Source organism: Rattus rattus, chromosome 6 (genome assembly GCF_011064425.1).
Source record: "Rattus rattus isolate New Zealand chromosome 6, Rrattus_CSIRO_v1, whole genome shotgun sequence".
Classification (NCBI taxonomy): domain Eukaryota; kingdom Metazoa; phylum Chordata; class Mammalia; order Rodentia; family Muridae; genus Rattus; species Rattus rattus.
The window spans coordinates 130069545-130195547 of NC_046159.1; the positions used below are offsets into that span (position 1 = coordinate 130069545).

Genomic DNA, 126003 nt, shown 5'->3' on the forward strand with positions numbered 1-126003 from the left:
GGAATGTACTGAAGACACTGGATAATACAGCACCGCATTACGTGAGGAGCATTTACCACAACGTTTAGAAGATATGCACTCCCCCTCTCACCAAATAGTAAAGCTCTTTGGAAGAAACACCACAAATTCTCTTTTTATTGAGATGGAAAGAATTTTATCAAAAGGAAACCAAAATACAATGGTGATTCTCAAGCAATGAAAGACCCATTCTGAACAACAGCATAAATCCTTTGAAACAAAATGTATGGCAAAAATTCTACTATAGGATTGTTTGCAAATTCTCCTCAATTTAATAAAGCAACATTTTGAAAAATTAAAATTACTGGATAAACAGGATGAGAGCTGCCTTCATAGGAATGAACTCTGAAGAGGTCTGTATCTGAGCTGAGGGTACGGTATAGCCTCTAGTGGCTGTTCAAGAAACGTGTATGACAAACTAATAGTGGACTGTATTAAAATACTGCAGAAATCTACATTATACTTATCTGTACATATTATACCTTTCAAGCCACCACAAGACAAACTGCTTTCTGTTTAGATTTAAGGCCTGTTCTACAGGAAAAAACCCAACCTCGCCAAAAATCCATGGCTAGATCATATTAGGTCTTAGGTATCTAAGTCTACTACTATTTTTTTTTTTCTAAGTGGACATAGAATCAAACTGCCTTCTAAATATACCTCTCTCCCCACTGATTATTAATATAGCCCTCAGTCTTCAGGAGAGAAGCATCTTTGTTTAGCGGACAGTAGGCATGTTGGTTTGAATAGGTATGGAGTTGTGTTTTGGAATGCTTGGCCCATGGGGGGTGGCACTATTAGAGGTATGGCCTTGTGTCACTTTGGCTGCAGGCCTTGACGTCTCCTATGCTCAAGCTACATCCTATGTGGAACACAGTCTCCTCCTTGCTGCCTGTACCTCAAAATGTAGAACGCTCAGCTCCTTCTATAGAACATGTCTGCCTGCTACCGTAATAATGGACTGATCCTCTGAAACTGTAAGCCACCTCCAATTAAATGGCTTTTTTTTTTTTTTCATAAGAGTTGCCTTGGTCATGGTGTCTCTTGACAGCAATGAAACCCAAACTAAGACAGTGAGTAAGACAGAAATCACAATTGGTCAAAGTGTAGGGAACAAGTATCTGTGAAGTGCTTATCCATAAATGTGACAAGGCTCAGGATAAATCCTGAATGGGGCAGAAAGATTCTAAGAGACAGTGGTTGGGGAAGACTAGGGAAGAACTATGTCTTCTTGACATCACAGTTCTTGTTGTACCATGAACTCACAAAACTTGTGGTCCCCTGAATAAGACCTATACAAGGTCAAGCCAATAAACATGGTAGCATGGATAGGAGAGGAGCACCCAGCTCCCATATCTAGCTGAGAAGCTACTGAGAATCAAGGGAAGGAAAGTTGGTTTTCTGATAGGCTGGTGGTGCTCCAGTAGATGACCCCACACCCATGATATCTGAACTCAGGTTATAAACAAACCAACAAAGATTAGATAAAGTGGAAAGGAACATACAGGGGTGATCTGGTTGGAGTTGGATAAGGGTGGAAATGATCGGAAGATATTAGAGGAATGCATGACATTCTTAAAGGATACATAAAATACTATATTTACCTTAAGAGTTGGTGATGTAGCTCAGTGGTGAAGGCCTTGTACAACATATGTGAGACCCTGTAGTAAAGTTTCAGCAACAGAGTAAAGTATTTAAGTAATAAAAATTACTTGATATCAAACTATGCTTCTTTGTAATCTGATTATGTGCCATTTCTAGCTAGAATATCTGTCTTATCAGGAGTGGCAGCAATCACCTAATGCTAACCTTTATTTTTGACCTTGCAACCATCTTTATTTAAGTCATAATCATCCTTCATGGACAAATCAAGAATTACTAAACAGTAATTCCCTACACTTTGACCAATTGTGAATTTCTGTCTTACTCACTGTCTTAGTTTGGGTTTCATTGCTGTAATTTAGTATGTTCGTAAAATTTTTTTCATGTCATTACTGTTTTAGGACCTGATTGTTTTATGGCAAGTCTGAGAAAAATAAAAGTGTTAACAATATATTCGTTAACTACATCTCTGGTTAAGTAATTTTATGTTTAGTCTAAAAAATACAATTCAACTGAATTGAAAACAATTTTGGTATAGTAAGTAAGTTTTGTGTCTTATATCCTTTCTGAACATTATAGAAAACTTCAATGAAATTTTAATCAATGCATTTCGAATTTAAAACATTGCAAAGAATTCAAATGGATACTTCAAGCTTGTATGTCCAGAACTCTGAATGCTAAGGAAGAAAGGAGAACTGGACTTTGAGGCTAATCTGGGCTACAGAGTGTAAAACCTTGTCTCAAAAACAGAACAAGCATTAATGAATGGAAAATAAGTGCTAGCTAACATGTAATTTTGTTTTAAAAAACCAAAAGATATGGCATGGGTTAATGAAAATAATACGCAATTATTTCATTTTAAGGAAAAATGTAAACTGAATCCTCAAGAGAATAAGAGGCTAGGCATCTAATTTCAATGTGGTATGGAAAATAACCAATTTTAGCAGTATTCCTTGTAATTTTTTTATTGTAAAAACATCAGCACACATATTTTAGTGAATATTTTCCAGGTTAAAATGCAGTTATATACACATTTACATAATTCTTTTCAGATTTTTTTAGGGTAGCAAATAATATCCTTATTACTTAAAATTGGACCTATTTCCAGGCACTCTATGATGCTTTAAAACATGTATACACTGTGCAATGATCATGAAGTCTTTCCTCAAACAGCTATCATTTCTTATGGTTAAAATATTCAGAACCTTTGTTTTAATCTTGTGAAACTCTGTACCTAACACTATCTTTTGTCAACCCCACTACCTTGCAGTCAACCCCAGAACAACTACTCCTTCATAACTGTACCTTAGTCTTCTATTCTCTTCCCTCTTCCCAACCACCAGTAGATTCTCAACTGGTCACTAACATTCATACTGCAACTTCAAATCTGTAATAACATTATATAGTTTTGCACATAAAGTGGGTAATCACATCTTCTATTTAAGGAGGCATAATAATGTTAAAGGTATAAGCACTAAAATAAAGCTTAAGTAAATTAGAGAAAACATTTTCAAAAGTCTAGCTACCAATATTCATGAACTTCTTGAAATAAAACACTTAATAATAAAAGTTAGCTATAACCTCAAGTACAAAAACTAGACTATTTCTGGGTACTAAGGGAAGATTCAAATCTGCATCAGGGTGAATGTAACAGCTAAATTTGACTTAGCATGCTCAAAGTCATCCTCTAAGATTCCATTGACTTGGAATCTCCCCAATATCATAGAATCAAGAATAGTAACTCAAAGGCAATTTTAAGGTCTAGAACAACAGCTCAGTGATAGTGTGCTTGCCTAGCACACATGAGTCTCTAGCTCAGTAGTTCTCGACCTTCCTAACGCTGTGATCCTTTAATATAGTACCTAATGTTGTGGTAACCCCCAACTATACAATTATTTAATTTTTACTTCATGACTGTGATAAATCGTAATATAAATATCTGATATGCAGGATATCTTATAGATGATCCCCCAAGGGGTCCATGATCCACAAGCTGAGAACTACTGCTTTGGCTCAATACTAAGTATTAGGGGAAGGAGAGAAATTTTACAACATAGCCTGACAGTAGCTTCATAATATTTCTGCTAATAACATTGATCTGTGTCACTATAAACACTTAAAGTTCAGTGAAGTTTAAACTTAGTGAGGTATCTTAACAGGACACTTAGCTTCATTGATATGGCTGGTAGCATTAAAGTGTCTTTGGATTAATTCTGTGTGGTACCCGAAAACACATCAGCCCACATTTCGTAATAACCACATACTGCTCATGTTTTCTGGGCATTATTTGCACCATCACATTAATTTCAAACATGAACAATATCTACTCCAACAAGAGAACCATAATTCTACTTTGGGAATATAAAATTTACATTGTTTGGCTTCATTTTCTATAGTAGCAATAATCGTGGCTAGGCGAATGATCTTCTCACTAAAGCAGTAAATAAAATTAACACAGGAAAGACATCAGTAAAAAATTATCACAGGAAAGACATCAGTAAAAACTTAACACAGGAAAGACATCAGTAAAACGCCCCCAAATGCATGCTTACAGCTTCACAATTTCTAAAGAAAAATCACTAAGAGCACTGAGTCTTTCTATGAGACTTAACTTGGCATCCAGCTGACTACCCAGAGATTCTGAAGTCTCCTGCCAAATAAATGACAAACATACCAACTGGGTATAGTGTACTACTTACTGCTGTGAAAAAACCCACCAAACAACACAACAATGATAGATTACAACACCCTTTGTCTATAAAAATGCCTAACATTTCTGGCTTAAGACCTTTTGAGCCTAATAAATAACTCTATTTCTTCTGACAGAGGTTTCTTTCATTGATGGGTTTATTAAATAACTACGTAGTTCATCAGTTTACAGAATGTGTTATTTCACACAATTTAATATGAAAGAAGTAGCAGGTGGTACTATTAAGAACCATCAGTAGTGGGAACTGTTTCATAGATGACCAACTTAATCTACCTTTGGACCGTGGCCATCCTTTTATAAGGTTTTTCCATATAACACAACGTTTTAGTGCCCATCTACTCAGGGTGTTTATGAAATCCTTGTGCAACTTTAAACTTGACCTATCCCACTGAACTGTATTTTATGGGACTGTGCTAAAACTATGTGTATTCATCCAGACCACATTCTTTAAAGAAACTTCAGGCCAGGATCATGAATGCAATTTATGAAATCACCCGGCAGCAGCTGGAGAATGTTCTCAATGAGGTGGAAAATCAGACTGAATTTCGGATTACCAAAAAATGGTGGTTATGTTGAAGTCAGTAAGTTTACACTACAGTGTTAAAGTCTTATGACTTCAGTCATTTATAATTTTTTCTTCCACAAATAAAACAAAAAATTAAGGTTCAAATTTAACATAAAAATTTAAATATCTTAATTGGCTGTTATTTTTCCATGTTATTAAAATAATAGGAACTCATTAGAAAATGTTTTATAGCTGTTTATCTCGCTGGTTTATTTCCCACTGGCTAGGACTACATTCTTTTTATTATTTTTTTATTGTTTATCCAGCTCAACCTCTAAGTTTGGAGTAATTTCTTACTCAACAAAAGGTCAATTCATCGTAATAATCAAATTAGGAGGAAGCTTATATGCATTGTAGAAGAGTTTACAAACAGAATGGAAAGCTTTGTTTCTCTACCTATTTTCTATTCACAGAATTTATAGACTACAGTCACTCAGTGATGGGGCTACATCTGGGCAAGGTGCCATTAGGTTTCTTTTATATCATCCTATGAACAGCATAGAGTGTACTTGATGTGGCCTCTGGATGCAAGCAACACATAAACACTGCATATATGAGGCTGCTACAAGCATATTATAACATGTTTCACAGTATACCTTCTAGTTAATAAATACAGTCTAAAACAATTATAAAAATATGAATCCAACTAAAAGAAAGCCTAATTAATGGTAGTAAAAGAAAAATGTGGAGGAATTCTAATCCAGCAACATGGCTGCTCTGTCAAGAGATCACATCCAAAGACTTCCTAGGTCTGTGTGATCTACCTGGAATATAGGCACACCCTTAGTACATACCTTTAGTCCCAAACAGTGAATGTAGAATTAGTTTGAATGTGACATCTAGTTGAGGGGTAGACAAAGTGGTGAATCAGAGAAAGATTTGACAAAAGAGTCAGAGATAGGATATGCCTAACTCTCATGAGAATAGACAGGAAAGGGAGGCTGCTTAAAAGCATCAGAGGAAGCGAGTCAGTCAGTTGGGAGTCAGTGCGGTGAATGCAGTGTAGTGGATTTGAATTTTTCCTGAGTTCAGGCATTTCAGTGTAGATCAAAAGAGGCAACTGAAGTCAGAGAATTAGAAGCCAGTAGAATAACTTGCCAAAATTGGTTTGAGGTCAAGCAGAGCAATTCAGGGAGAAGCCAAGAGAAGTCGGATTGAATCAGTCAGCTAGAAAAGGAATTTGAGCCAGAAGAGTTGAGCTAAAACAGCCAGCCAGAGTCTAGAAAGAGCTAGAAAGGGTGAGTTTATTCATCAGTAAGACTCCTAGATGACAATCACATCTGGTGAGTAAAAGTTACTTTTACAGGAAAAGGTCAATTGAAGTAAGAATTAGAAGAAAGCTTAAGAAACATCAAGCATGTCCATCAACCTTTGTGTTCTAACCTTGACTGCATGTTAGAATCACTAGGAGAGTCTAAAAGTCTCTGCTAGGCATTTTCCTGGTCAATATGTCAGGTTTCCTAGAGCTAGAACCCCAGATAGTATTTCGGCATAGTATTCAGATAGTATTTCAAGCATTAGAATACTTTTTCCACTAGAACCAAAATGATTAAGAAAACTACTTAAGTAAAGGAAAGCTTCTAAACTCAGTTTCAGACAGTTAGGTCCAAATGATGGGAGAATGTGCTTGAACAGCTCCCAGCTGCAGACAGGAATCAGAGAAAAAGAAACTGGAGACCAAGTGTACCTTTAAAAGTATGTCTCGAGACTCAGTTCTTTTAGTTAGGCCTTACCTTCCATATTTCCATTACCTCACAACCATCCAAAGCACTGCAATCATCTGGGGACCAAGCATTCAACATGTGAGCCTGTTGGGAACATTTCATAACACTACCAGTGCTTGTAGAGCACACACGAGTGATTCCAAGAATGGACAAGCAGATGAAATGCAGTATAAGGGAGAACTGAGCCTTCAGATAGTTGGAAAGCAACAAAGTATAGTACTAATAAAGCAGCGGGAGATTCAGCTCAGTAGCAGAACACCAGCATAGCAAGAACAAAGCCCTGAGTTCAACACCCAAGACTGAAGAACAACAATGAAGACAACAACAACACATAGCACCATAAGATCATTTTAATTTTCTCCAGAATACTTAATATCTTTGAAAAGGGGTGTGTACAAAATGCTGGAGGAAACTAAGAAATACTTAGAGTGGGAGAAACAGGATCCTCCAATTCCAATACCAAATGGTCAGGCAAGAAACATATATCCAAGTAGCATTATGCAGACTGAGCAAGTTATATTTAGGAATATAAAGGTATATACATATTCATTTATTCATGTAACAAAAATTAATGAAAAGCAGAGGTCATGAATCTGAAAGAGAGCTAGAAGGACATGTGAGAAGGCTGGGAGGGAGAGATAGGAAAAGAAAAATTATGCAATTATATTATAATCTTAAAAATAAGAAAAAATAAAGATTTTTTAAAAAATGTTTGGTTTGTTTAGAGTAGAAAGCAGGCAGAAATGATAATAATAGAAACTTATTGGCAATATTGCCAGCTTCACTAAAGCTCTGGAATAGATATGATGTCTGGAAGTGATGACGGACTGAGCAGACAGCTCTCAGTGAGTTAGCTGGTGGTAAAAATGGTCCAAGGGAGACAAAATTGGTATAAGAAAGTAGGATTTCTGGGCTTAAAATAAATTATTTCAGAGGTGACACTATTTTTAGTGATTATGTAATCTAGAACAAGACCAAGTCAGAGAATTGCTGGAGGGAAAAGTAGACACTGTTGGCAAAGTAACACTTGAGAGGAGAGATGGCCGCTAAAGGACGCAGTGTCGTGGGCTTTAGAGCGCTCCTGGGTGTAGGGAGGGTAGAAACTATGGTAATGGGTTCTGTGGAGTTCAAGGCAGAGTCAAGAGTGAGCAGAGAACAATGGCAGGCAAAACTGGGAGTATCATGCTCAAAAGACGAGTCTTAATTATAGGTGAGAGAAAAGCAACGAAGAGGCAGAATGGCTACTTGGGCTTGACAAGCAGATAAGCAAAGTTCCAAGTGTATAAAAAACCTGCATCTGTCTCAAAGGGCTTAGTTCTCTCAAAGGAAGAAACTGGAGTCTGACCAAACTGTATTTGTTAGGTTTGTTCTACTGATCACAAGATAAAGACATGCCCAGGGAGCACAGTCTGATATGAGCTGAGTCGACTTCATTGTGGCCATACTTCTGGTTATCTACACACAAGGTCTTCTGCTAAATAATAACGGTGTTACATTCCTTCCTTCCAAAGGGCTATTATACATATTCTCTCCTCAGTCTGGCACTCCCAATTGTTCATCTCTCTGTATACAGTTAGAGCATTCATGTTTCCATTTTCAGCTCAAACATCAGTTACATAGGGAAGATTTCCTCACCATGCTATATTTGGTCGCCTGCTTTCTCTAGTTCTCAATATTTCAGTTTTACATGCATTTAGGTGGTCATGTACTTAATATCAGCTCTTCACCCTGATATTCAGGCCTATGAGGACAGTTAAGTGTACCATATTCACCACTTATTCCCAATGCTTAACAACAGGACTGACAGTAGCCCACTGTGGTGTTGGAAGAATGGAGAAGGACCATGAAGAAAGCTATCAAGGGATATTGATATATTGACACCATTCAGAGAGCAGCCAGATAAACGACTGGGTTTCTCTGTGTAGCTTTGGCTGTCCTGAAACTTGCTTTGTAGACCAGGTTGGTCTCAAACTTCATTTCCCTCTGCCTCTAGGGTGCTGGGACTAAAGGCATGTGCCTCTACTTCCCAAAAAGAAATCATTTCTTGATTGCTCCTCTGTAATAGACATGGTTACCATTTATTCCCTGTTTCAAGCTCTTAGAGAGGCGCTAACTTCTTAATTCTATAAATTAGCAAACAAATGCTAAAAGTCATTAAAGAACTTGTCTATTGTCTCTCACCTGAATAGTATCAGACCAAGGATTTTTACAGGCGTAAGTGTCCTTACTTTATGTAGAGGTGGCCAAAAGCATTATACCTAAGTTCAAATAATTGCTTTAAAATCTTTTGATGTACACACATTCTAAATATGCAGCCAATATGACTGGCTCCATACTGGTATTCTTCTTCATACCATTTTGCAACAGAACCAAAGTCCCCAGTGCTAGAAACTGGGTCAGTGCACAATTTTGTATGAGGTCTATAAAATAAAATGGGAACAGGTATCCAAAATTCACAAGGGTATCACAAAAGATCATGGAGAGATAAAGCAGCTGATTCATTCACTCTGTACAGAGATTGTCCTTAGGGTGACAGTAGTCTTCCTGCTGGTGGATATCATGAAGGAATCCTGTATCTATGATGATAAAAGTCTCTTCTATATCAGACAAAAATTGAACATCATCATTTAATATTGTTCATATGCATGAAAAAAATATGAGCCCTAATGGCAGTAATCCCAAGGATTTGCAATCATGCAAGGGTCACCTGGGTTTCCACAGGGAAAGCATGTGACAGAATCCATGACATTTTAGATAGAATCCAAACTTGACAACATTAGCAAATTTAAAATAAGCAAATTTCAATATACGCATATAACATATGAGCTTTTAAGTTTTAGGTTTTAGTCTAAAACCAAAATCAAGAAGAGATATGCTATGTTAGTTTTATCAAGCTGTCACAGCAAGGTACCACAAACAAGGGGTTAAAGTGATAAATTCTTCCTCTCAACAGCTTGCAAGCAAACTTCAAAGTGGCAGGAGGCTCACACCCTAAGAGTCTTTAAGGCAGGTTCCTTCCATCCCTCTTCCTCACTCTGGTGCTCCCTATAATCCTAGATGAGTGCTCCGAGGTGAGTGGGTGCATCACTCTAGAATCTGTTGCCAGACATTTTCCTCTTTGTTCATATTGTCTTCTTTTTATAAAGATATCACTCATTGGTGTGGGTCTACTCTAATGCATATGGCTACATCTTGACTGCATCTGTGACAATAATTTCCAAATGATTCTTAATAGCAGCTCTAAGTATGTTCATCAAAACATCCTTGCGGGGAGGAGCAAATTCAACCTACCCATTCTTCTGGGTTCTCAAAGGTTATATTTCCAAAACTTCAGAAACCAGAAGGCAGCATACCTACGCTCAGGTCGCTAAGCCTTCATATTCTTCAGCACTTTATCTTTTGTTTTCTTGATACATATAAATGTTAAAAAAAAAATTCTTAAGCCAATTAAATTTAGTCACAACCAAAACATCATTGCCTTGGCATAAAAACCAACTCATGGACCAAGAAAATAGATGAACAAGCCTAGTATTTATAAACAAACAATTTTTCTTTTAACAAATATGCCAAGAAAATACATTGGGATGAGTATAGTCTTTACAATCAATCATTTTGGGAAGTTTGGATATCTACATACAAAACCACAAAATAGACCCTTCTCTCTCATCAGTTACAATCAATCAACTCTAGACAGGTTAACAATTTAAATTAACACTGGAAACTGTGAATGGGACTAGAAGAAAATACAAAGAGATGTTTCAGGGATAGAACGGGCAAGGATATTTTGGTAACAAAAATCAAAATATAGAAAAGAGGGATTATAAAAAATTAAATGTTTTTATGCAGTAGAGAAAACAAGTAGGCATCATTAAAAAAAATAGGAGAAAACATGTGACAGCAATGCATCTGAGGACGGCAGGATCTAAAACACACAGGAGTGCCAAAGGTAAGGGGGAAGTACACACCTAAACATACAGTTAAAAACAACTCTAATGATTAATGTGTATACAAAAAAAAATCAACATCGCTAAGTACTAGGGAAGTACAAATAGAACTACACTGAGGGCTTACCTCACTCCATTAAAAATCTGTATTATCAGAAAGACAAGAGACAAGTGCTGGCAAGGATGTGGAGGAAGCAAATCTGCCCACTGTTAGAGATGATGTTTATCAGTGCTGCAGTTACAAAAGGTTCCTCAAAGAAAAGTGAGTGTAGAGCTACCAGATAATGCAGCAAACACACTATTTACTCTGTCAAAGCTATCTGTGCTCCTGAACTTACTGTGGCTTTAACCGTAAGAGCCAAGATACAGAGTAAACTAAATGCTCGTCTACTAATGAATAAAGAAAATATGGTACACATGCACAAGATAACACAATTTGGCCAGAAAATTAATTGAATTATACAACTTGTGATAATATGAATAGAACTGGAGGTCATAATGCAGGTAATAAGTACGGCACATGGATATGTAGAATTTAATACGCTACTCTCACAGGAGCTGAGAGAATTATAATTACAAGAACCTGGGAGAGCTGCGAATAGGCCTTAATGGAGACTAAGTAATCGGAAGCAGGGCAAAGTCCTGGGCTGCACTGTGCTGCACTGTGCCTTGGAGTAGCTATGGACAGCAAGGGACACAGGTTTCCCAAGCACAGTGTGAAGAATCTTGAGGATTTCCACTGCTGGGTACAAAGAACTGAGGAGGTAAATGTTTTCTCTAAAGGAAACATTACACACTCAATAATGAATATGCATGATGGGGAATTGCTTTATCTCTATAGACACAACTCTTTATTTAAATTTAACTCTTCAGACAGACACAACTCGTATGCTTTATATGTCAGTATAAAGTAAAATTTTAACAAAGTGTATTTGAGCAAACCAAACAACTTTTTGCAAACAGGACCGTTTCCGGAGGCAGAGCAGACTTTGAAAACTCGCATCATTGCCGCAATCAGACATTTACAAAGGAAATACTGAGAGGCACAGGCATGATTTGGTCAATCAACTAGTTCCCTGGCTACACATCATCAAATTGTTTATAGCTCAACCAGTTAACAGGCTATAGGATGCGGTACAACCAGCCAAAGCACAGGTAGTATAAGTATAAGTAAACAGTACCTTGGTCTAGTCTGTTGGGCCTAATGCAGATGCCAAGTTCAGTTTGAAAGAGAGCAATGAAGAGTATATAAGAAGGGAGGAAAGGGACGGCAAAAATGCTGTAATTATTGTATAATCTCAAAAAATGCTATTTAATTTAAAATGTATGAAAAACAAATTAGCTGCTTTCACAAAACCAACATAGAAGCCAATTAACTATGATGTTTTGGAGATGTCCCTTGTTGTCTCAGGCATTTGAGTACTTGATCCCAATTGGTGGTACTGTTGCAGGAGGCAACAGGAGGTACGATTTTATTAGAAGAATTATATTATTGGAATTGGGCTTTGAGAGTTAAAAGAGTTGTGCCCACCTAGCTTCCAGGTCTAGCTCATTCTCTTTATCTTATTTGCCTGGTTCAAGATGTCAGCATCGGTCTGCTTCAGCCTCCATGCCTGCACCTGCTGCCTCCACTCCACCTTCTTGGACCCTAATCCCCAGAAACCATAAGCTCAAATCAAACCCCGCCTCTTCTATAAGATGCCTTGCTCGGAAGTTTTATCAAAAAAAATAAATAAATAAAAACAAAAAACCTACTATCATAGAAGTTATGGGTTTTTTCTCTGAGAATTTGATGAACTGTAACCAGGGAACTAGTCGATTGATTAGATTATGTCTGTGCCTCTCCTCAAGTATTTCTTTTGTGAATGCTGCCTGATCATGTCATCGATGGGAGTTCTCAATACTATGAAGATATTTCTCTTGCCAATACTGAAAATTTTCTGATGTTTGGAACCTCAGTGGTATGGACTACAGATTGATAACTAGTGCCCTCTAGTACTATAGTACTGTAGTTGCTGGTGTTTATCTCATTTTGGCATGTATCATATTCATAGGGAAAGGGGTGAGGGAGGGAAAGGGTTTAAAGCACAAATGCCTGGGATCCTCTCCAAGCTTACAGATTCAGAAGTGATGGGGTGAGGTCCAGGCTTCTTACTTCTGACATGCTTCTAGTCCCACTCCTGGAATGTGTGAACTACCAAGCTAAGAGCTCTCCGCATTTCTTTTACCTTTTATTCCCAAAGGTAATTTGCAAATTCTATAACTGAATGATCTTGTGGAATTCAAGTCCTTTTGATTGCAAAGTTATATATCATTGTACCATAGACTTTCGGATGTTAACAATTCATATAAACAGGTGAGTTCTAAGTATTCTTTCCAGCTCCCCATCAGAAATTCTTGTGACTCTATTTTTGGCTCTGGTAGCACTTCTTTCCAAAGATGACATAACTTTCTGACACATGGCTTTCTGACATCCTCACCAAGTCACCCTCTGTGTTACACTGGAAGAAGAAATTATTATTCTATTCAACCACTAAAAGAAAGGGCTCAGATCCAAGGCAAGCTGAATATTTATTAAGCACCTTTAATATTCAAGACACTGCTAACTGTCACCTCATCAGAACAGGTAATAGCTAGAAAGTGCCTCTCTGACTATGCAGAGTGTACCACTTTCCCTTCATAACACACTCCTTGGGTTACCAATTCTTGTTTGTTCAGAGTGAAACAGAGTGGACAGTTTAATTATTTTAATTGATTATTGTAAGTAGCTGTGAACAGTTCTGAATAAGAGCTTCTTTCCATATTATTTTTCTCATTTTCATTTCACATGTGAACACTAATGAAAGCCTCTCAAACTTAGGATTATAAAGTACCACAGGCATCGCAGAAGGCAAAGGACGACTTCTTCCTATGCCCTCCTCTGGAAGAAAAGAAATATATATTTAAGTCTTTTGTGAAAGCCCTCATGAGACTCAACTGTTGGCTGTGGTTAGAATACATTCAGCAGTATAATCAGATTGCATCACCACCGTCACCTGCTCAAAGGCCAGCGGAAGAAACAAGTGCTCATGAGTCTGAAGCTGGCGTATTGTACTACATCCTCGTGTGGGCTTGCCAGAGATTAGTCACCATTTTGCAGCTGGTTCTCAATTCAGTTGCTGTGCTACAAGTGCAGATGCAATGGTTTATCCTAATTATATTGCTCCAGTTTAATCTTTCCTTTGCAGCACTAGATCAAATTCAGGACTCACAACTCTATCTTTTGTATCTTCCAAATCTACTCAAAAGGTGGTTTTAACCACAATTTCACTTGTCACCTAACAGAAATCCTGTCACCTAACAGAAAGGCAGGAAAAACTATTCTTAATTTTTTTTTAATAAAAGAGAAGTTATATCATCCACAGAAACACTAGCTTTGTATGTGAAAGTTTTCCATTTTTCTCTCTGCCAGGAATTACATAGACTAGCAAATCTTAAGGAAATTAATTCTAATTGGTGGTTCCTAACTTTATTGTTACTGTATCAAGAGTCAACAAAAAGGACCGTCATAGGCTGGTGTTTATACCATTACTGCCATCTATATGAGTGCTGTATCGAGAATAATGCCTACACAAAGAGATGGAACAATCAAAATTTAAAAACAAACAAACAAAAGCAAAAAAAAAAAAACCTTTAAAAACAGAAACAGAACCCTGAGGCAATTTTAAATATGAACAATAATGACAAAACTTAGAGCTAATATATGTAATTTCAGGTATCTTTAAATTTACTAAATGTACTTAGGGTTTTTTTTAACCCATACTTACTTGAAGCTGTGATTTTGAAGATATACATCTTTAAATTCTGATTTTGCATTTCTACTCTCTTGATTCTCAGTAATTCACCTATTCCTGGTAAAGATGGAGAGGTGGCATGCCCTAATAAAGACAGCGTCAAGGAGGGTGTCACAGACACAAGATGATGCGTTCAAGGTACGGGGACATGACTGGGCAAACCACTCCAGGTCTCTATTGTTTCTTCTCTCGCCAAATGAGCAGTACCAGTCTTCCTTGTAATCTCTACTATTACATTATTACTTCACTTCATTATCTGACTTAAACTCTGTTTATCATATAAAAGTATGAAGCCAATGAATGCATATGAAATGATAGTCAACCACACCGCTACAATGTCAGCATATTGGTTATAAAAATAAGATTTTCTTTTAATAAGTTCACAACCATGACAAGCAGAATCTATAGTATTTATCATTCTTCTTTGAAAGAGCAAAGTTGAAAATAACTATTTAAAAATAAACACCCAGCTTTACTGATAGGGGAGCATACTTAGCATACTTTCACATGACAGAATGTACTAACAGGACATTATTTATGGGCAGCGGTAAGATTCAGCATGCACAGCAGTAGTAAGTTATAATGAAAATAGTGAGGCCAGTAATTCAAGCTCACCCAGGTCACAGTTATTAAACGATATGATTGCATACTAGCTTCTTTTAATGTCCTAAGTTGTAGGACATTAAAAAACATGTTCTTTTATAAACAAAGAATAGTGTTGATGACCAACAGTAAAAATGGATGCATAAGAGGAGGCCTTCCAGAGAATAGCCTTGTTGGGGCACCAGTGGAAAGGGAAGCCCTTGGTCCTGCCAAGGATGGACCCCAGTGTAGGGAAATGTCAGGGGGGTGGGGGGCGGTAAGGGGGGTGGATGGGGGGAAACACACATATGGGGGAGGGGGAAGGATGGGTGCTTATGAGCAGGAAACCAGTAAAGGAAATAACATTTGAAATTAAATAAAGAAATATATCTAATAAAAAATAAAATTTCAAAAATAAAAAGAGGAGGCTTTCTTACTGGGATTGGAACTATCTTTCACTTAGGGAATTTCAGTTAAAGAGAGATTAAAAAATATTATACCTTCAATATTTTATTTTCATTCAAAACGAATGAATTGTATTCACTTGGTGAAATGACTACTTTAATAATATACAACAAAGGTAGATTCAATCTAAAACTATGCGTTTATTATAGTCTCTTTTAATTTTTAATGGCAACTAATGCATCTTCTTATGTTTAAAGCAGCAATTGCCATTGATAAAATTCTAAGTTAGCTGCAAGAAAATAGATCTTGTTTGTATTTTACATTACTGACTGCTCAACACCCAGTACTGCATCTAGCATGTAGAAGCTATCCAGTCTCTGAATGCCTTAATACTACATAATTTCATGGAAGCTATAGTTACTATAGCTTCCAATAGTAGCCCAATAGCTACTAAAGCAGATTAGAAAGTCAACATTTTATATATACATATGTAACCTTTTTAAATTTTTTGAGAATCTCATATATGAGAACTGTAATTACAAAATACCATCCTATCGTTTTCTCCTCCAATTTGGTCCATGTCTTGCCCCTGCATACTCCTTCTCAAATTATTGACCTCATCTTCTTTAATTTTATACACACACACACACACACACACACACACACACACACACACACACACAGTTGTACATACATATGGTCACACACAATACACATAAGTGGCTGGATTTATTTAATAATATGGGAAATATAGGTATGTTTTGGTGGATGACATCTTGGAATTGGATAACCCATCAGAGGATTCATCTCTGGAACAAGCCATTGCCTGTAGCTCCTCAAGTCAGAAAAGGGTTTATGATATTCTCTCATCCACACTAGCATGTCAATTAGATTTTTCAGGTATCATTTAAACGACTATAATTTTGAGATTATGTATCCAAATGATTAAAGGCTATTAATTAGGGGTAGGGGGCACAACAAAGAAGAAGCTAGAAAAAGAACTAGATGATGTGGATACAGTACTCATATTAAAATTTCAAGAAAAGGTAAAGAAACATTAATATTTTATAGCTTATCTGTTTATTCATAAAAGCCAGTGATTTTCAGGTTATATTTTCAATCACTATTTTAATAAATTATGTCATAACCTCCAAAAATATAAAACAAAAAAGAAAGAGTTCAAGCTATGAATATCAATATGGAATTGGATCTCAGGCATGCGATATTGGCAGAAGTGAACTGTAGAATATTTTATGTGCACTGTGACTGAATTCTATTTATATGGATCTCTAACACATACAAAACTAAAATAGAGAGACAAATAAATATGCTAAAACTCTTTTAGAAAGAATCAGAAAATACAATTAGAAAATTTAGCTCTGAGGTGGGGCACTTCAAGATGAATAATAAATTATTTATTTTTAGACAGAATGGCTGATACACAGGTGTTCATTACATTGTCATGTGAATACATTCTCATTATTAAAAAAAGAAAAAGCATTTCAAGTGTATATTAATTTTTTGTTGCATAAGCATGAGCAAATTAAAACAAGTCTGTTTCCTTTCTGTGGTTTTATTTATTTATTTATTTTGAGACAGTTGAACCTTTTTTGAACTTTGAATTTGCTTATCAGCCAAATACGCCCGTATGACCTCAAACTAGTGATCCTCCTGCTTCCACATCTCAATTGCTGCAATGACAGCCATATATTACCAAATTCTGTTTCCTATAATCACCTAAAAAGGGTTTTTTTTGGATCCGTCGTCTTAAAGACCTTCCCTATGGTGATCACGAAGCAGTATTACACACTGTAATACGGACAGATCCAACAGGACGCTTAGGAAGGATGCTCTCCGAGCAGAGAGGCCTTACTCATCTCACAAGCTCTACTGTGTTTGCAGACATGGGTCCTGACTTTTCTTTCAAGTTTCCCTGGGCTCTCCTTGTCTTCTGCTTTCTCTGACTGCACACACGCCCTCCTCAGTTGGCACTAATTGGAATGGACATCAACATGTGACCTCTCTGGATCACTCACAGAACTACTTCACAAAGATGGCAAGAGGACAATGGGCACATCTTCCTGACACTTGTTGATGAGTATCCATAACTGAACAGTTTTCCAATATTCTTATCCAAAGTTTGTGTCTGAAGCCTCAACAAATTTTCTTTAGAAGCAACTCAAGGTATAATAATTCACATATACATAATGTAAATATATGATAATACACATTAAAAAGCAAAGGAATGAAAGCTCACTTCAAACAACTACAAGCAAAAGTTTTTAATGACAAAGTTCTTTAATTATGTAAAAATTTATAAAATATGTTAAGATACAAATAGAATAGAAATAGTATTTTTAATGACTAAGGTTCTACTTTTTTCACTTGCCATCTTTCCTCTTAACCCTCACTCCCAATGCACCCCCTATTCCGGTTCCTGGTTAAGAAATTCTAAAGGCAATCTATTCAACATAACTGGATACACTTATATATCTGTGCACCCCCCCCCCACACAGACACAGTGTATTTGGTAGTTATGATAATTTTCTTTTAAGCTACTTATTAAAACATCTTAATATTTATGCCCATCGTACCTGCTGAAGCCCTTGGTATCCTCTAAGCATAGATGTTTATTTAAACCAAGTCAACTCAGTATTTATTCTTTATATAATAATTTTAAGGTTGATGAAACACAGTAGTTAGATAAATATATTACTGTTTTTTTTTTTCTTCTTCTTCTTCTTTTCGGAGCTGGGGACTGAACCCAGGGCCTCACGCTTGCTAGGCAAGCGCTCTACCACTGAGCTAAATCCCCAACCCCTATATTACTGTTTTAATAACTGAATCTGCTTCTGTATTTGAAGTCCATCCTACAAAAGACAAATACAATGATAAATCTTAAAAGATTTCCTTTAAATGTTTCGAATTATAAAGCACTGCTGCTTTTGTTTGTGTATTAATCTCAGAATATCCAAAACAGTAAAAACACTAATACTAAAACATGAGTGATTATGAGTCACTGCACCTGGGTAGCTAATATAGAAACAACTTATAACACACACACACACACACACACACACACACACACACACACAACTAAAGCTGAGCAATCAATTTGGTCTTTCTCAGTCTCTAAGAAGCTTATTCAACATTATCTGGTAAAACAAGGATGAAAGGCAGGGTTCTAACGCACAAAAAAAAAAAAAAAAGATTCATTTTATTCCTAATTCCCACTTGAATCTCTGTATAATGTTAAGTTGCAGACAGTTAAGGAGAAGCTGTTGTTTTTGAATATGTAATTGCTATTTAGATGATAATGGCATGGGTGTAGCAGTAGAGCCATGATCCAAATTTGAATATGGTCTTAATGAAGGAGGCTCAGAGAAGAATGAGGAATGAAACACAACAGTGTCAGCAACAGACCTTAATGAAGCAAATTGCTTTCAGTACCTTTGTAATTCAGGAGAAGCTGCACAAAAGGAGTGACAAGCAAGGATCAAAAGCAGGACCTTTGCAAACTAAACGTGCTTAGAACATGACATCACTGTCTAGGCCACAAGGCCTGTGGAAAGCAGCCTTGGTGTTTGGGTTTCAAGGATCACATTGCAAAATAACTAAATTACAAGATCTGGCTAGGCAAACCAGTTTCCTTAGAAAGCATCTTTATTTTTCAAGCTAATGACATTTTTGAACACAAAAGGAATTTAAATGCCCAAAGGTACCTTGGCTGATTTTTAAAAGCATTAGATATTAACTCTAAGAAGAGCTTTAAGACAAAATTAAACTGGAATCTAGATCAGAGAAAACAAAAGATATTTGTTTAAGTTCCAAAATATCTACTTTTTGCTATATTTATAAAGTATAAGAAAGATAGTATTTAATAACTGATTAAACCATTTACATAATCATACTTTAAAATCAACTTCATTTTAAAAACACACAAGCAATCTAAGAGCATATGGCATTCCCACTGCCAAATGGAGCATACGTTTAACATGTTTAAAGGATTTAACAAAGGTAACAGTGATGTGCTGGAAACTGAAAGCAAGACTCTGATTTCCGAGCAAGCCGCTTAAGGCAGAGGACAAGTGCCTAAGTACAAATTTAACTCAATAGTTAGAAGGATATTTTTTCACCTCCCTTAAGTTATTACACTGTAGTGGTAAATTTTCTACTACAACTGCAGGCACCACAGTTAGCCATGATGGCTAACATAGTGTTTTCTGCACAGACTCGTAAATACATATCTATGGAAACATATTTTTGCCTATTTATCTCAATTTCTCAAATACAGACATACATGATAACTTTACCAGTCAAAGAATGCTAATGTAACAGGTTTATACTTATAACCAGTAAACTATTCATCAATATTGCTTGATCAATTTATTGATTTTAAGGGCTGACTTCAAAGATAAGGAGAAAACAATATAAACCTGACACTCTAAAAGACTGACTGTCATTCCCTGGGCCACTGTTAGGATCATCACTGCAGGAACATGTAGTATATTGGATTTATTTTTAAAACTATGTAAGACAAGATGATCTAGCCCAAAATATGAAAAACAGCAGACAGGGTGTAATCTAGTTATGAGCACTGACAGGCTATCCAGCCTGAAATCTCAGCTCTGTCACTCAGTAGCTGCAGTCTCTGGCAAGTTAGTTAGCTTCCTGCCAGTCCCGAGTCTTTAGTGCTGCTGTGGAAATGTGTTCAGGCGCCTTCTCATCATCATCCATGGCATGTGTCTCTGGACGTGATACTTAAGTCTGTATACTTCACTTGCCCCCAACTCTCAGGAAGAAAAATAATGACGACTCTGGGATACTTGCAAGGATAATCTCCTAAAAACTAATTAACAAAAGCCCGACATATATTGTTCATATTAATGACTATGTTTTCCATCCCTGTTAGAATCACTGAGCTACTCCAGTTCCCAAGTCCCTCTGCTATTTCCTCAACTTTCTCTCCTCCAACCAGCAAACCTACACCTGGATAATAGGATCAGCCTCACTGACTCCATCTAGGTTTTCCTCAAGCCTATCAATAATTAATGTTTTAGAAAGGTGGTTTTTAATCACTCAAAAGATAGTGTGCATCTTGAGCCTATACATTTCACACATATTCACTATATTTCTCTTTCTAATATAGACCAAAATCTACTAAAATTTAACCTAACATAATTATTATGATTAGAATGTGTTCTCCCAAAGATGTTGGAAAAGTAATTTACAGTGCAAGAGTGTTGGAAGATGAACCCTGCTATGAGAAGTTCAGCTCATGATGGCTTCATAAATGTATTAATGTCTTTACTATAGAAGTGAGCTATTATCATAGGCTTTTATAGACTGGAGTTGGGTTTTATTGAGTCCCCTTGACCTTCATGATGCTCAGTGTTGACTGTCAACTAGATGAGACTAGCAATCAGTCAGCTAGTAGAGCAGCCATACTTCCCAGGCATACCTGTGAAGAATTTCTCAGATTCGGTTAGCTCTGTATGCATCTGTGAGGGACCAATAATCAGGTTAGATAAGGTATGAAGAGCTACTCTAAGAGGGGGCAGCATCTACCTAGCTTTGGGTCCTGGACTGTGTAACAAGAAAGAAAGGGGGCGGAGTCGTCATCATTAATCACTCTGCTCCTTCCATCCCTTCCCTGCCCTGAGGAATACTTCACACCGTGAGCCAAAACAAACCCTCTCTATCTTGTTATTGTTATAAAGGATCTATCATCTTGCACAACACTCAACTCCAATGGATCAAAAATCTATAAGACAGGGGCATAGAAAATGACTTTTTGAGTACTCAGTTCAGTCTAGAACAACAAGCAACAGCAACAAAAATGATCATGGATTGAAACAGAAGAAATTAAAACAGCTATGAAATCTCTTTAAAAGTGGTCAAAATCCTTAGCTATCAAGAAAATGTAAATAAAACTGCTCTTGAACAGTTTTAAAAACTGTGACAACAAATGCTCACAAGGATGTGGGAAAAGGGAAGCCACATTCAGGACTGATGGGAGGGGAGATTAATGCAACCATGGGGAAATCAGTGTTGAGGATCCTCAGGAAGTACCCAGCACCTATGCCCCATGACCCACCTCTGACAACCACCCACAGGACTAGCTGTCCTTCTACAGAGACACCTATTTGGCCATGCTCACAGCTCCTCCATGCCTTTCCAGCTGGCCAATGGAAGCAGCCCAGAGCTCTGATTGCTGAATGGATAATGGGAATGTCATAGACAAACACAATGGAATTCCATCCATCTGTACAGAAAAATGAAATCATGAAATTTTCAGTAAATGGATAAAACTGAAAAAAATATACTAAATGAGATAACCCAAATCTAGAAAAGTCAAAACCCTTTGTTCTCTCTTATTTGTGGATCCTAGCTCCAAACCATTCAGTTTGAATATAGAACTTGGAGTAACTATAGCTGCCAGGAATGGAGGGGAGAACCATTAGGAAAGGGGAACAGAATGATCTTTAGAGATGAGGACAGCAGGACACAAGTGCTTTATAGGGGAAAGAGAAAATGGGGCACCTAACTAGGAGGGTGAGGAGGAATATTCAAAGGGATAATTTTTTTTTTTTGGTTCTTTTTTTTTCCGGAGCTGGGGACCAACCCAGGGCCTTGCGCTTCCCCTAGGCAAGCGCTCTACCACTGAGCTAAATCCCCAACCCCAAAGGGATAATTTTTAAAAAGGGGGATGCCTGAAATCTAAGAATGCTTAAAATGCCATCGGAAATACTGTTATTTTAAAATGCATGCATTATTTAAGCCTACTATTTAAAATGCACATATTATAATATGTGTATATATAGTTAAAATAGAGTTAACCCACATGGGGTGATAAAAGTTTATCCCACAAGCTATAGCCTAACAACCCCCCCCCTTGATATCCTCGCTCAATTTTTTGATTAGAGAAATTGAAGAGACTGAAATAATATAGGCTATTTCTACTTCCGTTGTTTGTCTTTCAGAATCTGAAAGTAATACAGCATCACTGAAGATACCACATACTTTGGTCACGGGACTTGGAGAAATCAAGCCTGGAAGCTTCCTTCCTGATGGCTAACTGACAGAGGTGTGCGATGGTGATATGTGAATTGTGTGGAGAGAAAAGTTATCATCTGTCATCTCCTAGCTGTGAATTCTAGGAGTTATAGCAACAACTGTTCTAGAAAGATATGTCCAACATAACAACAATGGCCCTTACATCTTGGAGGAATAAACAACTGTGTAACCGGAATGAAGGTCCATTCAATAATAGAGAATGCATGCTTCGGACTGTAAACCTAACCAGAAAGCTGTGGCTGGAAATGTCACGGGCCCTAGAGGAGAAACTCCTACTACTATTTCTCTAAATCAATATAAGCTTCCAACTAAGTGCAGCTCTTACTCCCTGTTAAAGAAGATTTTGCAGCAGACAGAGGTTATTACAGAGATCTGCAGCTTGTTAAAATGGAAGGAATAAGGGAGCATGGGGTGCCTAACCCCAAATGGAGTATCTACACAACCCCTGCACCTAAGGTTCAAGGAACGTTATCAAAAGCAAGGTAGAGGGACTGGAGGGATGGCTCAGTATTTAAGAGCACCTGCTATTCTTACAGAGGACCTGGGCTTGAAACTCAGAGCACCCACATAGTGGTTAACAATCATTTGTCACTCCCAGCTCCAGATGATCTACTACTGTGTTCTGATGTCTGTGGGCACTAGGCATGCTTATGGTGCACATACATACATTCAGGACAAACATTCACATTTTAAAAGGGAGGTGGAAAGATGGTAAGAACCAGAGGAACAGATGAATACTCTTCAATAATGTCTTCTAGACAAGGGAGAGAGATGCTGTACTCATGTACTAAACAACATGGCAGCCTATACAGGACCTACAGGTACTACACCAAACAATACGCCAACAGGGATGAAAGCATAATTTCCCACAATCCCATCTCTAGATGAAATGCTAATAGGCAGTCAATTGTGATAAGGGAGGGAGAATTAGTTTTCTCCAGAAATGAGCCCAATAGGTTTCCCAATACTAAGTAGCCAACTATAAAATGAACACAGACACAGACACACACACAGACACACACACAGACACACACACACACACACACACACACACACACACACACACACACAAAGGCATCTCAACAGGGCGTATATGTACATATGTAAAATAATAATTAAGAATGAACTTGTGAAGGCAAGAGGAGTAGAGGGTAAATGGGAGGGGTTGGAAGTAAGTAGAGGGTGGCAGGGAAATGATATAAATATCTGGGCACACACATGCAGAATATACTATAATATATACCTAGGTAGTAAGTCTCACAATAGTAAAAGAGTAAAAGGAATAAATAAATAAAGAATATACAGAATTTCTGTTAGAGAACTCTCATTTTTAAGTACATTTTCAAAATCTATACAAAAACAATTATAAACATCAAAAGATTTTAATCACTATTTTAGTGGGCAACAGTAATTCTCTCTGGCAAATAACATAAATTAGCTGTACTTGATTATATGAACAGTCATTGGTGCAAGTTTGGAAGTAAGGGGTTTTTTTTTTTTTTTTTAATTTTTAAATTCAGTGTTCTGTTAACTAGAAAACCGGCAGATGGCGTTATCTTGAAATTCTGCTGTGTGTCCTCACACCTCTTCCAGCAACACATGAGAGACTCATATTCCAACAGGAACAAAGAATGACACAAGTAAGAATCAAATGGTTTTCCTCAATGGCTAATGTAGTATATTTTCAGATGGGTGAGAGAGTAGCTGTTCATCAACATGAACACACTATGTGGCTTGTTGCTCAGAATTTTTTATATAAAGCAATGGGTATTCATGGTCATGAGTCAAAATGAAGCCCTGGTGTCCTGCCTCCCACACTAGGATTCTTACATTGTGTTCCAAAGTCTACCTGTAACATGTCAACTCAAAAATTAGACCTAGTAAAGTCTGCACCACTGAAACTATGCTAAGCCTAGCTCCCACTTCCAAGCTCTGAGGAGGGCATTGAGGATTATATCCGTAAGTGCAAAGCAGCTAGTTAATGGGAGTCTGAACACGTCAGTGTGCAGTCCGTGGACTGACAGCAGCAAATGCCATGACTCAAAAGCCAACTATGAATAACTCATCCTTTAAAATCTGGGCTCAATCATAAAAAATAACAAGAGTGGGGGAATGATTAGCTCTTTATACAATCACTTCCTGACCTTGAGATTGCTTATATAAAATTTAGCTGTATTTCTGTATACTCCCCTTCTGACTGAATTCCAATAGCAATTTCGGTTCTACATTTTACAATAAATGAATCATCTCTTATTGTGACAATTTATAAGGGAAGACACATAAGGCTGGGGATATAGCAACAGGAAATAACTAGAAGAAACGGCACAGCCAAGTACTGTAAGCGGCAGGTATGGAGCGATGAAAGAATGCCACACGCTGAGGTGGCCTCAGACAGGAGCCGATCAGAGACGTGGGGACATGCAGGAGACAACCAGGAAGACAACTACAATACTCTAATTACTCTAATACTCAAATCCTCTAATTAGTCTAATCCCACTTCTAAGAGATCAGTAACGAGGAGGACTCATAAGTCAATTCTGAGTCAGTATGGCAGAGGAGGACGGAGGTGCAGACATTGCTTGGAGAGAGCTGGCCTAGGATAGAGATCCTGAGTTGGATACTCAGCGCAACAAAAAGAGCAAGACATAGACAGGCCATGTCATTAAACAAGCAGACACTCAAAAGTACCATGTCACAAATACTCAATCTTCAATCAGAAATTGTGAGAGAGTAAGATTCGGCAAGTTCTCTCCCAAAAAGGATGGTAAGTAAAGCAGTCCAACTTTTATACCCAAAGCTGAAGATGCACAGAGTGTCACAGAGATTAGCTTTGATGTACCAAACAACAAAACAACAAAACCTGTGAAATCTTCTAACTAAGGCTCTTTTGCTTCCTTTCCCACTTAAGATTCTAAGTTCCTTGCACAAAATTTGTCTTAACGTAAGTTTTCAAGGCCCTAAGCTCCACAGTTTTAAAGAAGTATATAATATGTATGTGTGTATGTATGTGTATATATATATATATATATGTATACACACACACACACACACACACACAGGTATATATGTGTGCATATATTTTAAACAATTTAGACTCCATTCCACCTCACAGGCTTTCTCTAGGATACTGAATATATTATTAAATGCTAATAAACTAGCTGCAGGGATTCAAGTGTGAGCTACACGTGTATGAATTCTCTCTTATTCTATATTTTGAAGCATTTGATGCTTTTTCTCCCTTTTATGAACTGAATATTTTTACCCTCCAAAAACGTGTCTGCTGGAATCTTAACCTCCAAGGCGAGAATTTTAGGAGGCTTTCGGGGACACTGAGACACTGAGGTTGTAGTCTTTATCCAAGGCAAGGATATTAGGAGGTTTTCAGGGACTTTTAGACACTGAGGTTATTCAGCTATTAGTGTCCTAAATAAAGGCATTATTAAGAAAAGCTGACGTATGAGGAAGAGAGGAGGCACTGTGCAGACTTCCGGGGGACCAGCACCTTTATCAGCTCTCCCAGCGTCGGTACTGTGAGGAACAGCTGTATGCTAAGAGCCACGGTGCTGCACTTCCGGACATGAAGACCCTGCAAGGACCGTCGGAGGTTGCCTACTCGTGAATGCCTCCAAAACATCTGAATGGCTTACAAGTAAGCAAAACGTCACCACGAGAGCAAATACTTCACTGCTCTTTTCTTTCACTTTACCTCGGGCTTTATTTTTAACCATGGATTTCTAAATATGATCTATGAATAAGCAACAATAACAGCAAACCTCACTTCGAGTATGAAAATCTGTAATTCTAAGTTCAGTACAGAGAATTCCCCATGAGAATTCATCCTTTCATCTACACTTCATATTTCCTGAGCACCCAGTGTAAGATTCCAGAGTTTCACAAACTGTGCTTCCTCAGAAGTCGTGGAGTTAAGACAACACACCCACCTCCTTGCCATACTCTGTGGGCTAAATGGGATCAGCCCAGAGAAGGAAACAGGCTCTTTTGCTCCTAACCTCAGAGCTAACCATGTCAAGTCTGCCTTAGAGAATGCAGCATCACAGCCACAGTCCCCCCTGCAGACTACATTCTCTGACAGAGCCTGCAGTGAAACTCCGGAGTCCTCTACTATATAGTCTGCCGCTACTATTTTAAACAATTTAATGATTTTACTATTTTAATACAAGTATAAACTAAACAAATCTAATTTATAAATTCTTACAAAACTCTAACTTTAAGTTATGAATGATTAAAAGACTTAACTTTCAAATCAAAAGTAGAAAAACTAATTTAAGAGACCCCAAAGCTAATTCCAGGCAGGCATGGTGGCTCACTCCTGCCTGGTGATACTTATTAGTGTAACACAGGAGAATGCCATATGTTCCACACGAATCAAGGGTACTGTCTCATGACTTCTATTACGTCTATAAAAACACCATGTCCAAAAGCAAGCTGGTGAGGAAAGGGTTTACTTGGCTTACACTTTCACATTGTGATTCATCACTGAAGGAAGTCAGGACAGGAACTCAAACAGGGCAGGAACCTGGAGGCAGGGGCTGATGCAGAAGCCATGGAGAGGTGCTGCTTACTGGCTTGCTCATCATGGCATGCTCAGCCTGCTTTCTTATAGAACCCAAGACCACCAGCTCAGGGATGGCCCCATCCATAACAGGCCTGGACCTTCCCCATCAGTGACTAAAGAAACACCGTACGGCCAGATCTTATGGGGACATTTTCTCAATAAAGGCTTCCTCCTTTCAGATAACTCAAATTCGTGTCAAGTTGATATAAGACTAGCCAGCACAGCAAGAGAGTGAGACTGTCTCAAACAAAGAAACAAACCAGGGAAGCCTAAGGAGATGATTTTGTCAGAAAGATGCTTGCCTTACATGCATGAGGACCTGAGTTCAATCTCCAGAACCAATACAAAGAAAGTCAGCTATGGTAGTGTATACCTGTAAGCCCAGCCTAGGAGATAAGCAGACCCTTGATGCTTGCTGCCCAGTCTAGCCTACTTGGGTATCCCAAACCAGTGAGAGTCCCTGCTCCCTCTCAAAAAAAGATGGATGGTGGACATCTCTGTTCTCCACATGCACATGTATATATTTTTATATACATATAACAAACAAACAAGCCACAAAACTATATTATCTTATTAAAAGTAGTAAAATGGTTTCCAGCGATCTGGCTAGTGGGTAAAGGTGCTTTCTGCTAAGCCTCACAACTTGAGTTCAATCCCTGGGACTCAAAGGGTAGGAGAAAACTGATTCCAAATTGTGCACTGTAACAATCAAATGAACAATCACCAGAAACAGTGTAATGTAAGAAACTCCCCCAAAAGAGAAGACCTCCTAACAACTCTTGCAAAGGTAACCTGGCAGAGCATCAGCATTTTTATCTAAACACACTCTTGTTCTCATTAAACAAGAGTTGTTTAAGCTGTTAAAGAGCTCTGAGTCTCACTTAAAACTGCAAGTGCTTATTCCAGATCACATGCAGCATGTGAGAGGCTCTTGACCGTAACAGAACATCTCCTGCACGTTGGTTACTGCTGGACACTTTGAAATTCAAAGCACTTTGCACTAAAATATCCACAGCTGTATTATATACTAAGTATAAAATTCATATGAATATAAATTAATACTGGCAATAAGCAATGAAAACAAAAGTCCTTCTGAAGCTGTCCTGGCAGATGCATGTTTCTTCCACAACAAAATAAAATAGCTGTTCTAGAAGCCACAATAGCTTTTCCAGTTAGATTTTATGTTTGCCTTAACAAAAATCTCTAAGAGAAAGCCATAAGACAAGTAACCTTTAGGAAAACCTTCAAAATGAAGTTATATTTCACAGACCTTTTAGAAATGATGGGATGCTGCAACTCGCCTAGGAAAATAGACGAGCCTGATGTCATACTAATATTTCTGTGTGCATATGTGTGTCTGTGTGTTATGTTCATGTCGAAAACAGGGAGTCCTTAAATGGGGCGGGGGTGTAATCCATTCTAAGTCTGGGTTGAAAGGCCCCTATCAAGGAACCAACACAGGTAAACCAGTTGGCCAGGGTCAACAACAATTATTCTGAGCTGACTCAAAGCACTCTCTCTCTCTCTCTCTCTCTCTCTCTCTCTCTCTCTCTCTCTCTCTCTCTCTCTCTCTCTCTCTCTCTCTCACACACAAACACACACACACACACACACACACACACTCAGATAAACATGAAGAAAACACACACACACACACACACACACACACACACACACACACATCCATACATTTTCAGATAAACATGAAGAAAATCTTTATAGAAAGCTCATCCAGCTTGAATTGTGAGTCATTCGTTCTGTATGAGAGATCTACTGGGAGCAAATGAGACCACAACTTGAGATCCATACATTTTAGACAGTAGACCCTGGTTAACAGCCAGAGGAGAAGGACTTGAGATCCATACATTTTAGACAGTAGACCCTGGTTAACAGCCAGGGGAGAAGGACTTGAGGTCCATACATTTTAGACAGTAGACCCTGGTTAACAGCCAGGGGAGAAGGACTTGAGGTCCATACATTTTAGACAGTAGACACTGGTTAACAGCCAGGGGAGAAGGACTTGAGGTCCATACATTTTAGACAGTAGACACTGGTTAACAGCCAGAGGAGAAGGACTTGAGGTCCATACAGTTTAGACAGTAGACCATGGTTAACAGCCAGGGGAGAAGGACTTGAGGTCCATACATTTTAGACAGTAGACCCTGGTTAACAGCCAGGGGAGAAGGACTTGAGGTCCATACATTTTAGACAGTAGACCCTGGTTAACAGCCAGGGGAGAAGGACTTGAGGTCCATACATTTTAGACAGTAGACCCTGGTTAACAGCCAGGGGAGAAGGACTTGAGGTCCATACATTTTAGACAGTAGACCCTGGTTAACAGCCAGGGGAGAAGGACTTGAGGTCCATACATTTTAGACAGTAGACCCTGGTTAACAGCCAGAGGAGAAGGACTTGAGGTCCATACATTTTAGACAGTAGACCCTGGTTAACAGCCAGGGGAGAAGGACTTGAGGTCCATACATTTTAGACAGTAGACCCTGGTTAACAGCCAGGGGAGAAGGACTTGAGGTCCATACATTTTAGACAGTAGACCCTGGTTAACAGCCAGGGGAGAAGGACTTGAGGTCCATACATTTTAGACAGTAGACCCTGGTTAACAGCCAGGGGAGAAGGACTTGAGGTCCATACATTTTAGACAGTAGACCCTGGTTAACAGCCAGGGGAGAAGGACTTGAGGTCCATACATTTTAGACAGTAGACCCTGGTTAACAGCCAGGGGAGAAGGACTTGAGGTCCATACATTTTAGACAGTAGACCCTGGTTAACAGCCAGAGGAGAAGGACTTGAGGTCCATACATTTTAGACAGTAGACCCTGGTTAACAGCCAGGGGAGAAGGACTTGAGGTCCATACATTTTAGACAGTAGACCCTGGTTAACAGCCAGAGGAGAAGGACTTGAGATCCATACATTTTAGACAGACACCCTGGTTAACAGCCAGAGGAGAAGGACTTGAGATCCATACATTTTAGACAGTAAACACTGGTTAACAGCCAGGGGAGAGGACTTGAGGGAGACCCTGGTTAACAGCCAGGAGAAGGAGGTCCATACATTTTAGACAGTAGACCCTTTAACAGCCAGGGGAGAAGGACAGTGAGACCCTGGTTAACAGCCAGGGGAGAAGGACTTGAGGTCCATACATTTTAGACAGTAGACCCTGGTTAACAGCCAGAGGAGAAGGACTTGAGATCCATACATTTTAGACAGTAGACCCTGGTTAACAGCCAGGGGAGAAGGACTTGAGGTCCATACATTTTAGACAGTAGACCCTGGTTAACAGCCAGGGGAGAAGGACTTGAGATCCATACATTTTAGACAGTAGACCCTGGTTAACAGCCAGGGGAGAAGGACTTGAGGTCCATACATTTTAGACAGTAGACCCTGGTTAACAGCCAGAGGAGAAGGACTTGAGGTCCATACATTTTAGACAGTAGACCCTGGTTAACAGCCAGGGGAGAAGGACTTGAGGTCCATACATTTTAGACAGTAGACCCTGGTTAACAGCCAGGGGAGAAGGACTTGAGGTCCATACATTTTAGACAGTAGACCCTGGTTAACAGCCAGGGGAGAAGGACTTGAGGTCCATACATTCTAGACAGTAGACCCTGGTTAACAGCCAGGGGGAGAAGGACTTGAGGTCCATACATTTAGACAGTAGAGCCAGGAGAAGGACTTGAGATCCATACATTTTAGACAGTAGACCCTGGTTTAACAGCCAGGGGAGAAGGACTTAGGTCCATACATTTTTTAACAGATCATACATTTTGAACAGTAGACCCTGGTTAACAGCCAGGGGAGAAGGACTTGAGGTCCATACATTTTAGACAGTAGACCCTGGTTAACAGCCAGGGAGAGAAGGACTTGAGGTCCATACATTTTAGACAGTAGACCCTGGTTAACAGCCAGGGAGAAGGACTTGAGGTCCATACATTTTAGACAGTAGACTCTTGTTAACGGACAGGGGAGAAGGACTTGAGTTCCATACATTTTAGACAGTAGACCCTGGTTAACAGCCAGGGGAGAAGGACTTGAGGTCCATACATTTTAGACAGTAGACCCTGGTTAACAGCCAGGGGAGAAGGACTTGAGGTCCATACATTTTAGACAGTAGACCCTGGTTAACAGCCAGGGGAGAAGGACTTGAGGTCCATACATTTTAGACAGACCCTGGTTAACAGGGAGAAGGACTTGAGGTCCATACATTTTAGACAGTAGACCCTGGTTAACAGCCAGGGGATAAGGACTTGAGGTCCATACATTTTAGACAGTAGACCCTGGTTAACAGCCAGGGGAGAAGGACTTGAGGTCCATACATTTTAGACAGTAGACCCTGGTTAACAGCCAGGGGAGAAGGACTTGAGGTCCATACATTTTAGACAGTAGACCCTGGTTAACAGCCAGGGGAGAAGGACTTGAGGTCCATACATTTTAGACAGTAGACCCTGGTTAACAGCCAGGGGAGAAGGACTTGAGGTCCATACATTTTAGACAGTAGACCCTGGTTAACAGCCAGGGGAGAAGGACTTGAGATCCATACATTTTAGACAGTAGACCCTGGTTAACAGCCAGGGGAGAAGGACTTGAGGTCCATACATTTTAGACAGTAGACCCTGGTTAACAGCCAGGGGAGAAGGACTTGAGGTCCATACATTTTAGACAGTAGACCCTGGTTAACAGCCAGGGAGAAGGACTTGAGGTCCATACATTTTAGACAGTAGACCCTGGTTAACAGCCAGGGGAGAAGGACTTGAGGTCCATACATTTTAGACAGTAGACCCTGGTTAACAGCCAGGGAGAAGGACTTGAGGTCCATACATTTTAGACAGTAGACCCTGGTTAACAGCCAGGGAGAAGGACTTGAGGTCCATACATTTTAGACAGTAGACCCTGGTTAACAGCCAGGGAGAAGGACTTGAGGTCCATACATTTTAGACAGTAGACCCTGGTTAACAGCCAGCCGGGGGAGAAGGACTTGAGGTCCATACATTTTAGACAGTAGACCCCCTGGTTAACAGCCAGGGAGAAGGACTGGTTGAGGTCCATACATTTTAGACAGAGGTTAACAGCCAGGGAGAAGGACTTGAGGTCCATACATTTTAGACAGTAGACCCTGGTTAACAGCCAGGGGAGAAGTCCATACATTTTAGAAAGGAGAACCCTGGTTAACACTTGAGGTCCATACATTTTAGACAGTAGACCCTGGTTAACAGCCAGGGGAGAAGGACTTGAGGTCCATACATTTTAGACAGTAGACCCTGGTTAACAGCCAGGGGAGAAGGACTTGAGGTCCATACATTTTAGACAGTAGACCCTGGTTAACAGCCAGGGGAGAAGGACTTGAGGTCCATACATTTTAGACAGTAGACCCTGGTTAACAGCCAGGGGAGAAGGACTTGAGGTCCATACATTTTAGACAGTAGACCCTGGTTAACAGCCAGGGGAGAAGGACTTGAGATCCATACATTTTAGACAGTAGACACTGGTTAACAGCCAGAGGAGAAGGACTTGAGATCCATACATTTTAGACAGTAGACCCTGGTTAACAGCCAGAGGAGAAGGAAGGTCCATACATTTTAGGTAGACCCTGGTTAACATTTTGAGGTCCATACATTTTAGACAGTAGACCCTGGTTAACAGCCAGGGAGAAGGACATTTGAGGTCCATACATTTTAGACATTAGACCCTGGTTAACAGCCAGGGGAAGAAGGACAGAGACCCTGGTTAACCATACACATTTTAGACAGTAGACCCAGCCAGGGGAGAAGGACTTGAGATCCATACATTTTAGACAGTAGACCCTGGTTAACGGCCAGAGGAGAAGGACTTGAGATCCATACATTTTAGACAGTAGACCCTGGTTAACAGCCAGAGGAGAAGGACTTGAGATCCATACATTTTAGATAGTAGACACTGGTTAACAGCCAGGGGAGAAGGACTTGAGATCCATACATTTTAGACAGTAGACCCTGGTTAACAGCCAGAGGAGAAGGACTTGAGATCCATACATTTTAGACAGTAGACACTGGTTAACAGCCAGGGGAGAAGGACTTGAGGTCCATACATTTTAGACAGTAGACCCTGGTTAACAGCCAGGGGAGAAGGACTTGAGGTCCATACATTTTAGACAGTAGACCCTGGTTAACAGCCAGGGGAGAAGGACTTAACAGCCAGGGGAGAAGGACTTGAGGTCCATACATTTTAGACAGTAGACCCTGGTTAACAGCCAGGGGAGAAGGACTTGAGGTCCATACATTTTAGACAGTAGACCCTGGTTAACAGCCAGGGGAGAAGGACTTGAGGTCCATACATTTTAGACAGTAGACACTGGTTAACAGCCAGAGGAGAAGGTACTTTCTCATGATGGCATGAAACCTAAATATCCACACCTTTCTCGTCAAATTCAAATAACAGGTTAGTCACTTCCAAATCAGACATCATGGCAAATTCTAGAAATTAAGTTTGGATCTTATAAAAGTATTTTTTCAAGAGAATTTTTTATTTTATACTAAGGCACATCTAATCAGATTCCATGTAGTTTTGAAAAATGTCTTTACTGCAGTACTTCACAAATCACAGCACAACATTATTTTACTGATTTACTTTGGCTTTTTGTTTGTTTTTAAAATATGTACCAAAGTCAGTGGGGAAGTACATCGCTGCAGTTCTAACACTGGGAAGTGAAGGCAGGAATACTGTTAGTTCAAAGCCAGCCTAGGCAACTTAGTGAGTTCAAACTTAACCTCAGCATGACCTTTTCTCTATCTCACACTGTCTTAGTTAGGATTTCTACTGCTGTGAAGAGACACGATGACCACAGCAAGTCTTATAAAGAAAACCATTTAACTGAGTCTGGCTTATACTTTCAGGGGTTCAATCCATTACCTTCTACACCTACATCCACAGGCAACTAGAAGAAAACTGGATTGGATTTATAAGACCACCCCTCCAATAAAGCCACACCTTCTCCAACAAGGCCACACCTATAGGCCAATTATTCAAATACATTAATACAAAGGCCATTCATATACAAACCTCTAGATAGACAGACAGACAGACAGACAGACAGACAGACACACACACACACACACACACACACACACACACACACACACAAACACACAAACAAAAACTCTTGTTTCAACAACAACAAAAGATACCCGATAATCTTGACTGTAACAGAGTGAGTCTCGGTGTGGAAGACGACTCAGCAGGAGAAGCACATGCTGCCAAGCATGATGACCTGAGTTCAGTCCTTGGACCTACATAGTAGAAGGAGACCACAAACTTCCACAGTGGCCCCTGTTACCTCCCCACACATGCATGGCATGTGATGCCCTCATCACACACACAAACTGCATATACACACACGCATGCATGCATGCATACATATATACATACATACATGCAATGAAAAGTTTTTTTAAAGACCTTGAATATCATCAACTTCAGGGCAAAAAAAAAAGATATAAAATCAGGTATTAGTTTATCATATGATCTTCACGTGTTCCATATAAAGGTCAATGGTCCATATCAATCTTTCATGTCCTTGCCATTTAAATGTATAAAATATAATATTCAAAATGCTGTTGAAAATATCGTCAAAGTTAAGTATTACAGAGGACAGCTACAGAAAAACTAAAAAAAAAAAAATTACAGATGGCCCATTTATTACCAAATATGATAGAAAAGATACCATGTCTACTTAGAACATAATTTACTATTGATGGCTCCTGCAGAGGCGCACATGCTCTGAGCAGAGTTAATCTACTCAAGACTGTGGTACAAAAGGTCAGATTCTGTTGGCAGAAATTCCACTGGCAGAAAAACTGAATGTGTTTTAGAAAGGAACGCCAAGGGCTCTGAAGAGCCTGACTGTCCTTGCTCTGAGACTAAACACTCAGGAAGTTTCATGCATGAATGTGACAAGGAAAGGGCATGGCTGAAAAACATGCTACCAAAGTCAATTGGACAGTATCAGCTGAACCATCATTTCAGTCTAGCCAGAGACAGAGACCAAAGTTGGCACATGGTGATTCCTCCACATCCTTTCTTATCTGATGGAGTATAACTATTATGTATTATAAATCAATGCCAAAGTTGGCTGGTCCTCAGAACTCTACATGAGATAAACCATGGTGAAGAAACATTTATGACAAACAAACTCTTGCCTGTTACTTGGCGGGGAACAACAGTGCTTCTCTCCATGACAAATCAAGCCTAAAGCCTTCTTGGGAATGCTCTGATAGCATGTAGATAAATAAATTCCCAATTTCTTAACAGTGCTACCTTATATGTATAGAAGGTCATCAAAGGTTGGCTTTTATCCTCCCTCTTTTTCTTTTAGTTAAAATCTGACCAAAAATACCTTCCTTAAGTCAATACAGTTTTAACAAACATCCAGATCAGTTGATAATAGCAGTAGTTAAAAGGCTTCTCACAGAGGATGGCTCAGTGGTTAGGAGTACTTGCTGTTTTCAGGACTCACACAGTGACTTACTGTCTATAACTCCAGTCCCAGGGGATAGATGCCCTGGCACAGGCACCTGAGCAGTATACAGATATGCATACAGGTAGTCACATATAAAATTTAAAACAATAGTTTAAATTAAAAAAAAAAAGACAAAGGTCTCATGGGTTGGGAAAATGCTTAATAAGAATTAGGATGGAGCTAAGCTATCCCCAGCACCCATGTAAAAAGACCAGGTACTCCTTGTAACCCCAACTCTGGGGAGCAGAGCTTCCTCGGAACTCCCTAACCAGGCAGCCTAGCTAACCTGGTAAACGCCAGCAACTAGGGAGACATTCTTTGAAAACCAAGGTGGCTCTTGACAACAGCAACTGAGGTTGAGCCCTGACTTCCAAACTACACATACACATCAGTGCATACACCAAAATGCACATGCACACATACACATGCTTTTCAATAATAAAAAATTTAAGTAATAAAATGAAGAAAGAGGTATCATTCCTCAGTTCAAGATCTTTTTAATAACTGACATTTTAAGGTGACATGTGATTCCAACTTAACTAAGCAGTCAATACAAAATCCGCTGTAGTGGAAAATGTATATTTATTTAATAGTAATTTCTAGTAATATAATTAAAGACTTAGAGCAAACAAACAAGAAAGCAGCAGCAAAACCCTTTCAAGGCAGGTGAGGGGCTCAGTAAGTAAAGCGTTGGCCTGGATACACTGATGACCTGAGTCCCTGGAACCCCTGTCAAAAGCTGAACTCAGTGGAGTGTATCTGTGCTCCCAGCACTCTGACTGTGAGATGGGAGGTGGGGAAAGAGAACTGCCAGAAGTTTGAGGATGAGCCAGATGGGAGAATGCAGTGAGATAGAAACAATATTCTCCCCTAACAAGGCCAAAGGGGAAACCAGACTTTCCTAGAAGGTGTCTTTAAACTCGCACCCATGTGCTCCCTGTACTTGCAAATGTACACATTACAAATGTATGTGTGCATACACAGATAATAACAAAATAAACACATAAAAAACAGTAAGTTTAAAGTTTCAGAGAAATACCTTACAGATTAATTTAAGGAGAGGATTATAAAACAATATTGCTATTACCAAAACTGCTAAATCACTGAAATTATGATAAAAATTATCACAAAATAAATGGTATAGGTTTGTATAAACCATTGAAAATATAGTAAAATCTTAGCAAATATTGACCTTAATGTTTAAGATTGCAAATGTTGGCTTCAAGAAGCAACTTTGGGAGTAAGTACTGTCAACATCTATGAGAACATGGAGAAACCAATAAAATCCTGGCTAGTTTCTCCAAGACATTTTTTACCCTTAGAAATACTTTAAACTATTAAATTATTATAGGGCAAATGAAAGTTTGAAGTTTTTCTATATTATAGCTTACAATTATCAGGTAAGATTCATAAATATTGCTCTAAATATCTTAGAGAATTAAGAACACTTATAGAGAACCTATAAGACATATAATTTCAACAGTAGTAGACAAAAGTTAAATCACCTGGAGTCATGTGATCTGTGATTCCATGATTTTCCTCCAGGAGCCATATAAAACGTATAAAATACATGCAACAAAACCACACTAACTATCTTATCTTTGTAAGCTGCAGTTTCCTAGGCCTCAGAGATTAAATAACTGAAAGTGAAATCACCCAGGCAAAGAAAACCTACTCTGCTATCGTCTAGTGCATATTGTCGACTTCATCTCCAAGCAAGACACTACAATTATGAATTCCCAGGAAGCAGCGGCAGCAGCAGGAACACAGCATGTTACCTAGTCACCTGCTTTTCCTGTCTGTAGCTCAGTGCAGCTCTTCTCTCCACTTAAAGGTAGCTTTCTTTTTCCACTATCCAGCTCTGGAGAATACAAAACAACACCACTACCAACAACAACACAACATATACTTTCTCATGCTATTGCTATGTCCCCTAATTCTACCTCTATTTCTATGCAAGTCACTTTTCTTTTGGGGTCTAGACTTATCTCCCCATTAACAACTATGACCAATATTGCCTTCTTTACTTGCTTACTAACTGCTTTCATGAGAGCAAAGATGGTAGCTTAGTCTATTTTAAGTATTTTGTATAATATAATATCTATTTTATTATAATATTCTTTAACAGAATACATATGAATAGGTAATTGATAAAGAATGGGGATTTACCTCCTATGATTGTAGAGATCAGAAAGGCTCAGGCTGATGAGCTGACATATACTATGGACCAATTTGAAGCACTGTCCATAGCAGAGAGTTAAAAAGGAATGCCAGGGAGAAAAATTTATCTTTTGATCGATATGACAGTTTATTTTACAAAACTAAACACCTGAGGCCAGGTAGTTTATAAACAAAATAGGTGTACCAATGTTAACATTTCAGAAAAGTCTTAGATGGGGTATACCATCAATTTGGCTTATAATGAGGGCCTCTGTATCACAGTACGGTGGAAGATTTTATAGTAATAGTTCATGTGAAAATAGTCACAAGAACATGTGGAAGGGAGAGAAGATACATGGTGGTAGAAGGAAATAAGGAAGCAGATGAGGCCAAAAATAACCTGGTCCTAGAGCAAACACCTTTAAAGTTAAGCATTAATCCTCTCTGCAAGAGGTGTTTTGACCCAATTTCCTTCATTAGGCTTCTTAAAGATCCGCTACCTCTCAGTAAAATCTATCTTATTCTTGGAATCAAGCCATTCAGCACACAGATCTTTAAAGTATGTCCAAACTGGGGCTGGAAAGATGGCTCAGCAGTTAGGACACTGGCTGCGCTACAACAGAGGACCCAGTTTCAATATCCAGCACCCACACAGCAGTTTGCAGCTGTCTGTAACTCCAGTTCGAGGGGACCTGATTACCTAGCATCTGCTGGCACCACATTAGCATGTGTACACAGTCTATTATGTATAATATATAATATGTGTGTGTGTGTGTGTGTGTGTGTGTGTGTGTGTGTGTGTGAGAAGGTGAAACATCCACACATACACTTTTTAAAAAATTTTAAAATATGTCCAAGCCATAAAAATCAGGAACCCATTTCTATGATCCACTCCAAACAATGACAACATTAATCATCCTTGAGGACAGAAAGTCTCTGATCTAATTGCCTAATATCACTGGCAATTAACTTTCCAATAAAAGAACTAGGAGCTAAACTGAGCCCATAGAGAAAATGATGCTAGGAGAGATATAGGAGTAGAGAACAGAGTGCTCTCTTCTTTCTTAGAACAGATGCCCAAGGATGCAGAAGAACAACATAGGGTTTAATTATGGAGATCTCAATAATTTATCACAGCAGTTCTCAACTTTCCTAATGTTGTGACCCTTTAACACAGTTACTCATATCATAGTGACCCCCAATCATATTTTTGTTGCTACTTTATAACTGAAATTTTGCTAGTTAAGAAACATTAAGCAGTGGTAGAGCGCTTGCCTAGCAAGTGCAAGGCCCTGGGTTCGGTCCCCAGCTCCAAAAAAAAAAAAAAAGAAAAAAAGAAAAAAGAAACATTAAGCAAATATCTCATATTTCCAATGTTCTTAGTCAAGCCTGTAAAAGGAGTCTCAAGAAATGGTTTGGGAACCACTGCTATAACAAATCTTAAAGCTAGTTTGTTCTCAGTCCAACTCTTCCAAAGTTTCTACCTGCCTGCCAGTCTCAAGTTTGTTATGGTTATAAGTTTTCCTCTCTATGATCTTAAGAGAAATTTAGTAAAAGTTTAGTAAGGGACAAGCTGGAACTACTAGTCAAGCTAAATTGATAGACTGCCAATATACAGATTTATTGCTGTCCTGAAAAAGAATTCAATATATATTGAATCTTTCAATCTTTTTGAATATGCAAAAGAATATAAGTTAAATGCAATGTTATATTTAAAAAAAATTAAGAAATAAAAACCCAAGTGCCTTGCACCCAAATCCCATGGGGGAGAGAGCTGAACTCCCAGAAGTGCGGACAATCCTGAGCCCTCAGGACAGACCGCCACTTCTGCCCACTTCTGCTCAGATCCCTGGTCCAAGAAGAAACTGCATAGTGACTCTGGATATAGGAATATTGGAGCAGGCAGCAGTAGGAACCTGCTCATTTCTGCCTGTGCCCAGAACTGCAGTTCAGTTCTGGTCACACAGCTCCCTGAACCCAAATCCCATGGGGGAGAGAGCAGGACCCTCAGAAGTGAAGAACTCAGAAGAGACAGCTACTTTCTGCCCACATTTCAGAACCAAGAGGAAATCACCTAGTGCCATCTGTGCCCCCTGGGCACAGGGACTTAGGAGCAGTCAGGGGCAGGACCCTTTGGGTTTCTGCCAGAGCCAAGAGCTGAAAGCCAGTCACCAGGAGCGCCTACACACCTGAGAGCAGAGCTCTCTGTTCCCAGATCCAGCTGAAAGAAAACAGGTCTACAGGAGTGCTGACACACAGGCCTACAGGAGGGGCAAGCCACTATCAGAGACAGCAAGACAAGCTAACACCAGAACAACCTGATGGCTTGGTTTCTAAGCAACAGAAACCAAGAGTACTTGGCATTATCAAGGTCCAATTCTCTAACTGAAGCAAATACTGGATATCCAAGCACACTGGAAAAGCAAGATTTAGATTTAAAATTACATTTTATGATGATGATGGAGGACTTTAAGCTGGACATAAACAACGCCCATGAAGAAATACAGGACAACACAAGTAAACAAGTAGAAGCCCTTAAAGAAGAAACACAAAAATCCCTTAAAGAATTACAGGAAAACACAACCAAACAGGTGAAGGAATTGAACAAAAACTGTTCAGGATTTAAAAATGGAAATAGAAACAATAAAGAAAGCACAAAGGGAGATAGAAAACCTAGGGAAGAGATCAGGAGTCATAGATGCAAGCATCACCAACAGAATACAAGAGAGAAGAGAGAATCTCAGGGGCAGAAGATACCACACAAAACATCAACACAACCATCAAAGATATGTAAAACGTAAAAAGCCCAAAACAGTCAGGAAATCCAAGATACAATGAGAAGATCAAACCTAAAAATAATATGTATAGAAGAAAGTGAAGATTCCCAACTTAAAGGGCCAGTAAATATCTTCACCAAAATTATAGAACAAAACTGCCCTAACCTAAAGAAAGAGATGCCCATAAACATAAAAGAAGCATACAGAACTCCAAATAGATTGGCCCAGAAAAGAAGTTCCTCCCGTTACATAATAGTCAAAACACCGAATGCAAAAAACAAAGAAAGAATATTAAAGCAGTAATGGAAAAAGGTCAAGTAACATATAAAGGCAGACCTGTCAGAATTACACCAGACTTCCCAACAGAGACTATGAAAGCCATCAGATCCTGGGCAGATGTCATACAGATCCTAAGAGAACATAAATGCCAGTCTAAGCTACTATATCCAGCAAAACTCTCAATTAACATAGATGGAGAAACCACGATATTCCATGACAAAACCAATTTTATAAAAATCTTTCTACACATCCAGCTCTACAAAGGATAATAGATGGAAAACTCCAACACAAGGAGAAAAACTATTCCCTAGAAAAAGCAAGATAGTAATTTCTTTCAACAATACCAAAAGAAGAAAGACACACAAACATAATTCTACCTCTAATAACAAAAATAACAGGAAGCAACAACCACTATTCCTTAATATCTCTTAACATAAATGGACTCAATTCCTCAATAAGAAGACATAGACTAACAGACTGGGTACTTAAAAAAGACCCAGAATTTTGCTACATACAGGAAATACACCTCAGAGACAAAGACAGGCACTGCATCAGAGTAAAAGACTGGAAAACAACTTTCCAAGCAAATGGCCCAAAGAAACAAACTTGAGTAGCCATTCTAATATCGAATAAAATTGACTTTCAAACAAAAGTCATCAAAAAAGATAAGGAAGGACACTTCATATTCACCAAAGGAAAATCCACCAAGATGAACTCTCAATCCTAAATATCTATGCTCCAAATACAAGGGCACCTACATTCAGAAAAGAAACCTTACTAAAGCTCAAATCACATATTGCACCTCACACAATAATAGTACGAGATTTCAACACCCCACTCTCATCAATGGACAGATTATGGAAAAGAAATTAAACAGAGACATAGAGAAAATAATAGAAGTTATGAACCAAATGGACTTACGAGATTATTTATAGAAAATTTCATCCGAAAACAAAAGGATATACCTTCTCAGCATCTCATGGTACCTTCTCCAAAATTGACCATTAGTCACAAAACAGCCCTCAATAGATACAGGAAGATAGAAATAATCCCATGCACTCTATGAGATCACCACAGACTAAGGCTGGTCTTGCATAACAGAAACAACAGAAAGCCCACATATACATAGAAGTTGAACAACACTTGGTTAAGGAAGAAATAAAGAAAGAAATTAAAGACTTTTTAGAATTTAATGAAAATGAAGGCACAACATACCCAATCTTATGGGACACAATGAAAGCTGTGCTAAGAGAAAACTCATAGCGCCCCCAAAAAAAAAAAAAAAAAAAAAAAACCAAACAGGAGAGAGCATATGTTAGCAGCTTGACAGCACACCTAAAAGCTCTAGAACAAAAAACAAACAAATAACACCCAAAAGGAGTAGAAGGCAGGAAACTGTCAAACTCAGGGTTGAAATCAACCAAATAGAAACAAAAAGGACTATACAAAGAACCAACAAAACCAAGAGCTGGTTCTTTGAGAAAATCAACAAGATAGATTAAACCTTTAGCCAGACTAACCATAGGACACAGACAGTGTATCCAAATTAACAAAATCAGAAATTGAAAGGGAGACATAACAAGAAATCTGAGGAAATTCAGAAAATTATCACATCCTACTACAAAAGTCTTTATTCAACAAAACAGGAAAATCTGCAGGAAATGGACAGTTTTCTAGACAAATACCAGGTACCAAATTTAAATCAGAAACAGATAAACCATCTAAACAACCTTATAACTCCTAAAGAAATAGAAGCAGTTATTAAAAGTCTCCCAACCAAAAAGAGCCTAGGACCAGATGGGTTTAGTGCAGAATTCTAACAGACCTTCATAGAAGACCTCATACCAATACTGTCCAAACTATTCCACAAAATAGAAACAGATGGAGCACTGCCAAATTCATTTTATGAAGTCACAATTACGCTTATACCTAAACCACACAAAGACCCAACAAAGAAAGAGAACTTCAGACCAATTTCCCTTATGAATACCAATGTAAAAATACTCAATAAAATTCTCCCAAACTGAATCCAAGAACACATCAAAATGATCATCCATCATGATCAAGTAGGCTTCATCCCAGGGATGCAGGGATGGTTCAATATATGGAAATCCATCAACATAATCCATTATACGTGGACTGACCCATGGCTCCAGCTACATATGTAACAGAGAATGGCCTTGTTGGGCACCGATAGAAGGAGAAGCCCTTGTTCCTGCCAAGGTTGGACCCCCAGTGTAGAGGAATGTTGGGGAGGTGGAAGGAGGGATGGATGGGGAGGGGAATACCCGTATAGAAGAAGGGGAGAGGAATGAGATGGGGCCTTATGTCTAGGAAACACTTGAAATGTAAATAAAAAGTATTCAGTAAAAAAGAAAAATTAAAAAAAAAATAAAAGCCCAATTTCTCCCTTATTTATCAGGGGGAGCATCTCACCCAGGAGGAAGACCTGAGATATGTAAAATGGGAAAGAAAAGAAACAGCAGAAGGCCCATCTCTGCCTCTCCAATGCAATCTCTACACAGAGTGAATGCTGTCAGATATTCACAAATGTGCAGAACACTATGAAATTCTCTTACACTATAATATTAATTATTACATTAAACAAAATTAAGTAATTGATGGTTCTAGTTTTAAATTTCAATCAATGTTCAATTTATTTCATGTGTAGGTTATAAAACAGTGTATAAAGTCAAGACCATAAGCAAATGCCTGAATAGGAGAACATCTGCATGCGTCAACGCTGGGTGCTGGTGAGTGGCTTCCTGTTGAGCCGTGTCCACACACTGTGTCTGCCTAAGAGTGGCCTGCCAAATGCTGCATTTCTCAAAAGCTACAGGAAAATTTTAAAATGAAAAGCCTGAAATGCGAACCCTTGTTTGTCCTAAAATTGTGAAAAGATCACCTTTACTCAGTTTGGCAGTGCTATGCCTCTCCCTGATTTCAGGAAGGTGCATACAGAACATTACTTGAGAAATGCCGTTTTGTACCACACTGAACTCTACATGCTTCAAGGTCCTGTAACCTTGGAGACCTAAAAGGAGTTGAGAGAAACTGCGTACCTTTAAGGCATGGAAGGCATTTAAGTAGAGTGGAGCTGAGAATATTAAAATGTATTTGGATACATTAGCATATTTTTATAACAGGTATAAACCATAATTAAATTTCTATGGTGATATATTTAACCCAGCTTTAGCAATGAAAAGAACCCTATAGGCGAGAAAGACATCTCACAATGGAGAGCATTTCCACTGTAACTGGTTCAAGTGTAATTTTGGCATTTTTTCCTAATTAGGTAGCTCTATTCTATATTTACCAGACGTCTCTTAGCAAGGATATATGTATATATGCTTTCATTTACTTTGAATACCTATCAATTATATATGTGGTTTTGTTTTTACTTTTTAATAGAGAAATATTAAAATGTATATCTCAATTTATAATGAAATAATATTTTAAAATAAAATATTTTTCATTATATTTTAAAACTTCATTATGTGATATTTTCAGAATTATTAAAGCATAATGTGTATAATTCATGTAAAACTGTTGTGATTTTAACTTAAAAACAAAGAGGCAAACAAACAAACCCAGGATCTGGTTCCTAAGTCTCCATCAGACCCATAAAATGAAGGCTTAGGAACCTCAGGGCTTTAAGGACACAGCTTCCCGCACAGCTCACAAGCATCCCTGGTCCTTGCAGGCACATCCTCGCGGGGGACACTAGACTCCTGGATGCCACAGTCCTCTTTCACTTTCCAGCTAGAAGGAGTTTTCCTTCCAACATGGTTCTTCCCGAGACATGCTGCCTCATCACACTCCTCAAGCAACACACCAGCCTAGCATGGACGTCATGATCGTTCCAAAACTGCGAGCCCAAACAACCTTTCCTTTCCAGAACTGAGTTCTCAGGTACCTGTTAAGGGGAACAAAGATCTGTCTAACAAATGCACAGCCCAAATGGCTTACAGAGCAAACTAGCATCTAGAATATGGTTCTTGGCCTTTTTTCGCGTGGCAGACATTTGAGAGTCTGAGGCTCCTAGTATAAACTCTCTTCCCATAAAATTAGCATCTAGCTTTGGGGTCTTTCCAGACCATTCCACTCGGCTCCCTAGACAATGATAACTGCTGAGACAGCACTAACAGCAGGGATAATGGTTGATTGTCACTGTTATCAATTTCTTCAAGTCATCTTTCACCAAACCATTTAAGGCTTCCCATTTTCCTTGGGGTTGCCAAGCATATTTTCAGCTTGTATCATTCTGTATCTGAAAATGGCAGGCTCAGAAATAAAATGAAGTCAGTTCCTAAGTCTGGAGCTTAACCCTTTGACTTAGAATTCCAAAAATTTTTACAACAATTCCTGTATATCATTGACTTAGCATAGTAAACACATCATTAACAATATGATGTGTATACGCCAGAAAAGTATAAACCATTCTTGACGAAAAGAACAGTTGTATGACTCAGTGCTGGGGAAAAGCCAAATTTTTTCTCTCCTTCTTTCCTTCCTTCCTTTCTTCCTTCCTTCCTTCCTTCCTTCCTCCCTTCCTTCCTTTCCTCTCCCTCCCTCCCTCCCTCTCTCTTCCTCTCTCCCCCCCTCTCTTTTTAAAATATTGTTTAATGAGTGCTCTGCTGCATATACATCTGCAGGCCAGAAGAGGGCACCAGATCCCCATATAGATGGTTGCAAGCCACCAAGTAGTTTGCTGGGAATTGAACTCGGGATCTCTGGAAGAGCAGCCAGTGCTCTTAATTGCTGAGCCATCTCTCCAGCCCCAAGCCATATACCTTCTAGGAAAGTGCTTTGTTATTGCCTACTACACTCTTTCCCACTGATTCCCAGGGCTCGGCAGCAATTTTCAATTCTTTAGTCATGTTTCCCTGCTTAATGCAGACTATAAACATTTCCACTTTCAGTGGATAGTGATCATATTATAAGCAGGAAGGACCTCCAGTCTGGTCTAAGATCAGTAAACACTTGTCGCCTCCCAAGTTCATGTTGAAAAGGAATAGTGTCACAGTATTATGAGACAGAATTTTCAAGAAGAGATTTACTAGGAGGTCTGTATCTGCAAGAATGGATTAATGTCATTATCACAACACCAATGCATTATGAGACCAGGTTCCTTAATAAGGCTAAGTTCAGTGTCGTCTTGCTAATTTGCTGCCTTCTCTTTGCCTTTCCACCAGGATGACACAGCAAGAAGCCTCTTATTAAATGTCAAGCCCTTGATCTCCCATTTTCCAGCTTCCAGTAAGTGAGTCAATAGATTTCTGTTTATTATCACTGAGTCTGTGGTATACCAAGCACTGGTAAAGCTACTAAAACTTTCTTTCCAGTTTTGCCTAAATGGCTAAGGATAACTCTAGACTGATTAGAATTAGCAAACAAATTAAAGTTTTTGTTCAGAGGCTTCCCCATAGTTTCATTTTACCCAACAAGATAATGAGGCAATCACGAAACTATCCACATATCCACATTTCAAAAAAAAAAAAAAAAAAAGACTGAAATGACAGCTTGATTGAAATAATAAAGCATTAAATGACAGAACTTAAAGAAAATCTCAAATTACTATGGTTTCCAACTGAGTGCCTATATTAGTTTGGGCTTAGTTCATCTGAAAATGACAAAACAAAATAGTTATTTACACAGAATGGAAACTTATTCATGTTTCAATAAGGGATGCTCAAAGGGAAGTCTTAAAGGACTGTCTGACAGCACCGCAGTCTTCAAGGACACAGTTCCACGGGGCATACTCTATAGTTATCTTCCCAATACACTTAGGTTTCATGGCCAAGATAGCAGTTAGAGGTTCCCAACTTACCATGTCCACAACCCAGCAAGGTGGAGGGGCTGGGCAAGAAAGGAAAGTGCATATCAGTTACACTTTTTACTTTTGTTATTTATTTGTTATTTATTTGTTTTCTTGAGTTAGAATCTCTGTTATGTAGCTCTGGTTGCTCGGGAACTCATAGAGATCCAGTTGCCTCTGCCTCTTCAGTGCTAGGATTAAAGTGTCATCATGGCCAGCCCAATTGGGTTTTTTAAAGGTCTCCTAGCATCTTCAAACAGAGTAACCCCACACCTAAATGCAAAATGGCCACAGGGTTAGAAAAGAAATGGAAGAAAGGAAAATAAATACAACTAGTATTTTCTGCCTTGTATCATATTAAAACTGAAAGATAGGAAAATGTTCAACTCCAAGTACCCCCATGTTGTGTGACTGTTGTCTCACTGGCATATATGTCACCCTAGTGTGCACACATACCAAATACAGAAATATGTTCAAGGCATAATATTGTGTATAATTTTGAATAGTTATTGATCTACACAGACTGATAAAAGTTAACTTCTTTTTTAAAAGCTATTACTAAATTTGAAATTAAAAAAAATTAAATCATGGATGCTTTAAAATGAACTAAAAGTTCCTTACAGCACTGGGGATACTTAGCCCATCACAAACTACCTTTCCTGACCAGTTTATCCACAGTGACCCTGATATACTCTCTTTAGCAAAACAGTAACCTTTCAAGGGCCCTAAATAGACCTTATCTTGTCCTGCCTTATCACTTAAGAATGTTTTGTTCTCCTACCACCACCTTAGAAAAGAATGATTTCAGCAACTCTCGAACATTGCCATCCCTAAAATACTGCCCCGTTCCGTGTTGTTTAAAAGGATGTCATACTGGCTTTAGTTCTAAGATTCTATTTCATTAAACATAGGTCAAGGCTACACATCAGTAGCTTTCTAGCAAAACCTGGGTCAGAGAAAGAACTCAGATGCCATCAGGTTCCTCAGATGTCCAAGTTCTCATAGATAAATGATGTGGTATTTGCATGTAGCCTATGCATATCATCACATGTACTTTAAATCATCTTTACACTATTTATACTATAATAAAATCCAATAAATTTAACACAAAAACAACTGTTATATTTTAAGGAATGATCACAAGGGGGAAATTCCTGTACATGTTTAGTACAGACATACTTTTTCCTTCATATTTTTGACAGCTGCTTAAATAATCTACAAATATGGAATCTGTAGATACAGAAAGCCAATTGTGTTCTGAAAATTATCAGAAAGAAATTTAGGTCTTCAAACCCTACTTGAATTTCTTTGATAGGATACTCATGCTTGGACCGTTTCCTTAGTCACTGCTTTATTTCCTCCACAGATAAGACAAGAGTAAAAATTAGAGTAAAATTAGAGTAGAAACTACTTACCACAATTTTTCAGTTAGTCTCAGGTAAGAAATCCTGTAAGACACTTGTGGGGGAAACTCCTAATGTGCACTCCCATTCCCCTACTAGAAGCATCTTTAAGAACACGCTGTCACAGAAACCCAGCCAACTCTCATCCCTACAGCTATACGAGAAATATTAGTGCCTGGTGGCTCTAGACAAAAATAAAAATAAATTTCAGATATTACTCCGAAATATCTGTCAAAAAAACCTCACCTAAGGACAAGAGAGGTAAACTTTAACTACATAGAAAAGTCACAGAGCACTGAGAATATGTACTATGGAACCAGTTAACAAAATGCCAAATGATCCAATTGTTTAAAAAAAAGCCTGTTTCCAAATTTATTACATGTATAGATGGATGTCACTTAGGAGAATTATGCTGATTTCTGCTCCTTCCTAGAAGTTTGGTTAGCCAAAATGTTTGTGGTCTCAATTGCTTTTTGTTAGTTGTTTACGGTTCAAGTGAAGTAGAAGAGAAACTATAACTTGGTGATTTATGAGGTGTTTCTCAAAGTGTCTTAACATATATTTGATGGTGCACAGTTTTTAAATTATAAAGAGTGAGCTATAGCATTCCTTAACCCTACATATCCTCTGAACTCATCTACAGGGGGGAAATGGCTACTCCTAGCAGTTCAAACAGAGAGCCCATTTGATGAGAACTTAGTGATGGTCCCCAGTATCAGCATATTCTCCAAGCCATGTCTTAATGGGAAGGATTAGAAATAGATGAAGGAGGGAGAGTCCGAAACTACCTTTGAGTCAACCAAACTCACTGGGCCCAGAAAGAATGAATAGCTTCCCTGCAATTGTTTAAAATACAAGAGTTTGCTCTCCTTCCTGTATAGTTAGCATCTTTCCCATATCCTGTATAATTAATCTCTTTTTGCTCTATATATCACAAGATAGGAAGGGCAGCACACCCTCACATAGGCTCAACATCCTGAACTCCAGTGACTAAAACTCTATTGGATTATCAGCTAGACCAGAATTAAGTAACAAATAATGTGAAAATTCCAACCATTACACACACACGGCTGGGAAAATAAGAACTTTCATTACCTAATGAAGTTAAATGAAAAATCCTCCTGCATTTGCTTTGGAATTTAAAGGTCAAGAGTAAAAATATAGAGAGATCATTATGTTAAATTAAATATGTTTGAGTTTATCTGGTTATAACTATACAAGGACAAGAACAAATTACTTCTTAAATCTATGAATACTTTTTAAAGATCTGTGCATTTGTTTTGTAAGAGCAGGAGTTAAACAGGAAGCACATAATGAAAACCTATTTAGTTTTGCTGTTACAATTAAAGCCTTTGGCTCCACAGAGAAATAAAGTTACTTACTATCCCCCATTATGTGGATGTATGTTTTCACTGTACACAGCTAAGTTTTCATTTAAGAAAAAAGAAAAAGAAAACCATAGAGATGAAAAAATATCTTTTAAAAGTCCTAAATAAAAATAACATAGGCTTACTGAAATATATGTATATGCTTTAATTCCCAGAATAAGGAATATAATATGAAAGAATCTTTAAGACAACCGATAAACTCTAATTTAATATTTAGGCTACACAAAAAGGGGAAACTAAAATACATACTTCAATATCAATACTTAAAGATGAAATCCAAGCTACTATGAATTACTAAAATAGCTTTAATTAAAAGGAAACTGAGAGCTCTTGTGCCCTACTTTAAGAAGTGCCTGCATGGACCAAAGAATGGGATGGGTTTCAGCTGTACTGTAATCCAATTCTTTTTGTCTCTTTGACAGTTTTCTTGCCCAATTTCATTCTGCCTTCTCTAAAATTATATTCAGTATTTGGTCAACAATATTAGTGGAGACAAGAACAATAATCTACACCGCTTCTTTTCATTTTATATTCTGTTTTTGCTTTAACATAATAAGCTATTGCCTTTGCCTTGGTAGTAGATGGAATTATCTGCCAACATCTAGGCAAAACCTTTCCTAATTTAAAATAACTACAAGGCTGCACATTACACTAGTAAATTTGTAATCAACTTAAAGATAATGTGTTAAAAGTACAATTAAATGTGTCATAACAGAAGAAGGCCTTGGTAATTACAAACAGTGCCAAGCTCACTAGCTTTTAAACAGTAGCACAAGACTGTGAAAAATCGCCACCCAGTGATGCAAATGAAAACTGCAATTTGTTTTTGTGTAAACTGAGTACCCTGGAGGATTACTTCAACTTCATTACTGAATGAACTCTTGCCTTCTTCTGTTGAATACAAACTGGTTACACAAGGGAAAGGATGTTTTTCTACTAACCCCATCCCCTCACTTTATGTGTATTCTACATGTTCTGCCATCTACAATGGCCAAAAGCTTTAGAATCTTTGTAAAGAATGAACATGAACTAATTAGTTGTATATGACTACTGTAGATCTTCCTGTTATCAAGTAAAGTGTGTTGGCTGTCCTGGACCTGAAATTTCAAGTGGACATTAAGCAGGACTACTAGCTTAAAGCTAGTTTTACACCTGGTGTTCTCAGGTGGAAAAACAAAGGAGAAGGGTGCCATTTTCAGATTTAACAGTGTAATGATTGTGGCCTCTTAGAAACTGTCTACAGAGGCTAATAAGGAGATAATCTAACTGAATCTGAACAGCCCATATTGGCAGGAAATTGTTTCTAAGTCATATAGTTTCTCATTGAGAAGCCAAATGATAAGAACACAAAACCAACCATTTTTTGTTCCTATAATGTACATGGTTCAGATGCTAATTTAAAAATCCTATATGACTATATATTAGATAGTTTTGGTGAAAATGTATCCCTAGGTTCATTGGTGCCCGGCATGTGGGATTGCTTGGGGAAGTTATGGAAGTTTCGGACCTGAAGCCTTGCTGGAGGGAGTCATGGGGAACTGGAGTTCACAGTTTCAGCTGACTTCCAGTTCTCTCTCCTTGCTCTCTTTTCTGATCCCTCAGCTTCTTGATCCGGCCTCAGGCTACCATACCTTCCCTGCTGTTATGGACAGCTAGTCCTCTGGAAATATAAGCCCAAATAAACTCTTTCTCTTAGAAGTTTGCTTTTGGCTGTGGTATTTTCTCACAGCAACAAAAAAGTAAATAGTACATATAAAATACGTGAGTGTGGCACTGCATTAACAATAAAATTATGAAAAACACACCACTGAACTTACCTTGTCAAAGTATTTTCATATGGTATGCCCTGAGACTAAAGTAAATATTGCATAAAGAGATGGCTATAGAATGACATGACAAAACGGGTAGCTTACCACAACAGAAAGATTTTAAAGTTTGTCTTTATACTTTTTAAATACAAAAATTCCTAATAATGGTTAGGATTTTTATCAGTGAAGTTGATTAAGTCTGTGAATGCTAATGATGTTTTACTACAAAAACATTAATAATATTGTAAGGCTCAAGATGAGTCTTAACTACGGGGAGACCTCCTACACCAAGTGAAACACGAGAACAGAGTTTGATGCAAATGCAAGAGGTTTATTTTCTGGTGTGTTAGGGTTGACCTTCAATCAGCCCCTCCTGGCAAGTGACTGGAAGGCAACCTCAAATGGCTATAACAAGCAATTTGGGTATAGGTTGCATCAGCAAGACTACAGTTTAGACTTATTGGCTAAGCATATTGACCTTTGAATCTATTGGCTAGCAAGCATATGACACCTATTCAAACTCTATCTGGGACCAGAGGGTCAGGTGACTATGTCATTACATTCTTAGGATTATCAAGAATGTCCCTGCTCCTCCCAAGAACTGTGGGTGGAGAATGGAACTTGGCCTAGCCTTGTTCGGAGGCAGGAAGCTGGTATTTGGCCTAATCTTGACCTGAGGCAGTGGGTGTAAAGCTGGTGAAAGCCCCAAGGGTCCCCATAACCTGCCTACTTTCTACCAGGCCAAACCTCTTAATAGCTCTTACACTTTAGTAAGAACTAGGATCCTTCCTTATGAGCCTTCAACTTCCATGCTAGTTTTAGTTATTTAAAATATCAGACAGTAAACAGTGAGGTAGCCAAATTAGGAGACAAACTTAATGAACAGTAATACAATGCCAAAGTCTCCTTTATATATATAAAAAAAAGTACTTTCATGTTTAATAGGTAAAAGACACAATTTAATGTTTTCAGGGTTTTTTCTTTATTTTCCCTTAAACTATTGAGAAGGCTAGGCTGATTCTTTGACAGGCTTCAAATTGGCAGTTCAGAAGACTATGCCTAAGAACAGGGAAAGTCCAGGCAAGCTCAGGCAAGTCCGTTAGTTACTAGAAGAAAAAAAACACACAAAAAAAACCCAAGCTTCAGGCAGCCAATCAGAAACTGCCCTGTCATCAGAAGCTGCCCACCCCTGGCCTGAGGCAAGGATAATGGGTCAGCAGCAGTTTCCAGACTTCCTCAGCAACAGTTTCCAGCCCCCACTGGGGTTTGGAACTTCCCTAGAGATGAAGCAAGATAAAGAAAGACTACTCCAGAATTCCCCTAATGTGCTTTATACCCCTCACTTCAGGGTATCCACCTTGGAATGAGAGACCCCAGCATGCTGAATAAAATACTCTGCATTTGCATACTATTTGAGTCTGGGATATCAGTCTTCAATGAATTCTGGACCCTTATACTATCTCTAATAGCTTAGATTAAAACTGAGGACATGGTGAAAACACTGAAACCCTTTCTTCCAGCTCTCTGACATTTTTGGAACATTAGCATTATCTACAGTCACCATATTGTCAACAATTCGTCACAACTTCATATGCCTCTTCTTTTATATCAATAAACAAATAATTTAAAAAATGAAATGCTGACAGTGTAGCATTTTAAAACTGCAGAAGTACAGAGACTAAAAAGACAGACTCTGGCACCCATTTACCCAGGTTAATTCCAAATTTGCTTCATGCAAGGCAAAGAACCTAGAAAATTAAGTGATCTCTACATGGTGATAGTACCATATTACTTACAAGGTATTCTAAGTATTTATGTACATTAATTCACTCAGTTCCACATTAACCCCATTGGATAAGTACTGGTAACGTGTTTTGTGACACCTGGGATTCTTAAATAACTTCTTAAAGCTGGAAAGTCTAGTAGGCTGTCAAACCAATGGTTCTGCCTGTGGAGTCTCTACTGCATTCATCTCTACTTAACTGCAAACCTGTGCAGTGCCTCTGAGGAAGGCGTGAGATGACATGACAGAGGAAAAGGGAAATGAGGCAAAAATGAGAGCCCAGACACCACACCGACTGATAGCATCAAACTGCAGGAGAGCTTACAAAGCCCACAGAACACCAGGCATACAAAGATTTTTGTTGTTGGTTTTCCTTCAATAAAATCGGTGAAACTGGAAACTTTGCATTTAAAACCAAACGCAGTTAATCAGGCAGCTCCTGAGAAACATGGATGCCTAGGCTGATAGCTGTTGGGTCATTTGAACAAAGTGTATGATCATATCAACTACACTACATATTTTATTGTTTTTCTAGGATTTTGACAGAATTGATTCCACTTCATAAGTGTCAAACTTCTAGACATATGGTCCTGGGGACTACATCAATCACGCTCAGCCCAAGATGGTCTTGGGAAAACTTGGTCAAAACACAGCATGTCAGCTTTTGAGAAAACATACCATTAGAGTGGGGATAGAGCAGGCAGAACAGCTGGTACCGAGCATATTAGAGTAATTAAAGTCTTGGAAATTCCCTCATGAAATAGCAAATCTGGAAACCTATGAGACTTCCGAGTCTCAGTCAAAGATGCTTCTGCCAGTCTTCCTAAGAGCAGGAAAGGCAGGCCACCCCAGATGGACTTTGCCTGCTAAGGCAGGTGCGAAGTAGACGCCTACCAGGGCAGCGTAGATGAACAACGAAGTCAAGGCTATATGACAACAGGGATTGTACAAAGCGAAGGCCACTTCACCCACGGAGGGGTCTTGTCTCGGATACTCCATGCTGGCACCGAAGGGGTAGACAGCAAAAGGTACAGAAACAGCTCTACTGTGCGTGTGACCTCACAGCTACAGGGTGCCACTGTCATGACCTTTAAGAGAGTGCATGGTGAGAGAGAATAATGCTACTTCTAGGAGTGCACAGAAAAAAACTGAGCAAAGTTCTTTATATATTTCCTAACTTTATAGATATTTTTAAAATAGAAATACAGAACAGTGGTTGGAAACCAGACTTAGCTGGAATAAACTCCTGTGAGAAGAATATATTGCCAAACTCTAGAAGACAATAGTTTCTAAGAGGTCTGAAGGTTTTCCTGAAGTTTTGTCATTGAGGGCAAAGGGAACAAAAACCTATAGCTTTGTAGAAACTCTCGCTAGGGCCGACAAAGCCTTGCTGACTGTCAGGCACAAACTCCTGACATTGCAAAAGGTTAGGGTCAGAGAAAAGTCTCATCTTGCTCTGAAATTGGAAGACACAGTTTAGAAAAAAGTATCATTTCCAACTAATTTTTAAAATAATTCATCAAGTTCGGTTTTGTTCCTTAAAAACTCACCTAAGAGGACAAATCCATCGGCTTCCGGTTCCGGCACAGAGGGCTTTTTGGATTCTGCAGGCTTTCGGAAGAAGTGAAACATAGCCGCTGCCGATGCTATCTGAAACAGACATTCTGAATGAGGTCAGCTCAGACAGGACCAAAAGTCCTGCCGCCCTTCTCAGAAAAGAGCTGTCATACAGTAGCAAAATGATGACTGTGGAATTCTACAGCCAGACTGAAAAGCATCAAGCTTTCTCTAGATAGTAAGGGATAGAAGGTATAAAACAAGGTATATCTGCTTACAGTCTAAATCTGTGCCCTGAAAGTCTGCAACCTCTTTCAATTTCTGAAGATTCAGAAAAATACTTAGGAAAACACTCTATGAGAGACTGAAATCAACTGACAACACCTGAATCTAGAGAATTTTACAAACCACAGAAGAAACATTAGTTTGAGGGGAGGGGGAAAAAAAAAAAAAGACTTGTCTAGGCTTCTTTTCTGCCATACCTAGCTGAAACTTCAGAAAGCTAAAACCACTTCCAGGAAAAGCAAGGAAGGAACTGCAGACACCCTTTGTCCCCCTTACCTGCTTCAGGCTATGTACTGTACCCATTACATACCAACCCCAAACTCCCATGTTGGTGTTGATGACACCCCCCCCCCATCTCTACATAGTCCTGTAGAATGAAAACCTTAGAAAACAACTGGGATACAAACCGAAGGGTACCAGGGTGGAAGGACACATTATATGCTGCCTCAGGCCCTCTGAACAAAAGAACGAAGGGCAAAGAGTCCTAAGGGTAGAAAGCACAGCTGATTTCAGTGTTCATAAATTCCAGCCCAAACATTCAACCTGAAGAAAAGCCCTGCGATGCTGAGAAGTGTTGTGGGACTTGGGCAGATTTTCATGACTAGGAGACCCTAGAAGAACACTAAGCCCAGAAGAAATAAATGGTGAAGGACTCTAGCTGTTGACAGAAAACGGCTGGTAATTCTTTCTCCTTTTCCTCTCTCTTTTTCCCTCCCACCTTCCGTCCCTCCTTCCTTTCTTTCTTTCATTCTGGGGTGTAGGGTGGCAGGCTGTGAAAGTTACAGTGATTCCTGGTTGAGATAGGTTGAATCCCTGGAGACCCTAAAAAGGACGGCAGGCGCATTCCCAGTCTCTTATGAGATCAAGGCCTTACTAGCTGCAACCCCACACAGACCTCTGTGGAGAGGTTTGAGACAGACCAGTCCTGTAGGGCAATGCCCCAAGCCCCTCCTCCACAGGTGAGGATGTGACCACAGGTCACAGAGACTCAAAACAGATCAATCATAGAAGCAGGACCACGCCTCCAAATATGTAGATGAGGTCTTCCCAAGTTCTCAGGCCAAACCAATAGGAAGTACCTGCTGTCAGACCCTGACCCATCCAAAAACTGTATTTAAGAATCCTGTTCAGAAGGATTAAAGGTGTGCAGGAATTACTCCATCGTCTGAGAGTTTCTGTCTTAAGAGCTGTAACACTGCCTCTTAGGGAAGAGATCTGCTCTCCCTTTTGCCGCCAGAAGCTCCCCTCCACCCTCACTGGCTAGTCAGTCTCCTGCGGGCTCAGCCCTGCCAAGCAACCAAAGTGGCAGCCGCAGAAAGGAGAAGGACGAGCAGTGAGGCAGTCAAAGCTGTTCCCCCTCCCTACCTGACTTCTCTCCCCCCTCTCCTGAACCTGAGTCAGAGATCTCCATGGGGAGCCCCCAGTGAGCAGCCCTACACTGCGGTTGTTTGTACTTTGTTACTTTTTAAAACGAAACAGGATTTCACAATTTAGCCCTGACTGGCCTGGAACCTTTGTAGACCAGGCTGGTTTTGAACTCAAGAGATCTATCTTCCTGCTCTGCTAGCTCCTAATCCCCAGAACCCAGAGATGAGATTTAAAGTGTACGCCACTGCAGTTAGCAGATTTCTCTTTTAAAAAGAATAAAAGGGCTGGAGAGATGGCTCAGCGGTTAAGAGCACCCGACTACTCTTCTAGAGGTCCTGAGTTCAAATCCCAGCAACCACATGGTGACTCACAACCATCTGTAAAGAGATCCGATGCCCTCTTCTGGTGTGTCTGAAGACAGCTACAGTGTACTTATATATAGTAAATGAATAAAAAAATTTAAAAAGAATAAAAATTGGAAAGGACAAAACATCACCCATGAGGAAAAGACAGTATTTTAATACAGGAAGATGGCCCTCACCCCACTCCTCAAAGATAGAGAGCTTAACTGTATATACCATGATAGAGTCAAAAAAAAAAAAGGCCTGGAAATAGGTTGGTACCCCTCCAGAGAATACCATGATACATGGCTCCTGAATGATGGTGAAAAACAAGATCAAAAATCAAAACAAAAAGAAGGAAATGGTGGCACATGCCTAGAATCCTGGCACTTGGGAGGGTAGAGGCAAGCTCTCTGTATGGTGAGGAGGCTGCCCTCACTCATCTTGCATCCTTAGCTTCTAAAACAGGTAGGACGATAGGCACTCACCATCAAACCCAGCATAATCTTATTGAAATCTGCTTTTTAATCAACAGAACATCAAAGCCAGGTATGGTGGTTCATGTCTGTAATTCCAGTCCTTGGCTATCCAGAGTAAAACAGATCACACAGTAAGATAATGACCAGCCTAGTCTATATTGCAAGTTCCTGGCTAGCCAGGGCTACATAGTGAAACCCTATTTCAAAAATAGGGTGTAGAGACAGCTCAGTGGGTCACAGCGCTTGCAGTGTAATGAGCCTTATGACCTGAATTCAGGCCCCTGACACCCTTGGACAAAGCAGGGTGAGCAACTCCCAGCATAATCCTGATCTCCCATGGCAAGATGGGTGGCAGAGACAGGAAACAGCAGAAGTGCAAAATTCCCATGCTGGCTAACCTAGAATTAGCATCTACATGGCAGACCAAGAGAGACACACTTCAGACAAAGTGTAAGGTGTCCCAAAGGTTGTCCCCTGACCTGCACTCATGCATTCTCATAACATACACACACACACACACACACACACACACACACACACACACACACACACACATACACACCTAAACACCTGAAAGACAAGAAGGTCTTAAACTTCTGACAACACTAGCACTCCTCAGTACTAGTCAACACATTTGATTAAGTCTACATCCTTTTTTTTTTTTTATTTATTTTTTTTTATTAACTTGAGTATTTCTTATATACATTTCGAGTGTTATTCCCTTTCCCGGTTTCCGGGCAACCATCCCCTTCCCTCTGCCTCCCCTTCTTTATGGGTGTTCCCCTCCCCATCCTCCCCCCATTGCCGACCTCCCCGCAACAATCACGTTCACTGGGGGTTCAGTCTTAGCAGGACCCAGGGCTTCCCCTTCCACTGGTGCTCTTACTAGGATATTCATTGCTACCTATGAGGTCAGAGTCCAGAGTCAGTCCATGTATAGTCTTCAGGTAGTGGCTTAGTCCCTGGAAGCTCTGGTTGCTTGGCATTGTTGTTCATATCGGGTCTCGAGCCCCTTCAAGCTCTTCCAGTTCTTTCTCTGATTCCTTCAACAGGGGTCCTGTTCTCAGTTCAGTGGTTTGCTGCTGGCATTCGCCTCTGTATTTGCTATATTCTGGCTGTGTCTCTCAGGAGCGATCTACACTTCTGCACTTCTTTGCTTCATCCATCTTGTCTAATTGGGTGGCTGTATATGTATGGGCCACATGTGGGGCAGGCTCTGAATGGGTGTTCCTTCTGTCTCTGTTTTAATCTTTGCCTCTCTATTCCCTGCCAAGGGTATTCTTGTTCCCCTTTTAAAGAAGGAGTGAAGCATTCACATTTTGATCTTCTTGAGTTTCATTTGTTCTAGGCATCTAGGGTAATTCAAGCATTTGGGCTAATAGCCACTTATCAATGAGTGCATACCATGTGTTTTTCTGTGATTGGGTTACCTCCTCAGGATGATATTTTCCAGTTCAACCATTTGCCTCTGAATTTCATAAAGTCATTGTTTTTTGATAGCTGAGTAATATTCCATTGTGTAGATGTACCACATTTTCTGTATCCATTCCTCTGTTGAAGGGCATCTGGGTTCTTTCCAGCTTCTGGCTATTATAAATAAGGCTGCAATGAGCATAGTGGAGCACGTGTCTTTTTTATATGTTGGGGCATTTTTGGGTATATGCCCAAGAGAGGTATAGCTGGATCCTCAGGCAGTTCAATGTCCAATTTTCTGAGGATCCTCCAGACTGATTTCCAGAATGGTTGTACCAGTCTGCAATCCCACCAACAATGGAGGAGTGTTCCTCTTTCTCCGCATCCTCGCCAGCATCTGCTGTCACCTGAGTTTTTGATCTTAGCCATTCTCACTGGTGTGAGGTGAAATCTCAGGGTTGTTTTGATTTGCATTTCCCTTATGACTAAAGATGTTGAACATTTCTTTAGGTGTTTTCTCAGCCATTCGGCATTCCTCAGCTGTGAATTCTTTGTTTAGCTCTGAACCCCATTTTTTAATAGGGTTATTTGTCTCCCTCTTGGTCTAACTTCTTGAGTTCTTTGTATATTTTGGATATAAGCCCTCTATCTGTTGTAGGATTGGTAAAGATCTTTTCCCAATCTGTTGGTTGCCGTTTTGTCCTAACCACGGTGTCCTTTGCCTTACAGAAGCTTTGCAGTTTTATGAGATCCCATTTGTCGATTCTTGATCTTAGAGAATAAGCCATTGGTGTTTTGTTCAGGAAATTTTTTCCCGTGCCCATGTGTTCAAGATGCTGCCCTAGTTTTTCTTCTATTAGTTTGAGTCTACATCCATTTTTATGAATCCCCTACTTTCCCAGGCCTTGCTCCTCTCTGTTTTCAAGACATCTATAAACTGCACAGCAGCTAAGGCCAGGATTTGATGTACTCTGTATTTCTACTTGCACTATTGGTTAGGTGCATAAGACAGAGACGCAGCACTGCTGCAGCGCACTAGACTCATATGTGGGGGTTGGGAGGGGACTGTCACCTCAGCCTGCCAGTCTTCTGAGACAATCACTAGCAAGACTTTAACCTTAGAGCAGCGTCTGCAAAGTGAGCCGAGCCTGTAAGGATCAGTGCTGCCGAGTGCTGGGTCTGATAGACAGGATGATGACGTCCACGTGAGCTCCTGAGTATGTTCCAGGCTCTTTCCCTGCTCCACTACTTTCAGCATTTAAAAAAGTTGTCTATAATAAGCAAATTTTACCACTGCAAATAGAAGAAAAACCATAATTTATTCTTAAAAACGTATTATTTGCTAACTGCAATGGTTCCTGGCTAAGTTAGAAATATACCCTCCTACTAGGCAGACATAGGATCGCAGAGCTACACCAGGACTGACTTCACATTCTCAATCTGAAACCTGGGAGAAGAAACATGCAAATCACGTGAATATTCATTATTAGCATATTTAGGTATTAAATAAACATTTTAGTTCACAATTATTCAGAAAATCATCTCAAAGTTTTAAACCAATTTGTGTTTGGTACAGATAATCTCCATGTAAAATAGTGAAAACATTTCTTTATGCATTCAACACAACCAAAACATAAAGGGCAGTGTATTTACTTAAGAATACACACAGACCACATCCAGCAGGTAAGCTAGATGCCAGGCAAGACAGAGTTCACAGCTCTGAAGCTGAGGGAATGATAGAGTGCATAATGTAATTAATTTTTCACACTATTCTGAGGATTTCTTCTTAAATAACATCACCATGACAAAATAGATTAAGACATAAGAAATACTTTTCTCGAGTTTATTGTCTGTTTAATTTCACTAGTTAATGTAAATAAATCAGAAGTGAAATTCAATAAATAGTGAATTTCACACTACTAACAAATTAAACCCTAAACAATGTATAATCATCTTCTTCCATATGATAGATTATGAAATGAGTGATTATGCAAATAAAATATAAATGTAGATGAACATTTACTAATTCTTGTTGATAGTACAAAATAAGAGTAGGGCTGTGCTTTATGCTTTTTGTAATTTTAATCTAAGACAAGAATTCATTAAATGGTACAAATCATTTCTAAAAGATCACGAAAAATCCTAGAAGCCCTAGCAGACAGTTTTTTATGACATCTGATTGGTAGGGCATTGATGTAAGAAGAGCCAATAGGAATAAGGGTGTGTACAGGGCAACAAAGGAGTCAACCTCACCTGAAAGGAATATGTGGATAAGCCACAGAAATCAAGACTGCAGAAGAACAAAGAAAAATTATTTAAAAGGCTGAAAAGTCAAAAATACCAGAATATGTATGTGTGTTTTTAATCCTGCAGGCTCCATTTGTCATGCCCACACCAACATATGTAGATCAGCATACCAAGATTTGTTGAATATTAAATTCATTTACTCTAGAAGAGTCTTGTACAAAAGATTAATTTTTTAAGCAATGTTGGGAAGTAAAGTGTGATAACTGGAATAAGACAGGAAATATCTTGGGGGAAAGAGGGTGGTGTACTAAAATAGCTCAGCTATTCTACTACACAAAATAGAGATTAAAAAAAGAGCCAAAAAATCAAAAGAAACAAACAAAAACCTGGAAATTCCTGCCTTAGAGGACAAAGAGAGTGATAAGTTGAGTAAGAAAATAGGAAAGAAATGTTTAAAAGAAGAAAAACAGTGTGAGGAAGATCTTATAATGATACCCATTCATTACTTTGTATCCTAGCCTAAAAAAAAGTTAACAAAAAAGAAAACGGAAATTACATTTCAATATTTTAGGGCATACTAGAAATTCAAGTATTGTGTAAAAACCTACTTTTTATATGATAGCAACTACTTCAATTTTGTAAAATATCAGTAAACTAATTGAATATTATGCAAATGGAATTTTCCTCAGATGAGTTTTAGAACTAAAATGAGCTTTTTTAATAGCCTAAATCTAATCAACAAAGGAAATTCTCTGAAAGACTTTAGCTATTCTGAGTCACTCCCAAGAGTCTGTCCATTCACGATTGTTTTACTATTCTGTTAAGTCTACAACAAAATGCCCCCACTGTTCCAATAGTGGCAAGACTAGGATGGAGGTAATCAACCACTTTGTGATTTGATTTAACACGTACTTCATCATCCTGTGATGATATTTATACCTTGTATTGGAACCCTGGTCAAAAGCTTGTGGCTGGGGAAGTAACAGGCCCTAAAGGGAACCTACCACCATTTTGTTAAATCAACTTGGTGTCAAATGAATTCTACATATACATGGTTATATGCTCTCAGTTTTGGTAAGAAGCTTCTGTTCGCAGTGGGTAATGGTTAACACAGAGACTTATAACTAGTAAAATGCTATTAATAAGTGACTGTTAAGTACAGGCCTCTAAGAGGGAAATCTGTATGGGCTCCCCAAGGTTCAGTGAGCATCACAGAAGACACGGGTAGAAAGATGAAAAGAAGTGCTAAAAGTGCTGATGTCTGGAGATGGCATGGGTGTTACAACTATAAACTGCCAGTAACTGTGATTAGCTATACAAGATATGCACAAGATGAAGCCCTGCAAAATTCCATCATGGATAGGAAAGGAGCTATGAGTCCCCACTCCTCCCTCAGGAATGATCACCAGTTAATGATAGCTGAGGGAAAAAAGGGATTTTATTTAGTGGGCTCCGTGCACCAGAAAATATCCCATCCCCAATCCATGCTGGAATTAAACTGAGTGGATCACAAACAACAAACAAACAAACAAGCAAGCAAACAAACAAGACAAAAGTACAAGAGAGGTTTGGTGTGAATGGGCTCCACAGAAGTATGCAGGAATGAGAAAGGGAATAGCAGTAGTGGCAAAAATGACCCAAACCCACTGTAAACAAGTAAGAAACCATCAAAGAATAATAAATGTCTTTAAGGTCTCAAAACTACTGATTGTACCAGGGCTCTCACATAGCCCATAAAGTTTTTAAAGAATTATCTGCTACCATCTACTCTAGTTTATAACTAAAGATTTCCATTAAAAATTCTAAAAGACATTATAGTGCCTGGTATTGGAACCGTGGTCAAAGCTTGTGGCTTGGGAAGTAATTAATGGGCCCTAAGGGGGAACCTACCACCATTTTGTTACATAAACTTGGTGTCAAATGAATTCTAAATATACATGGCTATACTCACCCAAAGGTGAGTGCTGCTCTCAGTTTTGGTAAGAATTATGGAATGCTGCAAATATTCACATGTTGAAATAAAAGCCTTATAGTACCGTTTAAGACATACTCAATGACATCTAAACAGTGCATTTTAATACCCACTCCCAGCCATTTAAAACGACTTGAGTGCAGCTGCTTGCAGAGGCTTTGTTAGGCTGTACCACGGAGCCTCTGCTCTGAGGCCTGTCCTAACTCAGAAAACCCAACCTTTTCTTCTCTTCTCTTTATCTCTTCACAGATACTGGCTAAACACAAGCATGCTTCTCCTGGCATCTGGGGTTTTTCCTTCTTCCGCTGAAAGCCAGTTATTTTGCCTTGCTGCTGTTTGCTGACCTCCACTGCTAACAGCATAGCTTTCTCTTACTTTCCCCTTCCCCTGGCAGCTGCAGTCCTATAGCGGGCCTGTCTCGTTGTTTTTCTCTCAAAAACTAATAAAAAATAACGTGGATCTTCAAACTAAGCAAACAAATATATAAAGACACGTTAGCTTTTCAAAGTGTGGGAAACTTCTCCTTGTTCTTTCTTTTTAATTTTTATTTCCTCTTCTGGCCAGGAGTAGCGTGGAAACTGCCTCTGAATGTGTTAGGCAGCACATAAAGACACAGTTTGGTGGTGGCAAGAGCACCATCCCCCAAAAGCCTTTATACTTTTACTACTGAACCAACCAACCAACCAACCAACCAACCAAGGTATGTAACAAAAGGGGAAAATCAGATTATCAATTAAACACACCCAACTGTCTAGAGAATGATGACATTTTCAACTTGATATGGCACAGTTATGAGTCTGACACTACATAAAGAAGTGGCTATATCATATGCAACTCTTATGGACCTAGCGTGGTTCCTTTTCTTTGCCACTTACTTAGAGCTGTATTGGATTTGATTACCAGTTTCATCTGAGTCTGTAAGACCATTTTGCCTCTGCCATCCATAATCACCCCTGTTTCCATTAGTGAGAAGACACGTGGAAAAGCAGAGTCAAGCATGCCATAGCCTCGCTTTAAAGAGATGCCATATTCCAACTTAGCACTTCTAACCTCTGCACTTGTAACCTGAATTGAAGGTGACGTCATGTAGATATATTTCAACAGGAAATGAAAACATTTAAATGAAATGTACTCTCCTAACATGACCTTATGGATATTTTAGCAAACTTAAAAAAACACTTAAAAATATGTGTCAGTTGGATAATCATGAATTACAAGCTACATAGACAGCATTGAGCCATAGGGAATTCTGGAAGAGTACAAGGAACCTCCAGAGACCAGCACAGTATAAGCACTGTATTTGTTCAAGCAAAGGAAGCGCTACCCACTTGGCCAAGGTGGAATGGCTGTGGAGTCCTTTATCATCATCCATCCAGGTCTGTGATTAGCATAATGTCTGGAACAAACTACTTTCAACAATCCTGGCTGGGGCTCCACCGTTAGAAGTCAGGGTAATCAGCTGCAATCTTTCAGATATGTCTCAAGGTATTGGGGAAGTGCTCCATATGGCTAGTGACTGTTTTACTGATAGTCAAACATTTATTCAAGAATACTAGGGAAGCAATAAAGAGTGTTAACAGCTGTGAATTAGGAGTCTGACATCTTTCTATATTTACAGGAAAAAGAACATCAAATGGAAAGTTATGGTATAAACATAAAGAACTTGTCATTAACGCTAACGACTTCCACAGATCCCAACTGTGCTTTAACGATGCCCAGGGAGTGATGCTCTCCTTCCCAACCTCTGCAAGACTGTCTCACAGTGATGCTATACAGTGCACGTTAAATAGAATCGGTGGTCTCTATCTACTAAATACCCTCTATTGGTTATGTTAGGAAGACCAAAACACTAACAAAAGCTCCCTGTATATCAAAACTACCCTTAGTTGAAAGTCAAGGCATTTGATGAAAGGGATTCCTGCAATATTTACCAGTGATCAGAAAGAGCGCTCCAAATAAAGAAATTCCCTGAGACCTAGGAATATGAGACTTTACCTGGGATGGAGAACAGTGTCCCTTTCTCCTCTGTGAATGCTGGCATTGCATACTGATACATGCAGTGTACTAATCCTGATGATGTGTGCCATCACCACCTGCTATGGAATGAGTTCCAGTCAAGAGGGCACCTTCAAGTCAGAGGTTTTATTTAAAATAAAACAAACTTACCCTCTTTTTAATCAGTGAAGTGGAAAACAATATTTGTTATCATATTTTGTTCACACATTCACACACACCAAGGTGTAGATGTGGAGCTCAGATGATGTGTGGGAGGTGTTCCTCTCCTTCCACTGTGTGGTACTGGAGGTCAAATTGAGGCCAGCAGGCTTGGTAGCAAGCACCTTCTCTGCTGTGCCACTGAGCCATCACGTAAGGCCCCAAAGCCTAACTTTCTTTTGTGATACAGAGCCTAAAATATCAAGTTACTGACTTCTGAGAAACTGTAAGTTGCAAATTATCAGCCAGGTCTCAGTTATTCACTAAGAAGATAATTTTCTGCTTTTTGTATCATATTGATCCTTCTAAGTTAATGATTTAATGATATATTTTTCTGTTTTACTAAAATCACAAACAAAATTCTACATAAATGCCAAAAACAATCCTTGCTAGTTGGGCATAAAAAAATCTATACAGATCATCAGAACAATAATGGCTACTGCATTTAATTGTGCAACTCTGAAAGAAAAACACATAAAAGGATTCCAGACAATTTGAACACAAAACATCTCTCCAGTATAGCCAATATCTCAGATAAATACCATGTATGGTAATGGAGGAATAAAGTCATGATAATTAGCATGCCGGTACTCCAATTAGAACTTAAAACAGAAAAAGCTCTGTAAGTGGAGCACAGAACTTGTCTAATTTCAAGTTCAAAGAATTACAAATCAGTCCTCGTTTTCCATCTCATTTAGATTCCTTTTATAGCCTAAGCCACAGAAGACACAATTATTGCCCAGAAGAGCCACACATAGCTAAGGTTTCTTAGCTGCTAGAATTGAATGAATCAAAGAATGTACATTCAACTGACTACCAGCACAGAGCAAGAAGCAGCCAACAAGAGAAAGCTGCAGCAGCAACCCAGCCTCTCCATCAATAAGTTCACCAGAATGAGATCTACACAGCCAGGGAACATGTGGACCCACAGACTAATAGGAAGAGTGTCTGTCTGATGATAGTTTCCCACAATAATAGATGTAAATGTAGAAAGCATCTTATTAAACCACATGAGTAAAAGAGATCTTTTATCTATCCGGGCTGCTAGGGAGAAGTAGATAAAACACGACCCAAATGGACTTAGGTACTGCAGTCTCAGGCAATGCCTTCTGAACAAGTGACTTGAATTTTCTTTCCACACTCACTGTCTTGGTGCTCATTACCATTAAGATGCTCCACAGAGACTTAAGGACAATTTAGCCATTTCAAAAACAACTTTTGTTATTTAAAGTTCATAAGGTTCACAAGGCTTTTTTAGATTCAGTGCTTTACATACATGACACCAATGCGTCTAACAATAATTTTTTAAAGCTTTGTTTTCTGTTAATACAGAAAAGTAGAGATCTGAATGGTTGTGTGACTTGTCCAAGTCACTTAAAACATACCAGAACATAACATATACTTGTCTACTTCCAAGTCTATATTCCTCACTCAGTGCCATTTACTCTTTTGATAGCCAGGCCTCGGTCAGACTTGCCAGCACAGATTCCTCTACTCCCTATCTCAGGAACAGTATTGTGGCCCATCAGCTACTAGAGGCAGATCCTGAGAATGAACTACCTCAATTTCATTTTCAGCCTTTACTGCATGTCCACCAACCACTCTCTCTCGAAATGTCTTAATTCCTGACTTTGGTTTCTCTCTTCTCCTATTGTCATTACCAGGATAGATTATGACAACCAAACCTGGGTATCTTTCTAATCTAGTGGATTCTCAGAAGTCATATTTGTATTGAATCCTTTGGAAGCATCCTTTTATACCCTATCTGTTTGGAAGAATATAGTCAAATGACTAATTAGATAAGTGGCAAACTATCTAGATTTTTTTTTAGATTATTTTTCCTCAAGAGGTTGGTGAGATGGAGGTCTTTGTGAACAAGAATACAACAGTTTGGCTACTAAAATGGTGGTAGTGTAAAATGATGGAAAATGATTTGGATTCTCACAGCTTTCATATTCATGGTACCTGTCCATGAAAACATGATGTTAATACCTTAGAACTAATTAAGTCAACTCATAATGGCTTTTATCTGTTCTTTTTTACTTAAATATTTAAGCTGCAAGATGTATACAGTCCAAATGCCCATCAGTAGACAGATGAATGGACAAAATATGGTATATTCATACAATGGTGTTTTAGTCAAATGTTTAGTTGAAATGAAATACATACTACAACATAAACCTTAAAGATGTTGCTAAATAAAATAAGCCCATGCAAGAGGAAAAAATATTGCATTACTGCACTTGCATAATACCTAAGAGTAGCTACATCAATACAGGTAGAAGGTAAAAATGCTAAGGGATGATTGAGTTATGGTCACAGAATATGAGTTTTGGAAGATGAATTCTGAAGATGGAAATGGTGGTTATGGTTGTATAACGGTATGAATTTACAGAATACACTGCATTGCAGGGTTAAAAATAGTTAAGAGAGAAGCAGTAACTTTTATGTATATATATGCAGAATTAGTAAATAAAATCTGGTGTTCCTTGTACCAAAAGCACACTCATTAGGCTGTTTCAACCCATTCTCCACTCTAAAGTATCAATGTTCCTCCTAAAATGTGAACCTTGTCATTTTACTCTTCATCCAACCCTCTCTCCCACCACCATTAAGCCAATTCTTTCACATCCCATTTAAGGAAGGCATTCTAAGCTATCATTCCAACTCACTTTTACCCCTTAATACATGTCACTGCTACTATACATTAAAGCTTTCTGTGTAGTTAAACTTGTTGTCTTCAGCAACTAGGATTCTCCCACAAGCTCTCTTAGGTAATTCACAGAATGGAAAACCAGGCATGCAGCTCTTACTCTTGGCCAAAAATAACACTAGTGTATATACATTTCTGGTAACATGAAAAATCAGATGTCCAGAAAAGTTGTATCTTGGTACAACCTATATAAAAACCTTGGGATATGTTAATACCATTTTAAAATGCATGAGCAAACTATTAAGAGGTAAGGAAATTCTACTGAGGCTAGAAAGAAGGAAGGGCTACAAATCTATAGGGGGATATCTAAGTACTAACAACTAATATCTTTCTCATGGCCAGTACTGACTTCCGATGGGTACAAGCCTAGATTTTAGTGAACAGTGAACACACACAAAGCCTGGGGCAAAACATTGTGCAAAGAAAACGAATCTTTTCTTGAGAAACACAGCCTGAAACCAAACCACAGAAATCAACAACAAAACGTTCCATAAAACATGAATCTATAATTTTAAATTACTAAACAAAAAGTAAAAAAGTGCCAGAGCAAAAAACTGTCAGCTTCTTTGTCCGATGCTGAAAAACACAGCATCGGACAAAAAAGGACTGTGGGTTATCACAAACAGTATATAAATATCTACCTTAGATCTGAAGTGCATGAAGAGTTAAACCTAGGACCAAAGAATGAGGTGTGATCAGAATCTCAGAATAGAATGATTATATCTCATAATAATGGTTATACATGACAAGCTTATAGTCAATATTGTATTAAATGAGGAAAACGCAAAAAGAATTTCCACCAAAAAATTTAGGAACAATACAAGGGTATCTACTTTGTTCACTGTCAGTATTCTCAATATAGTAAGAATTAGCTAGGGCAATAAGACAAAAGAAAAAATAAGAAAGTTACAAATAGGAAAGGAAGAAGAAAATCTGTCCATACTTGTTCCTGTTATGCCTCTCTAAGAGATCCTGAAGACTCAACCGGGAAACTCTTGGAACTATAAACACATCCAGTAAAGGCCAAGACATAAAATCAACATACAAAAACTATAGCATTCCTCTTTAACAATGACAAGCATACTAAACCAGAAAACACACCAGAACAAAACCAAAACCAGAACAAAACCAGAAAAAACACCATCCATAAGAGCAAAGCAAAGCAACAACCGATCTTGGAATAAGCCTCACTAATGATGTGGAGGATCTCTCTAATGAAAACTTGAAAACACTCAAGAGCGAAATCGAGGACAGAAGTGTGAATGAAAATTCCTGAAAAGAAGCTGTGTCTGGCTTTAACAAAAACTCCTGGGAGGAGTCTGTGTCTGCAGAGACTGATGGACTTACGGGGACTTAAGTATTGTGAGAGATTAGAATTTTGTAGATTTAGAGACTAATTACTTCTCTTGAGCCAGTTTTAGCCTTCTGGCCCAGTCATGTGTTGCCCAACTCTGAATCTGACTAACACCTCGGGACAATAAATACAAACCTTTTAGAATCTATTAACTTAGCAGAACACTAGCTTCCACCCACCTAAGAGCTAAAAATGTCACCAGACATTATATTAGGCTTATAAAAAAGCTCCCCGATCTTTTTGTAGCCACCAATGTATTCTAAAGTTGCCTTAAAGTTGGTTTATGTAAAGTTGATTTATGTCATTATTCTGTAAAACTATAAAAACTTTGTGAAACTGCTTCTATGGTGGAACCTCTAATTGGAGGTGGCCTACGTATGTGTTCCTGGGCCATGATCACCGATATTGACTTGAGAATAATATCTGTCTTGTTCTCCTTAACATGAGAACTGTGGTTTTTACATCCACAGGTGAACTTCCCAGGTTCATAGACTAGAGGAATTGATACTGTGAAAATGGTTAACCACCCTAAAAGCAATCTATAAATTCTATGTAATATGTGGGGAAATTCCAGCAACATTCTTCCCAGAAGTGGAAAAATAACCTTAAAATCCTATGGAAGCACAAATGACCCTGTATAGCCAAAGCAATCCTGAACAAAAAGAATACTACCGGAAGTCTCTCCACAACTGATTCCAAGTTACATCACAGAACCATGGTAATGAAAAAAGCATGGCATTTACACAGAAAGACACACATACATCAATGGAATAGCAGACCAATGCAACTACGGCCATCTGAGTTGTAGCAAATATGTCAAAAACATACACTAGAGAAAAGCTAGCATCTTTACCAAATGGTGGCAGGGAATCCGTGTATGAGGAAGAATGAAACTCGATCTGTACTTCCTGCACAGCACAAAAAGTCAATGCTAAACAGGTCAAGGGCCTCAATACAATACCTGATACTATGAAACCACTAAAGAAAAAAGTAGGGAGTTCAATTCAATATAGTAGAGACCTTCTGAATAGAATTTCTATCACGAAGGATATAAGACTAATAAGCAACAAATGGGACTCTGGAGGAAAGAAATGTTTTGTAAAGGAAACTGACCAGTGAATGAAGAGCCAGCTACAAAGGGGGAGAAATCTTTGCTAGTTATATATCCAACATAGAATTAGTATTTAGAATATACAAATAATTCACAAAAGCAACCCAAATCAAACGGGGGCTGCAGAACTGAATAGAGCATTTCCAAAAGAATTAATACAAGTGGCTAATAAATATTTTAAAGGTGTTCAACATTATTAGGGAAAATGGAAATTAGAACTATCTTGAGATACCATCTCACTCCAGTCAAAATGGCTGCCATCAAGAAAACACTTGAGAGGATGCCAAGAAAGGTAAACATTTATCTACTGATGATTGGAATATAAATTACTGAAGTCACTATTAAGTGTCTTCGATAATTTTATGTCAATTTGACACAAAGCTAGAGTCAGCTAAGAAGACAGGATCATAATTGAAAAAGAATGCCTCTATAAGATTGGGCTGTAAACAAGCCCACAGAACATTTTCTTAATAAATACTTGATGTGGGAGGGCCCAGCCCACTGTGTGTAGGGCACCCCTGGTCTGATGGGCCTGGGTTCTGTAAGAAGGGGTTGAGCGAGCCAATAAGCAAGACTCCTCTGTGGCTTCTGCATCAGCTCCCACTTCCAGAAGCATGGTTTGAGTTTTTGCCGTGGCTTCCCTCAGTGGACTATGACTCAGGATATATAAGCCAAACAAACCTTTTCTGTACAAGTTGGTTTTGGTCAGGATGTTTCATGATAGCAGCAGAAAAATAAATAAGAAGGAGGTCTCTTAGAAAGCTGAAAGAAAACTACCACATGACTTAGCAATACCATTCCTGGGTTTACATTTGAAGTACTCGATATCCTATTACAGAGATATTCCGGTATCCATGTCATTGCTGCTTATTGACAATAGTGAGGAAATGGAATCGTCCTGAAGGCCCAGCAACTGAGGAACAAATAATGAAGATGTATACATATACACAATCAAGTTTTATTCAGCTGAAGAGGAAAAAACAAGATTATGAAATTTACCAGAAAATTAAAGGAACTGGAAAATAGTTTCATACTTAGTGAGGTAATTCAGGCCAAGAAAGACAAACATGATGTGTTCTCTCACATATGGATCCTAGCTTTAAGATTTTAGACTTGTGTGCTTAATTGTTGGTGTCCTTAGAGGTCAGGAAGCTACAAAAGGCCAAAGATGGATATAGAGGAATTTTAAGGATCAGAAGGGATAGTAGAACATGTGTGCTATAAAAGTAGTTTTGGGGGGAGAATATTAGGGATAAAAGGCTTAAGTGGAGATGGGAACAGGAAGTTGGGGTAAAGCAGGTGGGCTAACCAAGACTAAGGCTGTATGTAGAGGCCTCAAGGAAACTACCACTTTGTAAGCTAATTGAAATGTATAACTGGGTTTAAAAGGAGTTTAAATGGAGGTACCCTACAAGGGTGAAGAATGCTTCCCCTAAAGGCATGAGTTACTAAACAAGAATCTCAGGGCTGGAAAGATGTGATATACCTCCCTAGGAGTTATTGAGAAGGGTGCCCCAGAGGTACCCTAACAACACAATTTACTACCACACTCCTAGTTGTCCACCATAAGTAGAAGGTAAGCACCTATGGCTGAAGACAGGGTACCATTTGCTTGCAACACACAGAGAATGTAAGCTGGAACTCAACTGGTAACTTACAGGGTGCTATGCACCAGGGTAGAAAAAGCAGTGGTGTAGCCTGAATGCTTCAATACCGACTTGCCAGCACCCAAAGGAAATGCAGCCCACAACTAATGAAATTCTTTAAACTCGTTTTATTAACAACAGAATTAAGACGAACATATTAAATGCTACATAAACACTAGGAAGAGCTAACAATCATTTAAATAGGGTAGATCGGATTTCACTCTTAAACTGACATATAAAAATCTCAAGCCAGATCTTTGCATTTTATTACTTAAGATAACAACAACAGGACTACATTGGAACTCCAATTAGGATCCTGAATTTGAAGGCTTATAAACCTGTGGCTTTAGAAAAATCCAGATACTGTTCCACATAATTATGAGACTCAATTAAAATTATGTTCTAAGTTCTGCAACCTCTTTTTAAGGTATTTTTTATGTGCATTCATTTTGAAATTTCCCAGTACCAATCCCTTGCTGGTGAAATCACTAAAAAGCAACAGCTACCAGCTTCCAGTCACTCTATGAACCAGGAACACATCCGACAATTTTCTTCAAATCTTGGAATACACTTGGAATACATCTTTCAGTCATCCGGCTCAAAGTACTTCGGGGAACTAGATAATAATATTACAACCCAAAATTAGAGTTAGCTAGGGCCTTACAAACAGTCAACCCCTCATCTGCAGAAAGAGAAAATGTGACGCCAGTGGAGGGGCACTAGCTTAGGTCCAATAGCTGGTGTGATGCCTGTCTCCTCTAATCCTGCCCAGTGGCCCTCCTCTACCGCAGCCCCAATGCAAGCTCGCCCGCAGTAGGTAAGGAAATGGACACCTCCGTATCGCCAAGGCTAGCAAAGGTCCAAGGTAAAGAAAGGAGCAGCACCTCTTGCTGACTGTGGGTGAAGTAGGCAGGTACATTACACGAAGTGCTACAGAAATGGACCTGTCTCCTAGCAACAACCTCCTGAGGGAGGGGATAAAGACTGATGATGATTCCCTTCAGGTAGAACTCGCTCAAAAATAAAAACCCAAACTCCAGGTTAGACACACACCCGTGCCACCCATGCACAAGCTGGCAACTGTCACCGCCGGTACCATGGCATTCCCGGACCAGGAGCCCGACTCCGCCCACTATACCGACCGTTCAGCCCTCCGGGAGGAGTGGGGCTGGAAGATCCAGACGCCTCCCGCAAGAAAACTACCTGAGAGTCCGTCCGCCGCTGCCCGTAGCTTGCCGCTCGCCCGGTCCTTCAGCCTACTTCCGGGGTCAAGTCAACGTTTGGCCGCTTCAGATCCCCGGTCCCAGGCCTCCGCCCCTCTAAGTCCCGCCTCCACTGACCACTGCGTTTCGGCCACAGCAACTTCCGGAACGCCGCGCGTCACTAGGCAGTAGACCAGTACTTCCGGAAGCATTGAGCTCCGCTATCCGCGTGCGCGAGAACGAGCTGCTCCTGTGGATTTGATTGGTGGATCTGAGGCGCATGTCTCCTCTGATTGGTGTTCGGGAAATCTGCCGGGTTGGCGAGGCCTGCTGGGTGTCAATCATAGTCCGCTTTCCTGCGGGTTGTGAGTTTTGGCGGCAGAATCATGGTGGACATAATGGAACTCCCCAAAGCGCGCGTCAACGCCAGCATGTTACCACAGTATATCGACCGACCCGTGTGCTTCGTGGGGAAGCTGGAAAAGGTGCGTGCGGGTTCGAGCGACACGACGGGATCCGCGGCCATTGGGGAATGGCTGCGGGGTAGGGAGCGGAGGTTGGGAGCAGGTAACCTTTAAGCAGCATTGCCTTCCAGCTTGCTTTAGTTTTCACAAGAAGAGCTTTTCCACGGCTAAGCCATTGCCTCTCCATTTCGGTGCCGCTTCTTTTATTTCTCAAAAACTGTTTCAAAAGATCTTTTAGTTCCAAGCGCTCCGCGCCCCCTTTCTGTATTTACCAAAAAGGTATTTACAAACTTGGCTCCTCTGTTGTCCTAGTTGGTTTAGCCAGACTTAGCTGATGAATCTTCTTGTTTCCCTGTCTTTTGCAACCCTCTCTACTTCTGGGCCTGGTTTTTCTGCTTTGCAGTCGTTTCTCTAGGAAACATTTCTTGGTAGCCCCTCCCATAGACTATAGATACCTTCTATCTAGTTCAGTCTTAAGACTGCAGCCTGGTCCTTCCTATAGGTAAGAAATAAGCCCAAAGCCCCAGAAATTGAGAACGCCGAGGGAAAGAAAATCATTTGTAAGACCTTATTTTGCTAGGTCATTTCATTCACACATTTCGTAAGTAAAGGAATGTCTAACTTCACAGGTAGGCTGACTGAGCTAACTGAAATGCCCAAGAGTCACGTCAAGTGGCAGAGCTCAATTTCAAGGGAAGTCATCTTCAGATCTGGCAACCAGTTCTTTTAGATCATCTTTCTTAATTTTAAGAGAAGGTATTCTGTGAGATCTACTAAATAATTAATGTTTTCAGAATTCCATTAGGTAGTGATTGCCCCCTTTAATTTTAGTGTACAGTGGCCAAATTTACAAATAAAAGAAGCCACACAGAACACTAAGAACATATTCATTGTTTACTAGAAATTCAGAATTGACCGGGCTTCCAGTCATCAGATCAAGTAACAAAATTAAAGCTTGAACCAAGTAAACTGTTCAAAAACCTATCACTATATGTTCAACCAAATAAAACTTCAATGACTCTTTTGAATATCTCATTTCTGTAGATTCTGTTTTCTAAATCTATGGCTTTTTGTCTTGGTTTCCTTTTTTAGATTCATCCCACTGGAAAAATGTTTATTCTTTCAGATGGAGAAGGAAAGAATGGAACCGTTGAATTGATGGAGCCAGTATGTTTAAAGTGATATGCTCTCGTATTTAATTTGGGGGGGGGGGTTCTTGTTATTTCTGATTTAGGTGATGAAAATGTGAAGGCTGCACTTGTATGATTTTAAAAGTCAAATTCATGCTCTCATATTTTGTCTTATTTCCATTTCTAACCTTCAGTGATTCTTAGGGCACCAACATTTCGGAAAGTATCCCTTAAGTATTGATTGGATAACAATTTTTACTCCTTTAAAAAATAATCCAAAAGATACATATGAAAATCTTTTTTCCAAACTACTTCTTTCTTCTATAATCACAAGCCTGGCCTTCAAGAGCTAGCTATATATGTGTGTGTGTGTGTGTGTGTGTGTGTGTGTGTGTGTGTGTATGTATGTATATATATATTTGTTTTTATATATTACATATATATGTTACATATATATATTTGTTTTTTGAAAAACCTATTCCTTTGTACATATTTTAAATTTTTAAAAATTTCATGTTCAATGTGCTTAAAACATCTTTGTGATCTTTGTGATCTTTTATGAAGACAAATCCATATACATTTGGTTACTCTATATAGAACATGCATTGTAAAATTTATATATAGTTCTTCTCGTGACTTTTTAAATGGATATGTGTTGATAGGAAACCTGAACATCTTCAGTGTCTTTAAATGACTTTGCCTTCAACTTAAATGTGTAGCTGTATCTCCAGAACTTAAGGCAGTACTAAAGATACCATCCTCATCCCATCCTTCTCTGTTATATGTGCCAACGTCTTTGACAAGCTATATTTCCATTTTTATGTTGGTTAAATGTAAAGTGTCTTTTTGCAATGAAATATTAGTGAACTATGAATGAATCTGAAAAACGAGGAAAAAGTAGAACAACTTTCTGAGGTCGTTATCAACTGAAAAGTTAATCCCTAATTGGCATTTCGTTCAACGTTTAGCTGGATGAAGAAATCTCCGGAATCGTAGAAGTAGTCGGGAAAGTGACAGCCAAGGCAACCATACTATGTGCATCTTATATCCTGTTTAAGGAAGATTGTAATCGCTTTGGTAAGTAAAGCATCTTACTATTTAGCAGTCGTGTATAAATAGGAGAGAACTTTTATTTAATGTTTTTGGTTTTAAATCTCAGCCCTGGTACAGTTTCAAATTCTATAAAATGAGAAGAGACCTTGTAAATTAGTCATTTCTTACATATGTAAAGAAAACAGCAAATACCACTAGTTATAGAATAAAAAGGGCTTAAACTACGATAAAGTTAATATTTTAATATGTGAATTGGAGGCTAGAACAGTCTAGTAATACTGAAGTAATGACCCCAGCAGAAAAATGACAATATAATGGTTTATCATCTCCCCATTCTTTGGTAGTACCACAGTTAAATAAATATGGATTGTGAAAATAAGCCGACTTCTGAAAAGGAGAGAAATACTTCAGGTAACAGTTGATACTGCAGATTCCACTGTAGATTAAGTGTTTGCTTAAATGTTTCTTTCAGATCTTGAACTTTACAATGAAGCTGTGAAAATTATCAATGAGTTTCCTCAGTTTTTTCCTCTAGGGCTTACACAACATGAATGAGCTTCTTGAATTTCTTAAGATTGCCAGTAAGCTACATTGAAAGTTATTAAAGAAGACTCCTTCAGTTTAAGGGAGAGACTCCTAATATTTCTAATATTTAATTTGCTTTTTTTTATATATTTTTTTGTAAATCTATTATGACAGTTTACATCTAAGTCTTTTTATAAATTTTTTAAAATCGATACTTCAATATATGGTCTGAATAAAAAAAAATCAAAATATCATGCTGTTGGTCAATTGTTTTTATTTTCAGTCTCAAACTTGGAGTTTTGCAACTATAAGGTTTGGTCTTTCATCTACCAAAGGGAAGCCTGGGTCAGCTGTGCTACAGATTTTCTTACCATCTACCATGCTGATTATTCCTTATTAGGTTATTTAGAAATTACTTTTGGTGACTGAAAAGAACAGGCATATATCTACTTTGTCAAGTTTCTTCATTTGGATTTTAAAATGTGATATATACCAATGACAAACGGTTGATATATGATCATTGGGTTGGCAGAATCTTTGACTTTTTGTTCATGCCTTTAAACTTGTCATTATTCTTAGTATGGAATTCTCATCTACCATTTTTCGGTCCTGAATATTGGATTGTCTCTCACAGCTCAAAGTATTTTGAGAAATTCTGGAGACTTTAAATGTGTCCTAGTTAAAGGAAGTATGTCACTGGAGGGTTGCCTTTCAAGGTTGTAGTTGGTCTCTGATCCCTTCCTCACTCTACTGTTTCTTGGCCACCACGTTATGAACTTGTCTTTTCTCCCATTCCCAGGCATCTATAACGTACTAAGCTCTCTGAAAGTGTGAATAAGCCCTCCTTTTAAATTGTGAATATCAGGTGTTTTGTCACAATGATAAGACAGTTATTTATACACACAAATGATACCAGAGAAGTAGAGTGGTGATTACTGTGATAAATCTAACTGTGTGGTTCTTAAATCTTAAGAAGGATTTGGGGGAAGAATTTGCAAGGGTTTGGAGAACTTATTAGAGAGGTGCATTGCGAATAGAGTTTATTGATGTAATGCGTAACGGTGGGAACTTGAAAGTCCAAAATGCTGATAGGAATGAAGACTGCTCATAAGACTTCAGGTAGATTTGAGACTTTTGGGAATTAGACTGGAAAAACATTCTGGGAAAGGATTTGTCTAGATTTGTGTCTATGTTCTGAGACTAAGTGAGGTTAAATTCAAAATGAAGACATGAATTTGGAGGAGATTTCTAGACAAATTAAGAACTGGACTGTGAGGTGTTCATTGCACACCTTTTAGATGGGTGTACAGTAAGAATAGAGTAAAAAGCCATGCTGAAAACCGTGGAGTTTGGCCAGAAGGGAATGTTTCAGGTGGGCATAAAGAGTTTATATAGTTGTTCTGAGCTTAGCCCCATGAAAAAGAAAGCAAATGCTTGCCATTGGGATAGTGAGAGAGATACCATTAGGGCATCACAGAATAAGTTTCTGACTTGTTGGGAAAGTTTGACATCAAGAAGGGAGCTCCAAGGAATATTGTAGGCACAGCTTTAAGGTTGTGTGTGTGTGTGTGTGTGTGTGTGTGTGTGTGTGTGTTCAGCTACTCAGATACTCTTTAGTCAATGCAGATGTGGCCTAACTGGGATCTTGGCATCATTCATACAGTGCTTGTTTTTCCAGGCATGTGAAACAGAAGAGTTGCAGGTATATGAAGGCTTCTACCTAAATTTCAAGGGAAGGGCTGAAAGTCTAGACAGTGTCAGAGTCCCTACAGGTAGCATCAGTGTGATGTGTGAGCTGAGAGCTTGAAACTTGAGCTGCAGTGGAGAATCAAGGGTGTTAGATGCCAGAAACAAGCAAGGCCTGCAAAGGAAAACTACAGGGGACAAATAGAGCTAACCTAAGAGAGGTCATATGGGCTACAATGGGCAAGGACTGCCCAGACCTATTAGGACTCGAACGATGCCATGCGCTACAAATGCTGTAGTAGAACACAAGAATTTAACTTTTGCCATGATGGATTTGGTTTTTGATCCCATTCTTCCTGACTGTTCTGAACTTTGTGTTATTGTGTATTGGAAATATGTAGCCTGTTTTTCATCTTATAGGGGCCCACTACTAAGAGTTTAAACCTCTGTAGAAATTTGAATTTAGAATTTTCAAAACTGGCGGCCAAGAGGAGGTGGCATATCTACACTGTGAAGTGCCCACATGTGTAAGGTTACCATTTGAATACGAAATTGCCCCCAGGTTCATGAAAGCATTTGATTCCTACTTAGCGCTTTAGTTTAGAAAGTTCTAGACAAAGTAGATTACTAGGGGCACAGCCTTGAAGGGGATAACCTGGTTTCCGGCCCTTATGTGCCATGATATGAACCATCTCCCCCTCAAGTTATGCTACTGTGATGTTCTACCTCACCATAGGTCCAAGGACATGGAGCCAAGTGACCATGAGCTGAAATCTTGATTTACGTTGTCAAATATTTTATTCAGTAGAATTTTGTTATCTTTTGAGTTTTATAGGCTCAAAATAATCTGCAGATTACTTAAAGAATATTACCATAGTTGGTTATAGTAAAGCCTTTTATTAAATGAAATATAGTTTGAAAACAAGAAGGGACATCGCAATTCTCAGGAAGTTTTGCCTTAAATACTAGAGAAAGTGTCAGTCTCTGGTCCTATGTTAAGCAACCTGGTGTTATCAACTGTGCCCCCAAGTTATACTAAGTCAGCTGAGGATCTCACTTTCTGAGTGAGTCCTTTATGCTAATGATTATGGTGCTGTATCTAAGCTCTCTCATGTCTGAGCTGCTTATCTGGTACATCCGGGTGTCCCATCAGCCTGGCACCTGAATGAGTATTGTCTGAGCAATTGGTCCTTCCTTGACACAAATTCCAGATTTTTCTTGTGGTGACTTCATTGACATATTATTCATAAATTATACAGTTTACCTATCTCAAGTATATAATTGAGTGGTTTTTGTGTAGAATTGCTAACCATACTCAGTTTTAGGATGTTTCTCTTGTGCCAATAGGAAATTCTACAATATTTACATGTTAATATTTTTACTCCTAGTAAGTGTTCAGAATATCAGGGAAGGTAAAGGAGAGTACACTCATTCATTTATAATACAGCACGCATTAAAAAAACTTATTTGTTTATAAAACTAGAAAACATAGACAAGAAAACATTGTAAAAATGTCAGCTCTAGAAATGTAATAGTCTTAGAACTTACTGGGACACTCAAAATTGTACAAGGAATATCAGGATTCAGTGTAGGACATGACAAAATCCAGAATGTTTTCCTGTTGTAGGATGGTTTTGTGCCCTGTGTATTTAGATTCTGATTTCCGTGCCCAGATGTCTGGATGCAGTCCAGATGTTGGCATGGTCAAGCATCTCTGGGCTGTGTTAGGTAAAATTGTTTTCCATCGCCTCTGATTGGTTAATAAAGAGCTGATTCAGCCAATAACTGAGTAGAAGGTAGGTGAGACTTCTGATCCCAGTCAGCGGGGTCCCAAAAAGATCAGAGAGAGGGGAGGAAGAGATGTGGAAAGAGCATGAGGAGGGACTAGGAGGAATACCATGAGGATACACTTGGAGCAGAGCAAGCCTGAACAAGACTCAGAGTACAGGTAAAGGACCCCATGTCTGTGAAGTAGATAGGCTAGCATAGTAGGGTTAGAATAGATGAGTACCTGCCCAGTTTTAGGGCTTGAAACATTTTTATAACTTAATTAGGTCTTCATGTAATTTATTCGGACACTAAAATGGGCTAGAGCTGGTGCAGAAGTGCCCCACATTAGGTGTACCAACTGTAAGAGTAATTTGGAGTATTTTGCCCTGTTTGCTCCTAAATAACCTCTTCTGGTCTCTTTAGGGCCCCCTGACTGGGATTAATACAGCCTTCCTTCTCTCCTCTCCCCAGATATTGGTTGAACCAGCTCTTTATTAACCAATCAGAGGTGATGTAAGACAATATTTGCATAGCACCAGACCAGAGAGTCTTGACCATGGCAACATCCAGACCAGATGTCTGAGCATAGAAATCAGCATCTGAGTGCACAGTTGCTCTGGATGCAGATCCTCAGGGAAGCAGCTACTGAGGTAGGTAGTCAGTGAAGGTGAATCTAGCAGGATGCTGGAATAAATCTGTCTCAGCATCTTTCTCAGCATCCTCAAAGGTGAATCTTGTCAGGGCCACTTTAACTTAACTGTGTCTGGTTGTTTTTCTTGGTGAACATATAAGCTTTCAAAGGTAATATATAATTTCTGCATTAACACATATATAGAATGTACAGTGTGCACTATTCACTTAAAGATGATTCTTTGCTCTTTGAGCATGTAAGGCATCTGTCTTCATATGTTAGTTTGGACTGTACGACCACACTGAAATACAAATTTTCATCCATGCCTTCTGAAAGGATGGCATGATAAGTCCTGAGGATTTTGTGACCAACATTATGCTTAGATAAGGTTAGAGACATTTTCATGTCTCAGCCAGTCTGAGTTGTCCGCATGCAGAGGGATCAGCAATATATAATATATGTGACCTATTTTGTTGATCTTGATTTCTAACCCCCTGCAGCCAAGATCTTCACAGGATGTCTTATCTGGTCAAATCTGATTTTTATTAATTTAGATGGAATTCTAGATTTTCTTCTGTTGAAATAAAGACAAAACCTCTTCTCCATCACAACATATTTCCTTCCTTTCATTCTGAAGTTATAACATATATATGCTGATCTATTCATAAGTCCTTTAAAAAAAATCCAGTGTATTTTAGTAGTGGTATTACCTGTTTCACTGACATTTAAAAAATTGAAAGTCAGTAGAGCATTATTTAGGCTATCCCTGGGAGATCTTATATCCCCTTTTGTTTTATATATTTTATTTCTGTATCAGTAAAAGCCAAAGACTCAATAAAACTTTGGGGTTTTTTTTTTTTGTTTGTTTTGTTTTGTTTTTTTTAATCAGTAAGGGATTATTTCTGTGAGGTATCTCCTTGGTAGCCATCTTTAATAAGCTAATAACTATTCTATTAACAGTGGCCCTCCATATAAATTTTGAGAGCCAACTTTTGTCATGTCTTGTTATGGGCAGTTTAGACAGTCGAAACTGTGAATAACACTTTTAATACCTTTATTGGGAATATTTGCTATTTTAGTTTCCTTAAGTGTTAGTTCCTTGGAGCTTCAGTTTTTTCACTTGACAGAATTATACACAAAACTGAAAGCATTTCATTCCGCGTTAAATGTTCTGAGTAACTAGTGCTATTAGTAAACACAGAGAATTTGGAGGTTGTGTTTTTAATATATTAATATGCATTTTCAAACCACAAACACATGATGTTAAGCCACACCCTAATTACTTAAGATACAAGAATCTGAAATCAGTCCTTTGAAGTCTGTCCACAGCAGCCTAGCATACTCTCAAGGTGTCTTATCTTACTAGCTAGTTAGTATTTAATTGGTCTGAGCTTTCAAAGGAATACTCTTGATTATTAGCAGTCAGATATGGTTTTACTTTGTGAAACTTAAAATTTGTTTTCTTCCTTTATCTAATTTACCTGGAATTTTATTCTCCTCTGTTATGAAGATAACGTCAATCCTAATGCCATCAAGTTGCCTGCCTTGCCATGAAGATGGTGTAAAACCTAGAGTATCAGTGAAACACATGTTTTGAATTACTTTCTAATAGTGATGTTGGCTTGAGGTAAGCCATTTATGATTCTTATGACCCCATTTTATCTACAGCATAGGGTCATGAGATGCCTAATTAATACCAGAATCATAGATTCTAAACAAGTTATAATGTAATATATTCCTCTTGATTGTAATGATTAAAATTGTAAATAATATTGCTTCTGCTTTCATATTACATAATGTTAGCATGGCATTAAGTTGTATAGAAATTCCCCATTTTAAAAGATGTAGGCTGAAATACTGTAGTTTCTGCATATTAAAAAATTATGTTCCGGGCTGGAGAGATGGCTCAGAGGTTAGGAGCACTGACTGCTCTTCCAGAGGTCCTGAGTTCAAATCCCAGCAACTACATGGTGGCTCACAACCATCTATAATGGGATCTGATGCCCTATCTGGTGTGTCTGAAGACAGCTGCAGTGTACACATATAAATAAAAAGAAACAAATCTTAAAAAAAAAATTATGTTCCAACATGATTGTTTCTTTGTAATCATTGGAGTGAGAGTTTCAGGCAATAGTGTAGTTAACCCTGATTTAAACTAGTCTCATCTTCCAGGCAACTTCATTTTTCAGTTTGAATTATTACTCAAGGAAATATCACATCATAAAATGTTAAGGTAAAAAAAAATCTTAACAATTAGTTCTAAATGAGGAGACAGTTTGCATATCTTACTACCTGAATTAGCAGTCAGAATTTTGTTGATGGATAATTAAAAGTTAATACATTAGACACTGTTTCGGTATTAGACACCAAGCTTATTCTTATTAGTTCAACTCCATACATGTACTAGTCAATTTATGTCAAATTGTGTCAAGTGACAAACTGAAACAGCAACGTTTTAATATTTTTTCTCTCCCTTGTGAGAGACTTTAAATGATAAGAAAACATTGCACCTGATAAGTGAATCCACTATTTAAGAGCTGCATTTGCCCTTTGAAATTATCAGAGTTCCTTTTAGCAAATTATTACTTCCATATGTCTCAGAAATGTTATGGTTTAGTTGGTCATGCAGTTGACCTTTTATGAAGGCAGACAGTGGACCATGGATTGCCTCATTTTTGGAATCTCCTTAAAAATGACTAAATGTTTTCCAGATGAACATACTGGAAACTTAGAGAAAAAATAAGAGTAATTAGAAGTCATTGCTTCCAAACTAGATTTTTGTGGACTGCTCTTTCTATTGGAAACCAGTGACCTAAAAGAATTGGCCCTCTGGGCAGTTTGCTTCATTTTAACAGTACAAATAAATCATGAAAATTAGATGGGATTAAATATGACATTTATACTGTCCTTATTTCCAAAAAATGAGTTTAAAAAAGCTGAGGACATGTCTGTGTCTCCTTGGTTTCTCATTATACACGAACAGTGTCTTTCCTAAATGTAAACTTGAGTTACCAGTGGAGGTAAAGTGGGGTGATTGATTGTTGTAGGTTTTCACAGGACCACTCTGCACTAAAACTGGCACTAGTGGCCTACCTTATTCCTTCTTTTTGGTTGTTGTTATTTTTGTTTTGTTTGTTTTGGGTTTTTTTGTTTTTTTTTTTTTTTGCCTATTCCTTCTTAAAGAAAGTAAAATCTCTTTTCAAGGAAATAAAAGAGGCTAAATGTTGTCATTGTACCTTTATCTTTCATCACATGACCTAACTTTTGACATTCAACATTAAGGATATATTTTAACAATCCAGTGACAATGCATCACAAGAACACTGAGCTTTAAAACTCCGCGATGTGTTCAAACAGACAAGCAGAGTACTCCTGTTTAGTCCATCGCCCAACTGACAGCTCAAAGGAAAAGCCACTCGGGAAAGAGGAGTTTGTAAGTTTAAGACATTTGTGTACACATCTGTGACTGCTTAATTAGAGGGGGACATGGGGTTAGACTGGTACACAAACACACATGACATTTGACTTTCAAAATATCTGAAAGTAGGATCTTGAAACAGGTTGTCTAATGAGTCTCACTGGAAAGGAGGCTAGGAAATTTCATGGATTTGAAGAAATAATATGACTCCTGTAACAAAATTCAGATTATCGAAAAATACCTTGCAGACATGGGTGATCAGGATGGATGTATTTCAGCTTTTAACAATTTTTTGAGTTAAAATCGAAGTCAGTGACATTTAGATCAGCACTGTTGCCTTCTGTGTTCCCTACATATTCTAAATTCAGCTACATGGATCTTGTGATCACAAGATATGGTTACAAATAGAAATAACCATTGCAAAGCATATTCCTTGGTGGCAAGGAAAAACATTTCACCTCCAGCAGACAAGGAGTGGATTATCTCACTCATAAATCCTGAAGGTTATATGATGAAAAACAGGAGAATTTAAAATGAAAAGGGAGTATATGCTAATAGCTAAATTGCTAAATCAAAACTAAAAACCTACCCCTTGTTTTAGGCAAAACATCTGAATATATTGATGAAAAACTTTAGACACAAATACTTAAACTTCTATGGAATCTGTAAACTTTTATAAAAGACTAATTTCTCAACTTTTTTGTCTTTTTTAATTTCTTGAAACAGGCTTTCACTGTGTAGCCTAGGTTAGCCTCAAACTTAATTCTCCTGACTCTATATACTGAGTTCTGAATTTTAAGTGTAAACCACATCTGGCCTCAATAACATTGCATATGAACATAATCATGCAAATGAAGATCCCATTTATATAGGCTTTAAAATATTAATTATACAGCAATACTTTATAACATTCATTTATGCAAGATTATATACAATATCATTCATTTTATATGTATAAATATAGGAATTATGTAGCAATCCTCTCAAACTGAGACATGAGTCTTCCAGTTTTTTGATGTCAGTTCCTGATTCTTGTGCAGTGACCTGAGGGACTTGGGCTACTCCCTCTGTTCTTTGCTTCTCAGGCCATCAACCTTAGACTGAGGGCTCAAAGGTTTTCAGGTTTGAACTGAGTTATTTATCTAGATTTTTTAAAAATGATTTTTATTCCTTGAGAGTTTCATGCAAATCCACTTTCATCTCATCACTCCAGCCAAGTCTCTGTGTGTGTGTGTGTGTGTGTGTGTGTGTGTGTGTGTGTGTGTGTGTGTGTGTGTGTGTGTGCACACGCACACTGGCTTTAATATCCATGGAGTTCCACTTGTGTTACCCATGTACTTCTGGGGCCATCCACTATAGCATGGCCAATCTACCAGGGTCACACCCTTACAAAGAACAGACCAGTCTGACAAATAGACAAGTTCTAGATTTCAATCTAGACCCCAGACCTAATTCTAGCTATACCACCGAATTAGAATATCAAGACGATCCTTTAGTTTTCTTCCAGTTAATAATTTATTATTTTGCATGTCATATTGTTCAGACTAAACTTTGTTTAATATGGCCAACAGATCAAGTATGTGCTGGCAGTTCAGCATGCTTAGCTGAAGAGGGTTCTGAGAAAGTGTGAATGGTAAGTTATCTGAATCAAGCAAAGAGAAGGCTGTGCTCTTGGCTTACTCACTATCTGGTCAAGCAGAGCTTGGCCTAACCAGCTCATCAGTGCCTGTAAAGGTACTAAGTGTTACTGGAGAAGCTACAAACTGAAAGAATTATAGAAGCCCCCCACCCCTTATTACCCCAATGCCTTTTCTTACCATGACCCCTTCCCATTTCCCCAAATTCAAGAAAAATGCAGCAACATTCATGCATTAATCAATATTGGGTAAAAATGCCCCTTAGCTAGCAGTCCTCAATGCAGCCTTTTCAGCTGCTTCTGAAAATGTACAGAGAAAGTTCATGGCACCACCAACCACCACTAACTGCTAGACTCTGGACACAATCATTAAATAAAGGGATGGTTCCACTCCTTGCATCAGTCTTGGCTCTGGGGTCATAATTATTTCAGCTGGGTGAATCCAATTCAAAGGTAGGTTAAATGCTTAGTCTGAGAAAATTCCAAGTGACAAAGAAAGAAAAGATAATACAGATGGCTTGGCAAACTGGGAGCTGGTGGTAAATGAGTAATTTAAATTCAGGAAGGCCGAGAATTCCAGGAGCAGAGATGCTAAAATAGAAGTTCTAAGTCCTATTCCCTTTCCTTGTATCGTTCACCAAACCCACAAGCTGTCCCTTTTCCTAGGCTACACCAGCTCACATTTTCTGCCGCCTGTTTTAGAGTGCAGCCCACATCAAAATGTTCTTATCCTCCCCTTCCATCATCTGCTTGCTCAAATACAAAAGCCTGTGTGAAACGCTTATTAGTGTAAAATAATTTGGCAATTGTATTCCTCACCGTACAAGTTGCAGGGTTTCATACCTTTGCTTTTCACTCAACATGACAGTGATTAACAAGGAAAAAAAAGCCAAAAACAAACAAACAAACAAAACAGGCTTAATAGTTTACACCGGCAATCCCAGTATTCAGAATACTGTGAGGTAGAAGGAATTTTGGGCTAAGCAGCAAGACCAGACTCAGAAAGCCCAGAATTGGAAAGCTGGAAATCCTCAGTTCTTGAACAAGAATAGTCCTGCTCTTCCTTTCAAACTAAGGTTTTGTAATGCTCCCTGAAAGCAAACAAAACCTCCTTGCCAGGTAAGACAGTGATCAGAAATGAGCCTTGCTCTATGCAGTGCTATAGTTTTGAGATGCTGATTGTCCTAACACAACTCTGTAGTGGCCTTGGCTCTGGCGACCCAAGTTTTAGTGAAGGTACTGATGACTAAATATGATCAACCGAAGCCTCCAGTCAGTCCTCAGTCCAAAGGAGTGGGAATGACAGGCAGCTCATTAACCATCTATCCCAGAGATGGATGTGATCTGGTGCAGACAGAGGCCTGGAGCTGAATGCAGCCAACAGGAGACATGTCAATTGTCAGGCCTCTTGCATAACCACCATGGAGCTAGTTTTAGTAGCCTTGCAGATTAAAATTGTGCACCTCTTCCCTACAGTTCCGTCACATATGCTTGGCAACTTTGTTCTATGAGAGTTCATCTTCATTCTGTTCAAAGTCTCTGTGGGAAATAAAATATTCGAAGTCTAGCATATACATTCAAAAAGATATCTAGAAACTTCTAAGTTTCACATACTTGGAATACAATCCAAATGAAGAACAGTAGAATAGACAAACTAATAAATCGCATGTGTTGGGGGGGAGGTCATTCTTTCCTGAGTATGCTTTATCTGGATAATAAAGAGTTTTAATCTCAAGGTCCTAAAGGGAAAATAGTCATATACTTCATATAATACTTCCTAAAGACATGAGTAATAAAATCAATATAGCAAACTTAAAATTATCATTCACCCATTAGGTTTGGAACCTAGGAGTGGCTGTCTCATGACCCTAAGAACCTGTGCCAGTTTATTCATTCCCAGTTATCTACCCCTCCCCCTCCTCCCCCCCTCTCTCAAGTTTATTATGTATACAGCATTCTTCCTGCATATATGCTGGCCAGAAGAGGGCACCAGACCTCATTATAGGTGGTAATGAGCCCACTTGTGGTTGCTGGGAATTGTACTCAGGACCTCTGGAAGAGCAACCAGTGCCCTTGACCTCGAGCCATCTCTCCAGACCCCTAGTTATGTCTTTCTAATGGAGAATAGTCTTCTCTGTTTGAAGCACTATTTCAGCATTCATTGGAAGAATTATATTTTTTAAAATGCTAATTTAGTTAAGCATTCAATACTGCATGCAGAAGGAACAGACAAGATCGTGTGCTCAAGGCCAGCCTGGCTACCTGTCACCCAAAGTGTGCAGGTCATAGAAACCAATTTGTGTAGTCACAATGGATCTTACATGCTGTTATTTTTATCTACACTCCCTCTTTGATGAATGGAAAACTAGAAGATTTAAGACAATTTTTTTGTAACAGACATGTCTCTCAAATGTATAGTTGCTTAATATTTATATTCATAATGTATATTTTATGTATAACCAGATTTGTACAAATATAAAGTATTCTTGTCTAATGTGAATTTCCAAATGGATGACAAATAATTTTTCATTAAAGGTAAAACACAAGAACTTCAAAATAATTCATTTTTTTCATAAAATACAGCTATCATGTTAAAAACATGACTACATAATTTTAAGAACATGACATTTGACAGTGGCAGCTTACTGGACACAATACATGGCTGCAGCAAAAATGTAGATAAATATGAATTTGGCCATTTGTTATTTCAAACTTCAGGGTTTCTTGCATTCTAAAGTCTGTGTTTATGTGTTTGTACATGGGTAAAACATGCATAAATGAAACTAATGTTCTTTAAGTCAAAAGATGCAAGGCCAACTTTTTTTGTGAATTCATATAAAATATGCTTCACATTTGAGTCATTAATCCCTTCAAATATACTTCCAAACAATTCTGTCTTTGTGAATTTGTTTTAAGATTCCAACTTAATTAGATTACTCTATCTGAATTTCCAGTTAGGAAATTACATTAAGGAAGCATGCTTTTCATAAATTGGATGAAAGACTGAATTATTATTGCCATTTCTGGCATTACACAAATTATCCATAATTCTAAAGAAAAGAATTTAAAAACATTGTCCTATCAATGGTATTAGTAAGGAAATTGCATTTTGGAAGACATTATGTGCAACTATTTCCTTCAAGTATTTGAAAATAATTTTTAAGTCATTTTAAAAATTCAAAATACAAATGAAACTGACTTGTTGGCTGTGAAGAGGCAGACGCTACAGGATCCTCAGTCTGTACAAATGATACCGTGAATCCAAACACTGATCTGAGTGTTGGAGTCTGGAGGAACTGTACTTATGCCTGTGACTTTCATTACACACATTGCTTCCATAGCAATGCTGGAGCCTCTGATCATTTAATATCATGACCTGTGCCCACCAATCAGGCACACAAATGTTTACTGATTTGTTAGAAGCCTGGGCATCTCGGCACATTCAGAATTCACCACTTACTCTAAACAACTTACTGGAACCGAACTGTGTGTGTGCACTCCAGGTTGGATAACAACAATGGAGAGAGCAGACTCCTGCCATGGCCATAGGACCAAAAGAGAAGAGCCAGAAAACCTAGGAGATGCATCATTTTCTCTGTTATACACCACTGACTTCAGGACAGTTAGAGGTTTATAGCCATTTCAATGTGCTAAGTGGAGAGAGAAGTACAATTCTAACTATCCTGAGTGCTGGACTGAGAGCTGTTATTGCACTGTTAGTACTAAGGGACACAAAAATGTGGAAAATACGCTTTCTGAATAAATTAGAACTGTATACAACTTTGTTATTATGAACCACAATTTGTTACCTCATGGGGTAAATTATATTTGGCTGTTTTATGACAGCAATACGACGATCATAGTTAAATTGTAATGGCTAGGAATGTATGACTAGCTTATTAGCATTCCTTATGTATGTGTTCAGATTTACTGTCACAGTGGACATTTAAGTTGTTTTTACTGTAAATAAAGTGAAGAACTACATCATACAAACATCTGAGCATTTATCCAGTTATAACTCATAAAAATGTTCTGCCCTTATGACAAAGAATATGAATATTTCTAAGGCGTCTAATATGTATTTGCCTTGTGTACATGTGGTGGTACTGAGAAACCTCCTTGTGAACTTAGCCTTGTGTGTGCTGAACACATGTTTGCAACGACCTCCATTCTCTGCCCTTTACCATCTTTTTAATTAGTACACTATGTCAGATGTCATCATTTATTTTGCCAAAGAAAAATAAAAATGATCCTCTGCCTGTTACCTCATGTACAGAATGGCAACAATAATATTTGTCTCACAGAATTTGTGGAAGTTGAATAGAAATTCAATAGGCCAAGTACCTGAAATATAGAGTAGGCACTAACAATAAATATTATTCTCAATAACATGCTTTTGGCCTTAATTAGCTTTACTTTATCATGGTAATTGTTATATAGTCAGCTGATTTTGCATATGTATGTATGTATGTATATGTGTATTTGTGTGTAATTTTGCCATTGGTTTTGATACAGGGCTTTTCCACGCAGCCTTGATTAGTTTAAAAGTTGGTGTGTTTACCAGGCTGGCCTTGCAATCAGATATCCTCCTGCCTCTGCCCCTCCCCTGAACAATGCCCTGAGGCCTAGGAGTAAAGGTACATACATGAGGCCTAGTGTATATATGTGTATATTACCTCCTGTGGTTTATTTGTAATACAGTTATAACTTCTATAGTTGGTTACCTGCAATCCCAATATTTTAAAAGAATAAAAATATGTTCTCTAAATTCTTCTATTCAACAAGTTTAGGTAAAATATCTTGTTGAGTTTATAGTCTCAAATACCAGTGACCTAAGGAATAAAAAATTAGGGAAATAATTAATTTGAATCTATTTTCATTCCATACACAATATAAAGCAGATAAACAGATATCATATAAGCTGTATGGTTCGGATCTAAAGAAATATTAGGATGCTACTAAATAGAACAATCTTTAAATGTCATCATACATCACGATTACAAATAAAAGTCTGTATTTATATATTAGACTTCATATTTATGTCTTATACTATATGGTAAAAAGCTTTAGGTAATTATATTAACTTTACATTGTACTTTTAGGAAAAATAAAAACATATATCTAAGAGTTTGACATTACTTTGAAGCTCATGTTAAGAACACTATAAGATTAAAAAGAATATCTTAACTTATGCAATATTTAAAAAATACTCTTATAAAATGAAAGCAGCAAAGTTTATAAGACCAGTAATCTCTTGCTGGCAATTTAAGAAAGAAAAGTCATTATTCCCAATGTTTTCCTCTGAATACTGTGACCCGGCAGACATTTAGAACACACATACACTTTCCCCAGCGTTATTCTCTATGCCTATTGCTTCAGATCTTAGGTAAACAAGGTTACAACTCAGTCTAGTCTAATGGATCCTAAGTCTTTTGTCAGCCTGCTATTGAAATGAGGCTGTGCAGCTTCAGATCTCTCTCCAAAACCTACAAACAGGATCCTCTACGATTGTAACTTCAAGCACAAAATTCAGTTCAGTTCCTACACACAGTATTTACAAAGAAGCATGGTACAATTCCTTTCTCTTGAATATGTCCAGTTATGCAGACAAACCAGAGTGAAAACAAAGTCCTTGAACTGGCCCTAATACACACACTTTTAGCAACTTATATCTAAAGTAGACTCCAAGAATGCCCTTCTTTTGCCCAACATCATATAGTCTACCTTGGAAAAAGAAATGCCAAAACCAGGAAGGGGTCTGACAGCACCATCAAATGGTGTCCTACTTATGATCTTGCATAGACTTCGTAGTCAGAAGTACCTGGTGGTGGTGAGAATGGTTAAGATGATATCCGGAGACAAATGAGAACATTGTAAAGAAAAAATTAAAACTGAAAAAGTTATCATCATGTTTTCCTGAAATTTTACACATTTTTCTCTTTCAAAAGGAAAATAAGTTTCAAAGTATATGGTTTTAAATTTTTTTATTATTCTTTATTTTCTAATGCGCATGCGTGCGTATCTGCCTGCCCCATGCTGCAGCACACTTCTGGGGGTCAGCTGAATCACTGCTTCCAACACATGGGTCCCAAGGACTGACTGCACTTAGGTCTTCTGGGGTGGCATGCTTCTTATATGCTGAACCATCTCACCAGCCTGCTCCTAACTTGGATTTTTGAGGAAGACAAGAATGATCTATGTCAAAATCTTTTATATTAAAATACAAATGTATGAGGTTGAAGATTCGTTAAATATGTGTGTGCACATATGCACACGTGCATGTATTCTCCAGTGTGGGTCAGGAGCTAATTCTCAATGTAAAAATTCACATTTTCTCTGAAAGCATATTTAAGCAGGAATAAGTTTACATTGATAGATGAACCACTGAATTGGCATTTGGCTTTAAACATGTACAGATTTTATCAAAAGTTATCAATTTCAGAGTGAAGATACAGGCACAAGGTCTGTTTTTATTCTAAAACCATCTATACACATAATTTTGACAAAAGCCTAGAAAGTTCTTTCAAATAAACTTTACCCTACTAAACAGCACCAATATTCATGCTCTGATGTTCATATCAGCAGCGCGTTTGCCTCTGAGAAGTACGTCAAAATCACTCAAAATATCAAATTGCTGAGCTGATAGAATGATTTATTTCCCCATTATAGGAAACTCATGAGTGACTTGTTCTGAGGTATTTTTTTGAACTATGAAGGACATCTATTAAAGACTCCACACTTGAAGGTTTCTCTTCAGATGTAACATTTCATGGCTGAAGAGTCTCTGCAGGCACCAGATTTCCTGTTGTATCCAACTGCATACATTTACACGTGCATGCAGATACAGGACACTCTGCGTGGTCCCTGAAAAAGGTGAAGTAACAGTTAGGAATCCAAGCTATACACACACAAATATATCTATATACCAATTTTCAAGATGCCACTGGGTTAAGTATAGGAATTAAAACCCACAGTAAAAAGTGCATTAAGAGCATCAAACTAAAAGCAATCGCCAAGGTAAACTTTTAAGAGAAAGTTACTAGAAAACGAACAGTTTTAGTTTATACACTAATAGACCAAAATGGCTTGCTCACAGTTCCTAGGTGATGGGAAAATAGTAAGAGCTCAGACTATCGCAGGTGAGACAAGGCTCGTGTGAGTGTGATGTTAATGAAGATGGCACTGCTCAAACTCAATGGTAAGTTTATCTTGAGAATCTCCATTCCAAGAGCTGTTTATACCAAGCTTGCAAAGAATTAATGCAGTAGATTGGTGTGTGTGCACGTGCATATGTATGTATACAATACATTCATAATTTATACGACAAATTGTGAGATGTAAAAAACTAAACAGCCCATCCCCCAGTAGGGTTAAATAAGTTTAATCCAGTCAAAGGATTTCGTATATAAGTATAAAAACCTGAGGCAAGTTCTCAGCATGTAGCTCTGGCTAGTCAGGAATCTGCTACTGTCAGGCTGTCCTTGACCTCATCTCACAAGGATACACCTGCTTCTGCCCCCATGTGTTGGAATTAAAGGCAGACACCACTGCACCCCTGGCAGAGTTATTACTTTAAAAGTTGAACATTGGGGTTGGGGATTTAGCTCAGTGGTAGAGCGCTTGCCTAGGAAGCACAAGGCCCTGGGTTGGGTCCCCAGCTCGAAAAAAAGAACCAAAAAAAAAAAAAAAAAAAAAAAGTTAAACATTATATAAGGTAATGATGGAACCATTGCTACTACCTTTATTAAGTCAAATAAGCAACTGAGTAAAAACATTTCATTTTTAACTAGACACAAGACAATGAATACCAAGAGCCTAAACTATTTAAAAGGTTGACTGTTCTATGTCTTATAATATAAAATTATCAAGGAAAGAAAGAACTGCTTACCTGAACCAACTTAGCATATGTCCGGCATGCCCACCATGCCGACAATTGTGACACCAGGTAAACCAATTGTTAAACTGAGCTAACTTTTTGTCCTTGCTCAAGTCCACTTTTTCATCTGATTTGGATCCACCTATGGGAAACAACATGATCACCATCAGCCACACTGTGGCAGTTTAAGTGCCTTAAAGGACAGCTCTGAAACTGCGTTAAAATATGAATCATACACCATACTGCAATAAGAATTTCAATGTTAAGATCTGATACTGAATAACAGTTTACATACATGACCCTATAGTTTGCTTTTGTTTTTTCAGGACATGGTCTCACTATGAATCTTTAGCTGTCCTGCAAAATCCCCCTGCCTCTGTCTCTAGTGTTGGGACGTAGTGTTATGACACCCAGTTTACTATATTTTTAATGATCAGCAAAAATGGGAAACTATACCTTATCCAGACTTACTAAGGAACTATCTGAATTGAAAGACTTTAAACTAAAGATCTTTCCAAAAAGAAATGTAGACTCAGGTTTCAAGTGAGTTTTACGAAACACCAACAGGACAGGTAATTCTCATTCACACAAGCTTGCCTGTTCTACATAATGAGACTTCTCTCAACAAACAACAAAACCCGCATCTATTTATTACATAACTGTCAAAATAACAGAAGCGAGACTATAGCTAAGAAGTCCATCGGTCTGGTTTCTGGGCCAATAGTTTATATATTAGAAGTGAGGATGAAATAAGAAAGGAAATGAATGTTCTCAGACACTATCAAAGAATCTTTATGGATACAAGGTTTTGTTAATAGCTGGGAGCATAATGAATTTTAAATATCAAATCTGAAATACCAGTAGGAGCCATGAGAATGGCATAGTTATAAAAATCACTCATATTTAAGCTTTAATCATCAACTTTAAGTTAGCCAGTATCTATGAGATTACTTAAGTTATCATAAATATAAATGTGTATTTTTAATGAACAGACTAAATTTAATAAACTTTCAAGAAGAATAATACAGACATTAACTAATATATATTTTACTTGCAACATGTAGGAAAAATGAGTTCAGAGAAATATTTTGTGCAATTGTCATACCAGGACAGCTAGAAACAGGTGTTCCCATATTAATGAGGCAAAGTGCACATCGAGGAAGGGGTTTTCGACAGCCAGGGCAGCTTGTGACTTTGGATTTTGTTGGTGAGCCACTTACACCATACTGACTAAACCCTCTGCCCTGATGAGGCACAGAGGAACAGCTGTAGGAGATTGATTTGCCACAAAAATTACAACTCACAAACACCTATAAAGCAAATGAAAAGAGCAATTTAGTGTGAACTATAATGTAATTATAAAGTCTGATACTGATAAAATGTTTTAAAATTTTACTTTACACTGCAAAATGATCCAGTGATTAGCTCTCAGTTCATGTCTCCATGTAGAAGTTACATTATTTAGTATTTCCTGTTATCTTTACTGAATTACATTCTTTCTAATACCATTGATAATTGTGAATTACTAGAAACATTAGACCCTAATGTTTTATAATTATCAAGGACATTGGAATGCAAGCAAGGCCACTACAAAATACCCCAGTTGTGGTTTAACGTGAAATGATCGTAACACTTGGTCCAAAGCTGGAAATAGGTCTTGATATAGTGGCCAGCTAGAGAAAGTGGGTCATTTGGTGAGGTCCTTCAGGTTTCTTAGCCTGGCCTCACTTGCGGACTGTGGACCCAAAGTGGTCTTTCTCCCATGCTTTCCCCACCATGAACTTCCCCAGAACTGCTATCCCTTAAGCTGCTTCTTATGAAGTGTTTGCTCACAGCAACAAAAAGGAAACTAATGCACCGCTAGCAATCAGTTCAGTGACCATCTTCTGAACAAAATCTTATAACGGCAACACTGAGCTGAGCTTCCTACTCAAGGTAGCTGAGGCAGAGGGATCAGAAGTTCAAGGCCAGCCAAGTAATATATGCAATTGTAGCCCAAAAGGAAAAAGAAAAGAAAGGGCTGGGGATGTAGCTCAGTATGAGATTAACTGCTTAGTGTGCAAGACCCCAGGATCCATTCTGAGGACAAAACAAAAAACTTCCCTCCTCCCCCATCCATCATGGCCTTTTCTAAGATGAAAAGGAATTGAGGTTCCTGCGATAGTGCCTTAAAAGTTTGGAAAAAGTTGATGAGAGAGTGAGAACTGCCACAGAAGGAGCTCACTGGGTTTTCTGAGAACTCCTCAGCTCTTCCACAGACTCCTCACATGTGGCACAATACTATATTATCTTGTCAAAACACCTGCTCCAGCAATAACAAACATTTTCTGCTCCCTACAAATTAAAATAGCACCATCCAGTGCTCAGAGTGAAGACAACCAAGTATTGAAATCTGAAGCATGTGATGTTATATCATGTACCTTATGTGATAATTGATCTCATAGTAAAATTTCATGCACAGACATATGTTTTTACTTATTCTACTTTTTAAATCTCCAAATTCTGCTCTACTGAATATAAATAATACATAAAAGCAATATGCAGATGGGACTACGGACAGTTAAGATTCTGAAAGTCTGGCAGACACTGATGAATTTCAGACAGCCCTAGGAGTTAGGGTTTCCTAACATCATCTAGGCCTACTATCCTTTTTTTTTTTTTTTTTTTTGCCTCAAGTAAAGTTCAGCTGTTAAAAAATAGGAATTAAAAAAATCAGGAAAAAATAAGAACAAAGTGAAGTCTGGGATAGACAAAGAAGACAAGAGACATAAAGTAGGGTGATAGTAATTAATCTGGTGCTCACATGTTAAAAGTTGATTCTCTTAGAACAATCCACTTACCTGTGCTAAAGGCTTGGAACTGGGATCCAATTTACTCCTATGAATATCAAATTCAGCCCGTTTGTGCCAAAACCTCCAGGCATCTAATAAATTTCTGTAATTCTCAATCCAATATTGAACCCTTTCATCTTTCAGAACATCTAAAGGTGAACCCTAAAAAGAAAACACAAAGTATTTCAAATATTTGAAATGTCCTGGTTTAAATCAGAGAATTCCGGGTAAAATGTGAGTCTGAGTAACTCAGAAGTAATAGACTTTTCACAAACTTCTATCCTAATGAGGATCTGAATAAAACAATGAAAACCTGGTGAATACATCTTTAGCTGGGCCTCACTAGAGATATAAGCATGCACATTGTATAAATACTTGACCAGGAAGCGAAATCTTTTTTGAGTTTAAGGAGCAAGCAGCAAACGATCCACTTTTATTGATAATGTAGTTAATCCACTTTTATTGATAATGTAATTAACCCACTTTTATTGATAATGTAGTTAACCCACTTTTATTGATAATGTAGTTAATCGTGATGAGAAAACCTTTTGTTCTAAGTACTAAAACTTATGGATTCAAAATCTCTGCTTATAATGTATCCAAATTGCATATCAAAACTACTTAATAACATTTAAACCAATACTGAGCCTGGCTTCAAATCTGGTAGTGAAATGCTGCTTTTGAGTACTTTAAATGTGAAGTGCACATAGGCACTAGTAAGAAGCAAGCATTGGTTTTCCTTAAGTTTATAGTTCTTCTCATCAGAACATCAGTTCTAGCCAGTAAAAATATCTCTAAAACGGTTTTAGTGTCAGAGTTGGCAGACAAAATCTTTAATTCAGGATGTAGCACATTCAAAGAAATAAGCTCAAAGAAAAATATTACAGACTCATGGAAAATAACCCCTTCAACTAGTGAGTAAATAAAGAATCTATCCTGAGAAATGTAATCTATAACAAAGCTGACATTCTATGTTTGAAATGGAAAATAACTGAAATTAGGAATTGCCTCAATACTAGAAAGAACAGATCAGAAAAAATGCAACAAAGGGGGATGATTTAGAACAATGTATAAATTAAAACAAATTATGCAGTTACCACAGAGAAGTCCATTACTTTGTATGTTAACTTAAATAACTAATTTTAAAAGTACTTTTGGACGTGGGAGAAAAAAATTCCCTGGCTAGTTTAATGGCCAAAGGCAGTGTAGAGAGAACAAATAAACAAACCAGCATTAATTGTCTAACTGAAGCTGGCATGGAAGCATTCCAAGTCACTCAGCACTCAGAGGCACAGTCTGTGATCCCAGCCTGGCCTGCAAAGCGAATCCTGGGCCAGCCAGGGCTAACAATGAAACCCTGTCTCAAAGCAAAACAAAAGGAGAAGAAAAGAAATTGTCCAACTGAAGAGGGGAAAGTAAATAATAAAAGGAAAAGAAGAAAGAAAATGAACAGAACCCTAAGCTCTGAGTAAAACTTATTTACTATATGCAGAATAAAATGAAGGAAAAAAGGAGCAAGTATGGAAAAGAGAACGATACACAGAAATAATATACAAACCACCCCAAACCTGATGAAAAAATGTTAACTGAGAGAGCCAAGAAGCAACCAATACACATGATGCAAAAGAACTGTAACTGGGGACAAAGGTGTCATTTTTTTCTGAGAAAGGGGGCTTCTTGAAAGAAATCCATGGTAAAACACCACATACAGGAAACAAGGAAGAGAGCTGATTTCTCAACAGAATCAAAGGACGCAGAAGAAGATGAAGCACTTCTTTAAAGTGCTGCAGGAAAAACTAAGATAAACTAGATGCTTCTGTTAAAAAGCCAGGACAGTCACCTGTATTACAAGAAATGCTAGAGAATAAACAAGGTGATGAAATAAGATTAAGCTCCGATCCACAGGAAGAACAGACACCAGAAACACTAATTAAATAAAAAGTCTGTAATCTTCTTCTAATTTATAGAACAGACAAATCACTGCCTAAAGCAAAAGTAACAACGTACTTTGGGGCTTAGACTTTATATAGAATAAAATATGTGATCTCTGGACAAAGAAAAGGTGCACCAATGAAATTGCACTGTTAAAATACCTGTGAAATGCAAAGTGTGAGAAAATTCAGTGCTGGATGTGTGGTAGGAAAAAGACAGGCGTTACAGCATGCCGGGTCTGAAATGCAGTTTGAGGGGAATGTGATTCTGAGGAATTCAGGATGCACACTGTGAGACAAAGCACCAGCTTTGGCAAAAACCAGTAAAAAGGATACGGCTAAATGACAATAAAGAATTAAGATGAAATAAAAAACTGATACAAAATAAGGTGGGGGAACAAAGGAACAAAAGGAAAGAGGACAAACAAAATGAAAACAGCATGATGGTGGAGTTAACCTTGGCCACATACAAGGAAAAAAAAAAAGCATCCCAACTAAAATAAAGCCATTGTCATACTAGACTTTTTAAAAGGTCACTCACTTTACATACTGTCTGCATTTTAACAACATTTTACAAATTGTGCTCTTACCAACCCATCTGCACTCTGTAGCCATATATCAGCAGTTGATTTAAGAGACAAAAACTCATCCCAATGAGAAAATTGTATGGAGGCAAACCCTTTCTCACAAGTGGTAGCTTGATACCTTATATAAGCAGACTGCATTTTGAGCCAGCATTACATAAGTTCACAGGAAAGCACAGAGAAAGCGAGTGGGGTAAACACATTTCAGTTTGTTCACCAACATAAAGCAGGCTTTCATACAAAAGGACTAAGGCACCAAGGAGTGAGGCACTCATAACAAAAAAGGCTAAGACCAGCTGGAGGCCAACTATGTGTCATAGCAGTGACACACTGGATGGATTTATGTTTCTCACACAAAAGTAAAGTATTAAGTAACCTTTTCCTGGAATCTGGTTTAACCACTGAACAGGTAAAGCAATGAAAAAAATGTTGATGAACTAGTTATTCAAATTACTCTGCTGGTAATAAAATGGACACTGGGGAGTAAAAGAACTCAAGTATAACTTCTCTTTTTCCATTCAAATGAAACCAAAACCACTGTTCAGATCAGGCCAGGGAGACCTTTATGGAAGTTGGGTTAGACTCGGATATGAGCCCTTAGAGAGAAGTTTCTCTGCCTCCATCTGAGCTTTCCATGAACTCAGACACAGCCAAGACCGGTATTTCTGACTAAAAGAAAAACCTGGATAAGCTAATGAGGTGATTAGGGTCAGTAAGATGAAACACAATGTCAACAGAACGATGCAGTCAAAGTGCAAACTCAAAATCCATGTGTAGGGAAGAGCATATGGCCTTTAGTGAGGAAACACGGATCATGTGGAATGAGGCCGGGTTTTTGAAGCCAGTGTCACCCCACACTAACCTGTAACATGCAGTAGCTTGCTGTTTGGACATCTCCAGTTCTGTCCACATAACTCTCCATCAGATCCACTCCATCTTTAGTGAGGCCGGTCAGCAAGATTCCTTCCAAATTCCCAGCCTCTTTCATTTCATTGGTCAGCTTTTCAATGTATTTATTTAACTGAAAAATTCATAGTGATTGTTCTGATACAATCTGTTTCACTACATATTTTATAGCTGAGAATTACTATATTTAGAACAATTTTATTCTTGATAGAAATGATTTTAAGTCAGAAACCCTTGCTAAACTCTAATATGTACTGAGAAGTCTACATCAATTTCAAGTTTCAATATAGTATTATTCCACAATCAATTTAGTTTTGTGTGGCATGTGTGCCCTAGGACAAGTACACAATGCTGTACTCAGGTTTTTCACGGGCTCTAGGGGATTCAATTCAGGTGCCTTGAACTTGCACAGTGAGCACCTTAATGACAGTGCTATCTCCCTAGTTCCCACAATGACTTAAAAAACTATAGGACATTTCCTATGTTTATAGATGGTTAATGAGAGAAGTGTCCTCTTTTCAGCAAGTTCTTGTCTATTATGGTAGTATATAACAGTATCACAGAATCAGAACTATATGTTTATAATCATCAATAAAAACTATTTCCTTTCCACAGTCTCGCTTCATCCTATGCAAACGCCAGCCTGCATTCCTCCCCATTTCCCTATCACCTGTCACTATTTACAGCACTGCAAGCCATCTGTGTGCATTCCATCCTCATCCCTCAGGTAAGTGTGAATATGCTGAAGATGATTCCTGTGTTTAACATTACTAAAACCTGAGCTTAAAATTTGTATCTGCTGAGTTTTCTTCAAAATGCAAAAATAAACTAAAACATCAACTCAACATTCTAAAACAAATTTAGTTATTACATGCCTATTTATAATTTCAATATAATAACTGCCTTCTTAGATTTTATATAGAAATCTTATAGGCACATAATTACATGTAAAGATTAGTTTCTTAAGAATAATTCATAGTAAACATTAATCATCTCAAATATAGATTTGAATCAGTTCTCACCTGAGCATCACCAAGGAATTTACAAGCAAATGCCACTCTGTCCCGTACAGCAACTTTGTTTTCATACTGAGGGGCGGGGGTGGGGGGGTGGAGTGGGAGAAGATAATTATACATGCCATTTATTTATAAGTTTATTTTCAAATGTATTACAAAGGTACTGTTCAGATGCTGAAAAAAATCAATTGCCAAAGAAGCCTTTCTGATGTTATCATTAGGAAACACAGTACAAAGGTCATTGTCCTGAACAGTAAAGATTCACTACCTAATTCAGTTATATAGATGTAAAAACGCGGGCCGTTTTCTAACACTAACATAAACTATAACTAGATGTCATGTAATTTCTCTCAAAGCAATTAATTTTAGAAACAGCTACATAAAAATTAGTTAAAAAATCTAGAAAAATCTATGACCTGGGTATACCAGTACAGATTTAAAATATTAATAACTTGGGGTTGCAAAGATGACTCAGTGGTTAAGAACACTGGGTACTCTTCCAGAGGATCCGATTTGATTCCCCAGCACCCACATGGTGGCTCACAAACACCTGCAACTCCAATTCCCAGGGATCCAATGCTTACATCTGGCTGGTCTCCTTAGACAATACTAACATATGGAGCAGACATACATCCAGGCAAAATGTGCATACACATAAAAGAAAAATAAACCTACCTTTTAAAAGCCTACATATAACTCTTAATGCAAAACCTAAGACTTGTAAACTGACACTCTGTCTCATACTGCTATCTGAGTGGTTTGCAATAGGATAATTAGAGGTAGCATTTTATTCATCAACATTATTTTAAAATTTACTTTGAAAATGTTACTATAAATTTAGAGAGTTCCAACAAATTTTGCATTAAAAAAATTAATTTATAAGTAGCAAAAAGATGACTTTCTATCAAAGTCTTTCTTTGAAGGAGTTTTCCTTCTTAAAATCTAATATTCTTTTCATTGATACTCATTACCGTTCCTCAATTATAAAATGAAAGTCTATCTTTAAGAAGTGAGTAAGCTCTTCGACTCAGTTGCATGTGCTACAAAAACAAATGGGTTTATCACAAAATTGGGTCCATTTTATATCTGAGAAAACAAGAGCCCTAAAAGTTAACTGAATAGCTAAGGTTAAACACTGTGGCAGAATAAAAACTTGAGCCTTTTCTGACTTCTAAACTCAGTATGTATGTACTTATGGTAAAATATAGAAAAACAAAATTACATAGACATTACATAAATTAAATACATTCTTAAAAAGTTTGGATATATGAATTTCCTTCTCAGCTCTCGCTGTGGGGATAAGAGAAGGGATCTTATTATAGGTCACAGAAATGTAATATTTAAACATTAAGCAATCAGTTCATTTCCTTTTCAACTCTATCACTCTCTAGCTCATGCTGAAAGTTTACTGTTAGCTCAAACACAACACTTAAAATCTTCTGTTTAACAAATGTAGTAATAAGTTTATGATAAATCAATAAAATATATGCTTTTACAGATCTTATAGAATGACAACCACTGAAGCAATACACATCTTATAAACCTTAATAAAGAAAGGTCTTTTTGTTACTGGAAAGATGACAAACAGTACAAAGCAAAGTGGCTTTAATGTTTTAAGTTAACACCTGAAATGGATAGGGAAACCTCACTTCATTCTTTCCTCAGTTATGACAAGGGACATGTGACATGTTTATATAGTGACTAAATCAGGAAAGAAACAAAGAGACCTGAAAAACTGAATAAAATACAGATTAGTATAATTAGCGTGATTATATGGTTTTCCAAACAGACTTGTCTGAAAATGACTGTCTATTTAAGATGTAAAGACACCTTAGCCAAAATTAACTGAGTGAACATCAGTTGTCCTCGCATGCAGGCACGCACAGTATTAAAACAGTAAATACATGTTATGTGTTTACAGTTGTTTTTCAGTAAAGCCTGAAACAGTTTTAGTACTATATTAACAAAACTATAAAAAAGCAACCCTATTAATTCAAAGGAGGATCTGGGGAAACAAACTAACTCACCAAAACTCCATCATAGGCCCCTGCTTCACTCGTCAGAAATGCAAACATGACACACAGATAGGGGTTGTTGAGCTGCAAGCGTAGTGTGCTGCACATCTCCCTCCACAGGGAGTTCTTCTCGTCCGTATACCCTGATAAAGCCATTGCCACCACATTGAGATTCAGATCTCCTGCAGGTTAAGAGTACACAGCTAGTCAAAGTTAACAGAAGCTTAAGAGTCCCTTCCCCATAGTTCTTAAATCCTCAACAGTGACCAAAGGGTGAATTTGCATAAAAAATTAAAACTGTTAAATTTGGTTGAGTACAAAGAAAAAATACATTCTTAAAAACAACTCATATACACATGCATGAAAAGACTGTGCAGTTAAGTACTTTCCCCCACAGTCCTGGAGACTGAACTCAGAATCCTACTGGCATGCTCTCCACAGCAGCGAGAGATGCTTAACTTTCAAGTTCTTTGTCCAGCAGTTTCTTATGATGTTGTACAATTACCTGGTATAGAAATGGAGACAGCGACACCACCTCACTAAAATCCCTGCCACCGGTACCAGTAAGGTCATCACGCTATGGCAGAGTATTGAAAGTAATGCTACTTTACCACATGATCATAATTGCAAAGGTTTCTTTTTTCCTACTTCTAATGATATCCTGATGTACAAAGAGTCAACTGGAGGAAAAAACAGTATTTTGGTATTTTTATTTTAATATACTTAGAAAAACTTCTAGGCCAAAAAGAGCTATCAGAATTGTCACAAAACTGCATGTAGACGCGTTCACACAAAGCATTCCTTACCAATGACTTTTTTAAACAGTTGTTCCGGGTGGACAGTGCTGCTATGAAGCTGCCAACCAGCTCTTCAGTTCTGCATGGCCTTCTAAGCTTCACTCCACAGGAGAAAGCTATGCTCTCTGAAACACTGCCTTTCTTACACTTTTCTTATGGCTCTTGATTCTAACCATTCTTCCATTTCTAATTAAAACAATACTCCCACTTTCTGTTCTTAATAGCCTTATTATTCACTTTTATAAAAATGTTTTCCAAGATACTTGATGCCTAATCTACTATAAAGTTTGAAAATCTTTTAAACTGAAAGCATACAAATACCGAACTTTCTAGGTATACATGATAAGAAAGTATTCTTTCAGGTTGTAGCAAAATTAAATTAGAAATAGAATCCCTCTGGGGGTGGAGGGTGCTGCATGCTGATTCCACAGTCTCATATATGTTCTTCTTTTTTAATGGCACTACATACCTCTCAAACTGTCAAGTACAGAAGGCTTTCCCTGAAGCACAAGCAAAGACGCTCAGGGCAAAGCATTAACTTTTTTAACTTTAGAATGAAACTAAATATATTACAGTCAATTTTATGTTTTTTTTTATAGTATAACTGAACTATAATAGGTTAAAAGTAGGCCAGAACAAGTAAGAATTCAGTACTCTAAGCACTCAGAAATAATTTTCTACATGTATTAAATATAAATAGCAATTACCCTTTAGGAATGTAAGTGAACTACACCTGAAAATCTAGACTGAAATGAACAAACAAACCAACCAAAATTCTTTGGTTTTGACCAATTTGTTTCCCTAAGGATCCTCTGGCAAATTCTCAAAGAAATTTTATCATTACCCCCCTCTGTAATAAAGAACACGCTTTAATTGGACTCAATAAGAAATATTTTTCCAGATCAAAATATGCTTTTCATAAGCATCTTTCTGGTCTACGCAAAAACATCATTTAATTTCATACCAAAAAAGAAAGTACACACTAGAATATATTCAGCCGTTTGTAGTAAGAGTGCTTACAAATGAAGCAGTTCCATTAATCATTCCTTAATACATATGATCTGTCTTTAAAAGGAAAACAAAGAAATGCATGCTAGAAAACTTCTTAGTCATTTAAGAAGCATGTGTTTTTCCTGACCTATTCCAAGACATACATAAATGGGATTGGCTAGTATTTACTGCTCAGTTCTATATACTTCCCTTTGAATAAAAAAGATGTTAATTAGAAAATTAAAAATTGGGTTGGGGATTTAGCTCAGTGGTAGAGTGCTTGCCTAGGAAGCACAAGGCCCTGGGTTCGATCCCCAGCTCCGAAAAAAAGAACCAAAAAAAAAAAAGAAAATTAAAAATTGCCCACATCCTTTCTTGCGGGAACTCTATGAACTGCCAATTCTCAGAACATACCCTAATACCTTTTTCTGAAGATGCCCCTTCATTCAGGATTTGGATTGCTCGCCGAATATCCAAGTTGAACAAAGCCACGGCAGCAGCTCTTTCCCATTCTCCTTCTTGTACAAGGGAGTTCAAAAATGGCCCCACATCTACATCCGTTCCTTTCTTTATCCACCCACAAAGCTGTAACGCTAAAATCCTCTCTTCATTTAAGTTCTGAATATCAGTTTGTTTATCCAAGCCACTCCAATTATGTCTGCTGCTTTCTACCATTCCTAAAAACAGAAAAGTTTTACATTGTTTTGTTTATGGTTATTTTGAAATACATTAGGAAACACTTTACAAAGAAACACTTCAACATTAGAATATTCAATTTCTCAGCATAACAATAGCATAAATAAGCAATATACCACAAATAAAATGCTTTGCGCTATAGTTGAGTTACTAAGAAGCTATTGTTTATGTCTAAGTGTTTAGGCGCACTAATCTGAGTCTCTGCTTCAATCCTTTAACCTAAGACAGATCCCTCTGTTATCTAACTCACTTGTTTCCTTTATGTCCTGCAGACACATTTAACATAAGATTCTAGGGAAATAATAGAGAAAATACAATGGGAATGACCTGACTATGTCTTACTCTATTAAGTCAGAAAACTATATATTATCTTTTTAAATGAAAAATAACTCACATTTTCATAACATTATTAACACTGAAAATATGGGAGCTGGTTATAATGGCAAAGTAGTACACTTAGGATACTACTTAAAGGGCAAACAGATAAAACATACAAACATGAAGTTCATGGATTCTCTCAACTACAACCAATTCCTAAATCTTCTAGAAAGTTTTATGATCAAATTGTCAAAAATACATTATTTTCAGAAAAAATTAAATTATGACATAAGAAACCTGAGTATCCATATACAAACTTCCTTTATTTAGTAATTTATATTTGTAACTTACAACAATTATAAGTATCAATGGCACTTATATAAATAACTAGATCAATAGCAAACAGATGAGCTTTTAGAATTCAGTCTGCTGACTGTAGACAGAATAAAGTAGGGCCCCAAGGTTTCTACAGCTTGGAAACCATATCCTTGAATAATCCCCTTGTGTGGATTTTAAGCTGAATCTGTGATTTGCTTCTTAACAACAGCAGAGAAGAGATGAAAGAATTTTACAGATGTAGCTAAGGTCCTTTGCTGTGAGTGACTCAATAGGGAGATATGTGGTCTAGGCCTGTATTAGTCAGACCAACCCTTAAAGAGTAAACAAGTAAGAGAAGCAGTAGAAAGAGATCTTCTGTGGTCTTAGAGCAGGCAGGGCTGCTATATTGATAAGGTAATCTGTGAGAAGGCAGCACAGCAAAGAACTGTAAACAGCTTTTAGAAGCCATGGGTGGGGCCTGACCATCACCCAACCAGAAAGAAAGGCATAACTCAGTTCTACAACTACAAGGACTCCTCAGTCTCTTAGCCCCTGGTAATTAAACCCTAAGATTGCCACCTCCACTCCTCCCCACCTCCAGTTAACAAGGATATGTGCGTCCCAATCTCATCCAAATCCAATTCCTTCCCATTCCTAGGATTTTCCTTTATCTCCTACATTTATCTTCAACCCATTTTGTGGTTGCTGAACTTGACCAACAACCAGTAGAATTTGGAAAAGTAAATACTCTACCTCTAGAAGGAAATAGCAAAAGTTTAGCTACAATGTTCATTTTAGCTTTGTGACACTTTGAGCAGTGCCTAGTCTTCTGTCTTACGGAGACAATGAGATTCTATAACAATCTATACTATATTAAAGTAGCAAAGGATCCAAAGCTGACTGATTACAATTCATCTGTCAAGGGATCCAAAAATTAAAAAGAGAAAAGTAGCCAGGTGTGGTAGTACATGCCTTTAATCCCAGCACTAGAGAGGCAGAGGCAAATGCATGTCTATGAGTTCTAGACCAGCCTGGTCTACATAGTGAGTTTCAGGAGAGCCATGATTACATAGAAAGAAAGATCCTGTCTCAAAACAAAGAAACAGAGAATAATTAAAACTTAGTTTTCATTTTTAAGTTAAACTTTACATATGTACATTTATGTATATAAATAAAAATCACTTAATCTAAACACTTACAAGGAGTAAAAGTAAGTTTAAGCTCTCTACTATACCTAAAACTCATACTTCCAAATAACTTGTGTGATTATCACCTTGATGGTTTGTGATAAGTTTAAAATACTTTCCATGTTCATATTTATTTTAAACTATATCGTTTTGCTTTATGGAGAAATTGTAAGGTGGGTTGTTTAAAATTAATTACATTGGAAATTATTATTTGGTGGTGCTGTAGACAAGCCCTGGCCTTGGATATGCTAGCAGGTTCTCTCACTGAGCTTTCTCCCCAGCCACCAGTTTTTCTCTGTGAGGTGGGGGATGGAGAGGTTGGATATGGAGCATGAACTGAAGACTTCATGCAGGCTAAGTACCAATCTATTACTGAGCAACAAACGCTCTCATACCAAAAGTACTTTTCTCCCCCAGAGCCAGGTTCTCAAGTAGTCCGAGATGACCTTACACTTCCGAGCATTCTGCCTCCATCTCCCAGGATTTGGAATGACAGGGTTCACCAACACCGTTTTATGCAGTGCTGGGAATTAAACCTGGAGCTTCCGGCATCCTAGGCACATATTACCCCACGTTTTCTTATTTTTAAACAGACCATTTTTAATTTAATGACTTGAACTCTGGCAGTTCAGAGATTCTTTCTTAGCTTGGCAACTATCCTATGGGTAATTAGGATTTTCAAAAAATGTGATACCATGAATTTCAAATGTATCATTATACTACAACTTTAACAACTTTAAACATATTGGTGTGGGTGAAATGGCTTAAGCAGTTAAGTTCTAGGTCCAGGCCCAATGACCCTGAGTTCCATTCCCTAGAATTCACATAAAAGGCCAGATAGAATGTATGTGTGATTCCAGCACTCCTATGAGAGATGAGCGGTAGAGAGGAAACTCATCATAGCCTGGTAGTATAAAGTTCATAAACCGTCAGAGAAACTTCTGCAAGGTAGATGGCTAGAACTGACTCCCAAAAGTTGTCCTCCGACCTCTACATGTGCAGGCCCACTCACACATACACACGATAGAGAATTGTATCTATAGTACTGTGAACATGGCTTTTCCAATCAGCATTTAAACATGCTTAAGTCTTATGCTGAAACCAAAACCAAAGCAACAACAGCCCTCCCTCCATTCTAGGCTAGCTCCTGCTACTAGTTACCATTTTACCCTCCCTATGTTTTTAATTATTTATAATTAATGATTTCATGTGATTCTGTTTAGTTGTTTCAGTTAATTGGATCTAAAGTGTGAAGTGACTTCTTACTCTTGTCTACACAAATATATGATTCCCATATGTTTTCTACCTCACCACCATTCTCTCCTTTCTGGTCTTACTCTGAAAAAATATCAGTATTTCTAATATACTGCCCTCTGGTTATATTCTGCCTCCACTCTAGACTCTTATCCCATTGAACAACACTCTTTTTTTTTTTTTTTTATTCTTTTTTTTCCGGAGCTGGGGACCGAACCCAGGGCCTTACGCTTCCTAGGCAAGCGTTCTGCCACTGAGCTAAATCCCCAACCCCTTGAACAACGCTCTTAAATTTTATCAACATAGTACTTAATTCTTGGTAGCTGTGGTTTGTAACTCACAAATCATGGTATATTTAAGTTTATATATGGTGATCATATATATGCCTGCCTTTTTACTTCTGTTAATAAATAAAGCAGTTTCTCATTAAACTTGCTCTGTTATTTCTTTTGATAAAGGTTACTCTTTCTGGTATAGCTCTAATGGGAAAAACACCAAAATGAAACAGATCTGAAGCTGTCTGTTTATCTTTCAGCACTGTATATCAAAATAATTTTAAAGTCCTCAAAAAGAAAACCCACTATTTAACTGAAATGTTAAACAAACTCTAAAACAACAACAAAAACCATGTTATTGTGTATTCTGTTACCTGTAACATAATGAAGAAAATCTACTTATTTCTACGATGGTTTTAACCAAATAATGTGAATTATACTTCTAGCACTTAACCTGGATGGAGTACAAATAAACTAATAATAATAATAAACAATATAACATCACAATTAATTCTAGTAAAAATAGAAGAAGAACGAGTGCTTAAAGCAACTACCTTAAAAGTTCTTTGGAAGGTGAGGGGGTTCTTCTAATTTTTAAATAGTTTATCAATTTAAAGTTTAACTTTTTCCATTGGCTGATTCTTTCACTTACTCAGCAAGGACTTCCAGGTATTCTTCAGGCTAGGCCATACTTCATATCATATCATAGTCCTTATGAAAGTATTTGGAGCAAATAAAAGGGATCTTCAGCCAAGATTCTTTTACTTTAGTCTTTACAAAACAAGATGCTGTGATAAAATTCAAACCAACAAGCAGCATCTTATAAGTGAACTTGTATAACACCTCTCTTAAAGTGCGTCTTCAAATAAATACCACAGAATCATAAATGAATAGATTTTTTAAAAGATCTATGGACATCAAAGAATCAAAGTTCCTTCCATGAAACATTCCAGACACAAATACACTCAATACACTTAATAATTCACTAAAATATCTAATCAGAAAGCCAAAAGGGATAAATGATATTTCTGTTCACAATCCTAAAATAATCTTAATTTTAATCAAATAGGGATCAAATAAGAGTACAAAAGTCATAAATGTACTTAAAAATATAGAATAGAATTTTCTTACCTAATGATGATTTTACTATTGATTTAATTCCTGCATAAACCAATGATCCTTTGTTGCCTGGTGATTTTTGATCCATCTCTTCTGTATATTGCTTCATAAGTATTTAAATGCATAGGAAACACTGGCAATTATGCATAATATTTCAAAATTAAAATTACTTTAGTTAGAAGCCAATTCATATAATCTACACAAATAAGATAGTTTCACTTTACTGACCACTTTTCTTGCCCCTATTCTACAAACTAAAACTTTAGAAAATTTTAAATAATTTTACCACAGAATTTCAGATTATATAATTTGTATTTGTATATAAAACATTTAGCACGCTACCCAATTTGCCTGTTACCCAACTTAACAAAAAGGATATAGTGCAGAGTATACCAGAGCGACTTGAGCTGTGGGTCTTCATTTCCAGCTAAAATGTGGTTTCTCCATACCTGTTCGGTATCAAGTCCATACCTTGATAAAGCCCGAAGGCGCATTTTTGTTGCTATATCTTTTTCTAAGGAATTATCACTTTCTTCTTCTGCACACTCATACAAATGGCGACCACAAGCCCACATTAAAGATGTAATTGGGCTCCAGGCAAGAGATATCCTTTCAAATACAGTGAAGTCAGACATTGTTCGGTTGGGAGTCACAACTATCATTCGATTTTGACTCGTTGGGTGCCATGCAAAGGAAGCAATGTAATTGTCACAAGGTTGCACACTTCTTTCAATTATTGTGGGCTCAGTTTCATCCCCAATGGGAGTGGGTGTGTGCTGCATATCATACAGCCTAATAATATTACTATCCCTTGTTAAAGTAGCAAGCAGGCCTGTCCTAGTTGGACACCATGCTACTTTTGTCAAGGGCTTTGGTTGTTCAGTCAAAGTCAAAACTGGCTTCTCAAATTTTCTAAGATCCCATATTGCAACCTGACCTTCATAGAAGGAAGCAACACGATCATGGAAGTAAGGGTCCACTGTCACTCCTTGAACAGCTTTTGTATTTACAAACATCTTCTGGCTTGTGTTCCGAAGATCAAATATGGCTAGGTTACGATGCATGCCAGCAAGAAGAAGCTTCTGGTCTCGTGGAAGCCAACAAAGAGATAGACAAGCATCATTCTGCCCTAACTCATACAGTGGTTTTGTTACTAATAATGTTGTTTCAGCTTCACCTGCTGAAAGTCTCACTTTTTCCATGGGAACAATATCAGGAGTATATTTGCTGCAGATATCCCATATCAGAACTGAAAAGTCAGCTCTGTGTTTGTCTAGACCAGCAGCAAGCCAGTTACTATCCAGTGGATTCCACGCAAGCGTATTGCATTGTCGAGCATGTTTTGGAACAAATTCTTTTCCTATCAAATCTTTAAACTTAGAGTTATGATCTTGACCAAGACTTGTAAGTACAACTCGACCATTTGCTTGTCCAACTGCTAGGAGACACTCAGGATCATAATTGAGATACCACGCAACACATTTCATATAGGGTGTATCTGAGTTTATTGACAGTAATGTAGCTGCAGAGTCTTCAGATAAACGTAATGATCCAGCTTTGAGTTCTGAATTCACAGCCGATTCCACATGATAAAGGCTCAGCTCTGAGTCACATACAACGAATCTATCAACCTGGTGTGGTGCCCACAAAATATCAGGCTTGGTACCGCTCATGTTTATTGATGGGCTTAAAAAGTCCAGTCAGGTCCATTCACTGAAAGTGTTAAAAATACGAGGTTTAAAATATCAACAAAACCACAATCCTTATGTTCAAATCTCTACACAAGTACTTTTTCTCTGTGTTTGTAATTTTTCTCTCCTCATACAGATTCAGGATGATATTCTTTTGATTAAAAATGCAGACAGAAGAATAACCACTTCCTCCAATAAAGTGATCTAGTAGGGATCTGAGAACTCTGTGCTGGCTTTATTTCCCATGATGAATTATCCTAATTGTACAGTTACTAGGGCCTTCAAATTAACCTTGGGTTATAATAACTTCACTATGATCAGTAAATTAATAAGTACCATACCATGATGGGGGAAAACTTAAAAGGAGGATGACTCACAATACTAAGTACAGGTTAGAGCAGCAGCATTTAGTGGACCACTTCTCAGTGGTAAATGTTGTCTGTACTAATATGAGAATGCCTAACCACAGAGCTACTGAGCACTAGTAACTCCCTCCCTCAGTAATTTAACTACCTGGATAAAATACAAAGGACAACACAAACCTGAGGTATAACATCATGCTACAACGTTGGCTTCTTCGACTTTCAACATTAAGAATCAGGCAAAATAAAAAAATGGAATATATAAAAGAGATATGAGATTTATTCTAAATTCACAGGATTTTTAGATTAGTACTTGTCAAATTCTACTCATTCATGGACCACCTATAATGCTACTAGTCTCTTTAAACTGATTCTTTAAAGCTAATCAACTTTAACCTCATATGTAGTTTCAGCAACCATGAGTAAAGTGTATTGATTATATTTTAATGTATGTTAAAATAAATATATTATAAAAATGTGTTTGTATTTTATCTAAAAATCATCTCTTTATAATCAGCAGTACACATGCAACACTTTTAAGAAAATGAGTTAGGGGACCATTAGAGGTTCTTAGTTTTCAATTTTATAAGCTTATATAAGTTTTAACTAAAACTGGAATAGTTTTAAAATTTTTTGTTTGAGAAATAAAGGTTGGATGTAAATATTAAGTACTACCAAGAGGTTGGCAAGAATAGGTTAGATACAAAATTAACAAAACATTTACAAATCTCACTGTGGTTATTTTCATTTTTCAGAAGGTGAACGTACAGTCCCCATATATCTACCGCAAGTACCAAGCATAGAGACGAACATACTTTCCTAATAAAAGATATTCTTTAATAAATATTAAACTGTCACATAACTGCTTTACTTCCTGATCTTGCAAACATTTTTAGACATGAATTCTTAATATAGAATTTTATAAACTCGACAACATATTTATCTAACTTTTAAGAAGTCTTTTATTTTTAATTATGTACATATGTGCATGTCTGTGTACTTGTGCACATGAATGCAGCACCTTTAGAGGTCAGGAAACAGTGCTGGATCACCTGGAGATGGAGTTACGGGCTATTGTGAGTCACCTGATGTGGGAGCTGGAAACTGAACTCATGTCCTCTGCAGGAGCAGAGTGCTATAACTTCTAAGCCATCTCTCCAGTTCCCATATAGTTTAGATGATTAGAAAATAAAATTCAGAAATTCTCATAATGGCTCTATTTTCTTCTTTAACATTTCTGAACCCTGGGATCAGTCACTTCAATTATATCCTTAATAACACTTCTGACTTTTTTTATTTCCTTTTCCACTTTGCCGTATGTCTTTCCTTTATCAGAAACTATTTACCTCTTTCCCTCCTTGACTAGGATACTACATTAAACATATTCTCAAGCTTCTGAAGACTAATTATAAGAGATCAAGGTACGTATAATTTCTAGTCTATGATACTAGCTCATCAAATCATCTTTCTACTCCGATCCTTTAAAAGTCAGAACAACCTTTGTCTTGTGCATGTGTGAGCATGTATGGTTTGTGTTCATGTGTACAGGTGTGTATATGTAGGCCCTAAGTCATGCTAGATGTCTTCCTCTAGCAAGTAAATTTTCATCAATTATTTGAGACGTTCATACACACAATGTATTTTGAACATTCACTCTTCCTCCTTACTCCTCCCGAATTATTTTTTAAGATAACCAGTTCAATTTACATACTTTATTTTTTGAGGCAAAGTCCTTTACTGAATTTGGAGCTCACTGATTTGCCAGCAAACCCAAGGGATCCTCGTGTCTTTGCCTCTCCAGTACTAAAATAATGGGTATACATTACCATGCCCAGTTTTGCACATAGATTCTGAGGATCCAAATTCATGTCTTTATGGGTATGTAACAAGCACTATACTAAGTCATCTCTTCATACTAGAATAATCATTGTATAAAACAAGCAAGCAGTTTGACACAATTTACAAATCTATAAATACCTTCAGCCTCTACCTGTTGCTCTGCCCTCCTGGGATACCCTTGTAGTGTTTTCGCAACACTGATTTTCTCTTCAGTTCCTCGAATTCACTCCTTTCCCCAGACATCTTACCTTTGCAAATGATGTCCTCCCTGGCTGACACCTGACACGCCTCTCACTTTTGGCTAAGAGCCTCAACTTTTATGTTCTCTTGTCTAGAAATATATTCTCATCAAATAGTATTCTTTCTTTGAACCTCGCAGCTGAGTCTCTTGTACTAGATTAGGCCTTCTGATACAAAAGATGAAATATCTTTTGTTTCCACTGTACTTCTAATACACAGCACAGAACTAGCCAGTTAGTTGATGGTTACGATCTACCTCATGAAGCTATGTGTTCAGGGGTCCATGACCACTTCTCACCACTATTATTTCAAAGTCTCATGCTTTCTTCATGCTTCCACTTTTTCCTACCCTCGAATAATCAACATTTCTTTTTTTTTTGTAACGGAACTTGACTCTAAACCAAAAACAAAGCTCTTACGGTTATAGTTGGTTCTAGAGATGGGAAACCCAAAAGTAAGGCATCCTAAAAGTGAACTTCTCTAATACATTGTACTCTGTTTATCCTGCAGCTGTTTATTTAGCACATTGTATGCACTGCGCATTGTTCTCAACTATGGGAATACAGTGATAGACGGGCAGATAAAATCCTGTTCTAACAAAGCTGCATTCTAAAGAACAGATACATACAATAGAAAAAAGTTGAAAACTGAAAAACGAGGAAGAAAGAAGGAAAGAAAATCATATAAGACAGCAAAGAAAACTAGATACTGCCAAGTGTAAGGGATAGGGCCCATACCTAGATTCTCACAAAGAAAGGAAGCTTCTTAACCATGTCTTGAGAAGCTTGCTACGTCCCTGAAAAAACAGAAAAGAAAAACTCAATACTTATATAAACACACTTTAACCTAGGATTCCATCCTACAATCTTACTCCTGATACAAATTATATGGTAAAACAAAACAAAACAACCAAGTAGAAAAATTCAATTGAAAAGTGTTACTGTGAGCTAGGTGTGGTAGTGTGCACCTTGATCCTGGCATTTGGGAGGTGGAGGGAAATGGATCAAGTGTCAGAGTCGACCTCAGACACATGAAATTCAGTCTCAAAAACAAAGAACAATAAGGTTGCTGTGTGTGATGGTTACTTTTAATCACTAACTTATCACAATCCAGAAGCAACTGACAAGAAAATCTCAAGGAGTGATTGTGTGGATCAGGCCCGCATGTGGCCCATCCTAATTATATTAAGTAGAGGAAGATCAACCTATTGTGGGTGTGCCAATCCAGTAGGCGAGTGGATCCTGAGTTGTCTGAGAATGGAAAAAGCTGGCTGAGTAGGAAGCATGTACACATATTGATTCCCGCTCCTAACTACAGATGTGACTAGCTGCTTCAGGTTCCTCTCATGTTGACTTCTGTAGAATGATGGACTGTAACTTGGAAATGTAAGCTAAAATCAAACCTCTTCCTTGAACGTGCTTCTGCCAAAATATTTTATCACAGCAACAGAAATGAAACTAAGACACTATAATTTGAACATTTTGATTTACATGATGCTCAATGAAGAACCAGTTAGCATTCCTGACGCTGTGCCAGTAAAATACTGTTACCACTCATAAAATTATGGCAGTGACACAAACAAAATCATAGAGCTTTTGAATGAGAAAGGAACTAATAAATCCTTCTCACTTTGTGAGGGACTGAACACAAGAACAGATGTTTTGGGTTTTTTTGTTTGTTTGTTTTTTTGTGCCAGATCTGTCAACTTCCATCTTAGATCAATGGTGAAGAAAAGATCGGTTTCCTAATTGGCAGGGCCCAGTGCAAAATGAAAATGTCAAGGAGCGACAGTGCAGCCATTCTAAGTGCTATGCTCCTGCATACGGCTGCACACTACAAAGATGGCCCTAGAAAACCAGTATGTCTATAACCATCCTCTTAAGACATCTCTCACTCTATACAAATGGGATCTTGCTTATTAACATACATAATATGAATCTGGAGGAGAGCAAAAAACAAAACAAGCAAACAAAATCAACAACGACAAAAAACAAACAAACAAACAAAAACAGTAAGGGCTCAGAAATTCTTTCAGCCACTTGTTAGCTTAGACCATTACAAGTCCCTTACTACTCGGGTACCATCTATGTAATTTCAACCTCACAAAGTTCTAACATCAAAGATGATGAGTCCTCTGCTTCATACAGATGTTGGCGTCCCTACTGTTCTTTCAACCAGTCCTGGAAGTGAATGCTTTCAGATGCTGGAGACAACTGCAAAAACCATGGAGATAAGAGTTGACAATAATTTAGGTCCTCACCTTCAAGTTTAGTAAGTGTTCATTTCCCTTTTATGGTTCTGAGCAAATGAAAACCATCAGAGAGAGTCCCTGTTCACCACCAGAACATCCATAACACTATCCAAAAGGAATTCAGTGAGGAATTCACCTATAATTCTCTAGCAGGCGCATTTCAAAAGTAACAAATAAAATTTAGAATGTCTTTTAACTTAATCTATCTAATTGAAAAATAGTTAAAAATATACAACCAATGTAAAAAAATTAGTCAGGTTTTTATTTTTTTTTTTTATTAAATCTTGGGAATGCACTCTGTACTTTTCACTTATAAGGCACCTCAACCCCACGTGGCAACTGGACACACATTCAAAACACTATAATAAAGCAAAACGTACACTTATATGCTTTGGGGGTTTGTCTTCTTTCTTACCGCGCTAAATAAACGATAGCAGTTTCAGGAAATTTGCAGTACTATCATCTCCAAAAAAGACATTGCCCATCTATATTTTCGTTAAAATATAGTTATTCAAAAGAGCCGACAAGAGTGGTCATTTGCTGAGCAATTCAGCAGAGAGGCTCCATTCCTCTTAAGGAATCTGCATTATCCGTGTAGGTAGGGAACAGAGCTCACGGGGTGACAGGCCCTTTAACAAGGATTTCATTGGGTACAACTGGAACTCATCGTGTTGTTATTCCGGGTAAACCAGGAATCGTGACTCCCACGGTCCAGACACCTGGCTGAGCCGCTCGGCAGCGGGGGACGCGGCTCCACACTCCCGCCGCGGCCGCACGGAGAACGGTCGCCACGCGGCCGCGGGACGCCCGAAGGCTCCACACGAGGCCCGCCAGCCGCCCTGTGCCGTGACCATCCCACTGACCAGAACGCCACCCTCCGGCGAGGCTCTGAGGAAGCTGCCGCGACTGCGGCCCTGGGCCTCACGCAGACACCCGCTCCGGGCCGCACTCACTGACCTGAGGAGGTGGCGTGTCGCCACACAGACGTTTCCGGCCTGTACGCCGCCCCTCCCGCCGCGGGAGACGGGCGCCGGCAAGATGGCCGCCGAAGAGCGGGCGGTGACCCGGGCCACCCGCTGGGCCCACTACCAAACCTCCTCAGCCGCCTCGGAAGCGGACCTCCTCGCCGCGAGCCCCGCCTTCCTCTCGCTCGGCACCGCCCCTGGGCGGGGCCACCGCGAGGAGACTCCGCCTTCCTCCCGGGTTCTCCGCCCTTGACTTGTGCCCCTTCCGTCGCCTTCTTGTGGGCAGGACCATAGCCTAGAGTCCCCGCCTCCCTCGCCAGCGCTCCGCCCAGTGTGGGCCCTGCTCTGAGACCCCTCCCACCCAAGCAAGCCAATTTTTAACCCTGGGCTCATGGAATTTGATTATTTCTCAGGAGCCAGATACCGTGGTCGTGGTGCTACACACACTTTGGCATATGTGATCCGTTTCAATTTCCACCGAAAAGTGATGATGGGCGATTTAGTAAAAATTTCAGGATTTGGGGCTCATCATTAGTCTATTCACGTTTCATTCCAAAAAGAGGTCATGAACTCCATGTTGAGTTGGGCCACACTGTGTTGGGATACAGGAATGAGTTAAAAGACACTTGTAGGAAACAGGACAAAAGAGTGATGGCTTTTCAAGCTACCTGGGAGAGCATCTCCCTCAGGGTGGATCAGGGCGTCAGCAGAACTTCTTTGAGGACCACTAGAAAGAGAAACATGGGTTGGTCATGAAAAAGTAAAAGACAGAAACAATTGGAAGAGAAAAGCCTTCTAGCACCGAAAAAGAGCAAATACTGAGTCAGGAAGCAAGATATAGCAATGGAAAAGCAAGGGTCTCTCATTTACCTGTAAGTTTGCTTTTGAAGTTTCAGTTACCACTAATCAAAGTCTGAAAATATTACATGAATCATTCCAGAAATAAACAACTCACAAATTTTAATTTCTGAATGTGATGAAATCTTTCTGAGTCCTGTTCAGTCCAACTCTGAACATCATTCAACCACCTACAGTCCCAAGTGTACCTAAGCTGCAATCTGGCCCATCAGACCAGACAGTGCTTACCATCAAATAACCCTTCCCCAGTAGCTGAATACTCACAATACCTACATCAATCATTTCATTTTGCCTTAACATGTAGGTATTGACAAATCATCACAGGAAGGGTAAGCATAATACAAGGAACGAGAGAGAGAGAGAGAGAGAGAGAGAGAGAGAGAGAGAGAGAGAGAGAGAGATTCACACATTCACATACATTTTATTATAGTGCTGTTGGCCCTCCAGATCCTCCGGCTCTGCACGTGCAGGTTTAACCACCACAGATCAAAATGTTTTTAAAATTGGGTATGGTAGTGTTTGTCTATAATATCAACACTCCAGAGATTGAAGCAGAAGGATTGAAGAATTCAATCTAGTGAGTTTGAGCTAGATTAACTAGATAAAAATAACTTTCTCTCTTTCATATCTGTCTGCCTGTCTGTCTTTCATATACATATATATATCTTTCATATATGTCTATATATATAATTTATGTCTATATCAAACTTGTACATTTTCCTTGTCATGGTTTACTAAAGAATGTAGTATAGCAACTCTTCATATAACATTTACATTATGTAACTATTATTAGTAATTTAGAGATGAGGTACAGAGAATGTATGTAGGTTATATGCAAATAACATCAACTAAGATGAAACATTTGGGCATATGCAGATATTATTATCATTGCAGAGTATAAAGGGGCCTCCGTTTTTGTGATAACCATTATATTATTGTTGCTGTTACTGTACCTAATTTATAAATTAGACTTTATCATAGGTACATATGCATAGGGAAAATATAGTGTATGTGAGTCTGACATTAACCACAGTCCAAGGTGTCTACTGATAGACTTAATATATAACCACCATGGTTAAGGGGAAACTAATATATGAATACCCCAAGGAGGTGAGGAGAGATTGAGAAGTCTTATTATTATTATATAGGATTCATTGAGAACTAGCTTACTGCCTTCGCATAGGCTTTTTCATAAAGGAAATTGTGGAGTCACTGGTAATTTTAACTAGGATGGTGGTATAACCAGTTTTTCCATGGAGACCTAGGATGGTAGCCAAGCGAAAGATGGCGAATACTCAAATTGCCAGTGGTGTAGAGACAAGCGGGCTGGTCGCCTGGGGGTTAATTCAGAAAGCGAGCTAACAACGCTTAGTGATTGTCCCAGTGAGTGCTGAACTCTGTAGGTTGTGGTGATGCTCCTGTAGGAGCGTCAGCTCTGACTCCAGACTCCCTTCAGGTGGCTGACAGCCAGCCTGTGCTTGTGTCTTTGGGCTGAGGTGTGCTTGCGTTGGTGGAAGCACTGGATCATTTTGGTAAGAGGATGAGTTTGATTTTTGATTCCAGCCATGTAAAGAAGTACAGTCAAGGAATGTATCGTAAGACTCATCACTGCAACGTGAACCTGCCCATCTTCTAGGTGGGTTTAACCTAGGACACATGTCCTACATAACGCCAAGCTCATTTTTTAATAGCTTTATCAACACCTGCCATGTGTAGTTGAGGAAAACTCCACCAATGGATGACTTTACTTCTTAACTTAAAAAAAAAAATCAAAACTACTAGGTAGGGATCCTGTATTAGTCAGGGATCTCTTAGAGTCACAGAACTTATGGAATCTCTCTATATATTAAAGGAAGTTATTGGAATGACTTAGTCTGCAGTCCAACTAACCCAACATTGGGCAGTGGTAAATGGGAAGTCCAAAAATCTAGTAGTTGGTCAGTCCCAAGAGGCTAGTTGCTGGTCTTCTGTATAAGCTGGAATGCTGAAGAAGTTCCAACAGATGTCCTGGCAAGTAAGTGCAAGCATGAGGAAAAGAAGGAAGTCTTCCTTCTTCCAATCTCCTTATGTAGACCTCCAGCAGAAGGTTTGGCCCAGATTAAAGGTGTATACCACTATACCTGGATTTGGAATTTGCTCTCTCCCATGCTGGCCTTGAACTCAAAGATCTGCTTGCCTCTGTCTCTTGAAATTAAAAGTGTGTACTGCTATGCCTCAGGATTGGCTCAAAAGCCTCTGTCTTCTAGCCTCAAAATCTGGACGTAGGTGTGCTTACCATTTCTAGATTGTAGTTCATTCTAGATATAGTCAAGTTGACAACTGGAAATAGCCATCACAGATCCCTAAAGCCCCGCCCACTTCTTCTTGCCCACCATCCCTTCTTCAATCATTATCATACTTCTAGCTGACATGGAGGGAGAACATACTTCTGCTCTTGTGAGACCTGAAAATATCAGGTTTTTCTTTGCATGCTCTCCATTTCCACTGGGACTCAACCATTATCTACTCCAATCATTGTTTTCCTCAAAAGACAGGATCATACTTGCCCTCTCTAAACCCACTTTCTTGTGTCTTCCTGAAATTTGCTCCACTCCATCTTTCATGCCTACCATGCTATGTGCCTAGGTCAACACTGATATTCACTCTGCCAGTTCCAAAGACCAAGGCATGTCACACACACTTGACTGCTTGTCCCTCTTGAAATACTTTCTCCACTTGGCTCAACATTATATTCTTTTTCTTTGTTTTTGGTCCCTGGGAGTTGACCGATTTATTGACAGCGCAAATTGACTGTTGCGTCTGTGCTCTGCAACAGTGTCTTTCTTGGAAGTTGGAAATTCAAGACTGATTACTTATCAAAGACTGCATAAGACTTCACGTATGCAGTCATGACTTATTCACCTACAGTTATTCTCTATTATGTTTTCTGGTTCAATGTGTTCAGATTCCATTGTCTTTTTCTTTCTTCCCCTCCCTGTTGGTCTTAGGGTTTCCATTGCTGTGAGAGACACCATGGTCAAGGCAACTCTTATAAAGGACAACATTTAATTAGGGCTGGCTTACAAGTTCAGAGGTTCAGTCCATTACCATCAAAGTGGGAAGGAGTGCAGCATGCAGGCACACATGGTTCTGGAGTAGCTGAAAGTTCTACATCTTGTTCTAAAGGCAAACAAGGGATTGGCTTCCAGACAGCTAGGAGAAGGGTCTCAAATTGCACCTAGAGAGTGACATACTTCCTCAAACAAGGCCACACCTCTAAATAAACAGTTGCCGCTCCCTGTGCCAAGCATATTCAAACCACCATACTTTCTCATATTTCTTTCTTCCTTTCCTTATTTTTTAAATTCTTTGTTTTGTTTGTTTGAGACAGGATCTTCTTTTATTTACCAGGCTGATCACAAACTTCGGAACCTTCTATTTCCACCTCCTGAGTGCTGGGATTACAATTGTTCGCTACTTCATTTGGACCATCTATCCCATTAAAAAAGCATACCTGCCTCCAAGTTTTAGGAAAACATGTGGTGACTTGGTTTGGAGATTGGGGGGTGGGAGGGACTTTGACCTCCCTTTGAGCTGGATGAAAGCAAAAAGTTATGAGCATTGAGATGTGAGTAAAACTGGATCATGTTCCTTAGAAGAGAAGCTTCTTGTATCCACTGCTTGGCAAATGGCAATGACAAGTTATATATTAAAACAGGGCAAAGGCAGCTCTTTAACCCATGTCTTAGCATTATTTTGAAAAGCTGAAGACTACTTCCTTGGATCACTCAAATTTCTGGAAAATTATACAAGACAAAATTAACATCATTTTTAAAGTTATAGTCTCTGTTCTGTATCTCTCATTATTACAGTAATTGAGTAAATTTTATTCAAGGCTTAGAAACAGATGTCATTAAATTCTGATAGTCTCTCTGCTCCCGTAAAGACTCTGTTTAGATATTTTTACTTGAGAAGGCAGTAGTTTTGCCAAGTGGGTTCTGATCCCTTCTTCCTGTTCCCTTCATCTGTGTAGCCTAACTGGCCATATTAAAAGCCCATTAAGTAACCCTTTATTTAGATTATTTGCTTATTACACAACTTTTCAACCCAATCTCAAGATGCTAGTATGGCAGGTGGTTATGGTTAATGTAATGGTCAGTTTTTGTTAACTAGACATAAATTAGACCCATCTGAGACAAAGGACCCTCAACTGAGGAATTACCCTCATCTGATTGGCTTGTAAGCATGTCTGGGGTAGCATTTTCTTTGTTGCTAATTGATGCTGGAGGTGCCACCCAGCCCACTGTGGAGGCTGCCATCCCAAGGCAGGTGTGCCTGTGCTGAATAAGAAAGGCAGACCGTGTTCCTCCACAGTCTCTGCTTCAATTCCTGCCTTGAACTTCTACCCTGATTTCTCTTAGTGATGAGCTGTCACCTGAAGGTACAAAACAAAACAACAAACAACAACAAAAAACACCCTCTTTTATCCAAGTTGTTTTTGGTCATGGTGATTATTACAATGGAAAGCAAGCTAGGTAAGAAATTTGGACCAGGAGTGTTGGGGAAGATGGGAATCATTACAAAACTGATCAAGCTTAGGGCTAGAAAAGAAATTGTGTTCAGAGCTTAATGAGCCTTTATTGTGGGAGTGTGGAAGATAAGAATGAATGTTGGTAAAAGAGCAGATAAGTGAGGTGTGGCTTGTGAAGCTTCAGAAAGAAGTTTCACCATCCCTCAGAGACTTTCTCCGGACCCTTTGTGTGATATATTTGAACTAAGAAGTGCACACTTCTGTGATTTACTGGAACGATCTATGCTGGTTAGCAGGAACTGAAAAAATCAGCTGTGATTAATACGAGACCAGCCCCATTAAAATTGTGAATTGTCTGGGACATGTTTCCTAGTGTTCAGCACATAGGAATTGTGATTCAGAGAGACCCAAGATTGCATCACTAGCTGGCAGCTGGACTTGGGGATCCATAAGAGTTATCCCACGTGGTATTGGTTTGGAAAGTGTGAAGGAATCATGGAAATCAGCTGAGTTGTGGCAGCGAAATAGGGTTCATATATCCCTATGATGAGGCCAGGAGGCCATTTGTGAAATGCAAACTTAGTGAGTTAGAGAGTGCAGCAGTGGAAACACCAGTATTTTAGAGATGTCAGTTTGATGGGACCATCAGAGACAGTAGTATGGACAGACATAACACTGAGCTTAGTAGATAAGGTGCATATGCGGTGGCTGGCAGAGTCACAGAAGTGGGGTTACCCAAGCACTTTGGAGCACAGAAGATTAGAAGTCTTAGACGTCAAATGTGGAACTAATATTCCGTTGGAGTTTTGTTTTTGACCTGACCATAACTGTGGTTTGCTGTTGGGCCCTACCTTGGGGTGTTTCCCTTCCGCTTCGCTGAGCCATTAAGCCTGCTATAGCAAGAAGTTGTTATCACCCTTGGCAGCTGCTCTCCACCCCTGATTTGGGCCCGGGACTTTCCATGGTACCCTTCTCCCTCGCCTAGCCTTTCAGCTTGTTGTTATTAAGAAATTGTTTACGCCCCTTTTTGGGGGCCTGGACTTTCCACAACATAGATTTTTCCTGTTCTCTTGTTTTCCTGGTTGGGGATTTTCACCTGCTTTGTTGTTTTTCCACAGCTTTTGCCTCTGGTATATAAGGAGATCTCCATAAAGCCTTTGTGGCACTCTCTGAAAACGGGTGACCGGTGTCTGTGTTTTCTTTCAATCCCTCAGACCTACGCCCGATATTCACACACTGGCAGTGCAGGCGTGGTCAGTTTAGTTCTTTCTTCTTAGAATAAGAAAGTGTAAATTATTTTGTACTTTATAAAGCGTATAGTTAAGAGACATTAGACTTTAAAGAGATATTAAATAATTAAAATGTTGTAATGTTTACATTTTGTGGGACTTTGAAAGTTATATTGTTTTATAACATGATGTTAACATGAGATCTTGGGGGTCGAACAGAAAGGAAAAGTTAGTTTTAATAGTGATGTATTTATGTATCAGGTTGACAAGGAGCCAGTTGTGCTGGCTAGCTTTTGTCAACTTTATACAAGCTAGAGTCATTTAGAAAAAGGGAACTTCAGTTGAGGAATTTCCTTTTTAGACATTGCCTGTGGAAATGTCTATGGAACATTTTCTTAATTGCTACTTGATACAGGGGGCCCAACCTACCCTGTGTGGTGTCATCCCTAGGCAGGGTATGTATAACAACGGAACATAAGTCATGTAAGCCAAAAAGCAACATCCCTCTATGGTTTCTGCTTCAGTTCCTCCATCTGGGCTTTAGGTAAGAGCTTCTGTTCTATCTTCCTGCTTGGTGACCTATTACCAGTAGTGTAAAATAATACAAGCCCTTTCCTTCCCATGTAACATCTATACATGGTGTTTATCACAGCAATGGAAAGAAAACTGGACAGTCGATGAGAAAGAAGCTTAATTTTCAATGAATAGAATGAGCTAAGAATTACCTGGACCAGGTAGACCCCAAAGCAGTCATATTTGCAGCCTTCTGTTGGTAGTAAAATAAAGAGTGAAAAATGATTCTTAAATAATACTAGAGTGTAGATGTAATCCAACTGAAGATAATGAAATCAAAATCAGCATGATTTTAAGGAAAAAAACTAGGTCCCAGAAAACTCAAAGTCTTCAGAACACTAACAGAAGAATCAGTGAGGTTACCCCTAGTCAGGGCCACTGTCTCATGTTTGATTTCTTAACTCATATGAATTCCTGCCTACTGAATTGTTTACATTTACTTTTCCATAGATCTTTCTCTATAATGTCTTTGTTCCTCCTTTTCCTCCTCCTTCTTCCCAACCCTACTTTTCCTCTCCCTACTTTTCTTCATTTTCTTCTTCCTCCTCTTCCCCCCTTTCATTTTTATCTTTGTCTTTATCTGCCTTTTTTTTTTAGAATACCCTTGTTAAAGACTGAGAAAAATCCAAGTCCATCTATGCCTCAAGACACATACTTTAAGCTCCTCTTTAAAGTCCTTTCTTCCTAGAAGTAATGCCTTCCCATGCCTTCATTTGTTGTACTCAGACCCTGAGACTCTTTGTATACAGAAATTGTTTTACGACGTTGCAGTATTATGGCTGTATTGAAAATTCTTTGAGGGTGCTGTCTTAGGGTTTTACTGCTGTGAAAAGAAACCATGACCAAAGGAAGTCTTATAAAGGACAACATTTAATTGGGGCTGGCTTATAGGTTCAGAGATTCAGTCCATTATCATCAAAGCAAGAGCATGACAGCACCTATGCAGGCATGATGTAGGAGGAGCTAGGAGTTCTACATCTTCATCTGAAGGCTGCTAGCAAAATACTGGCTCCTACGCAGCTACGACAAGGATATCAAAGGCCACACCCACAAAGCCACACCTACTCTAAGAAGCCACACCTACTCTAAGAAGGCCACACCTCCCAACAGTGTCACTGCGTAGCCAAGTGTAAACAAACCATCACAGGTGGGATACAGCTATAATGAGCAAAGCTCTTCTCATTATTCATTAAATTAAAATATGAATGGATGTAAAAATCATGCAAAAAAAGTGAATACCTTTAATCCATGTATGGCTATTCCTGGTTGTCAACTTGACTACATCTGGAATGAACTACAATCCAGAAATGAAGGCCACACCTGTGATCCAGATTTTGAGGCTGGAAGACACAGGTTTCTGACCTGGGTCTTGACATGGGATGACACATGCTTTTGATCCAGACCTTGAGGCATAATGCCCATGAAAAAGGCCCAAGCAAGGTCATACATGCTTTACTCCCAGGAGTATGAAGTAAGCAAAGTTCTCTGAGTTCAAAGCCAACATGGGACAAAGCAAGTTCCAAATCTATGCATTAATCAGAGCTACACCTTTTGCTGGAGGCTTACATGAGGAGATTGGAAGAAGGAAGGCTCACTCTTCTCTGCCAGCTTTCGCTTCCTTACCAGCATATCTGTTAGAACCTACTTCTTCAGGATTCCAGCTTATACAGAAGATCAGCTGAAACAACCAGCCTCTTGGAACTGAGTGTCTACTAAGAGACCAGATCTTTTGGGTTCGGACTCTATCTTAGAGAACCTGACCTAAGGTCAACTAATAAGCTGGTACCTAGCGCCAGTTTACATGTAACCCCACCTCCCACCACCCCACCCCACCCCACCCCCCTGTCAAATCTACAAGTACAGGTTACAAGCATTGCCCTGACATTTCACTTCCTAACAACCACCAATCGGGAGGAAAGAAGAATTTAAGTTTATGGTTTGGCTCCCAGCACCAGTCAATTATGTTAAAGGCCATAATAGCCCTTCAATCAGATGTGTACCAGGCTAGATACTCCCTTCTTGCCTCTATAAATGCTTGCCTAAAACTGGGCTCGGGGACCGTCCCCACACCTTTCTCCTGTGTCAGAGACAGTGGTGTGGTCCAAGTTCCAGCTTGAATAAAGAGATCCCTAATGCGATTACACCAGAATCAGTGGTCTTTTGGAGGTTCACAAATGATTCCTGGCACAGCACTACTA

The 126003-nt window shown here is 38.5% G+C and overlaps 2 protein-coding genes and 1 long non-coding RNA gene across 4 annotated transcripts; 1 reads left to right on the top strand and 2 right to left on the bottom strand.

Moving 5' to 3' along the window:
* Nucleotides 1-52401: 52401 nt before the first annotated feature.
* LOC116904081 lies at nt 52402-73055 on the bottom strand. The gene is made up of 3 exons (XR_004388327.1): nt 72863-73055; nt 54510-54609; nt 52402-52453 (listed from the first exon to the last, which is right to left on the bottom strand). It is a non-coding gene; the product is annotated as an uncharacterized LOC116904081 (long non-coding RNA).
* Nucleotides 73056-73141: 86 nt separating this feature from the next.
* Rpa3 (replication protein A3) lies at nt 73142-76285 on the top strand. The gene is made up of 4 exons (XM_032906947.1): nt 73142-73346; nt 74418-74492; nt 75424-75532; nt 75981-76285. Exons 1-4 carry the CDS (start codon nt 73248-73250, stop codon nt 76061-76063), a joined length of 366 nt encoding a protein of 121 aa, XP_032762838.1. The 5' UTR covers nt 73142-73247; the 3' UTR covers nt 76064-76285.
* Nucleotides 76286-91143: 14858 nt separating this feature from the next.
* Mios (meiosis regulator for oocyte development) lies at nt 91144-116879 on the bottom strand. Of its 2 annotated transcripts, XM_032906948.1 has the most exons (12): nt 116628-116879; nt 114157-114215; nt 109667-111000; nt 109300-109398; nt 104543-104797; nt 102346-102515; nt 100325-100390; nt 99259-99417; nt 95891-96043; nt 94156-94360; nt 93063-93192; nt 91144-92038 (listed from the first exon to the last, which is right to left on the bottom strand). In XM_032906948.1, the coding sequence occupies exons 3-12, from the start codon at nt 110958-110960 to the stop codon at nt 91942-91944; spliced, it is 2628 nt and encodes an 875-aa protein (XP_032762839.1). In that variant the 5' UTR covers nt 110961-111000; nt 114157-114215; nt 116628-116879; the 3' UTR covers nt 91144-91941. The 2 variants fall into 2 exon arrangements, with proteins under 2 accessions (XP_032762839.1, XP_032762840.1); XM_032906949.1 differs by lacking the exon at nt 114157-114215.
* Nucleotides 116880-126003: the final 9124 nt, after the last annotated feature.

Excerpts from the sequence above, each read along its gene's own strand:
- Rpa3 (XM_032906947.1), top strand. The coding sequence starts at position 73,248 with ATGGTGGACATAATGGAACTCCCCAAAGCGCGCGTCAACGCCAGCATG. Across the intron at positions 73,347-74,417 it reads TCGTGGGGAAGCTGGAAAAG|ATTCATCCCACTGGAAAAAT; the intron begins GTGCGTGCGGGT and ends TTCCTTTTTTAG. Across the intron at positions 75,533-75,980 it reads GGAAGATTGTAATCGCTTTG|ATCTTGAACTTTACAATGAA; the intron begins GTAAGTAAAGCA and ends TGTTTCTTTCAG.
- Mios (XM_032906949.1), bottom strand. The coding sequence starts at position 110,960 with ATGAGCGGTACCAAGCCTGATATTTTGTGGGCACCACACCAGGTTGAT. Across the intron at positions 102,516-104,542 it reads AGGGGCATCTTCAGAAAAAG|GAGATCTGAATCTCAATGTG; the intron begins GTATTAGGGTAT and ends CTTAACCTGCAG. Across the intron at positions 96,044-99,258 it reads CAAGCTACTGCATGTTACAG|GGTTCACCTTTAGATGTTCT; the intron begins GTTAGTGTGGGG and ends TTTTCTTTTTAG.